The sequence below is a fragment of the Lipomyces doorenjongii genome (genome assembly GCF_038497915.1).
Source record: "Lipomyces doorenjongii strain NRRL Y-27504 unplaced genomic scaffold V1508scaffold_44, whole genome shotgun sequence".
NCBI lineage: Eukaryota > Fungi > Ascomycota > Lipomycetes > Lipomycetales > Lipomycetaceae > Lipomyces > Lipomyces doorenjongii.
This window is the reverse complement of record NW_027118111.1, coordinates 1-121,644: the sequence shown is the minus strand read 5'-3', so window position 1 is coordinate 121,644 and position 121,644 is coordinate 1. Positions and strand designations below refer to the sequence as shown.

At 46.2% G+C, this 121,644-nt stretch overlaps 57 protein-coding genes across 57 annotated transcripts in view; 25 read left to right on the top strand and 32 right to left on the bottom strand.

Annotated features, from left to right (window-relative positions):
• V1508DRAFT_203954 (Sec63 Brl domain-containing protein) overlaps nucleotides 1–1,329 on the bottom strand; it is a 6,720-nt gene extending 5,391 nt beyond the window's left edge. The window contains exons 1-4 of the mRNA XM_066936215.1: nucleotides 747–1,329; nucleotides 592–692; nucleotides 205–534; nucleotides 1–152 (exon numbers count right to left, since the gene is read on the bottom strand). The exon at nucleotides 1–152 is cut by the window's left edge and continues 49 nt beyond it. Of these exons, the coding sequence (XP_066794500.1) occupies nucleotides 1–152; nucleotides 205–534; nucleotides 592–692; nucleotides 747–1,209 (1,046 nt within the window). The 5' untranslated portion in view covers nucleotides 1,210–1,329. The remainder of the gene's footprint in view (nucleotides 153–204; nucleotides 535–591; nucleotides 693–746) is intronic.
• A 145-nt stretch (nucleotides 1,330–1,474) lies between these two features.
• V1508DRAFT_203299 (uncharacterized protein) lies at nucleotides 1,475–3,015 on the top strand. The gene is made up of 7 exons (XM_066936212.1): nucleotides 1,475–1,556; nucleotides 1,609–1,761; nucleotides 1,825–1,938; nucleotides 1,994–2,227; nucleotides 2,282–2,409; nucleotides 2,463–2,574; nucleotides 2,626–3,015. The coding sequence occupies exons 1-7, from the start codon at nucleotides 1,536–1,538 to the stop codon at nucleotides 2,950–2,952; spliced, it is 1,089 nt and encodes a 362-aa protein (XP_066794499.1). The 5' UTR covers nucleotides 1,475–1,535; the 3' UTR covers nucleotides 2,953–3,015.
• V1508DRAFT_203338 (uncharacterized protein) lies at nucleotides 3,015–4,435 on the bottom strand. Its single transcript, XM_066936213.1, has 3 exons — nucleotides 3,621–4,435; nucleotides 3,331–3,567; nucleotides 3,015–3,272 (listed from the first exon to the last, which is right to left on the bottom strand). The coding sequence occupies exons 1-3, from the start codon at nucleotides 4,335–4,337 to the stop codon at nucleotides 3,078–3,080; spliced, it is 1,149 nt and encodes a 382-aa protein (XP_066794498.1). The 5' UTR covers nucleotides 4,338–4,435; the 3' UTR covers nucleotides 3,015–3,077.
• Nucleotides 4,436–4,700: 265 nt separating this feature from the next.
• Nucleotides 4,701–5,790, top strand: V1508DRAFT_398847 (Pre-mRNA-splicing factor of RES complex-domain-containing protein; the record flags this gene model as incomplete). The annotated part of the gene is made up of 2 exons (XM_066938227.1): nucleotides 4,701–4,968; nucleotides 5,033–5,790. 2 exons carry the CDS (start codon nucleotides 4,701–4,703, stop codon nucleotides 5,788–5,790), a joined length of 1,026 nt encoding a protein of 341 aa, XP_066794497.1.
• A 131-nt stretch (nucleotides 5,791–5,921) lies between these two features.
• On the top strand, nucleotides 5,922–6,844 carry V1508DRAFT_203296 (uncharacterized protein). The gene is made up of 3 exons (XM_066936211.1): nucleotides 5,922–6,237; nucleotides 6,295–6,495; nucleotides 6,572–6,844. Exons 1-3 carry the CDS (start codon nucleotides 5,992–5,994, stop codon nucleotides 6,659–6,661), a joined length of 537 nt encoding a protein of 178 aa, XP_066794496.1. The 5' UTR covers nucleotides 5,922–5,991; the 3' UTR covers nucleotides 6,662–6,844.
• Nucleotides 6,746–9,352, bottom strand: V1508DRAFT_440764 (mitochondrial carrier domain-containing protein). The gene is made up of 2 exons (XM_066942273.1): nucleotides 8,654–9,352; nucleotides 6,746–8,599 (listed from the first exon to the last, which is right to left on the bottom strand). Exons 1-2 carry the CDS (start codon nucleotides 9,260–9,262, stop codon nucleotides 7,028–7,030), a joined length of 2,181 nt encoding a protein of 726 aa, XP_066794495.1. The 5' UTR covers nucleotides 9,263–9,352; the 3' UTR covers nucleotides 6,746–7,027.
• A 1,129-nt stretch (nucleotides 9,353–10,481) lies between these two features.
• Nucleotides 10,482–11,384, bottom strand: V1508DRAFT_398844 (uncharacterized protein; the record flags this gene model as incomplete). Its single annotated transcript, XM_066938226.1, has 1 exon — nucleotides 10,482–11,384. One exon carries the CDS (start codon nucleotides 11,382–11,384, stop codon nucleotides 10,482–10,484), a length of 903 nt encoding a protein of 300 aa, XP_066794494.1.
• A 569-nt stretch (nucleotides 11,385–11,953) lies between these two features.
• V1508DRAFT_421639 (uncharacterized protein) lies at nucleotides 11,954–13,376 on the top strand. Its single transcript, XM_066940910.1, has 2 exons — nucleotides 11,954–12,462; nucleotides 12,514–13,376. Exons 1-2 carry the CDS (start codon nucleotides 12,154–12,156, stop codon nucleotides 12,907–12,909), a joined length of 705 nt encoding a protein of 234 aa, XP_066794493.1. The 5' UTR covers nucleotides 11,954–12,153; the 3' UTR covers nucleotides 12,910–13,376.
• V1508DRAFT_456940 (Oxysterol-binding protein-domain-containing protein) lies at nucleotides 13,028–17,332 on the bottom strand. The gene is made up of 3 exons (XM_066942666.1): nucleotides 17,122–17,332; nucleotides 16,949–17,010; nucleotides 13,028–16,758 (listed from the first exon to the last, which is right to left on the bottom strand). Exons 1-3 carry the CDS (start codon nucleotides 17,151–17,153, stop codon nucleotides 13,478–13,480), a joined length of 3,375 nt encoding a protein of 1,124 aa, XP_066794492.1. The 5' UTR covers nucleotides 17,154–17,332; the 3' UTR covers nucleotides 13,028–13,477.
• A 620-nt stretch (nucleotides 17,333–17,952) lies between these two features.
• On the bottom strand, nucleotides 17,953–21,552 carry V1508DRAFT_421631 (uncharacterized protein). The gene is made up of 9 exons (XM_066940909.1): nucleotides 21,381–21,552; nucleotides 21,092–21,318; nucleotides 20,959–21,023; nucleotides 20,594–20,899; nucleotides 20,244–20,544; nucleotides 19,025–20,193; nucleotides 18,388–18,972; nucleotides 18,201–18,335; nucleotides 17,953–18,149 (listed from the first exon to the last, which is right to left on the bottom strand). The coding sequence occupies exons 2-9, from the start codon at nucleotides 21,210–21,212 to the stop codon at nucleotides 18,087–18,089; spliced, it is 2,745 nt and encodes a 914-aa protein (XP_066794491.1). The 5' UTR covers nucleotides 21,213–21,318; nucleotides 21,381–21,552; the 3' UTR covers nucleotides 17,953–18,086.
• Nucleotides 21,553–21,702: 150 nt separating this feature from the next.
• On the bottom strand, nucleotides 21,703–22,267 carry V1508DRAFT_421630 (mitochondrial 54S ribosomal protein uL30m). The gene has a single exon (XM_066940908.1). The coding sequence runs from the start codon at nucleotides 22,102–22,104 to the stop codon at nucleotides 21,844–21,846; it is 261 nt and encodes an 86-aa protein (XP_066794490.1). The 5' UTR covers nucleotides 22,105–22,267; the 3' UTR covers nucleotides 21,703–21,843.
• A 534-nt stretch (nucleotides 22,268–22,801) lies between these two features.
• Nucleotides 22,802–24,085, top strand: V1508DRAFT_405478 (uncharacterized protein; the record flags this gene model as incomplete). The annotated part of the gene is made up of 4 exons (XM_066938698.1): nucleotides 22,802–23,525; nucleotides 23,591–23,871; nucleotides 23,919–24,020; nucleotides 24,056–24,085. The coding sequence occupies 4 exons, from the start codon at nucleotides 22,802–22,804 to the stop codon at nucleotides 24,083–24,085; spliced, it is 1,137 nt and encodes a 378-aa protein (XP_066794489.1).
• Nucleotides 24,086–25,375: 1,290 nt separating this feature from the next.
• Nucleotides 25,376–28,018, top strand: V1508DRAFT_405475 (uncharacterized protein; the record flags this gene model as incomplete). Its single annotated transcript, XM_066938697.1, has 4 exons — nucleotides 25,376–25,388; nucleotides 25,421–26,812; nucleotides 26,908–27,641; nucleotides 27,695–28,018. The coding sequence occupies 4 exons, from the start codon at nucleotides 25,376–25,378 to the stop codon at nucleotides 28,016–28,018; spliced, it is 2,463 nt and encodes an 820-aa protein (XP_066794488.1).
• A 1,998-nt stretch (nucleotides 28,019–30,016) lies between these two features.
• V1508DRAFT_357699 (uncharacterized protein) lies at nucleotides 30,017–31,208 on the bottom strand (the record flags this gene model as incomplete). Its single annotated transcript, XM_066937034.1, has 5 exons — nucleotides 30,017–30,220; nucleotides 30,278–30,559; nucleotides 30,624–30,825; nucleotides 30,878–30,979; nucleotides 31,030–31,208. 5 exons carry the CDS (start codon nucleotides 31,206–31,208, stop codon nucleotides 30,017–30,019), a joined length of 969 nt encoding a protein of 322 aa, XP_066794487.1.
• Nucleotides 31,209–31,626: 418 nt separating this feature from the next.
• On the bottom strand, nucleotides 31,627–33,588 carry V1508DRAFT_421617 (uncharacterized protein). Its single transcript, XM_066940907.1, has 3 exons — nucleotides 33,250–33,588; nucleotides 32,888–33,002; nucleotides 31,627–32,822 (listed from the first exon to the last, which is right to left on the bottom strand). Exons 1-3 carry the CDS (start codon nucleotides 33,463–33,465, stop codon nucleotides 31,843–31,845), a joined length of 1,311 nt encoding a protein of 436 aa, XP_066794486.1. The 5' UTR covers nucleotides 33,466–33,588; the 3' UTR covers nucleotides 31,627–31,842.
• Nucleotides 33,589–35,650: 2,062 nt separating this feature from the next.
• On the bottom strand, nucleotides 35,651–37,329 carry V1508DRAFT_398836 (uncharacterized protein; the record flags this gene model as incomplete). Its single annotated transcript, XM_066938225.1, has 2 exons — nucleotides 35,651–35,867; nucleotides 35,924–37,329. The coding sequence occupies 2 exons, from the start codon at nucleotides 37,327–37,329 to the stop codon at nucleotides 35,651–35,653; spliced, it is 1,623 nt and encodes a 540-aa protein (XP_066794485.1).
• Nucleotides 37,330–38,343: 1,014 nt separating this feature from the next.
• Nucleotides 38,344–41,852, bottom strand: V1508DRAFT_389429 (uncharacterized protein; the record flags this gene model as incomplete). Its single annotated transcript, XM_066937888.1, has 2 exons — nucleotides 40,594–41,852; nucleotides 38,344–40,365 (listed from the first exon to the last, which is right to left on the bottom strand). The coding sequence occupies exons 1-2, from the start codon at nucleotides 41,545–41,547 to the stop codon at nucleotides 38,344–38,346; spliced, it is 2,976 nt and encodes a 991-aa protein (XP_066794484.1). The 5' UTR covers nucleotides 41,548–41,852.
• A 562-nt stretch (nucleotides 41,853–42,414) lies between these two features.
• Nucleotides 42,415–44,446, top strand: V1508DRAFT_421611 (amino acid/polyamine transporter I). Its single transcript, XM_066940906.1, has one exon. It carries the CDS (start codon nucleotides 42,597–42,599, stop codon nucleotides 44,268–44,270), a length of 1,674 nt encoding a protein of 557 aa, XP_066794483.1. The 5' UTR covers nucleotides 42,415–42,596; the 3' UTR covers nucleotides 44,271–44,446.
• On the bottom strand, nucleotides 44,287–46,136 carry V1508DRAFT_421607 (DHHC palmitoyltransferase-domain-containing protein). Its single transcript, XM_066940905.1, has 5 exons — nucleotides 45,878–46,136; nucleotides 45,661–45,814; nucleotides 45,291–45,609; nucleotides 45,033–45,229; nucleotides 44,287–44,978 (listed from the first exon to the last, which is right to left on the bottom strand). Exons 1-5 carry the CDS (start codon nucleotides 45,970–45,972, stop codon nucleotides 44,484–44,486), a joined length of 1,260 nt encoding a protein of 419 aa, XP_066794482.1. The 5' UTR covers nucleotides 45,973–46,136; the 3' UTR covers nucleotides 44,287–44,483.
• On the top strand, nucleotides 45,928–47,099 carry V1508DRAFT_421603 (ubiquinone biosynthesis protein coq9, mitochondrial). The gene is made up of 3 exons (XM_066940904.1): nucleotides 45,928–46,588; nucleotides 46,637–46,793; nucleotides 46,847–47,099. The coding sequence occupies exons 1-3, from the start codon at nucleotides 46,130–46,132 to the stop codon at nucleotides 47,020–47,022; spliced, it is 792 nt and encodes a 263-aa protein (XP_066794481.1). The 5' UTR covers nucleotides 45,928–46,129; the 3' UTR covers nucleotides 47,023–47,099.
• V1508DRAFT_421602 (surfeit locus protein 6-domain-containing protein) lies at nucleotides 47,008–48,545 on the bottom strand. Its single transcript, XM_066940903.1, has one exon. The coding sequence runs from the start codon at nucleotides 48,062–48,064 to the stop codon at nucleotides 47,090–47,092; it is 975 nt and encodes a 324-aa protein (XP_066794480.1). The 5' UTR covers nucleotides 48,065–48,545; the 3' UTR covers nucleotides 47,008–47,089.
• V1508DRAFT_202600 (WD40-repeat-containing domain protein) lies at nucleotides 48,337–49,782 on the top strand. The gene is made up of 2 exons (XM_066936208.1): nucleotides 48,337–48,627; nucleotides 48,678–49,782. Exons 1-2 carry the CDS (start codon nucleotides 48,461–48,463, stop codon nucleotides 49,522–49,524), a joined length of 1,014 nt encoding a protein of 337 aa, XP_066794479.1. The 5' UTR covers nucleotides 48,337–48,460; the 3' UTR covers nucleotides 49,525–49,782.
• V1508DRAFT_456926 (SAC3/GANP/Nin1/mts3/eIF-3 p25 family-domain-containing protein) lies at nucleotides 49,449–50,609 on the bottom strand. Its single transcript, XM_066942665.1, has 3 exons — nucleotides 50,014–50,609; nucleotides 49,825–49,956; nucleotides 49,449–49,774 (listed from the first exon to the last, which is right to left on the bottom strand). Exons 1-3 carry the CDS (start codon nucleotides 50,536–50,538, stop codon nucleotides 49,640–49,642), a joined length of 792 nt encoding a protein of 263 aa, XP_066794478.1. The 5' UTR covers nucleotides 50,539–50,609; the 3' UTR covers nucleotides 49,449–49,639.
• A 99-nt stretch (nucleotides 50,610–50,708) lies between these two features.
• V1508DRAFT_421597 (S-adenosyl-L-methionine-dependent methyltransferase) lies at nucleotides 50,709–52,115 on the top strand. The gene has a single exon (XM_066940902.1). It carries the CDS (start codon nucleotides 50,767–50,769, stop codon nucleotides 51,796–51,798), a length of 1,032 nt encoding a protein of 343 aa, XP_066794477.1. The 5' UTR covers nucleotides 50,709–50,766; the 3' UTR covers nucleotides 51,799–52,115.
• On the bottom strand, nucleotides 51,770–53,844 carry V1508DRAFT_373675 (nucleotide-diphospho-sugar transferase). Its single transcript, XM_066937542.1, has 4 exons — nucleotides 53,625–53,844; nucleotides 53,513–53,569; nucleotides 52,324–53,454; nucleotides 51,770–52,254 (listed from the first exon to the last, which is right to left on the bottom strand). The coding sequence occupies exons 1-4, from the start codon at nucleotides 53,646–53,648 to the stop codon at nucleotides 52,228–52,230; spliced, it is 1,239 nt and encodes a 412-aa protein (XP_066794476.1). The 5' UTR covers nucleotides 53,649–53,844; the 3' UTR covers nucleotides 51,770–52,227.
• Nucleotides 53,845–53,922: 78 nt separating this feature from the next.
• On the bottom strand, nucleotides 53,923–54,776 carry V1508DRAFT_463108 (uncharacterized protein). Its single transcript, XM_066942860.1, has 2 exons — nucleotides 54,091–54,776; nucleotides 53,923–53,960 (listed from the first exon to the last, which is right to left on the bottom strand). Exon 1 carries the CDS (start codon nucleotides 54,647–54,649, stop codon nucleotides 54,194–54,196), a length of 456 nt encoding a protein of 151 aa, XP_066794475.1. The 5' UTR covers nucleotides 54,650–54,776; the 3' UTR covers nucleotides 53,923–53,960; nucleotides 54,091–54,193.
• A 193-nt stretch (nucleotides 54,777–54,969) lies between these two features.
• On the bottom strand, nucleotides 54,970–55,298 carry V1508DRAFT_421592 (uncharacterized protein). The gene is made up of 2 exons (XM_066940901.1): nucleotides 55,123–55,298; nucleotides 54,970–55,066 (listed from the first exon to the last, which is right to left on the bottom strand). Exons 1-2 carry the CDS (start codon nucleotides 55,250–55,252, stop codon nucleotides 55,008–55,010), a joined length of 189 nt encoding a protein of 62 aa, XP_066794474.1. The 5' UTR covers nucleotides 55,253–55,298; the 3' UTR covers nucleotides 54,970–55,007.
• Nucleotides 55,299–55,516: 218 nt separating this feature from the next.
• Nucleotides 55,517–56,053, bottom strand: V1508DRAFT_332230 (uncharacterized protein; the record flags this gene model as incomplete). The annotated part of the gene is made up of 1 exon (XM_066936649.1): nucleotides 55,517–56,053. A coding segment is annotated over one exon (537 nt), but the record flags the coding sequence as incomplete, so codon positions are not given.
• Nucleotides 56,054–56,894: 841 nt separating this feature from the next.
• V1508DRAFT_202748 (uncharacterized protein) lies at nucleotides 56,895–59,593 on the bottom strand. The gene is made up of 2 exons (XM_066936209.1): nucleotides 57,215–59,593; nucleotides 56,895–57,158 (listed from the first exon to the last, which is right to left on the bottom strand). The coding sequence occupies exon 1, from the start codon at nucleotides 59,410–59,412 to the stop codon at nucleotides 57,280–57,282; it is 2,133 nt and encodes a 710-aa protein (XP_066794472.1). The 5' UTR covers nucleotides 59,413–59,593; the 3' UTR covers nucleotides 56,895–57,158; nucleotides 57,215–57,279.
• Nucleotides 59,594–60,116: 523 nt separating this feature from the next.
• On the top strand, nucleotides 60,117–60,589 carry V1508DRAFT_405462 (uncharacterized protein; the record flags this gene model as incomplete). Its single annotated transcript, XM_066938696.1, has 3 exons — nucleotides 60,117–60,294; nucleotides 60,348–60,430; nucleotides 60,491–60,589. The coding sequence occupies 3 exons, from the start codon at nucleotides 60,117–60,119 to the stop codon at nucleotides 60,587–60,589; spliced, it is 360 nt and encodes a 119-aa protein (XP_066794471.1).
• On the top strand, nucleotides 60,539–62,325 carry V1508DRAFT_202495 (uncharacterized protein). The gene is made up of 4 exons (XM_066936207.1): nucleotides 60,539–60,822; nucleotides 60,887–61,154; nucleotides 61,206–61,404; nucleotides 61,457–62,325. The coding sequence occupies exons 1-4, from the start codon at nucleotides 60,774–60,776 to the stop codon at nucleotides 62,207–62,209; spliced, it is 1,269 nt and encodes a 422-aa protein (XP_066794470.1). The 5' UTR covers nucleotides 60,539–60,773; the 3' UTR covers nucleotides 62,210–62,325.
• On the bottom strand, nucleotides 61,942–64,310 carry V1508DRAFT_421578 (uncharacterized protein). Its single transcript, XM_066940900.1, has 7 exons — nucleotides 63,997–64,310; nucleotides 63,838–63,935; nucleotides 63,705–63,785; nucleotides 63,547–63,646; nucleotides 63,444–63,490; nucleotides 62,577–63,394; nucleotides 61,942–62,513 (listed from the first exon to the last, which is right to left on the bottom strand). The coding sequence occupies exons 1-7, from the start codon at nucleotides 64,105–64,107 to the stop codon at nucleotides 62,341–62,343; spliced, it is 1,428 nt and encodes a 475-aa protein (XP_066794469.1). The 5' UTR covers nucleotides 64,108–64,310; the 3' UTR covers nucleotides 61,942–62,340.
• Nucleotides 64,311–64,381: 71 nt separating this feature from the next.
• V1508DRAFT_421575 (uncharacterized protein) lies at nucleotides 64,382–65,691 on the bottom strand. Its single transcript, XM_066940899.1, has 3 exons — nucleotides 65,371–65,691; nucleotides 65,008–65,313; nucleotides 64,382–64,945 (listed from the first exon to the last, which is right to left on the bottom strand). Exons 1-3 carry the CDS (start codon nucleotides 65,464–65,466, stop codon nucleotides 64,670–64,672), a joined length of 678 nt encoding a protein of 225 aa, XP_066794468.1. The 5' UTR covers nucleotides 65,467–65,691; the 3' UTR covers nucleotides 64,382–64,669.
• Nucleotides 65,692–65,830: 139 nt separating this feature from the next.
• On the top strand, nucleotides 65,831–66,944 carry V1508DRAFT_421572 (cytochrome c/c1 heme-lyase). Its single transcript, XM_066940898.1, has 2 exons — nucleotides 65,831–65,970; nucleotides 66,070–66,944. Exons 1-2 carry the CDS (start codon nucleotides 65,917–65,919, stop codon nucleotides 66,799–66,801), a joined length of 786 nt encoding a protein of 261 aa, XP_066794467.1. The 5' UTR covers nucleotides 65,831–65,916; the 3' UTR covers nucleotides 66,802–66,944.
• Nucleotides 66,945–67,341: 397 nt separating this feature from the next.
• On the top strand, nucleotides 67,342–68,913 carry V1508DRAFT_421563 (ADP-ribosylation factor family-domain-containing protein). The gene is made up of 9 exons (XM_066940897.1): nucleotides 67,342–67,476; nucleotides 67,702–67,787; nucleotides 67,849–67,961; nucleotides 68,012–68,039; nucleotides 68,105–68,160; nucleotides 68,214–68,276; nucleotides 68,330–68,458; nucleotides 68,508–68,632; nucleotides 68,688–68,913. Exons 2-9 carry the CDS (start codon nucleotides 67,784–67,786, stop codon nucleotides 68,719–68,721), a joined length of 552 nt encoding a protein of 183 aa, XP_066794466.1. The 5' UTR covers nucleotides 67,342–67,476; nucleotides 67,702–67,783; the 3' UTR covers nucleotides 68,722–68,913.
• A 1,128-nt stretch (nucleotides 68,914–70,041) lies between these two features.
• V1508DRAFT_456918 (catalase-like domain-containing protein) lies at nucleotides 70,042–71,905 on the top strand (the record flags this gene model as incomplete). Its single annotated transcript, XM_066942664.1, has 2 exons — nucleotides 70,042–70,110; nucleotides 70,246–71,905. 2 exons carry the CDS (start codon nucleotides 70,042–70,044, stop codon nucleotides 71,725–71,727), a joined length of 1,551 nt encoding a protein of 516 aa, XP_066794465.1. The 3' UTR covers nucleotides 71,728–71,905.
• V1508DRAFT_202221 (eukaryotic translation initiation factor 3 subunit 8 N-terminus-domain-containing protein) lies at nucleotides 71,880–74,771 on the bottom strand. Its single transcript, XM_066936206.1, has 3 exons — nucleotides 74,209–74,771; nucleotides 73,518–74,151; nucleotides 71,880–73,467 (listed from the first exon to the last, which is right to left on the bottom strand). The coding sequence occupies exons 1-3, from the start codon at nucleotides 74,573–74,575 to the stop codon at nucleotides 72,033–72,035; spliced, it is 2,436 nt and encodes an 811-aa protein (XP_066794464.1). The 5' UTR covers nucleotides 74,576–74,771; the 3' UTR covers nucleotides 71,880–72,032.
• Nucleotides 74,772–75,208: 437 nt separating this feature from the next.
• V1508DRAFT_357764 (kinase-like domain-containing protein) lies at nucleotides 75,209–77,470 on the bottom strand (the record flags this gene model as incomplete). Its single annotated transcript, XM_066937036.1, has 7 exons — nucleotides 75,209–75,927; nucleotides 75,979–76,214; nucleotides 76,277–76,399; nucleotides 76,460–76,579; nucleotides 76,630–76,889; nucleotides 76,947–77,300; nucleotides 77,357–77,470. 7 exons carry the CDS (start codon nucleotides 77,468–77,470, stop codon nucleotides 75,209–75,211), a joined length of 1,926 nt encoding a protein of 641 aa, XP_066794463.1.
• Nucleotides 77,471–80,707: 3,237 nt separating this feature from the next.
• Nucleotides 80,708–81,358, top strand: V1508DRAFT_357756 (uncharacterized protein; the record flags this gene model as incomplete). The annotated part of the gene is made up of 1 exon (XM_066937035.1): nucleotides 80,708–81,358. One exon carries the CDS (start codon nucleotides 80,708–80,710, stop codon nucleotides 81,356–81,358), a length of 651 nt encoding a protein of 216 aa, XP_066794462.1.
• Nucleotides 81,359–82,048: 690 nt separating this feature from the next.
• V1508DRAFT_201999 (NADP-dependent oxidoreductase domain-containing protein) lies at nucleotides 82,049–83,761 on the bottom strand. The gene is made up of 2 exons (XM_066936205.1): nucleotides 82,990–83,761; nucleotides 82,049–82,913 (listed from the first exon to the last, which is right to left on the bottom strand). Exons 1-2 carry the CDS (start codon nucleotides 83,565–83,567, stop codon nucleotides 82,535–82,537), a joined length of 957 nt encoding a protein of 318 aa, XP_066794461.1. The 5' UTR covers nucleotides 83,568–83,761; the 3' UTR covers nucleotides 82,049–82,534.
• A 740-nt stretch (nucleotides 83,762–84,501) lies between these two features.
• Nucleotides 84,502–85,871, bottom strand: V1508DRAFT_201746 (uncharacterized protein). Its single transcript, XM_066936202.1, has 6 exons — nucleotides 85,793–85,871; nucleotides 85,549–85,728; nucleotides 85,429–85,498; nucleotides 85,205–85,374; nucleotides 85,058–85,139; nucleotides 84,502–85,006 (listed from the first exon to the last, which is right to left on the bottom strand). Exons 2-6 carry the CDS (start codon nucleotides 85,664–85,666, stop codon nucleotides 84,832–84,834), a joined length of 615 nt encoding a protein of 204 aa, XP_066794460.1. The 5' UTR covers nucleotides 85,667–85,728; nucleotides 85,793–85,871; the 3' UTR covers nucleotides 84,502–84,831.
• Nucleotides 85,542–87,943, bottom strand: V1508DRAFT_201925 (Telomerase ribonucleoprotein complex RNA binding domain-containing protein). Its single transcript, XM_066936204.1, has 9 exons — nucleotides 87,910–87,943; nucleotides 87,331–87,798; nucleotides 86,946–87,280; nucleotides 86,776–86,898; nucleotides 86,632–86,721; nucleotides 86,480–86,583; nucleotides 86,046–86,415; nucleotides 85,781–85,989; nucleotides 85,542–85,728 (listed from the first exon to the last, which is right to left on the bottom strand). The coding sequence occupies exons 2-8, from the start codon at nucleotides 87,731–87,733 to the stop codon at nucleotides 85,978–85,980; spliced, it is 1,437 nt and encodes a 478-aa protein (XP_066794459.1). The 5' UTR covers nucleotides 87,734–87,798; nucleotides 87,910–87,943; the 3' UTR covers nucleotides 85,542–85,728; nucleotides 85,781–85,977.
• Nucleotides 87,944–89,059: 1,116 nt separating this feature from the next.
• On the top strand, nucleotides 89,060–90,381 carry V1508DRAFT_421537 (FAR-17a/AIG1-like protein-domain-containing protein). The gene is made up of 6 exons (XM_066940896.1): nucleotides 89,060–89,351; nucleotides 89,406–89,434; nucleotides 89,492–89,640; nucleotides 89,698–89,879; nucleotides 89,932–89,980; nucleotides 90,041–90,381. Exons 1-6 carry the CDS (start codon nucleotides 89,218–89,220, stop codon nucleotides 90,182–90,184), a joined length of 687 nt encoding a protein of 228 aa, XP_066794458.1. The 5' UTR covers nucleotides 89,060–89,217; the 3' UTR covers nucleotides 90,185–90,381.
• V1508DRAFT_398814 (uncharacterized protein) lies at nucleotides 90,373–91,117 on the bottom strand (the record flags this gene model as incomplete). The annotated part of the gene is made up of 3 exons (XM_066938224.1): nucleotides 90,373–90,600; nucleotides 90,649–90,763; nucleotides 90,831–91,117. 3 exons carry the CDS (start codon nucleotides 91,115–91,117, stop codon nucleotides 90,373–90,375), a joined length of 630 nt encoding a protein of 209 aa, XP_066794457.1.
• Nucleotides 91,118–91,237: 120 nt separating this feature from the next.
• On the top strand, nucleotides 91,238–92,749 carry V1508DRAFT_201719 (cytidine deaminase-like protein). The gene is made up of 2 exons (XM_066936201.1): nucleotides 91,238–91,911; nucleotides 91,967–92,749. The coding sequence occupies exons 1-2, from the start codon at nucleotides 91,358–91,360 to the stop codon at nucleotides 92,616–92,618; spliced, it is 1,206 nt and encodes a 401-aa protein (XP_066794456.1). The 5' UTR covers nucleotides 91,238–91,357; the 3' UTR covers nucleotides 92,619–92,749.
• A 660-nt stretch (nucleotides 92,750–93,409) lies between these two features.
• Nucleotides 93,410–94,930, bottom strand: V1508DRAFT_440731 (uncharacterized protein). The gene is made up of 2 exons (XM_066942272.1): nucleotides 93,926–94,930; nucleotides 93,410–93,871 (listed from the first exon to the last, which is right to left on the bottom strand). The coding sequence occupies exons 1-2, from the start codon at nucleotides 94,443–94,445 to the stop codon at nucleotides 93,558–93,560; spliced, it is 834 nt and encodes a 277-aa protein (XP_066794455.1). The 5' UTR covers nucleotides 94,446–94,930; the 3' UTR covers nucleotides 93,410–93,557.
• Nucleotides 94,860–95,998, top strand: V1508DRAFT_421529 (uncharacterized protein). The gene is made up of 6 exons (XM_066940895.1): nucleotides 94,860–94,971; nucleotides 95,025–95,077; nucleotides 95,135–95,161; nucleotides 95,233–95,401; nucleotides 95,457–95,542; nucleotides 95,603–95,998. The coding sequence occupies exons 1-6, from the start codon at nucleotides 94,885–94,887 to the stop codon at nucleotides 95,670–95,672; spliced, it is 492 nt and encodes a 163-aa protein (XP_066794454.1). The 5' UTR covers nucleotides 94,860–94,884; the 3' UTR covers nucleotides 95,673–95,998.
• Nucleotides 95,999–96,153: 155 nt separating this feature from the next.
• Nucleotides 96,154–97,636, top strand: V1508DRAFT_421528 (ketopantoate hydroxymethyltransferase-domain-containing protein). The gene is made up of 4 exons (XM_066940894.1): nucleotides 96,154–96,566; nucleotides 96,621–96,725; nucleotides 96,777–96,800; nucleotides 96,851–97,636. Exons 1-4 carry the CDS (start codon nucleotides 96,342–96,344, stop codon nucleotides 97,535–97,537), a joined length of 1,041 nt encoding a protein of 346 aa, XP_066794453.1. The 5' UTR covers nucleotides 96,154–96,341; the 3' UTR covers nucleotides 97,538–97,636.
• A 206-nt stretch (nucleotides 97,637–97,842) lies between these two features.
• On the top strand, nucleotides 97,843–99,107 carry V1508DRAFT_373626 (ubiquitin-conjugating enzyme type E2; the record flags this gene model as incomplete). The annotated part of the gene is made up of 8 exons (XM_066937541.1): nucleotides 97,843–98,081; nucleotides 98,209–98,247; nucleotides 98,305–98,346; nucleotides 98,423–98,460; nucleotides 98,520–98,634; nucleotides 98,687–98,739; nucleotides 98,796–98,924; nucleotides 98,971–99,107. The coding sequence occupies exons 1-8, from the start codon at nucleotides 98,077–98,079 to the stop codon at nucleotides 99,105–99,107; spliced, it is 558 nt and encodes a 185-aa protein (XP_066794452.1). The 5' UTR covers nucleotides 97,843–98,076.
• Nucleotides 99,108–101,174: 2,067 nt separating this feature from the next.
• Nucleotides 101,175–103,795, top strand: V1508DRAFT_421518 (kinase-like domain-containing protein). Its single transcript, XM_066940893.1, has 3 exons — nucleotides 101,175–101,640; nucleotides 101,717–101,839; nucleotides 101,896–103,795. The coding sequence occupies exons 1-3, from the start codon at nucleotides 101,598–101,600 to the stop codon at nucleotides 103,467–103,469; spliced, it is 1,740 nt and encodes a 579-aa protein (XP_066794451.1). The 5' UTR covers nucleotides 101,175–101,597; the 3' UTR covers nucleotides 103,470–103,795.
• Nucleotides 103,796–104,583: 788 nt separating this feature from the next.
• V1508DRAFT_357779 (uncharacterized protein) lies at nucleotides 104,584–110,647 on the top strand (the record flags this gene model as incomplete). Its single annotated transcript, XM_066937037.1, has 4 exons — nucleotides 104,584–104,852; nucleotides 104,910–110,264; nucleotides 110,327–110,455; nucleotides 110,509–110,647. 4 exons carry the CDS (start codon nucleotides 104,584–104,586, stop codon nucleotides 110,645–110,647), a joined length of 5,892 nt encoding a protein of 1,963 aa, XP_066794450.1.
• Nucleotides 110,648–110,828: 181 nt separating this feature from the next.
• V1508DRAFT_421513 (tRNA synthetases class I-domain-containing protein) lies at nucleotides 110,829–112,534 on the bottom strand. Its single transcript, XM_066940892.1, has 4 exons — nucleotides 112,389–112,534; nucleotides 112,172–112,319; nucleotides 111,272–112,113; nucleotides 110,829–111,209 (listed from the first exon to the last, which is right to left on the bottom strand). Exons 2-4 carry the CDS (start codon nucleotides 112,278–112,280, stop codon nucleotides 110,913–110,915), a joined length of 1,248 nt encoding a protein of 415 aa, XP_066794449.1. The 5' UTR covers nucleotides 112,281–112,319; nucleotides 112,389–112,534; the 3' UTR covers nucleotides 110,829–110,912.
• Nucleotides 112,535–112,597: 63 nt separating this feature from the next.
• Nucleotides 112,598–113,882, top strand: V1508DRAFT_421510 (Mago nashi protein). The gene is made up of 6 exons (XM_066940891.1): nucleotides 112,598–112,905; nucleotides 112,966–113,061; nucleotides 113,123–113,186; nucleotides 113,243–113,330; nucleotides 113,424–113,549; nucleotides 113,599–113,882. Exons 1-6 carry the CDS (start codon nucleotides 112,776–112,778, stop codon nucleotides 113,611–113,613), a joined length of 519 nt encoding a protein of 172 aa, XP_066794448.1. The 5' UTR covers nucleotides 112,598–112,775; the 3' UTR covers nucleotides 113,614–113,882.
• Nucleotides 113,883–114,607: 725 nt separating this feature from the next.
• Nucleotides 114,608–115,060, bottom strand: V1508DRAFT_405443 (uncharacterized protein; the record flags this gene model as incomplete). Its single annotated transcript, XM_066938695.1, has 2 exons — nucleotides 114,608–114,904; nucleotides 114,974–115,060. 2 exons carry the CDS (start codon nucleotides 115,058–115,060, stop codon nucleotides 114,608–114,610), a joined length of 384 nt encoding a protein of 127 aa, XP_066794447.1.
• A 70-nt stretch (nucleotides 115,061–115,130) lies between these two features.
• Nucleotides 115,131–116,715, top strand: V1508DRAFT_456902 (glycoprotease family-domain-containing protein). Its single transcript, XM_066942663.1, has 2 exons — nucleotides 115,131–116,336; nucleotides 116,396–116,715. Exons 1-2 carry the CDS (start codon nucleotides 115,318–115,320, stop codon nucleotides 116,640–116,642), a joined length of 1,266 nt encoding a protein of 421 aa, XP_066794446.1. The 5' UTR covers nucleotides 115,131–115,317; the 3' UTR covers nucleotides 116,643–116,715.
• On the bottom strand, nucleotides 116,633–118,334 carry V1508DRAFT_421501 (26S proteasome subunit RPN7-domain-containing protein). The gene is made up of 4 exons (XM_066940890.1): nucleotides 118,217–118,334; nucleotides 118,092–118,136; nucleotides 116,972–118,041; nucleotides 116,633–116,908 (listed from the first exon to the last, which is right to left on the bottom strand). Exons 1-4 carry the CDS (start codon nucleotides 118,272–118,274, stop codon nucleotides 116,729–116,731), a joined length of 1,353 nt encoding a protein of 450 aa, XP_066794445.1. The 5' UTR covers nucleotides 118,275–118,334; the 3' UTR covers nucleotides 116,633–116,728.
• Nucleotides 118,335–118,773: 439 nt separating this feature from the next.
• On the bottom strand, nucleotides 118,774–120,016 carry V1508DRAFT_433843 (kinase domain-containing protein; the record flags this gene model as incomplete). Its single annotated transcript, XM_066942002.1, has 2 exons — nucleotides 118,774–119,606; nucleotides 119,659–120,016. 2 exons carry the CDS (start codon nucleotides 120,014–120,016, stop codon nucleotides 118,774–118,776), a joined length of 1,191 nt encoding a protein of 396 aa, XP_066794444.1.
• Between the last annotated feature and the right edge of the window lie 1,628 nt (nucleotides 120,017–121,644).

The following is a 121,644-nucleotide window of genomic DNA, read 5'->3' as shown; positions in this document are numbered from 1 at the left end:
ATCGGATAAACTAGTGACTGCACACGGTTTAAAGCTCTGTAGCCCTTGAAAGTATTTCGGCAAATAAGATCCAGATCAGCAATTTGTACCAGCTTCTCTCCAATTGTTAGAGGACGCTGCTTTGCATACGGAACAGAAACCTCTTCGTAGAGCTAGACCATAAGTTATATTGCATCCGAATCAAAGCGCGTCATATTGGCTTACATCTTCAGTACTGCGCGTAGTACCAATCGGCAAGCTGTACTTATTGCCGTAGGCGCTCAATGTATTCCCCGCGTCATGGGATCTGTAGATGTGAGGATAATGCTCTTCAGAGGCCGACAGAATGGGACCGGTGGGTGACGCCTTTCGCGCTCTCATCATTGCGTCCAGTCGCTTCTGTCGTTCTTCCTTTGTCAAAAGTTTTGAGCGCACAACTTCATCGTACGTCCTTGAGTCGCCATTTGAATTTTGTGTATTCTTGCTTTTATGCTTTTTCTCTGACTTGTTGATTACTCGGACCTGCGACAGGATGTTGGATTCTGTACCTCGCTCCTGTTCACCATTCGTGTTAGAGCGATCCTTGATGCCAGTCAGCTCTTCCAAACATACAAGTGTCTCAACGATTTTCGATCGATTCTGGACTAGCTCGGTGACGAATTCGAGATCATCATATCCCAAAATATCTGCCAGCTTCGATTGAATCTCAACCTCTGGATTTCCATGTCAGCCAGCACCAACACAATTTACGTTTCAGGAACACAGACCTCCACTTGGTGAGAGTAATGCGGTTTCCACAGTACGCGTCAATTCGTCAACGTCCATCGTATTATTGCCACGACTAAGATATTTCAGGCATCGATTCAACAGCCACTCCCTACCATACGCCGGCCCAGCAACATTCTCGTCCTCATCCTCATCCTCATCCTCATCCCCATCAAGCGACGTCACAGATGAACTCATCTCCTTCTCGTCGTCCTCACTGTCATAATCATCCGAATCACTCAAAAGTCCTTCATAATCGCTCTCATCCCAATTCCCATCAAACACCCACTCGTCGTCATCAACTTTAACAGTGTTCAAATTCAATTTATTAAAGACCTGAACGGTTAGACGCGCATCCTTCATAGCCCTTTCCTGAGCGAGGAATTTTTCGCAGAGATCGTCTAGGGAAAGTCTGGAGACGCTGCTTCGGCGCGAACCTGAATGCGAGATGGAAGGAGGTGACATTGATTTTCGAAGTTGATGTCGGATTGGTATCTGGTTCTTTCAATCAATTGCTAATTGCAAAACAATATCCGTAGAAGACCCTGTACCTGTGTCCGTCATAGATCCTAAGAATTATTTGAGTGATTGATAAACATTAAGGTTTGGAAGTCCGACCTACCTGCTGAGACAAGTATGCACATCAAAACTCAGATACTTACCCGGCCGGAACAGGGTAACCTGCACTGGGCAAAGACCCATAGAGTCTCCAGAAAATAAAACTTGACGTCACTTATCAATTCGAGAAAATATCACGAGAGCCACGTATATTTTTTGCAGATATACTTAGTATGCCGTCAGAATTAGAAGAAGTAAGCTTTACCTTCATCCACCGGGACGGGGCAGCTAATTACTTGCATACAGCTCGTGGAGTTTCTCCACTCACCACAGCCCATGATTCGTAATATCGCCCTGCAGCATCTGGTCGGATACTCCACCGGCCCCCAGAATGCCATATTTCTGAGAGATAATTGTCGGCCAATAAAAGATCTTAAAATAATAGCACGAGATACACCTGTACGTTTACGGCGGACGACCTAGACACAACAGTGGTTGCTGACTGGACAATTCATGTGGTAGAAAATCGCGAAAGATGCGTTGACGATTCTCACTAATATGAGTGAATTTGTGAAAATCAGGACGATGCTGGTCGAAGATCTCGGATTTTTGGAATTTATCGTTACGTCCATAACCGTATGTCCTCATATGGTCGCCAAATCAGACATCATTCGCTGACAAATACTTGCAGAAACCAGAGGAGCCTAACGCGGATTTATTCTGCATTTTGCTAGCTAATATAGCCAAAGACAACGCTATTTCAAACATCTTCAAGATCAAAGCTATCAAGAATCAAAACAAAGATCTCGTATCGAGCAAGGTTCTAAATCAACTGATGGACTGCTTTGTCAAAGGCGCTGAGAAAAAACTCAACAAGCATGCAACATTTGACTACCTCGCGTTCGCGTTTGCGGATATTTCACGGGTAGGTGGCGTAGTTGGTGGTTGCTTGTTCGGGTAAGATGCTTATTTGATGCAGTTGGCTGAAGGTCGGAAATACTTTGTTACGGAGCAGGAATATGATGGTGTAGTCCCCATATCCAAGATTCTTGTGTTCACAGAATATGACAATTTAGTGCGACGAGCAGGTGTTGCGTCGACAATCAAGTGTGTATATCTATCTCGATTATGCGACTTTATAAACACTAACAGTCGTGCAGGAACTCGCTGTTCGAGTTGTCAGAGCATATCACATTGCTAGACAGGGATGGTGTAAATGTTCTTCCATATCTCCTCCTCCCCTTGGCGGGTCCAGAGGAATTGAGCGAAGAAGTATTATCTCATCAACAAATTACCCCTATGCCATGGCTAACTCATCCGTAGGAAACGTTTGAGCTCCCAGATGAACTTCAACTCCTTCCGCCCGACAAAAAGCGCGAGCCCGACCACGAAATACTTCGTGTACACGTCGAATCTCTAGTTCTTCTCGGCTCCACGCACTACGGCCGAGATTTCATGCGCAATAACGGCGTGTACCCCTTAATAAGAGAGTTACATCTTGCTGTCGAGAATGACGACGTTCGCGAAATTTGCGAGCGGTTAGTCCAGCTTATTATGGCGGACGAACCGGGTGAAGCCGCTGCGAATCAGCGGTTACAGATTACACATGCGGACGAGGAGGAAGAAGTTACTGCGTTAGAGGCTTTGTAGTACTTCCAAAAGTTTAAAGGTTCTTTTTGATTGATTACACGGGAAAAAATGTATCATAGTCGTCATAACGAATGAATCACAGTACCTATTTACCATCCCAAGATGAAAAATATGCAAAATTGAATCTAGAACAAAGCCTTGCTGGAAAAGGGATCTTCCCCTTCTTCATCGTCAGATTCGTATATCGCGTTCTTTTCCAAAGCGCGGAGAGATTGCTTTAGTTTCCGGCCCTCCTCGCCGATTCTGCGATCACGGTCCGCGTCGGCGTTCTCTTCGCCCATATCTTCTGCCTTGACCATCATTTGCCGCTTCATACGTTGCTAAAAGTAAGAGTCAATAAAAGCGGTTGGCTCAGTAAATGAATTGAATATTACGCACTTCAGCTTCCTTGCTCTCGTCTTCGGGTCCTTCCATAATTGGAGCTTCCTCGTCGTCATCAAATTCCTCGTCGAAATCAAGTTCGTCGGCGTCATCGTCCTCGCGCTTCTTGATGGGCCGCTGCTGGCTGTCGACAGTTCTCAGTCGCTTGCGAGCCGGCGCCACGATGTCGTCATTCTCATTCTCTGGATGCAAATGCTTCATCAGCCATCGCGGTGGCTGACTCTTCTTTGCCATCTACAGACTTTTAGTGTCTTCTGATACCACAATATAACAAAGTCAAATCATACCACAGCCTCAGCCTCATCTAACGACAATGTCGTATATTTATTTCTCGGCGTAAACTTATACCACTTCTCCGCGGGCACCATCTTAAATCCATCTTCATCGAACACAAATAGGACATAACAATCCGACTGTGCAGCCTCATAATTCCCGACCCACGTATTCTTCCCTTCGAAATCCTCAATCAACCACGGATAATACTCCTCGTACCTCAGCTTCCTCTCATTTTCATCTCCGGCATATACCTGTCTTGTTTTCTTCTGAAATCCATGCTTCCTATTCCTCCGCTGTCCATCTGGTGCAACACTCCCTTCTGGCTGCGGTGCAACTGTACCTTTGTCGACCTCCGTCTTAACATCTTCCATCTTCTCGCCGTTCTCTTCCTCCTGTTTTACATCGGCATTTGTTTCCTTCTCCTTTTGCTGTGCCTGATACCGCAGCACCCGAGGATCCTTCCGATGCATAGTAACTGGTTGCTGAAACTCTGTGGGATCTATATTCTGCCGACTATAAAACTTCATCACATGGAATCGCTTATCAGCTTTCTCGTCCGGGGAGTACGCGCGCAGTCGGTAATCCGTGTACTTGTATTTCTGCGCCGCTGCACCTGTCGACGGAGGTGTTCTAGATCCAGAGTTTTCGGTCTTGATCTGTGTGCTGCGCGGTGTTGGACGGGATGATGGTGGGGTGGCGCGGTATGACGGACGGAGAATGTTGGACATTGTTGTACGCGTGAGAAGAAATAACAATTCTGTACGTCGTCAAGAGCTGAGTATTTGTCAAACAATTCCGCAAATATTAATTTCACCGATTTTGTTCGACCGTCGATATAACTGTACACATGTATGATCGGCTGTGCAGATGCGATTTAGAAATGCGCAGATATAATGAAATCGTTGTAGCAGCGTAGCATATCGTGATGTGTATTTTGCATATTCGCGTTGTTCTAGACCATTTACAGCTTCAATCCCAATCTAATTCTTGCATAGCCACACCATTGAAAGTTTACGTCTCAACGCCACGCCAGAATGTCTTCACATCATCGTACGCATCGAAAGGCCAACAGAGTGAGCACACCCAAAGCAATGTCTCGGCTAGACTACCTTGCATCGAAATACCTCACAGCTGATACTCCCACCGATAGGAAGTCCCACAAGAAACGCAAACGAAAAGATAAAGACTCAAGCAACTCTATTAAATCAAGCACACACAGCAAGAAACACCAACATGTGGCGACTGAAGACGGACTTATGCTTGCGGACGACGACGCAGAAATGTGGGGTTTGACTGGAAAAAGGTATGACAATGATGAGGACGAGGAAATTGAGGGTGGTGAAGATGCCCCTGTTACAGGTTAGTTCTAATCATGCGTTGGAATGGAGAAGTGGAGAGGGGCAACGGGTTAATGACTTTACAGTCGAAATCGCGGATGGTCGATTCAAAAAGAGTGCCGGCTGGAGAAAAATCGGTATAACTTCCTCCAAAGATCCTGACGACATCGTCGTCAAAGACGAGGACCAAGATATCTCCGCCACTGGAATCAACGCAGAACAATCATCCCTAACACGGCCGGAACGTGCAGGTGGTCTAAAAACAGCAGCCCAGGTCAAAGCTGCGCTCGATAAGAAACTCGCCGCGGAGATGGAGAAAATGGAGAATAGTAGAACTTCAGGTAAAAACGCTGAAGTCGTATACCGAGATGCGTCCGGGCGACGGATAGATATTAATGCGTACAAAGCAAAAATGCGGCAACAGCTATTAGATGAGGAGAAGAAGAAGGCTGAGGCGTTGGAGAAGGAGAAGGAGCTGAATAAAGGTTTAGTCCAAGAGCTTCAACGGAAAGAGGAGGACCGGAAGTTGGATGAAGCTAGTGCGGTATCGCTGAACCGGTATGCGCACGATAAAGAATTGAATGATGAACTGAAGCAGCAAGCACTTTGGGAAGATCCGGCTGCCAGATTTTTATTAAAAAGGAAGAAGGAGACAGTTAGTGCTACAGGCTTGAAAGTTTATCAGGGTGCGTTTCCGCCGAATCGGTTTAATATCCCACCGGGGCACCGGTGGGATGGCGTCGATCGGTCGAATGGATTCGAAGAGAGATTACTTCAGAAGAGACGAAAGGAGAAGGAAAAGAAATTAGAAGAAGATGTATATGCATCCGATGATGAGGATTAAAGCGCGTTATTAACAGAATAATTGTAATCTGCTAGTTGTAAGGCATAAGTTGTGCACTACCATTTGGCGCCCCGAACGACGACGCCGCATCTGATTGAGTTTCGTGATCCTTTGTATCATACCTACTACGCACCTCCATCTAAACTAGACTATCAATCGTTTACCTCACGGTGGTCACCATCTCACAACATACACAACACAATGCGGCTAGACATATCAGCCGTCGTCCTTTTTGCCGCCATTCACTGTGCGTCCGCCGACCTCAGCAAAGTCGACGTATCGGACCTGACAATCCCAATCAAATCACTAACATCTACATACACCAATGATGTCAAACTCACCTACAACCCTTACAAGCATGCCGCGAAGGTCCTACCGTCCGACTTCGGAGGCGAATCAATATCCACGAATGATCTTGTCCTTGTGAACGAGCAAGTATTATCCGACGTGAGTTGTCCAACATGATGGATCCATCTGGTAATGGAAGCTAACAATAGAATGAAGCACATCCCAACGTCCGGCGGCGCGAAGGACATATTCTCCCTCCATCTAACGTCGTCAGGCAAGATCTGGCACGTGGACTACACTTACACGCCTATGACCACTGCCCGCGCCCAATCCTCGGACGTGCTTGTATTCCCGCCAAACCGCGGCCCTGTCGCGATTCTCAAGGCACCTGTGACGATCACAAAACAAGTGCAGGACGTAAGCTACTTTCCTTTACTTTTAGTTTATTAGGAAGAGTGGTAAGCTATGGACGACGGGGCTAACGAGATTGTAGGAAAATAAATCGTTTATTCAAAAGTATTGGATGTTTATTGTGCCGTTGGTGTTGGTGTTCATGCTCGGTGGTGGCGGCGGCGGTCAATAATTGTATCGTAGAGGAAGTTGGAATATCCTACACTAATCATTCCATACCGTTTCGAATTGAAGTCGATTATATAAATCGCAGGTTATTCGAAGCAACTTTGATACTTATAATTCAACAAAACGCACATTCCTGCACTACTAAAACAAAGTAAAATCTAAACGCGCATATATAAGCTGATGAATACTTTGTACTATCCGATCCCAAATTAGTGTATTATGATAAGCGGCCATGCGTCCGCCGACTGCTGTTTCCGATTGTGATTCGATATTGTATCAACATAAAATTATATTTTGAAAAACACCAATCCATCACCATGCGCAAACCCATCGTATGAATGTATGTATATGAAATAAACTAATCCACAATCTATTTGGCGTTGAAACCAGGCACCAATTTCCATGACTCCTTCAATTGCGAAACCTTCGGCTTTCCAAAATTCTCGTCAATATCCAACAATATTTTCAACGCATTCCGACTTCTGAGATACTCTACTTGCCGTTTCTCAGGTGGCACCTCTTTCGCCTCGCCAGACGGGATCGAGTGACCAGCCTCGGTCTTGCCGCCGACATGCAGCGGGAGCAAACTCTGAAGCACTTCATAGGCGGCAAGCGTGCATCCGAATTGCGGGGACGACCTCATGATGCGCGCGGGCCCACCTTTGAAGAACGCCTTAAAGCCTTCTTCGCGCATGATTGTCGTCGCGCAATGTGCTATGTTTCTGTAGTGTGTCTGGCCGACCCTAGCTTCGGCTTGCAATCGAGTCTTGATGACATCACAAGGAGTCGTGAAATATGCGGCCGGCATTCCTGCGATTGCGCCCGCGACGAGTAATTGCCCGATTCCGAGGGTTTTGTTTGGTCCTTCACCAAAGTAGTCCTTTTTGAGATGCGCATAAGTTGGGAAATATATAGCCGAGAACGGGACATCTCGCATCATGCAAGCAGTTGCGCCTCTATATAATCCCAGCAAGCCAAGATTGCGAACAATCCACACGGCCGACCGTTTTGGAGCGCCTTCAATCGACTTTGCAACTTCGCCTTGGATCTGCAACCGAATCTTGACGATCTCGAGTGGGTTCGTAAATACGACCTGGCAAGCGCCGGCCGAACCGCCTGAAATGATCTCGCCGAGGAGAGTGATCTTGCCGCTCTCGTCTGTGAACTTCCCCCGCGCAAAGTCGTTCACTGTTAGTTTTATGGCTTTCTCGGGGGCGACGCCGACTAGTTGGGGGCCAAGACCGGAGTACAGCCCCGCAACCCCTTCTCTGTGTATGACTTTCCTGAAACAATCCCAGGAGTTCTTGTATAACAACTGGCCAGGAATTTTTGATCGCTGGTTCTGCATGCGTGTCTTGACGAGATCTATCGGGTAGACGATGGTCGCCCCGAGCGCACCGGCAACGGAACCGAGCAAGAAGTGATATGCGGACTCGAAGACTTCAGACAAAAAGTGTCCGGGGTCGTGGAAAGCGTTTTTGGCGGCCTCAACCTTCTCTGCTTGCGCCAGCGTGTACAAAGTGACGGGGTCCTGCCACGTCGGGTCGAGCACGCGTCTGAAATCGTCACGGGATAGCCGCCCAGTGTTGTTATCAAGAGATGCGAAATGGAAAAGGACATCAATTTCCATTGGTGTGAAGAGCGAGAATTTTGTCGACCGGGCGGCTTCGTTCATAAAGTCGAGCCGAGTAATCGTGCCGTCGGGAGATTTGGCACATGCGTTCCTGACAATGACGTCGACCATGTCGGTTTCACGGATGACATTCTGGAACGCACGGACATTGGCATACGAGATTTTGGACGAGGTCGAAATGTTGCACAGCGTTTGGAGGGAAGCGAGTAGGCGGTCGGAGAGCTTGTGCTTCGCGGTCTTCTCAATGATCTTCTGGAACTGTTCGGGTTCTATATAGCCAGTGTTTGCTTTATCGTAGAAATGGAAGGCCTGGTTGAGTTAGTTAGTGACTCAGTCAATCGCAAATCAGCTTGCGCAGCGTACCTGTCGAACACGCTCTCCTTGCAGACCACGCAACATCTGGGCAAACTGCTGGTAGGTCATGGAATGCCGCTTCTTCTTGTCGCCGATATACAGTGTGACCCAGTCGCAGTTCCAGTCGAAGGGAATGGAGTCGTCGGACTTGTTCTTGTTGTAATAGTCGATGAACTCGTCATAGTCGACGACGCCGTTGCCGTCCGTGTCGAACAGGCGGAACGCGATCTCGTACTCGGCGTCGGGTTTTTGCAGTAGATTCTCGAAGAATTCCCAGTCCTGGAACGAGACGAGACCACGGTGCTTGCGGTCGGCGACCGAAAAAAGGACAGCGTATGACTCACGTGCGATCTTGTGGTAGTTCTCGTTTGCGGGGGCAATTGCTTTCACAAAATCGTCCTGGGTCATATGAGGCTCGCCGTCGAGCAGACCACTTGCGTGGGCTCGGAAAGTCGCTCGGGCGCGAGATGTCGAGATGGTGGTCGATTGTGAAGATGGCATCCGAGGAGGAGGTTTTGAGGAGGAGTCGACTTGTGCAAACTCATTCTGAGACGCGCTGGCGCCGGCGCCAGACACGGCGTGAACAGGAGCCGAGGCCGGAGCAGAGGCGGCGTCCATTGTGCAGTGAAAGGAAGTAGAGAAGAGGAGAGGCGGAAGTTCGAGGCGAAGAGTTGATGCTGACTTCTACAAATTTTTTGTGGGGCGAACTACGAACGCAGGTCGCAAGGCGGCGTAGTTAAAGACGGGCTTTGCTGGCCTACGCCAGGCGGGGTAGTATTTTCGCAGCCGTCACACGTGTAATGGTGTGTTTGTGGCATAAATACAAAATGACGATGTAGATACGGTCGCCACAGACCCGCAGCTACGCAGATAGGGACAGGCCCCGGAGAGCCGGAGCACAAGATTGCCCCTTTGGCCCGTCTTCTTTCTAAGTGGCTCGGGCCGGCACACATCGGACACAACGCCGATATTTTTACCGCCTGTAACTATAGTTATATTGAAATATATGAATAGAACGCAAGATACTAGACATGACATATAGTTGTATACCACACTGCAATTACAATAGGGCAATGCATATGTTAAACATGTGCGATTCACACAATCACATAATCGCCATCCTAATTCGGGACAATTCGGGCGTGACTCCGTCGCGTTTCACTCACCCTGACTGGGCGCCGCAGCGCTCTATCACCATTTAGTGACAATCAATCTACGTGTTTGATATACTGCTGTATTGTTTGTATAAATTATGTAGTTTACATGTTTAGGTAAGTTTGTAGTACATATGTGATTTTAAATACCTCGCAGTCAAATTGGCAACAGCGGAGGTGACTCCGACTGAGGCAAATATTCCATATAGCCGCAAGCCGTCGTGGATGCCACAGTCGGCTTTCAGCCGCGTCACAACCCACGTCATTCACACATCACAAGGTGATATAGCTATTATTTATGTATAACTATATATATCCAAAACTTGCCTATATGCGCGGCATATCGTCTCCGCTACCGACCATTGCCTCATGGCACAACTACACCTGCCGTGATTTCATGCCGTTCGTACAATATTCTCGTGGAGGCTAAAACTAATAACGGCTGCGCACTCACTGCTTTTCACGGTTATAAGCGAATCGCCTATCGTTAACAGCGGCGCCAACGTAAAATAGTATTCCGCCGCAAGGGACATGTTACATACATGCCCATATGTCGTGTGATACTCAATCATTCTCAGATGCACGTATATTAACACTAATCCATACGCCGTCAAGACTCATGAATACAACGATAACATTCTAACCCAAATTCCATTCGATGCCATTCAAACGTGAAGCAATACTCAATATCTCCTTCGTGAACCGTTCTCGCTATGTCCCTGCCTGGCGGAGCGTAGCGACAAATAGTCCCCTGCGAGCTCGCTCTGGGACTTCTTGGTCCCACCCATGTCATGCTCGCGGCGGCATTGTGAGGAATTCAGAGTCGATGATAGCATTGGCACTATTGATCGTTTACTTCTGAACCGCCCTCTAAGCTCCGACAGCGATCGACGCAGCACATTCGCTTGCACGCTCCTCAGCACTCGCTCATCCGACATATGGACATCTGGCGTACTCGTACTTGTTTCCGACGAGTAGTACTTATCCACGTCAGCGCTGTCCAATTCTTCATTGCTGGAACTGCCTTCTGATATCCAGCTAGCCGTGCTTAGTCGCCGACACTCAATCTCCCGCATCACAAGCTGTCTCCACGCATCAGAGTCGGACGTGCAAACACTATCCTCCGCATACTGTCCGCAGACCTCGTCAATCTCAAATAGGTCCCATGTGCGCGTTTCTTCGAGTACTGTAGATCTGGGGATATACTCCTCATCAAAGCACAATTCCTCATTTTTTACCGTCGTACCGTTTGTCGCGCAGGGCCACAGGCAATAGGCACCCACTATCCGCACCACGTTGTCGGTATGTGACGGGCCAGATGTCGTTGAACTCGACGCGCCTGTATCGATCGCCGCGTCTTGGAGGAGAATCGTGTCCCAGTTGTCGCCTTGCACCGAGTACGATTTTCGGGGTAAATAAAACGCTGGCCGATCAACGCGTGCATAATCGGTGTTCGGCGTACTTGCTCGTCCTCGGGAAGCAAATAAGGACTGCCACGCATCGGACAACGATAAATTGCTATTTCTCCGCCAGTTGTACCTTTCAAATACTGGTGCAGGTGCTGTTGTTGTCGAAACGTCTGACATAGGAGATATCGATGCGCAGGAATGGTTTTTTGCATGCCCTGCGCGCCGAGAAAAGTTCAGTGATTCGTATGTATATAGCGCTGCTGTATTTGACGGCATCGGTACTAACGGTTGATTGGAATTATTCAATATTAAGTGAGGATGCACTGCAACGCTGACTGACCCTCTGTCCTATTATATATGTACTGTTTTGTTGCGAATGAAGGCGTATCGTCACTGTCTTCAAATTTAATCCCATGCTCTCTTTATAATAGACTACTCTCAAACGCAACGGACGATACTAAGCAGCAACTAATAGTCTCTCTATCTATGTTCGATCCCTGCAAATCTCGATCCGCTCGGAGAGCCGCCGCCGCGCTGCTCGGGGCTGTTGCCTCTCGTTGCGGTCTCGCCTCGAGCCTCGTGGCTACATTGATAAGTAATTATACCCTGAACTGTGCGCCACGCAGAATACGAAGACGAGAATTAAAGTTTGCTATGTACTCAGAACAACGGTAATTTTTGGCGTAGAATGTGGAATGGACAAATTAGGAACGTTGTAAATAAACATGTTGCCGTGGTAGGCATGCCTGAGTCTTTGCAAAGTTCATGACGAGGAATAGAATACACATTCACCCAACTCCGATTATTTATTTGTGTAGGTAATTTATATACCGGCGTTTATACGAGCTATTGTTCTTAATTACAAAGTGGCCGACACGCTGACGAATCCGACGAGCACGCTACAGACATCTAATTGGACAGCATTTGACGACGCTCATCAGTAAAAATGGCACATACACCGCTCCGCCGACTCGTAATCCATCACGACGCAGCAGACGACAATAAAGAAAACATCCCACCATCTTTTTCCACTCGGAGGACTTCGAAGGACGCGCCGTCGGTAACACTAGCCGCCGATTTCAAGTCGTGGCGAGACGGACTTGAACATGAGCCACATCACGGCACGCACCATTCTCCTCTGAAAACAGTGTACACCACATTATCGAAATCGGGAAGCAGGATGCCGTTACGTGAAATTTTTGTGTCGAGTCCGGCGACACCAGATAATGCATTTGTGGAGTATTATATCCCGGATGTAAGTTTCATTCGACGGCGTGTTTTGAGGGAGGAGTCTAATGCGAAGTAGACGTCATTAGTCGAGTCACCGATACCGGAGTCTCCGGTTCCTAGGTCGATGCAGAGTATGTCATCTTCATCCGGCAGACATCGGAAACCTATCGCAAATCGTGATTCAAGATCAACCACAACTATGAAGCCGAATAAGGAAGCACTCGCTCACAAGTCAACAGGCAACCGCACGTCGCTACAACGTCCCGCTCCCACCACGGCCGCCAGAAAAATCCGCCCTGCATTAGCACCAAAAGCATATCTCACGTCATCCTCACTGGCAGTCGCCGCAAAAAAATCCGGAGCAGCAGCAGGGATGCGGTCCCTCCCCGAGACCGCCAGCGCAAAACCGAAACCAAAATCCAAACTCGCACAATCGGGTACGAAATCATCTGGCATGGTTCTCCTTCGATGATTTCTCGGTATTGCCCTGTCGGAATCGGTCCACCAACGATGCGGCAAAATGGGTTGTATAATTATTACTGGGTCAGGTTGTATTTTAATACCTCTTACGTTTGAGTTAGTTGTAAAAAGTTGAATTAGTTTATATCATTAATTACTTGTATCCATAGTCACGCGCACGTATATATAATTTCAAACTACCAAGGATCTCATCTGTAAATAATCGCATCTCGTAATCTGGAGGTATATTCACATTATGTGGCTCTTGTAATACAACATCTCATAAAATACTACATAATCGAAAAACAAAAACGAGAATTAATAATATAAGTATGATGAAAAGAACTACAAAACTAATAACAATTATGATAGTAACACGCCAACAACGGATGAAAACGTACGTAACAGAATCGACAACGTTATATATCAAAAGCGGTTCGAAGTGATTTTCGTCTATAAGCCAAGAATTTCTTATTGAACACTTCTCCCATCTCTCTCACAGAGAAGAAAACAACATCCAAACAAAACTTCTGGCTCCAAAAAGGAAAAGAAGAACCTCAAACACAACTCCAAGTACTATCTTATTCGCTAAAAATATCTTCGACGCCAGACCACCTCGGTTGCTTTTTGGCTTCCACGGACTTCCGTCCCAGATTCTCACGCATACGCCAATACTCGCCATTAAATTGCCAATACTCATCACCGGTGACCGCGTGTTTGGCCCTCCTGAACCACCGCGGCTGGTGCACGGATCCCTCAACTTCCCTCTCCCGCCGCCGCGCACGCTGTTTCTCTTCTAATCGGTTCTTCTCTTTGGCGGCGAAATCATAATTGCCATCTTCCATCGCTCGCTGATCCGGTCGGAGACGCGTGTCCGTGGGCGGCAGCCACCACTTCAATTTCTCCGGAACCGCGTTCAACGTGATTGCGAATGGTGTCAAATTGAACGGCGCAGAAGGACGCGGGTGATTCTCCCACACCAAAAACGGAGCATTGAGAGACGGAGAGGTGTTCACATTCGCAGGCTTCTCCATCGACTGCACCGGGCCATCAGATTCCTTACTCAACATGACGAGACTGTCACCTATGTCTATCTGGTACTTCCTACCGAATATCTTATCGTTCCAGCGCCCGCCGACAGACCAGCGCGGATTCCCGGCTTTGTCAGTCACTGTACCGTAAACTTCATACGCGCCAGAACCGAGCCAGCCGCGTTGCTTGTACTTCAATTTGCACACGTCGCCGGTAGTGTGATTCTTAATAAGCATTTCACCGTAATTATCGACAACTGGCGAGCCAGTTATTATACCAACAACAGACGACGTGACTTTTTTCCAAGTATACAATTCCTGACCGCCACTAATTGGCCGAATATTCAGGAACCACGTGCCAAGTGGGTTAATATCGAACGACCGGCCGTTGAATTTCGATTTCACCGCACTCTCGCCCCAGTAGTCCCACCGCGCGGATTCAGCCAACGCTGCACCAACAGGTGGATGATGGGATACTTGCTCCACGACGAAGCGATATCCCCTGTCAGGACGGCAGTATTCGTATGTCTCTCCTAGAAGCGGGTTAAACGGCTTTGCTATCCGATTAATCGTCGACGAATACTCCGACGCCGCAAACGCAGCCACATATACCATTCTCAAACTCGAGTCCTTCTTCAACGCAGCTTGGTCCAACAGATCGGTGTACTCCATGTCCTCAGCCACACGCTGCAACAAACTCGTGCATTCGTTGAACGACACAGGAAGTGTCATCTTCGTCATATCCTTGCCAATCATGCTCTTCAAGATTGACCACAAGCTTATCTTCGGTCTATCATCCTCGTCAAGCTTCAGACGTGAACGGGGCGGATCCTCGTATCCGTGAAACGATCCATCATTGATAATTTCCTCCCGCTTCTTCAGTTGCAGTTCGTTAAACGTCTCTTTCTCTATTTCATCCTCCACACCAGCCGTTATCTTAATCGGCTCACCGCGCGCTTCAGCCATAGCCGTCTCATTGTCAATCGCATCAAAAAACACGTCATCCTCATCTTCTGTCAATACCGAGCTAAGTCTCGTAGTCGTCAAGGTCGTCCTAATACTTGGCAGCCGGTCAAACTCGGCCGTGGGTGACGACGCACCGGAAGTTTGTACTCCCGGCGTGGTTGGCTCGCTTTGACTCGAACTGAGTACTTCTCGCAGAGCCTTCCGCGCCAGTTTTTTCTCTTCAACGGCATCGTGGAGATGTTCCTCGATAACATCGTTCTCCTCGGCCAGTTTCTGCATGTTCTCTTCCCAAATCCTGCGAAGTTCGGTTTCCTTCTCCGCTCGCCGCTTGAAATACGCCTCGCGATCAGCAGTCTGCCGCATGAGCTCGTCCAGTAGATTCCTAAGCGACTTCAACGACGTATCGTAACACCCCAAAACGGACTCAACACGAGGATGCGTGTATGCCAAAGAACTCCGCTCGTCGGCGATGGAGGCGGAAATATCCTGTAAAACTTTGATCTCCATTTTCAGTGAATGAGAAGTCATGCCGACTTCGTCCTTATGTGGTTCGACAGTGTTATGCTCCTGCGAGTCGTCATCGTCGTCAAAATCCACATCCTCGTCGTCATCCACGGATGCCATGCTTCCAGGCACACTTCCTCCATTGCCCATGCTGCCCAGAGCCGAAGCCGGCGGAATGATGCTCTGTGCGATTGTAAACCGGCTCGAGCCAGAATCGTCGAGACCAGGCGATGCTATGAACGACTGCGCGTCGCCTGCGAGCTGCTGTTGCTTGCTTGGCGTCTGTTGGTTCTTGACCTCGTCTTTGGCGTGCTGAATGGCCTGAGTCAATGCCCAAACCCAGCGATTCGCTTCGACTGAATGGTTTGCTCGTAAATGGTACCGAACTGAGCCCTTGCCTATTATCTCGAATCGCTGCTTCTCAGATGAATCGAGCCTGAGGGTCGCGATGCGCATATTAATCGACCCTCTGCATGCCGTACCCGCGTCATCCTGATGTTTGTAGTAAGACAGGATACCGTTTTCGAGGACAAACCATCGAAGCTTGTATCCGCCAGTGTAGTTTGTCCATTTCTTGAGATAACCTTTCATGTGCGGCGCCTCATGAGCAGGCTGACCAGTCATAATCGACTGTTTCTTGGTAGCTGCCTTCAGCATTCTTTTGATAGTTTCGTCCTTCACGACGTCACTTGGCAGCTTGCCTTTACGGTCACGTCTAAATGGATCGCCGCCGTGATCTAGAATGAACTCGACCATCTTGGCATCCCTAGCGCGTGCCGCGTCATGAAGAACAGTAGATCCGGTGTCTGGGTCCTGTCCGTTGATATCAAGCAGAGCCGCCGTCCTCGGATTGGACAGCAAGTGCTCCACACCCGCGACAGAACCTGATTGGAAAAATCTCTTCATCTCAGACGCAGCCTGCTCAACAAACTGAGCGCGAGAGACCTGCATTGCCTGTGCGAGTTCGGGGTATCGACATAGCTCTACCGGTTGCTTACCCGCGGAGTTAGCGATCGTGTCGTTGATGCCAGGTCGGTTGAGCAACAGCGAGACGATATCTTCCCGGCCGAGCGCAGCTGCGAGATGAAGCGGTGTGTTGCCGTCCGAATCCACGCCGTTGATTTCAATGTGCGAGTCGCCAGATGCGAGGACGAATTCGATCGTAGACGGAGAGGCGACTTGAACAGCGAGATGGAGCAGGTTTGATACCTCTGCGGGAGTGGTGCCTGTAGCTGCCGAGACACCGCTCGAAGTGCTGCTCCTGTCGCTCGTGGCACCGAGAAATTTGGACAGATATGAGGTGTCACTTGATCGTAATGCTTCAAGAAGCTTGTACGTCCGGATAGAATCCTCGAGGGAGCCTATGTGGCTAGATTGTTAGCATTTGCTTTGAGTTCAGGCAGATAGCAAATCGAGTCGGACAGATATGTCGTCTGAACCGCATTTGCAAGTCTGCAATACCATTGGCAGTGTTGCACTCAATGCGGTCCAAGCCAACGTATATAGCCCTTGTCTGTTTGCAAATCCCTCACCGTGCGCGAAGCTACTTGCCTTTCTTGGCCGCGGCAGTTGATCGGCGATACATACTCAACGAGCTGCGCGTTCGCGGCACCCTAGAATAAATAGTTGCGTTACAATTTGCACTTATAACTTGAAATTGTGCGTCGATACGAATAGAAATAGGCGTTGAGGATATGCTTGAATAATGGATAACGTGTACTTACGTTGCCGGGCGGGAGATGTCAGAGGCGGACATATTTACGAACAGAGTGTGGGGGAGAAGACAATTGAGGCCTCAGAGCGGCAGCGGATAGCATAGGCTCGTGCTATCCGGAGACGAGGATCGCAGTAGCAGTTGACTGTCGGTGTCGGACTGGACGGTTATGGTGATGAATGTGACCTGTATATGTAGACTGTACCTTACGTCGGGGCACTCGTTCCAATGTCCTTTGATACATTGTCTGGTACGAAGCCCTCAGATAGATGTAGCGCCAGCGTTCGTTAGCAAACAGCGCATTCTAAAAGGTTTACGTCATATCATCGCCGGCAAGCTCGGCGGCCAGGCAGAATAACTCAAAAGACTAGTAAACTCTGTGACCCGCTTTTGTACAGCTTACGAGCGAGCAAATCCGGCCACACCGAGAAAATGCGCGTTTACCTTCTCTGCACCAGGTGGACTGTGTCGTGCGGCAATCAGATGGCTGAGCAAGGCGAAGTAAACACCTGACGCAATTGGACGGCAATGTTGTAGACGTATGTTCACGTCATCCCAACGCAACTTCTAACATGCGCTACTTTGATAGTACTCGCTGATGAAGTCGTTACAGGAGTCCAAATACTGGACAATTTCCGCAATAGACTAGAATTAGTTTTGCAAATCAGGCGGCCATGGTCTGTCGTAATTGTTGCCACTAAGTTAGCGATTCCTGCGACTTTTCAGTCCTGAAGCGCCGGCAAAATAGCTGCCACTGACCAGTCACCAATTAATTAACGATAATAACTTTCCAATATCAAATCTATGCTGCAAGCATGGTTGCACACACAATTCATCAAACACCAAATTTATTAATAATGTACAGTTGCGATTCTAAACAACCTATACCAAACTCATAACAGCAACTAGACTATATCAAGCACCATAAACAGCCGAAAATGAGGGTTGTATCTAAACTCCGAGTCGAGATCTGGCTCACATCCGTCGCTCAATTACCGGACCTTCCAGCTCAATCTTGTCCATCAACTCGCTTACAACCTGAGTCTTGTTAGAAATCCACCGGCCCAAATGTCAACGTACAATACTCACCCTGAAGTTCTCCTCTCGAGACAGGCCACGCATCAACGAACTCTCCTTTTTTGTCTTAAGCAACTCCCTCACTGATGAAATTAAAAAGCCACTGATCAGCTCCACAGACCAAGAATCTGGAATCATTTGGAGGACCTGGGGTCATATTAGAATTCCTCTACCTCCAGACCTTGGCAGAGCTACTTACGAATTGCAAATCAAGAAGATTTCCCCAGCCTTCCAAAAGTCTCTTCGTGCACTTTATCCGATCCTCTGTCGTTTTCAATTTTAAGAACTCGATAAGAAGAAGCTTAAACAATTCGCTTTGCTGCTCCCGCGATACTGACGTCGTGACGACTGTCGGCAGGTCATCCGCATGGATCACATGGCCGCCGTACAAACAATAAGCAAAGGCAGTATCGTAGTCCGCCAACGAGTGACATAGAATATGCAAAGCGGAATGATGAAGTGAGAGCTTGCCATATAAAATAACCATCTCTGTGATCAGAAAGTCCTCGTGCGGTTTTATTCGTCTTAGAACTTCCTGCACATCGTAATCGACGTTACTTTGTAGTACATTCAAAAATTTTAGTCGCATACTAATAGCGTCCTGTGTCTTGCTTTGCGCTTTGTGGTCTTCGAGAAATAGCGTATACGCAACTTTTGGTGGTGCAAGTGCCCGATATTCTTGGTAGCTCTTGATGATCTCTTGTCGTGCGTCCTCGTTGCTTTCGACAACCTCAATGACATCATTGGTGTACAACAGGACCAGCTCGTTGGCAAATTCCAAGTGCTATGCCGCTCAGTCAGCTCATATCTACCAAATTGATTAACTGAATTCTTACCTGCTGGATAAACACAACGTTTTCGAGATATAGTCTCCAAGCCTCACCTCCGACTTTTCGAACCTCATCCTTGAGTTTCGCAGCGTCGATCTTGGTTTTCCGCCGGTCATCTACAAATACTTGGACGCCCAGCTCGGCGCTGCGTCTCATCAACCAAAGACCATATTCCCACACAATTTTTTCGTCTTTGCATCTAAGCAGATACTCCATCATCTTGTGCTCGCCGTCTGTGAATTCGTTGTCTTCCCATTGTCCTGAGATCATTCGCCGCCACGTGTCGCAGACTTGTGCCACCATCTTCCGACTCTGGTATAGACGTGAAAGTGCAAAATACTTATGTGCTTCCTCCAGCAACTTCACTGACTCAGGGAACGATTCTTCGTCCACGGTCGAGTCCGTAAAATTGTAAATTTCCTCTTTTGTAGTCATTGGTGTCTTCAGAAGAACACGCAGATATGCTACCTCGACGGAATGAAACACTTCCTTAGCTTCAATCACACTCTCAAATCCTTTCTTCTCAAGCCATCCCGCGAGATAATGCTTGACAACCAGCAAGGCTTCCAGCGACGGCTCCGTTTCGGGCATCTTTAATGCCTGCTTTACGCCAGCATATAGCCACGGCACACCTTTCACATCATCAGGATTGAACAAGGCTATAACAATCCGCGGATCAAAATTGCTTTCGTTCCAATACTTCTCCGCTTCTACGAAATTGCCTTGCTCAAAGTAAAATAAACTCAGCTTTTGCCGAATATACATGAGCTCGTGAAAAGCACGCTCGCTTGTCTCTTCATTCCGATCGATGGCTTCTAAGATATCGTCGATCTTGCCTTTCTCGAATAATGCATCTAAATGCAGCAAAACTGGTGTAGGAACAAGGCACTGTACGCCTAATTCTGACGAAAAGACGAAAAGTGAAGACGAGACTGTTGCCAATCGTGACGCAATTTGTCGTTCATCTTCTCTTCTAGGTGAATCGACATCATCGACATATGGGACTAGCACGAACTTCTCTGCCAAGCGAGGAAACGGCATGGAGTATGTTGTAGAGACATTTGAAAGATTGGGGGGGGATGTGAACGGAATTGTCTGTAATAGTTGTTGGGTTTGGAGAGAGTGGAATTGAAGCTCGTTTCCTATTACAGCGGCACAGTACGGATATTCAACGGCTAGATCATCCTGTTAGGGTACTCCAACGAGTTCTATATTCTGTACATACCAATCACCGAAGGATAGCCATTCCATACGATGCTTCCTCTCGACATTTCTCCGTCTAGGTTGATGACCGATCCGACGGCTGGTTCATCCTCGGATGTACCGCTGCACACGAGAAACTCGCCAGACGAGACCGAAGCAACATGAGGCTGAAGCAGAACATCGCCATCGGGACTGCTGGAAATTGCAAAAAGGGGAATCTTTTGTACACTGTTGAGATCAATAAGGTCGTATGTCTTCTCGTTCGCAACTAGTGCCATGGATGATCTTTGAACTCCGACAAGTGCGGACGGGTAGTCGATATCCTACTACAGTTAGTCATTTCTAATAACGATTTTACTGTAAGAAGTATACCTTAATTAATCTTAATTCCTTTTCTCTTATTCTAACTATCCGAATAAGTTTTTTCGTGAATACTGTAACTCGAACCTCTTCGCCGGCTTCAACTGGTATCCTGTCCAGGTCTAACGACATCGAGTTGACCTCTCGAATACGCCCAAGAGCCAAGGGGGAGAATTCCGGCAATGAGAAAAATGCAATGGAGTTACGTGACAATACTAATGCTTGTGAGACTGTTGGGAGTAGGAGAATTCTCGTTATCGGATACGGCCGTGATGGATGTACAACTTGTCGCGATGCGAACATGTAGCTCGGTAAATTCTTTGTCAAATAAGCAAAATTTCCTTCGATTAGAATAAAAAGTTGCCTTTGGAACTCACCGATGTCGGATCTTGGAAATAATGGAGAATTTCGCCAGACGACGTCCCTAGATACAAACTCGAATCTGATCCAGCAATCTCGTCAGATATGTTCAATGATAATAACCCAATATTGAAGCCAAGCAACACATACGCCATGCCTCAACACATGTTATTTCCACTGGTCCTTCTGATTCTTCTGATACCAGTAGCACATCAGACAGCAAAGGCTGCAAGATATAGGGCGCTACAGGAGGATCGTCCGTCGACGCCATGACATTATTCTATCACGCCAGCTTGATGTACTTTGCGAGTGTCTATTGTTGCCACCTAGGACAAGTTAGTTCTCAATTTACATAGAAGCAATCCGTCGATGCCCTGCTGACCCTGGTGGTCAGTCCCATGGTGTCGATGGTATTGCTCATTTGCAAGTAGTAGCCTACCTCGGTTCACTAGAAGTATCAGAGTTCCGCAATGAAAAAGCACACATGCGCTGTCCTTTCCAATCCGAGTGCGTCAAAAAAAGTCGAGATTACGGAAGCATTTGGATAATAAGTATGAGAGATCTCAGATGTTCGGCGTTGGGAGCTGAGCGTCGAGCCAACAACGCTTTGGGTATAACATTTGCGGAATCGGACAACGCGAGTCCTGAAGAAGCCACAAAATCGCCCTCACAGAGGCCGCAAAATTTAAGACATAATATTAGGGCGACATATTGTAGGTTGACAAAGTTGCTGTCCACTCTGCAGAAGGAATTTCAAGATGTTCTCCATGAATATAAATGTTGAATTATCAACGATATATAATACTTTATGTACAGCTGTGCTCCATCCAATTATATACAAGGTCCCAAACTCTACATCTATATACAAATGCCATTACAACTCAGTTCCTGCTATCTTTCAATCAATGACTTTCCTCCTTTATCACATAGTATCCCGGATTTGATTTCATCGTCGCATTATGCTCTTGCTTCGTCAGTTTCTTATCGACTAGTGTTACTCGAACTAGTTCCTTGACGGCGAGAATCTTTCCCGCTGTTGGTGCGGTAATATTATGGTATACAACGCTACCTCGCTTTCGGAGACCGAGAGTTCTCAGGATTTCGTTCGTCTTCTTGTTCAATCCGATCGCGGAGCGGTGCAATTGAACTCTGAAGTATGTCATGACTGGTTAAATGTGATCGGGATTTGAAATTGTAGGGGCAAAATTGCCGATCAATTAGCCGACTTGCTCGGAATTGAACCGTGCCAATGAGTAATTCCTATAAAGAAAGACAAATAATGTCGAGTCGAAAAGACAACGATTCTTCGCGGAAGTCTGCTAATACTACTCTCCTGTGAAGACTTGCCTTTGGTCATGTAAATTTGTCGGAACCCTAAGCTCATGGGCATTTAAAGCTGCAACCATTCAAAACTTTGGCTCAGTAGTCCTCCACTGGAACAATGTCTCCGAGTAGGGTTAGGGAAATGTGAGCCGCAATTCGACCGCGACGCGTCAATATCCATCAATTGCGGAGTGACGACGAGTTGGACAAGTTGAGACTCGCTTCAACTATAACCGCGATGTCTGCTGAGGTCGGTAATAGTGCTGTAAACGAGAAAAACGACAACATATCAACCCGCAGATCACCTGTCTGCTTACTGTCATCTCCGTCAAAGACTAAAAGTGCGATCGAAAAGCGTCTTCCGCCGCCAACGAGGATATGGACTCTGGGAGATTCCGATAGAGTTTCACAATGTTTGAATCATGCGGAGACGAAGTTTGAAGATGAGCTTTGTGAGTAAACGGGACCGGTGGCGTTCATTGGCTACGGCTATGGTGCTGACGCGTACTAGATGAATATGGTGTTGCATTCCTAGAGATGGTTCTATCGTCGCATTTTCCTGAGACTTTTATCCCGACTCCTCCGCAACTTAGCCTTCTTTTTACACTTATCAGCAACCCAAAATTTACTACTGCCAAGGAAAAAAAGAAACCCCGGTTGTCTGCCATCAGTCTGGACATGCCGGAGGGGAAGACGAAGACATCCACCGAGACGACTTTTGTGGGAACCGCTATAAGCACAAGTTCGGTTCGGCTTATTGCGAAAATCTTGTCGTCGGGACTATCTATGAGAGACCTGGGGTTTTATGAAATATTTAGTATGGATCGGTCCCGCGAGACCTTGGGTGCGCATTCGCTTCGTCACAAGCGTAAACTGAATTATGCTGCTGAAGATTCGGACGAAGATACAGACAGTGATTTATTGAATGCTGTAACCCAGAACAGAGGACGAGGATGGAATCGGGTTACTCGAAGGCACGCATTCGACGGCGAAGAAGATGCAGACGGAGTTATCAGGGCGAAAGGGCTGAAAATGCTGTGGCCATGTGCTGAGCGGAATTTGTGGAGAATTTTTGGGTGGGGATTTAGATGTGCCTCTGCATACGGAGTGTCAGGATCGCGGCCTACTGATGAGGGTAGTGATGGTGATGGTAGCCGAACACTTGAAGCTCGATGGCCGGTATGGAAGACGGTCATAGGGTTCCTGCTCGACATTTTAGAGGACGATTGGAATGAGGCCGTCAAGATGGTTGAGAGCAGCGGTATGGACAATCGAGATCTCTATGGATTTAGGACTATTATTGACGTTGTCAAGTCGATCGAGAAGAGACGGATTCTGTGTTGAAACATACACTCATATATTCATTCCTTCGAGGATTGGAACTTGAAGAGTTTAATGTCAGATGGAAACCCGCTCTTGCGTCAGTTTTCTCCCACAATTCAGAGATGGATATGCAGCAGTTCCATCCAATTTATCCAAATGAGGTGAATAAGAAAAGTCGAACGAAGACTTTTCCTGATCACAAACGTCAGATTTACAACAACTCGGCAGTACATTCTTACGGAGAAACAGAGGCCGTTCAAATGAGGAAGAGAGTGCTAGGAATTGTAAGTTGTCTTCCATTGGAATGGACGACGTTGCTAACATTGTGAAGATCTACGACGCTCTGGGCTCAATAACGAATCTTATCGGTCGGCAATCATTTTTCCGAGAATTGTCACTGTACATTCGTGATCTTCCGCTACAGACTTACCTAGTTTTCCTGGAGGCGCCAGAACTTGTCAAATGTAGCATGACAGAATATGTGTCTCTATTATGTGACTCCTTACTTCAAGTCGTGACGAACTGCCCCCAAATGCCGAAGAACTGGATCTACAACTATGAGAATGGTAAACAGTATATTTCTCGATATTTGCAGTTAAGTCCAATCAAGTCGCATGCTGCAAATATTCATTACCAGGCCGAAGACGTCGTCAAAGTTGCTCTAATCGTTGAAACTTTGTTCCGAACGTGGTTCAATGTTCGCAAAACGGCAACCGGGACGAGAACACGCACCATGTCCTCAAGCGGACATCCAGCTCCAAGCGCAACAATTCTCGCCGCGAATATGGCAGCTGACTTTCATAACTCTGATCAGCCTCTTGATGGCGCTATTAACGACCAATTGGTGGAGGCCCTGTATAGAGGAATTAGTGATAGAAGGAAGATATTCGACGATGCCCACTCTAGAAATAGAGGTGACGACGAGCACAAATGGCAACGACTGGATGTTTTGCTGAAGGGAACACAGATAAGGATGTTAAGCATGGTTGATAATCTCATAGACAGTGGTCGATTTATGTAGAAATGGAGATCTGACATTGACGTTATGATTGAGAAGGACGATTCTCGTTAAAGAGGTCGTGAATTCATAGTTTTCGCACCAAGCACCAATTGTCTCCCATGCAGATAACTACCTAATATATGGTGCTGCGATCTATTTCAGCTAGTTTACGATTCCGGCAGGTATCGCAATTCCCAGTCCGGAAACCGACTCCGGGATAACTCTACGGGAAAAATGGCAGACATGCAATGCAAAATCAAAGCGGTTTGAGCTGATTATTAGGGAACGTTTCTTCCGCACGTGACAGTTTCCATAGCTAAGTATGACAAGAACCTGCAAGCCTGATCGTTTCGGGGTTAGGGTCATGGTCCCTCGGAGGGCGCGTGCTCCACGTGAATGAGGCTTCAGGGGTAAAATAAGCCGTGGATGTCAGCCCCTTCTAGCTCGCGGTGACTTCTCAATACGCTGTGAGTTGCTAGTACAATAAACTTCAGGCTCACAATTGGTAACGCATTGTTTTGGATTTGCTAGAAGCGGGCAAGACGTAGCGTTGCATTATTGTCATTCAACAGACGCATTGACAGACTAATTTCCAACCGCATGTTTGCGGCCGGCAGCTGCTAAATGGCGACATAACTGTGTAGTGAGAGGGCTTAGTCCTGAGTATATGTCCCGGGTCTGCGTCTCCAATAACAAACACCGTTGTCACCAGGGAAACCAAGGGTAGAGCGCCGAGACAAATCTTACAAGTATTGATTACGACTGCATACGATACAAACAAACTGAGAATGATCGGCATTGGTGACAGACTTGCTTGATTTCCCCGCAACAAGCAGCCGACCATCCGCTTGTCTTTATTGCTGACTGGCTCGACTATTTTCTCGGGCGCAGATCCGAGATGGCTACTCCTAGTCCATCAAAAGCACGATCACCTAGAGCTTCCCCGCAAGTACGTCAGTATCGAGAGGAGGTTGCACCTGGTGACCCATTATCAGTCGACCGTACTTCTTCCAGCAAGCTACCCGGCCACGCTTCGGTACTCATCGAATACTTTGAACGGTCTACAGCTCCACACAGCGAGCAGAAACCAAGTATTCGGGTTCAGTTACGCTCATCCTCTCCAAAAGGTCCGAAAATAATGAGGCAACACGGTTTAACCGACACCAGCGGATCTCGGCTTTCATTTCCTACCAACACAAATGAACTCTCCTTGAGAGATACTTCGTCGGTTTTCCACCCGGCATTGCAACATTTTGATTCAGAAGACGTGTCATCTCCTCCCTTGCGTCAAGTTCAATCGATTACTTTTCCGACAGCAAGACCACTACTCGTTCCTTCGAGTCAGCTGAGCGTCGACTCCAGCGTCAGCCCTATTCTAAGCACAGCCTATCAAACTTCCGGTCAGGAGAACGTATCTAGTCCCGATACATCCCAATCATACTACAACTGTGTCAATCCGCAGGTCGACGACAGATCCGAAAATAACATCTCGCGCAGCACCCATAGGAGTACCAAATTTGATCCAGATGTACTGGACAACATTATCAGCAACGTAATTCGACGCCTAGTCCTTCCAGAGCTCGATAGTATCAAACAGAGTACATCAGGTGCGGCTACAATTGCTTCGCAAACAGCCAGCAAATTTCTACCTGCTGCAGACTCCGCGGATGTACTTGAACTCAATGTCAATCATACATTGCGAACAATTGAATTTCCGCCAGTATCAGCGCAGGACGCTTCCAGAGAAGTTGATGTACCACCATCTCAGCGCTCCGATTCTCCAATGGACCTCTCTAAACTGCATATATTGGTTGAGTCTGATTTGGAAAGTTCCGTTCTGTTTCATTCAAGAGAAAATGTCAATGACTGCTCTAATTCACATTCTTTTGAACCATCTGACGAGCAGAAAGAGTCGTCTGCGACAATTCTCGACGTGGACAATCCGACATTTGTACCGCCTAGAAACTTTATTGAAGAACAGATAAGCATTGAGAACGACACAACCACTCAAGATCCTCCAAAGGGTAATGTACTGGATACTGCTGCAGAAATTCTCCAGCATAACGATACTCATCTGATTCCGTCCACTTGCAAGCATTCGGTGGACGACACCGGATCGGATGGGGATGCCCACTACTTCAGCAGCGAAGAGTACCATGGACCAACATCAGTAGTTAGCCAAAGTGACCTAGATCGAGGGTCTGAGTCAACTCAAGTTTCGACAAGTAAGCTTCCTTTATTGTATTCTGTAACTCAATTCTTTCTCTAATTTTAATACCAGTCCAATATGAGGCTGATGATGATTTGACGGGCTTTTCAGAGAATTCCCTCTCTAATCCAATGTCCCCTATCGTTGCCTATCACCATGGACGGAAGTGCTCGGAATTCAGCTTTGAAAGCGGGGAAGAGGGTCCGCTTAATATCTCATCGACTGCCTCCACGCACAAGGATTCAATCAAACATGAACTGCCACCGCAGACAACCCAATGCCCTTTGTCAGAGAGTCGAGGAAGTATGATGTCCAACGATATATTTAGTGTCACAAGATATACGAAGACTTCTCCTTATGGTGACGCCAATATGGACCATATCAGCTCTCCTCTCTGGATTGAGGATTCGCAATCCTATGCGCCGTGGCTGAGTCGTGTGCGGGACCTAGATCAAAACCATGTCCGTGATATGACCAAGGACGAAAGTACTACCGCGGAGCCTTCTACGCCAATCGGGAAACGAAATAAGATTGACTCATCCCATGAACATTCAGAATCTCCATCCATGATTCAAGACTCAGCCTCGCGCGTGCGAAGATCTGCACCTGACAATAAGTCTCGAACAGACAGCGAGAGAAATGGTAACCCGCGAGGTGCTCGTAATGTGTCAAAGTCACCTAAGACGCTATCCGAACGAGCAACCGTTCGACGAGAGCGGCAGACTAGTCGAAACGAAAATGGCACACCCACGAAGTCGAGAACCAAGAATGATAGGAAAGAGAACAATGATACGCCGCTTTCTAATGATTTTGCCAATGAATATATGGTCGCGTTGGTGACCAGGGTCAGTTATCTCTATATATCTTCTAAGAAATAGGTAACCAACATTCTCTCTAGCTGCTTGCAAATGATCTCCAACGGAATAGCCGCGACACTGAAATTCTGACCGGCGTCGCAAAATTAGCTGGTGAAATGAGAATGGGACTCGAAGAAATACGTCAAGCGATCGCCAGTGAAAATCAATACAGCAGAGACGACATCAATCGCACAATCAGTTTCGAAGTCTCCAAGATCCGTGGACCTAGACCATACCAATCTACTCGAAAGACCGATTCTCCAGTAGGTCAGCAGCAGGGAGAGAAAAAGAACCTTCTGCTTAGAGCGTTCGGTGGAATAAAGGGCAATAGTGATCTGGAACGTGTTGAAAATCTGTATGTGTAGTTCTCTACTTAGAGGTCTGCGTTGACATGCTAACGAAATCACCAGCCTTTTGCAAATATTGTCACAAGTTGAACATTTAGATAATCGTCAGGTTGCTCAACTTGACCCGTCACGATATTCGCAGTATATCACTAAGACAAGCCAGTCCTCCAATGACGTTCACGCTGGATCCCCACTTGATAAGATTAAGCCTAGTAGCCAAGATCGAACCCGACGGGAAAACCCGACCAAGTCAATGCTACTTTCGACTATGCAATCGGAACAATTGTCTTCTGCGACCAGACAATCCATAGTGCATGATAGTATAAATGTCCAAAAACGGCGTAACGGCCGCGTCGGTTTCATTCAAGGCGATGTGGCCAAAGCCTCGGTCTCCCCAGTCATGCCACATGCTTACCGAAAAATGACCCCGTTGCAGCAGTCCAACGAGCTTCGTCGGTTAGAAAACGAGCATCAATGGCAAAATCAACAGCGAAGTCAGGAGCAAGAGTACCATCCACACATGTCTGCTCAGAGGCACTTGAAGTCCCAAAAAGATCCTTGGATGGACCCACCGGCAGTTAATTCCGAGTCCGAGTTAATCTCCACACAAGCCGGCCCGCATACTCCTTCCAATCACATAGTAAAGCCCTATGATGTTCCCAAATTGCGATTGACAACCGCATCTGGTCACACGACCACCCCATCGCAAGATTCCTCTGCATTGGCCGCGTTCGGCCGAGTTCCATTCGCCAAATATGATATGGAATCGAATCCAAAGAAGAAACCAAGTATGTTTGAAACAATTATCATATTATCGACTAACATCCTTTTAGACCCCTGGAAATCTATGTTCGGTCGAAAAAGTAAAGAGCCTGAACAACAAGAGCCCTTTGAAGGCTCGATTAGACCACTATTGACAGCATATCACAACGAGTATCAGCCATATCAGGTGTCGCCACCCAGGTCACCTCGGGCACATAACCAACGGCCAAGAAGAGCTGTTTCTGCCTCGAACAGTTCATCTCATACTCTTCCTCCTATTGTTCCATTTCAGGATGTGTTGTACCAGAATCAGAACTTTGGTTTGCAGGATAGACGTAAGTTGGCTGTTTGGTATCTGCAGTTATTTGGAGCTGTTGCTAACTTATGGCAGCGACAATGGAAAACATGACGAATTCTCCCAGCAGCGACCAATCGCTAGATACGTGGATTGACGACGACGTTACGCACGAGGTGAGCCAATTTACATCTGGGCTGACTGTGCGAATAACGGATAAACTAATTCAGGCTCATAGATTCGCAATGTTAGCGCACCCCCTACCAAAAAGCCAGCTGGACCGCGAGCACGAAGTTCCCGTTCGGTATCCATAATCTATGATTCACAAACCGACGGCTCCATTTCAGACCAAGGTAGGTTGGCCGATAGATATTCAGTACCTAGTGACTATTACGATGCTATGACGGACCGAGAGTCCGTTGCTGGAAAAATCGCAGGAGGCGCCATAAAAATTAAGTAAATCTTGATCGCATTGACAAAATGAAACCAGAAATTGCATGAGGCACTAAATATCGATTGCATTAGAGTGAGTATTGCGGTTACGTTGAGGAAATGGTAATAGAATCTATTTATATCTTTGCTGCAAGTATGTTTTGGACTATTCAAGATGCCTGGACAGGAAACAGCATTGCGACTTGGTGTTATGCAACCATTTGAGCTAAATAAGGATAACGCATAATATAACGGTTGTATCCTTAATCATTTCTAATATAGATTTAAATCTTTTGTTTAAGCCTAGGGGAAATTGAATCACTAGGTTTAAAATGGTAAACGAAAAAAAACTGTCATCGTTCACGCAGGCCAACCTGTGTTTTGTTTGGCGGTTGCTTTTCAGCCCTTGCCGCGGTTCACTAGACAGTCTGACACTCCATTGACATCAACGGCTGTGGTAACAACCACCTCAGTGAAATACTGATATCCTAAAAATACAATATAGTGAACTATATGATACATCTTTCTTAGCCCTTCGTAGTCAATAATACGTATTTTACTATTCGCTTCTTAACATAATTCTCAATCATCTCACCGGGACTCTTATATTCCTTGCTAGCCTCATATGCAGCAATAATACGAGCCTCATTCACACCGACTTCACAGTACTCGAGCGCCTTGATAGCATTTGCGTAGCGCGCTATAGATTCCCTTGTGTTAACGGAAATATACTAAAATCCGGTGAGAAAAATTTATTAGATTCAAAGCAGCATGCGATAGAAACTTACTTCATTCTCATCGCTATAGATTTCCCATCCCGCTTCCTCTGCTAGTCGCGTTATGCTTACACCCTGTTCACCAAGCTGTTGAGTGTGCTTCCGCAGCCATATGTAGCCATTAACACCGAGCACGAGATCGACACCGCCTGGAAGTTCAAAAGTGTGGTACTTTGATCTTATGACAAGCGAAGATGGAATCGTGAAAAAGTAACCGTTTCGCAACTTTCCGTAATTCAGAGATCGTGTGTGAAGCGATGCTGCACCGTCCGTGAACACAGCTTGAACCTCGGCCTAGCATTCCGTTAGCGACCTTCCACGATACGGCAAACAGCAAGAAGCATTCGTAAATACTAACATTTAGTAAATCGCCTTCTTTTAAGAATGCCCGCATTTGGAGTTCATCGCTTTCCGACTTTCGTCGCTGGACACCGCCTGGGAGGTTGACCGACCCCAACATCAAAACAGCAGCCTGCTTCGCACCAATATCCACATGCCAGCTCCGGGTTCCAACGTCTATAATCCTGCCGATAACGTGGTCGCCAATTTTGGGATCATACCTAACATATGATCGTTACTCTAAGCCGCCGATGGTCTGTTGACAATCCTTACCTTCCTCGCAATGGCGCTACACTCAGAAGCTTATTGACTCTTGTGAGAGTTCCAGCAACCGCTGAATACGATTTCACTCCAACAGAGTATGTACCATGACCTCTATTACGACATTTAGCAATGGTAATCTTAGTTCAAACTGCTGCTCGTACCTCATCCACATCGAATCAGCGGTGACCAGCTCTCCTGGAGTAACAATATGTCGACCCTTCACTAGGCCGGTAACTCTAGCATCTCCATCTCCATTCTCGTTATTGTCCAACGAAAATAACCGTTCATCGTCATCGTCATCCTCGATTGCTTCTCCCTCAGCACTGTCTGCATCTGACATCACGACATCTTCGCCGTCAAACTCCTCATTTGTGGACCGCGCAACTTGATGACTAAGACCCGAGGAGCTGAATAGATCCGTTGACGTATAAACTGTTAATGTAGGCATATCTTCTCTTGTGGTTATGAAAGAGATGCTTATTCTCAAATCTGGCAGCCGGACACGGATCTTTTTTTGAACGCTAGTGCAAACCCTAAGCCGACATAATCAACAATTACAGCCGTAGATTTCGCACATTTTGATGTCTGCACCATAAAGGCACAAGTGATGGACATATTCTAACCACCCCCTGAAATCTTCCGAGCTGGGCAAAAACTACTACTATCATACGGCTCACCGACTCTTTTCCACACCAACGAAGACTCTAAAGCGGTCATCACTTTTGACATATGTTCCATCCCATGAACTTACGAAACTATTTTGTAAAATGAAGTCTAAATTCGGCCAGCCACTCCACATTTCCCTAATATGTATATATACATCCCATTATGCATTTAATCAAACAGAAACATCTCCCTCTAGAAATTAGCATGAACAAGAACATCAAAACCCATACAAAATAAAGCCTTAAAGAAAAGAGATCGTGTACTATCATTTTAATCTGTAACAAAACAAAGACGATGTCCCCTTTTCCTTAGGCCTTGGGCTGGACCATGGTGGCGGCAGCCAGGACTGCGGGGAGCTCCTCCGCACCAATAGACAACATTGCCTTAATGGTCCAAGCCAGGAAGAGAATAGAGATAATTAAGAACCAGAAGAAGATCTGGAAAGGAAAGGTAACATCGTACTTCTGGCAGTAGTCACCGGCCCAGTACGTTCGTTGCCTGGTGGTCTCATCGTAAGTCGAAATGCAAGAGCATCCATAGAAACCTTCCTGGCCGTACATCTGCATGCAGATACCGTGGCCACCAGAGCAGAAGTTGGTCATGATCTCACACTCATCCTGGGTGGCATAAGAAGCTGGTTGGAGGATACCGACAGAGACGGCCGGGGAAACGTGCTGGTTGCCGAATGCCTCCTTGCTGACACCGCGCTTGGCCCTCTTGTTGGAGGAAGACTGAGTGCTACCAGGGAGAAGGACAGCTGTGATAGGAGTCGAGGGAGCAGTTTCCAAAACAAGCTTCTCGAGAAGATTGTTGACGACGGTGTTGGCAACGTTGTACTTGACCGAATCGGCCCCATACTGCATCAACAAAGAGTTCAAGCCGTTAAAGAAGAGAACAGCCAGTTGCCTGTTAGCCTTAACGGATTGAGCGAAGTTGTTGATGAAAGAGTTGAAGGCAAGGGCTTCATCCATGAAAGCGGCGTCGACGGAGCTCTCAGCATCAAAAACTTTGGCGAACTCACCGAACTTCTGCTTGAAGTCGGTGGTGAGGTCAGCCTCAGCAGTAAGGCACTGGGCGCGAGGAATAACCTCCTGGTGGCCGTTGATGCAGAGATCCATATCAGGGACAACGGAGATGAAGCTACCCTGGGAGTCACCGAAGATACGGACACTAAGGTCGCCGGCAAGCTGCTGAGCTTCACCGATGAAGCCAGTGGCAAGGCTATGGAATGACTCAGTATCAGGAGTATCATTAATAAAGAACGCGGGACGGCTCTCGGTAAAGGCATCTTCAAAATGATTAGTACCAAATGCTCAGTCTATCTATTATTTTCAACGGACGAATCGGACATACCCTTGGTGTTGCTGACGCCAGATATCACGACGACGATGTTCTCGCTCTCATCTCTCCACAAACCAGAGTGCTCGCCGCTGAATCGTTCGAGTTCGAGGACCTTCATATCCTGTCCCTATATTGGAAAAGACATTAGAACAGTCGTTCAGTCGTAATAACCCGCAGTCGGTTCTTTAAAATCCATCCGCAAAAACTCATATCCACAATTAATCCATCTCTTGCCAAAATAATAGCCATAATAGGTGATGCTCATATGTATGCCGAACTTGAGCAGTAATTGTCTTAGAAGAGCCTTATCATCCGCATTGAATCCACCCAATTAATCTGACGAGTTCATCTATCAATAAAACTGCAATCATTACCTGGAAACCAAGTTTGTGGAATCGAGAAACCCCGAGGCGCTCAGCGAAGACGAGACGAGCCTCGGCGGGACGCAGGCTGGGAATGTCGTGCTGATGGGCGTTGGACTTTGGGAAAGCGAATACGGCGGCTGGGTGGGCAGCAGCTTCGACGGCGGGGGCCGCGATGAGAGCCGCGACGACGGAAGCCGCGACCGTGGCAATGGGTTGCAAAAGCATGGCGACGGCGACGACTGGAGGTTAGCGGTGTTTTGCTATGGCAGAGCTGGGCTAGCGGACGGGACAGAAAAACAGGAAAGTCACTGTCAGTAGTGCAAGCGGCGACGGACGAGCGAACGGGAGTCGGGCCTTCGCACATATCTCTGGCGCACTTATGCAAATGTACACCATCCCATTGCGGCAAAGCGCAGTACCCAAATAACCATCTGTCCCCCTTCTAACAAACTCTACACTGCTGGAACAGCTGCTCAGTTATCTAGAGGCAGTGACCCAATCTGACTTAGGTACTTCATTCTAAGGCAGTATAGTATCCAGTCCTGGCCAATAGTGTATCTCCTGCACTTTTGCCTATATAGGTATAGAATTGGCATTTGCGATGTGCTGGTTCCGCCAATCAAAAAGGTTGACGGCGTTTTCATATCGACATATCTATTTAGCGTAGTCATGAACTGTAAAAAGCTATCGACGCTGCACTCAGAATGTAACCCATAACAACCAAAACCCATGCTCATCGCTCCAATTTAACGCATTAACAATCCAAGATCATCCTGCCCATTGAGCCTGCTTGAAGTCGTCACTCGCAACTGTTCAAAACACGGGACACGGATATAGCGATGTCCTTGCACCCAATTATAACAAGATAAACCTTAGAGCTATTTTTCTCGTTATAATTAGTTCTGGTCGTTATCTCGGTAACAGCATTTGGCCTATGCTTGGGAAATCTGGCGAACTATTTTCAATCTCACTAGTTCTGAATCCCACGATCATGAGCCCGTCTCGGCTTCTTCGAAGTCATACCAACGCAACTGCGCTGCGCAATAGCAACAAAATGTTATGTAAATCAGAATTCTGGACCTCAACAGACTGCTATATTCAATATATTGTCTAACAAGAAAGGCCGTTTTGGCTGATACATCTCAGTACACAGATTTCATACTGGAGTTGACAGCGACAACCTGATGCCGAACCAACTCATAGATTTGAGAGCTTTGAAGCTGAATCACACTTCTGATGCTGGTAGCCAATATGCGCGCCGGAAAGGTATTAATCTGCTAACTGACGCTAGCTGGATGCTTTAGCTATGGCAGGTTTTGTTATTGGATTGCCGAGACAAATTTCGTTCGCTACAGATCCGGTTGTTGCTCCTGAACTAATTGAAATTGCTGAGCGTTTGGTAAGTTCGTCCGTGCTTTCCGGATCATTGAATTAAGTGGGCTCGAATGCCGTTTGAGACATTCTCTCCTAAGATTGTGGTCGCGGCAGTCCAATGTAGCAGTAGACAGGCTAATATTCGTCCCATATACCGTGACTTTCTCTACTTTGTCCATCGCCTATTTCAGATCTAGCATCTGCTATCTCAACCATTCATAGCCCTGCGTCAGCTTCGTACTTCCGGCAGAAATCCTCCAACTGGAGCTGCGTGCATATTTCAGGAATCGGCCCCGCTCTACGACGCCAACTATCACTCTCTAGCGAAGTGTCCACCAGTTCATTTCGCAAAGAAATCAGTTTTCTAATTTGATACAACTTGGCTCCGTCACCACTGTCATTGCTCTCGCGCGTAATAGCGGAACCAGTCACTTTCTTCGCAGATGGAACTTTGGATCGTATCCTTCGCAGCGTAATTCCAAAATAATTTGACTTTGTCCGTATCGGTTAACTTATAACTAACCATCATAACCGCCGCCTTATTAAACAACGTACACCGCTTTCGGACGTTCGCAACGACATGAGCATGTAACAATCAAGGTCTCTGATGATTTCGTTGAATGTCAAGAGTCATTATTCTAATTGTCCAATCACATGGTAGCGCGTGGTACTATCGTAATTTGTAACAATACATAGTACAAAGATTTAACATGCTAATGACTCAAATGGTTGGGAGCTTTGCAACCATAAGTCAGGGGCCACAAATCGACTCGGACGCAAATTCGACTCTCTTTGAATTTGATCAGTGTACTGAATTCTGCTCTCCAGGAGTGGAATATATCTATGCTATGCAACAAATGTGATATAATTACAAGTTAGAGCACTACCCAATTCATAGAAACCGAATAATAGCTGTCAAACCCACTGCATGACCTTTGCATAGTATTACAAGAATCCAATATCCAGACAAAAAGAACAGTGATGCGTATTTACACACCTGCTCTAGAGATTCGACATTATGACTCAGAAATTCCATCTAACTCAATATCAACGTAAAAGTTTGATACGAAGGATGCACACTCAGCGCTTCAAATACTGCACTAGCAGCTCTGTCGTTCACGCAGTTCATAATACACAGTGGCTTCTGCGATACTTTCGTATCGCGGGATACTTTAGTAAGTGGGCTCGAGGAAGCTTTGTCTCGGAAAAGAGTAAATATATCACTACGAATTGTTGGGGCATCATGATTTTTTCTATCAAGCGTTAGCAAGTCAGCCTAATAAATCGGGAATGCAGCAAAGTGACATACGAGCAACATATGATCGTAACGCTATTGGGCTCGAATCTGTACCCGGGTCGCTCCATTGTCTTCTCCAGCATATTCGGAATATTTACGACTCCTGCTCCTGGGCTCATTGCCAACCCTTTCCTTAATGCATTGTTTGAGTATGCTAGTGCTCCGCAAAGCTCATAAACTTTAGAATTCGGAAGGTTCTTATTTGGTTCTTTCGATATAGCTGCTGGCTTCGAAAGTGCCTGAGGCTTTGGTGTTGCAGCTGAGGCTGCCGGATATGGCCGACCGGAGGAGGGTACGCCTTGAGTGGACTTCAAAAGACGGCCATTGGGTTTAGCTCCTGGCACATGCGCATTGGACATTACTGGAGTCGGAAGACCTGGAGGAATCGCCGGTCCTGGTGGCCCTCGAGACTCGATTTTAGCTTCATGGTCAGATATACGTGATCGCAGCAGCTCATTCTCACGATGCCCTTCGTCATATCTAGCAGCCAATATCTTGTATCTGTTCTTGAGCTCCACATGCCCGGCCCTAGCCTCGTTCAGCTCCTTTGTTAGTGCCTCAATCTTATTAAGTAATTGTGCCTTTTCAGAAGAATTACACGAGTCGGTCGCATCCACAGATGCGCTCATAACTGTGATCATCGAATTCGCCGAGCTAGCGGTATCGACTCTGGCTAGAACGGGTCTGGGAGCTTTTAACGTGTCCCGTTCGACCCTCTTCTTCAACCTCCGTAAGAGAACTGCTGACTGGCCACTAGTAATCTTAGGACGGTCCTCGTCTCCAGTCCTACCATCACGTGCTGCCTCCTCTTCCTCGTCCAATTGTGCGTCACCATCATCCTCGTCCTCATCTTCGGTATCGCTACTCTCATCGCTCCACGTTCTGAACTCAAGAAAGACTTGTTGTTTTTGAAATTCTGCTAGACTAACTTTGCGAGCAAGTCCAGGCTTAGCGTTTTTCTTGACAAATCCCGCCATGCTGAATGGCGTCGTAGTATGACTGCGCGACGAATTGAGCCCCATATAAGACGGCATTTCTGAAGTTGTCTTTGAAGATGAGAGCACGGATGAGATCGTCGAGTACATCGATTCTACCGATGAGAATGTCGACGACGACCGTAAATCCGACGATAAAGAGGGTGAATCAGCAGCCTTGGCTATATTGAAACTGAGGTGGCATTGTAACGCGTTGGCTAAGAATTCTATGTCAGGGTCATCGTCCGAGTCGGTCGCTGTTGCTGCAATCGTAATCGTAGCTGAATTTTTGTCGTCATTGTAAATGATAGAAGGTTTGGCTATCGGGACGGCTGCAGTGGAAGCTGGTGAAATTACAGGTGTTGGCGATGGAGATGCATCTACTGCAACAGTTACAGCTGTAGTAACTCCTTGCGCCATTGCGATCGTAACTCCTTGCGCCATTGCGATCGCAACTGGATTCCCTCAAGTTGAAAGATATATGTCGTTGTAAATACGTCCGATTGCAATCTAGCCATCAATTCAGTTAGCAAATCGACCTTTATTTAACGGCCCACCATCAGAGAGACATACTAACCAAGCCTTGATGAGCAAAGTAGAATGTAGCTCATTTAAGAATAGTCGCTGCACTCGGCAATGGTGAGCGCAAAAGAGGGAGAGAAGCATTAATATTTCATCATGCAGGTGACTGACGAGTATAAAAGTGCCTGTCGGAACGGTTTTGTCCAACAGGAAGTATGGCTTATGAAAGGGGCAAGTCGGTCGGATGAACAACAACCGCTGGGCAAATTCAGTAAGATTATGCTGGAGACGTTAGGTGTTGCTATTATACTTTTTAAAAGATTTTTCTACTGGATATGTGGGAAGACTCTACAGACTCCTGATTCTCCATGCTCTTGAATACCTGAGTTAATTGTTGTAATACTTTTCGTGCAATTACAGCCAAAGAGGGATCATTGTTGCGCTATTCCTCCCCATTTTTCCACCAATTGCTGAAAGTGTACAGACAAACGTCATCAACAAATTAATGTATGTACTTCGCAATACAAATATACAAGCCGATTACAAGGTCCGGTAGGCAGCCATACTAAAGTAATCAAAGAAGAAAATGTTTTGCGATCGCGTCGTATCCAGCTGTCTTCGTCTTGAGTATCAGATCACAATTAGGGGCATAGTGATGTACACAGTGAAAACACTAACCGATGTACTCTTTCTCTGCCTGCATAATATCTATTTAATTCCTCTCAGGCGCAATTGATAAAACGGAATACTAGGGAACATACAGTCGTTTCTAAAATCGACAGCTAGTATACAGCACCAATAATTCTGACGCGCATTATTTGTCAACAAATTATGAACATTATCGCTAGGAATTCTCTATAGATTAGAGTCTGCGGCAAGATGCCAAATAACAAAGAGTAACATAACCGGAGCATCTTTCAGTTTCAGATCTGGCCCTCAGCGGTTAAGACCTCTATTATCATGCCACGGTCTCACCGCTGCGTCATCCATACGATCCTTAAAAAAGATCGTGCTGCCGCCGCCAATACGATTCCCAAATTCCGAAGATCCACCTCCACCACTTAAGTTACTAACCAGTAGGTCTGCAGATGGGATAAACCCGTTGCCGCCCAGTCGAATGCTAATGTCAGACTGCGAATTCTGCCAGCTAGTCGCAGACGACTTCCCACCCCCAATCCGGTTGCCAAGTGGTTCGACAGAACTTGACATAGTTCCTAACCGACCTCCAAGCGCACCAGCATTACTTTCTTCATAGTAGTGACTGTTGTCATGTTCCCTCTGCAAATAACCACCACCAATCCGATCTGCCAAGACAGCAGCATCCTCCCGCTGCATTTCCCGACCTTCATCCTTCTGATAATTACTGTTGTTAATATGATTCCAAAGGGGATTCTCAGCTCTCGTGGATTGTGGGTCAATTCTTGGCCGCTTTGTATCGCGCGCATCAACATCGTCTGGCACATGCTGCCTCCGTCTCTGAGCCTCGGGCGCTGTAGCTGGTAGTTGCTCTATCGGCGGACTAGGATATCGTGAGTTCACTTTCTGAGGTGCAAGCTGCCTAGCTGGAAGCAGGCGAGGCGATGAAATCGTCGTAGTAGAAGCAGCAAAAGGCACAGCGGGGTGCGCTAACCGACTAGGTGGTGGCGTAGGCTCTTTAGGATGCGGACGTCTTGGGCGAGGACTCTTTCTCTCAGGCTCTTGGCATCGAAGTCCACCCGGTTCTAAAGGGGGCCCAGCAGACTTTGATACGCTTGGCTTTGCTCCTGTACGATTCGATGCGTTCGTAGTGTCAGACGTAAGGACGACGGTTGGCGGGGGCGCCTCACCTAGTAATGATAGTGTTGATGCTCCTGACTGAGCTGACACTTGTCCTGCCACCACCGACGGAGTCAACTGCTTAGTCGCAACCGGCAATGCTGCACCGGGAGTTGAAGGCTGGGATGAACTCGTAGCTGGTGGATGCGAATAATCTTGCCGTGCAATCGCTGGCACAGCGACAGGCCCAACGTCAGGTATAGGCGCAATAGATACCGGAACAGGACCAGTTTCTTGAGCTGGAGTCTGGATTGAGCCTTGAGGGGTAGCAGACGATGGTGCAGGGGGTGCAGGTGATACGTGCGATGGTGCTCGCGGCGCCGGCTGTTGTGCTTGTGGTGCTTGTTGTGCTTGTTGTGCTTGTTGTGCCTGTGGTGCTTGTGGTGCTTGTGGTGCTTGTGGTGCTTGTGGTGCTTGTGGTGCTTGTGGTGCTGGTGGTGCTGGTGGTGCTGGTGGTGCTTGCGGTTGTGCTCGTGTTGCCTGCCGTGCTTGTTCTGCCTTTAGTTGTGCTTGTGTTGCCAGCCGTGTTACTCGTGATACCTGGCTTGGCCATGGTAGCGCCTGCGATAGTGCTCGTGGCGCGTGCGGTGGCGTTGCATATGACGCTTGAGGTAGTGCAGGTGTTAATATATTTGTAGTAGACATCGAAGAAGAGAGTGTAGGCACATCCATCTGTAGCTGCAGCAGCAAATCCTTCTCTGCCCGTCTACGCTCCCGCTCAACTAGCTTCGAAACCATGTCCCGAATCTGGCTTTCCAGTCGCGCGTTTTCCATGACAAGCCGCTCGGCGTGCTCGGTTGACTCTCGCACCTGGGCTCGAAGCAGGCCACGCTCCTCAGAAAGTATGCGAATAACGGAGGACTGAGCATCCAACGCAGACCGAAGAAGCCATGGGATGAGCGAATCGTCCTCGGCCGCATTTAAGTCCGCCGGAATCACAGCATCAAATTTCGAAAGGGCATTATTGAGAGCCGAGATGGCATCGTCAATAGAAGATGTCCCGCCTGGATGTGAAACACCGGTTGAAGCCAGAGAGGGGCTGAATGGCGCGTCAGCCATGGGTGTGTCTCCTGTTAAGGCTAGTGCATGAGATGGCAGCTCTATAACTGATGCATTTTCACCGGTTGGAAATATTCTAGGAGACTCAGAATGTGTCGAGAGTGCGAGTTTTTGGCCATGTCTAGGATGGACTGCCATCTCAGAAGCATCTGTAACCTCTGCACAGGTTGTTGAGAATGCGGGTGAAGTAGAGGACATACTACCAATTGGCTGGCGCGATGAGATATCCGGAATGCAACTTGGCGGAACTTGTTTTCCAGTCCCGTCTGGCAGAGATATCGACGCGCGCTGAGGCACTCGCCGGGGCGAGACGGAGGCAATTTTAGTCGCAAGCGAGCGAACACCTGAAGTCGTTGTTGAAGAAGTCGGCTGTGTACTCGCAAGAAGGATAGTAGGCGACGCCGTATTATCTTGCAAAACAGCCGACCCAGAAGAAGCAGCTCGCTGTGAAGCTTCCGGTTGGCATTCCACGGCTGTATGGAGACCGACATCGACCTTGCTGTTGCAGTCCGGTAAATACCCGTTCTGCGAGGCTTCAGTAACACCGGGCGCGGATGGCACTGAGTGGATAATGGTATTCGCCGAACTACTTTGAGGCAGCAAGTCCAGACCGCCACTAGACTTCTTCAAATCGATTACTCCCCGCTTAGATGGTTGCGGGAGATCAGCAACGGGCGCCAGAGTAATCGAATTTTGCGGCGGATTGACCTTGACGGAACCGCGCTTTTTCGATCGCCTGTTCTTCTTACCTGCCATTGCTTGAGATGAATTCCCCCCGGTTTCGGAAGTTTCGGAAGCTGGGACCGCTGATCTATGTAAAGGTTTGAGCACGCCGGTCGTAGACAGTGAAGCCGGTGACGTTGTCGACGTTGTCGACGTTGTCGCCGTGGATAACTGCGTATATGCGAGAGTAGTAGGTTGTGTAGTAGTGGAAACTGTCGATGCGAGAGTGGCAGGCTGTGTAGTAGTCGAAGCTGTCAAAACGGGATCGGTGGCAGCAGCAATAGTGGCAGTCGTAGCTTCTGAAGTCACTTTCCCGACGGCGATCTTTTTTCCAGTAAGCGATGCGAGAGCGGCCTGACGAAGGGACTGTTCCTCTTTCCGCGACTCTTCTTTCCAAATATCGTGAATAAGTTGGCTGACTTCGTCTTCGGCGACGTTTGTAGCAGTAGCAACACTAGCCGTATAAGACGGACTGGCTTCCGCACGATCAATAGGACCGCTGTTGGTTGTAGCACTTTGGGGACCAGATACACCAGCGCTCATTTGCACAACGAATAAAAGAATAAAGAGACGTTGGAAAAATCAACGCACATACAGTGTAGGGGAATCCAAAAAGGAATAACAAGCCCGACTACGATCAGGAAGTGATGCGATTTTCAATGTGCCAATTTCGAGCTCGCAGTCTTTGAGCCGAGAAAGCCTGGACTCTAAGTGAATAATATATTGGCAACACTCAATGCCGCAAATTGTACCAACGCGAACCGACCCAAAACCCGATTTGTGGCCTTGTCGATATCGTCGGTCGCCTCAACATGAGACAACTAGAGTTATTAGGTTAGGGTATTTTTCCTTAACCTCTGCTTCAGTGATTGACAGTCACCAACCAGCTGGGGCGAACCGTGTTTACAGTTTGGCATTTGTAATAGGCAGAATAAGCATCTATTTCAGGAGCGCAAGTTCGCGCATTATTGTATGTTGTTGTCACTTGTATTAGACAGCCCTGGATTGTGAACTTCTGAAAAATGCCGAAATCTGGTCTATCAGCCAAGGGCAACCCCCAGTCAGCACTCAAGACTCTACCAACATCGATTAATGCATGAACTATCAATCCTAATTAATTCCACTTATTGAGTCACGATGCAAACGCATCACAGATTCAGGGCATCACGCATATTGGTATAGGATGACTATAGATTCGTTTTGTATGTCTCTCGTAATAATAATAATATGCTCAAAGCCTTCGAGATCAACACTCAGGAGGAATAAGCTGTGTAAAAGCTACCGTCTATGTAATCTAAAGGGTTGGTGGGCGAATGATCGGTAGCTAAATCATAGACGCGGGTTTGGTACTACGCGGGTTTGGTACTCCGCAGCCCCAGTGTTGAGGACTCCGCCACAATACCCACGGCTAAGAATCTGAACCAAGAGTCCGTGACATTTTATGCCATCGTCGCGGGAGAGATGTCAGATTATCTTGATCTGATCTGGCGAGCATACTGCCTTGTACATCTGCATGTACATCTACATAGAACGAGATATGCCCTGTGTTCTCCGGTATAGCACTTCTCGGTCTCTCTTTGTGCGCACCCGCCATGCCCATTGAAAAAGTCTGCACCGACATCGATCCCAACGGAGATGCCGATACTCGACAGGAACTGGCTTCGACACTCGTGATCGATCCATCACGCGTGTCGGATCTGGATCTTGATATGGATGAAAAACAACTGCGCGCCAACGGCCACTTTGGTGAACTGCCCCGTCGATTCGGATTCCTCTCGCTTCTCGGCCTCGGATTCAACATCACCAACTCATGGATCGGTCTCGCTGCTTCAATTACGGTCAATCTCACCGATGGTGGGCGGCCAGCAGTTGTATGGGGCTGCGTGATTTCCTTCTTCGTCTGTGGACTCATCACTCTGGGGCTGGCCGAGCTGGCATCGGCCTATCCATCCGCTGGTGGCCAATATCACATTACTTTTATGGTTGCATCGCCCAATACTCGGGCGTTTGCTGCTTATATTGTCGGATGGATGGCATTGGTAGGATGGTGGATTACCCACGCGTCGGGATGTATCTTTATTGCACTAAACATCGTCGCATTCGCTGCGTTTTATCATCCGTCGTACGAGCCAGCTCGGTGGCAAGTCTGGATGCTCTACACTGCCGTGCATGTTATATGTGTGGCTATTAATCTTGCCTTTCCCAAACTATTGCCCGCGTTCAATAGATTTGCTCTATATCTCACAGTCACGGCTTTCGTAGCTTCGATTACCACTGTCGGCGTTACCGGATCATCAACAAAGGTTTCCGCATCTGACGTTTTCACGGATTTCGTGAATGCGTCTGGATGGTCATCAACAGGATTGGCCTTCATGATTGCGACAGCAAACTCTATGTACACATTCGTCGCCGCCGATGCTGCAACTCACATTGCTGAAGAAGTCCCTCGCCCGAGTCTTAATGTCCCCAAAGCTATGGTCGGAACGATTATTATTGGTGGCATTACGGCAATTCCATTCGCAGTTGTCCTGATGCTTTGCATGACAGATTTGGACAGCGCTCTGAGAACTTCTACCGGTCTGCCTTCATACGAGATTTATATGCAAGCACTGAAGAATTCGACGGGTGCCACAATTCTGCAGGCCGTGATCACGCTTCTGTATATCAATGCAGTTATATCACTTGTCACTACGTGGTCAAGGCTATCATATGCTCTTTCGCGTGACAATGGCCTACCATTTTCCAACGTCTTTGCACGAATCCACAAGGGTACTTCGCAACCTCTCAATTCTATTATCCTCGGAACAGTACTGGTGTTGATCTATGGCCTGCTGTATGTCGCATCTTCGGTAGCGTTTAATTCAATCATTGGTTCGTCCATTATGTTCCTCAACATTACCTACGTCATACCACAGGCTATCGTCGCATATCGAGGTCGTGAAAAGGTTCTCCCGCCTCGACCCTTTCGACTTCCTGGATACATTGGATACTTTACAAATTGGTTTTCTACACTTTGGGTCATTTTTGTTTCAGTTCTATTTTGCTTGCCGTCAACAATGCCTGTCGTGGGCAGCCCTGCGTCTATGAATTATACATCGGTCGTTTTCGTAGCTGTTCTTGTGTTTGTTTTGCTCTTTTGGGCTTTCGATAAGCGGAAGACGTTCGTCGGGCCGGACGTGAAGGAAAGTCTCCTTAGAGAGGCTAACCTTGCGGAAATCGAGTTGATTCTTAGGAGGGATATGTCGAAGTTGGAAAGTCAACGGTAGAGTGGATTGTATATAGGGCAAATATTCAACGTCACGATATATAGACAATTGGTTTTGGAGTTCATGCATGGCTCTAATACGATTTTGCGCTTGGCGCCTTCATAATGCATTAGACATAAACCTCAATTTGGTGACAAAACCTAAAGCAAAAAGTATCCTATCAATTCTAACGTGACCTATATTACAATCAACTCCAAAAACGACTTTATGCAACTATGAATACTTTGGAAAAAAAACTTCGCCCACGTTTTTGAAAAAACCGCCCTTGTCGTAAATATTACATATGCTGTCCAAATCCGGGACTTTTTCGGTCTGGACCATTCCATGAGGCACGGCTCTATTCATCTCCTCATCCACATAAGCATGAATGTATACCCGTCGTCCGCTATTCTCAGGCTTCGGTTTATCGGATGTCGGTGCGGCAGATCGAGGACGCGCATACCCGGATTCACTTTCGCTTCCGCTGCCGGACGCCGCCTCTGGTGCTTCATTTTCGGCATTATGGTTGCCGTTCTCGTAGACGTACAGCATACCGTTCTTGACGACCCACTCGACCTCGCCCCATTTCTCTGACTCATTAGTAGTCACACCTTGGTGAATAAAAATGATGTGTTGTGCTAGGAACGCGATCACTAGTGGACAAACCAGAGTCGCGATCATAAACAGAGATGACACAGCCGCAGTCCAATTTTGAGAGTGTATGAGTATCTCATATTCCGTTAACTATCGTTCTGAGTGGTGCAAAGCAGAGTAAACACTTACGATCCATTTTCTGTAGTCTGCCCAAAAATATTTTGGTGCACTATCATATCCTTCTGGAAAATACTGCCGCATGTATTCCTTGTAGAGAACAGACGAAGTCAAATACGAGCCATACGTGAGAACGATCAAGTTGCTGACAATGAACCCCAAGAAAAACCTATAATTGTTGTACCCGACACAATTATTGATCCACGCACCTAGACAATACAGTATGTCAATACTCCTACAGCACACGATATTTGTTACCCGAGCACGTACAGTGATGGTCCATGCGAGCGATACAGTGTTTGCACACGCTGCAATGCTTACTCCGAGCCGGTTTAGGAGTATGGCACGTTCTACATGGTGGCATATCCGGATAAAATATAATATCGTCATAGGGAAAGATATCCAGCATGCGCGAGACATTCGACTGCGTTATAAATCCTGGATCTGTAAACGCGGAAAGGTATAGGTAGAAATATGGCTGAAATGCCAATAGTGGGATTAACAGCCTGTGAATCGGATTTGTGATATACCGCCAGGCATCTTTGAAAAAGAATATGAGAGCGACGGTCAGGATCGTGACATAGAAAGTCTAGCCAGATGTGAGCATTTGCCTGTAAGTAGGACACACATAAGTACATACAGTGACTGCCCAGTTCTTCTCGTTAATGAGGTAGTTTCCACACGAACTTGTCGAGTCAACAAACCTACCACCTGTGATAGCCTTATCTACAGCTACTAACTTCGCCGGTATCTTATGCCATAGTAATATATGTGCCTTTCCCACAATTGTGCCCCTGAAGTTGTATCACATTACCATCGCTTTCGAATTACATTGGCTAGCAACGCAGCGTACTTACTTAAAGGTCGGGAGACGACCGAATAAGACTATAAACACAATCGTAGAGAATATCACAATAAATGCGACAACATAGTGAAGTGCAGTGAATTTCATAGTTGGCTCTGGCACCTACGATTACTATGCGCGTACGGGGCTTGCGCGTTAAGTGCGTGATCATCGAACAGCGAACACATATGAACCCAATCAATACCGAACTCAGGCATCCCACTTGTGAACGACGAACGGAATCGCGTACTCACTCCACATTAACATGTATTTAACCTCAGCCACAATATTTGTTCACAATTTCAAAATGCCCTCTACAGAGTTTTCAGTTATTGTCCGGCGCATGCCAGCACACCTTTCGAAGTTCTGTCGTTTGCGACGGAGATCATATCACTCGTATGATCATTTACCGTACAACCCATATACTCCATCACAGGAGAAAATGCTCTCGTCTGCCTTGAAGCACGTGCCAGAATACGGATTTGTGAAGCAGAGTCTGGTTCAAGGCTGCAGAGATGCCGGATATCTCGATACTACGCACGCTGTATTCCAGGATGGCGTGTTTGATCTAGTGAAATTTCATCTTTACACAGAACGTAACAAGTTAGCCGCGCTGAAGCCGCAGATTGATGAAGAGGAGGGAAAGAGTATTGGGAAACGCATCAGGAGATATTGTACGGAGAGACTAAAAGCAAATGAGCCAATAATATCGAAATGGACTGAGGTATGACATGAACCAGATCCTTTGCCGAGCCAATCTAACTTTGACTAGGCAATTGCAATTATGGGACTTCCACAAAATATTCCGCAGTCACTTGAAGAACTTGCCAAATTGTCAGACGAAATTTGGTTTTTGGTGGACGAGAAGACCTCGGATTTTGATTGGTACACTAAGCGCGCAAGCTTGGCCGCCGTGTACTCCTCTACCGGTACTTTTGCATTGATTCAGGTCTAACGAACGAAGCTAATACTGGATACGCAGAGCTCTACATGACACAAGATAACTCACCGAGGTTTGAAAAGACCTACCAGTTTTTGGACCGGAGGCTTGCCGTTGTTCAGAATGCTGGCTCCTCCATCTCAAACATGGCAAGCTGGGCGAGTTTCACCTGTTTTGCTAGCATAAATCTCTTACAGTCTCAATTTTCTCGCGGATAATATAGAGTTTGTTCTTGCATATGCAATATATTGTACATAAATTTCTAAATTTACAGAATCAAGATTCTTATTTCCTCTTCCGTTTGATCCCACCCTCAAACCCAGGCCTCTTTTTCTTTCCTTTTGATCCCTTGCCCTTCGCCTTCATTTCCTTTCGTGCTGCGATATTCTCTTCACGCTTCTTTTGCCGTGCCTTGATGCCCATAGCTACCTTTTCCTCACGCTCCTTCCATTCCTTTGTCGATTTTTTCTTCCTCTTGAGTTGCTTCTTAAGGGACTTCTTCAGCATCTTTTCATCATCAATTACCTTTTCTCCTTCCGCCTGCTTGATAGCGCGCTTCCATTTTTCCTTCTCTTCTATTGTCTCCCGCTTCTCTCTATCCATTTTAGCTATCCGAGCCTTCTTCGCTTCAACATGCTTCAATTGACCTAACAAATCAACCGGTCCTTTCTTTCGCTTCTTTGGCTGGATGTCACCATTTGCAGCGATCTCGTCGCCGCTTTTCAAAGTGATCTTGCTGAAAAGAGCGCCAGTAGCGTCATTGGAGTCATTCTTCGATGCTGGTGTTGTAATTGGCATCCCATCGGTGTCTGCCTCTTGCTTGATCTCAGCCTCCGCAGCCCGTTTTCGCTTCAATGCTTCCTTTCGGTGCTGCTCTTTTGCCTTACGAACCTTTAATATTGCTTCTCGGTTTAGTGGCGCACCAGGCATACCGCTGCCAGGCGCCTTTCGCGCAGCTCGGAGACTCTTGATTTTCTGTGCCAATCGTTCGCGCAGTTCCTCGACTGACGACGCACTTTTCGTCGCCGGCTCTCTAGCTCTCTTCTCGCTGTCTTCGTTGCCATTTTTCTGCTCAATATTCTCCGTCGTGTTACCGGCACTGGATTCACCCGTCTCCGATCCATCGTTGGATCCGGAATTGTCTTGAAGTTCAGACTCTGAAGAGTTGCTGGATTCTTCAGCTAGCTGGTCAAGCTGTAGCGTGACATCCCTATCTAGCTCATCGTACTCAATGCTCGGAATATTGTGTTTACGAGCCATTTGAAGATGAACAAGCACGTCTCCACTGAAGGAAGAGTGTCTGAATACGAGAGAAAATCAGTAGCCAAATTTTCAGTTTTGGGACATTGGCAAGGCGCACCGCCACTACCGCCACAGTAACGGTCTCAGATGGCTACCGTACTTTAATTCGTGTTCAGAAAAATCTGCGTGCAAGTTAAATTGCACTGCATACAGACCAGACAGGATATTAATATTCGCTAGAGTTTTAGTTAAATAATAATCGAAGCCAATTTTCAACTGCCTTTGTGCGACTAGAGCTTGAGTTACCAACCAAAAATCTCGTGCGGCTTATCGAACTGTGGCTTTAGATCACGATATGCTAACCTTACTGGCCTTCATCTCATGACGATTTGATAAGTGTATCCGTAGGCTGTAATGAAACATATATCTCTATCTTATTCGACTTTGACGCAAATATCTCCTTGTGCGCTGGCGTTTTATCCATCGGATAGTCGATTTGTTATCGTTGGCACCTACAAACTCGAGCAAGACGGATCCAGACATGGAACTCTGGAAATTTATGACTGCGCCAACGGGGAGCTGTATGTGTTCCGCAATCATTGGCTTTAAGCTTATTACTAATAGCGAATAGGAAGTATTGTAGTTCAATCGAATCCACCGACTCGTCGATTTTAGACCTCAAGTTTTCACCGCATGATTCGTCACTTCTTGCTAGCGCACACTCAACCGGAAGAATATGTCTGTGGAGGGTGTCGCCCAGTAGAGAAGATGGAATTGACGTTGAATTAATATCTACGTACGACGTGGCCGATTCATCTGATGTACTAGTGCTGTCCATATGCTTTTCTCCCATAGACCCCGTCGTTCTCTCTGTAACATTATCTTCAGGAGAGTGGCGTCTATGCTCGATATCCACCGAGTCGGCTGTCGCTATTTTACAAGTTGAAACCTCATTCACGGCACACTCACTAGAAGCATGGACTTCAGCATTTAGTAGTAACGGGTCACTGCTATTCAGTGGGGGAGATGATAGTGTTCTTTCAGCCTATGATCTTAGAGCGGGCGTAGAGGTGTGGCAAGACAGGCGGACACATAGCGCCGGTGTGACGTCGATACTCCCATTTCATGACAACGAGAGTCAGATATGGACTGGTTCCTATGACGAGAAACTGCGTGTCTGGGATTTACGAGGTTCATATAGCAAAGGCAACGTCGTCAATGAACTAGCGTTAGGCGGGGGTGTATGGCGGTTGATTGACCATCCCAACGTGGCAAAGAAACTAGTACTCTCTTGCTGCATGCACGGCGGTGCCAGAGTTATTAATACAAGTGATGAGCTCTCAGATTCATCAGTAGTGGGCAACATCAGCGAAGGACACGAGAGTATGGTCTATGGGGGGGATTGGTCGTCAGACGGAGTATATATTGCGACATGTAGTTTCTATGACAAAAAGCTGAATTTATGGTCGTATAGATGATTATTTGCATATGAGCAATGTGTGATTTTATTGTACAATAGTCTTGGAGAGTTCTCAGGTAAGATAGAATCGAACATGGCGATTGACATACGCTTTGCAATCTCTAAAGGCTTCCTCAGACAATAGTTTCCAGCTCCCGAGCATATCCAAGAGTATTCTCTATAATGTTTTCCATAGGTAAGCCGCTTTCTAGAGGATCAGTATTTTCCTGAGGGAAATAAATTCGTCCGTCCTTTGTACTCCAGCCACGCTAAATCAATGATTAGATTGGTATTGTGCACTTGCTTCATGATAACGAACCTGATCAATAAACTCTAGCAAGTCCGCATCCTCGGTAAAAAATAGGAGGTGCTTGGCATTCATGAGAGGAAGAGAGGGATACGCCTTCTCAGAGCAGGTAGCAATCTCGCTCCTGATTGTATCGACAAGGATCTATACCGATATTGTTACCCGCAGTTCATAAACCACCTGCACAGTTTGCACACTTACAACCGCGAAAATGGCAAATTCTTCTGCCGGAACTTCGCTCCGTTGGGTAGTTGCCTTCCAGACCTTATCGTAGCTTCCTTCCATAAGCCACCTCTCCAACATCACCGGATAACGAATGTAAACATCCTTGTCAGCCTCGTCCTCTAATGTCTCCAGCTCTGTGTGGAATTCTGCGATATCGTTTTTTGACAACAATAGAAGTAACCGCAAGGCGATCAGCTTCTTTTCGTTCGATGACGGGGGTTGGATCTTGTCTTTCATCGCATAGAATGGACTAAGCTGAGCAATGTACCTGCTGAACAGCAAATCATCACGCAGAAAGATTGCTGTTAGTGCACCGATCTCCAGAATATCTCTAGCGACGGCCAATAGCTCCAGATCGGACGAAAGGAGTGGAACGAGGATATTGAGCTGTGACAACGTGACCTTCAATTGCGGAAGAAGATGCGAACATCGTTCGTAATCCTTGGCAGCAAAAGCTGACGCAAGTTCACGAGCTCTGGTTTCGAATGATTTTTGTGGCATGCTGAATTATAAATCGTGTTTGGAGAGGAATCTGAACTCCTGATGGTGTGGTATACCGTGCTGACCTGAGGTTTGCTGCGATGTTCGGCGGTGGTCTGCGATTGTACCCTAACCTTGAAATGGCTGTTATAAATTCACCACGCTGAATTTTTTTTTGTCATCACTTAACAGTACGACTCTGCACAAATGCTTTGATGGAAGTTTTACCTTACTGTGGAAATTGGTTATATGCGCCTTCCGCCGACGATTGTCACTAGGGCATGGCGCGAGTCGTTCAATTTAGCGCAGCTGCTTCCCGAAGCCCGCACTATTGCCACTGCGCGTACCGAGCTACGATGGATAACTGAATATGTGGAAGAGAAAATGACGGACCAAGCCGGTAAAGGCATGAAAGTGTCGGACAGTGACTTTCAGGAGAAGATTAGTCGTCTATGCTACCTTCGTGGTCAGAAAGGTGTTCCGCTGCAATACCTTCTCGGTTCACAACCATTCGGAGACTCTCTGGATATAAAGTGCAGACGAGGCGTTTTAATCCCACGATGGGAAACTGAGGAGTGGGGAATCAAGATTGCGCAAGGAATTCGTAAAAATCACCCGTTCTTTACGACAGCCGAAAGCGATGGTGATGAATTGACAGAAGAAGCTGGAACTGACACTGATGTATCAGAGACCGCGAGTCAAACATTTAAGGTACTAGATTTATGTACCGGAACAGGCTGTCTTGCACTTTTATTTGCAGAGCAGTTACGAGCACCGATGGCCAAGTCAGTATATGTGGAAGGTGTGGATAGCTCACTGGATGCTATTGATTTAGCGAGACTAAACCGTGCGATGAACGCTCGAGTCTTTGAGAGATATGGCACATCGGTAGTATTCACTGGTGCTGATATCTTTTATTTCGATATTGCTTCTGATCAATTCGATATTATAATAGCAAATCCACCTTACGTATCCGAAGAACACTATTATTCACCACGGTATACTTCTCGGTCCGTTCGCCGATTCGAGCCAAAGCAGGCTTTACTCGGTGGTATTGAATTTTATAGAAGGATATTACAATTGGCCCGTGAAGGAGCTGTTCCTGCTGTGGTTTGTGAGATTGCCGATCAACAGCAATTGCAGGATATTGTTGATGAATGCGTCGACGATGGATGGGCGGCCGGTGGGATGAGAGATTCTGCAGGCGTCGTACGAACTATAATTGCATGGCGAAAGGAATTGAGCGGATGGTCTTGGATGAAACAGTTAATAAATGTGTGAGATGATAACTGATATGTGTATGTTAGGATTATCAATACAGACTTTATTGGCCTAATGCCTCTTTCACCAAGGATGAATAATATTTCATCTAGAGGCTCCTCCTTCACGTCATCTTTAGCTGTGACGTAACTGATTTTCGTTCGAAATGAAATATCGGTATTGCTAAGGTTAATTAGTGCTTTTTGGCGCTTCTGGGAGAAGAACAAACTACAGAATTCCAAATAAGCCGGAGCGTTCACCTGATTATAATAGGGTCCGCTTGACGTAGCTGAATTCTACATTTTATATAATTCTCGCGAAGTGATTACAATTAGATACTTTCCATAATATCTTATTTTCTCCCTGTCAAACAAATATCTTGCATTTCTAAACCCAATTAAGGCACTGTAGAATTGACTACGAATAATAATTGTCCCAGCTAGAAGCCAATCACATAATGACCTCGTTCTCGACATCCTATAAAAATATTAGTATGCGTTTCGAGTGAAGTTCATGACTGGCGTAGCATTAAGCAGAAGTACTTACGCTTTTAATCTCCTTATGGGGCAAGACGACACAGTTCTGAAGCCGTACTTCATCGCCTACTACGACATCCTGTGCCAAAATGGAAACACTCTGGACTCGAACACCATTCTTGAATGTGACGGTTGAGTGATCAGCTGGAGTAATATGGCTTCCCTCAACACGTGCCCACGCACCAACTTTGACGCCGCGAGCTAAGATCGAGTATAAAACACACGCGTCATGCTTGACCTCAGTGTCCTCAAGAAGAATAGCCTCCTTGACACGTGCACCAGCTCCAACTCTAGCTCGAGGGCCGACAGAGACATTTGGTCCAAGCTTGGCCGTCGGATCAACAGAAGCCGTTGGATCTATATATACCGGCGGAACAATTGTGGCAGATGCACGGGCAAGATGTGGCGCATCAATATCAGTTTGGAAAAGCTTTTGCAAGTACAGAGCATTAGCTGGCACAGCGGACCCAGCGGTTTTGATCTGTCGCCAGAAGCCACGGGTCTCGTAGACGTAGAAGCCGTCGGCCTGGGCCAGTCGAACAAGAATATCCTGTTCCAACCGAAGGACTTCCTGGGCATCATCATCTTCAGAAGGATCGTCGCGAGCTTGCTCCGCTCGGGCATTGCGTGCCGCGGCAATAACGTCAAAGATAGAACGATCAAATAGGTATACTCCACCGTTGATGAGGTTTGAAATGTGTGACTCTGGCTTCTCGACATAGTGGATAACCTTCTTTGTGGCTGGATCCATTACAATACAACCGAAGTTCGAGGCAACCTGTGGCTCAACTCTGGTCCCAAGAATAACGGCCTTGGCCTCCTTCTCTTCAAACATGGCAAGCATCTCGGCTAACGGGAACGAACTGCAGACATCTGCATGGATAACGAACAGCCTGTACGGTTGGCCCTTCAGGATTGCATCTCTAAAATGATACAAGCCTCCTGCCGTACCAAGCGCACGGTATTCGCGCAAGTACTTGATACTAAATTGGGGGAATTCCTTGGCAGATTCTGCAAGGAAATCTTTGAAGACGCTGTCGTCATAGAATCCAATTAGTAGGACTTCCTTGATGGATGGAACGGTTGCTAATGCCGACAAAGCATGAGAGATAATAGGCCGGCCGGCAACCGGGAATAGCACCTGATTTATACAATGAGTAGATGGAAATATTATTTCAATTGCATTATCATATACATACCTTCGGAATGTCCAAACTGAGAGGTCTGAATCTTGTACCGCGAGTTCCACCGCCAACCTCATCCGCTTTAGACGATTGCCCAGGATTCGAAAGAACTGTGTAAAACACTTACCAAAATAATCGCCTTAGAGCTCATTGTAGAAATAAGTCAGCTATGAGCTGGTATAGACGCGATGTTCGGAGGATGAGCTGGCTGGAGTCGGAATGGTCGAGAACTGGAACTGGGAGTTCATGGGGTCCTTCGTCACGTTGCAGCATGATTCGGTCTGGCTGCAGCCTTTTGGCTGCGAACAAAGATGAGGCGCTGATCACGCTTGAAGCTTACCCGGACGACGCGTTATCACGTGGTGTAGGCATAAATCCTCCCCCCTCCAAACTTGGGTCACATGATCTACGCTGAACACGAATAGGAGAACCCCAAAAACCGCCTAAAACTTAGAAAACGAAACCCTAGGCCCACCTGAGACCCTGACCCTGACCCTGAAACCCTTAAGCGTCTCTAAACAAAATCCAGTATGAATTACATGTACGCTGGCAACAATCCAGTTATGTCCGTAAAAATGGCGAATAAGAATTTCATGCGTTGGCAAAAAAGTGCTCTGTACAGGGCAAGGTTTGGAGTTAGCAAGCAAAATTTATTATGTCCAACGCCGAGACTCTTGTCTATATGCGAAGCATTTCTTAATTATAATACATGGTTGCAGGATGCTTCCAAGGTGCCCAAGTTCTGGGCATAGTGCGTTGGTTTTGAAGCGTTTTCACTTCCTGAACCAAAGTCCTGTTTTTTTGATGCATTCGCAGGCATGAACTTCTCCAGGAACTTATCATTTCCCTTCGCTCGTTGTTTTGGAAGAGGTTCATCGCGAACTGCATGTCTGAAGTGAAGCCATCGAAGTCATTTTCCTCATCCTCAGCGAGTTCAACTAACGTATCCTCATCCACCGCTGCGGGATCAATATCTACATCGTCATCCCCTCCAGTTCTGGCGCCGATATAGACTCTGATTGCGTATTGGCAGTAGCCGCTGTTGGTCGACATCGAGGCTGCAAGACCAACTGCTCGTGACTCCAGAACGGGCATTCCCGCCGTCTTTGAATAGTTCGAAAAAAGTCCAGCGATTATGGGAAATCGGCTCATAACAAGAAAGAATATGCTTGCAAATCAGAAACCGAGACTTCAGGAAATAAGGACAGCCACAAGTCCACTTTACAGGATCGGTATGATGGTGTTGACCGGAAACATCCCCAGAATTCAGCTTTTCAGTGATCTTCTTCCATTCGTTTTTGAAATCCTTCCTCCAACATGCTGTCGCTCTTCGATGATCGCCCTGAATAAGAGCCCGCATGCGAGTAAGAGCATCAGGAATTGACCGAGAAATAAGCACCCAAACAATAAGATCGATTCTAGGTCGGTTAAAGCGATGGAGGTAGTCGTGCTTGATCTTCCGCCAGTGCGATCAACAATCATCGTTGTTTTCAGGACTGGAATTTCCGTTTCATTGACCGAACGTGCGCATAGGACCCACTGACCGCGCTGATACCAGTTCACCAAGAGGTAGGCCCACAATCGAAAGTAATCCCGCGATCTGCACCAGTAATACATTTCAGCAGCACGTCTGCGATGACCATACTCTGCAGATTGGTACGAGCCATTTTGGTCAGGGATTAATGGGTGGCAATTGTAGTGCCGAGAAAATATATCAAGCACCGTCTCCTGCTCATTGGCTTTTGTCGTTTCCATCGACCTTGCGGAACGATATTCTCTGACCGGGAGGGGCAAGTGCAACGACCATATCGATGTTCCCCGTTAGGGCGATTTGTTGGCGTCGAACCCCAGCAAATTTCCAGGTCTGGGATTAGCTTTTTGAGCTTCCATGGGTTTGTATTCTCCCTGAGTGTTGATTTGACGTGAGGACGTAACCTTCCCGCGAATCGCTCTTCGAGCATGCCAGTAACATAACTGGATTCTCGCATTTGACCATACCTGGCGTATTGCCGCAATCTCAGACAAGTCTCTGTCGGTCCCAAAAAGTGTCGGCTTGAATCCATAATCTTCAAGGGGTCGTAAAAATTGATCGAGAATGGCCGTGGTTGCACCTGGCTCTGCACGAGTCACGCTATGGCTGTTGTCCTTAAAAGTGTCCATAAAGCAGTAAGCCAATGGGACTCCCGTGCCATCGACTTCAGCTATGATTGCAAATAAGGTCATCGCCATGTTGTTTGTCCCAAAGGTCGCATCAATTGCCAATTCTTTCGTACGTGAGGCAAGAGCACTGATGGAAACAGAAATGTAAAATGCCATTCCACGGACATTGGCTGCAACATACATGGATGGTTTATAGCCGGAGTGTTCCGAAAGCAGACTTTGAGCTGAAACTAAAGGATCTGGGTCGCGTCGCCGTATACTTGAATTCGCTTGCTGCCACTGGTAATAGACTTGCTGAGGAGTTGCAAACTCCCACTCAGACGGCTGTGCTGCTTGCAAATCCCTGTATATCTCTGCAGGGTAGAGAAGGCGTTTCGAGCTCGAATAAATTCTAACACCTCTGGGGAAAGTTTACGGTCCATGTATGGTGAATGATAACTGTGTCGCAATGTGATTGCCAATGTACGATCTTCGAGTGACGGTTGGAATGCAAGGTAGCTTTGACATGAAAACCGCTCCATTCGTTGTGTCGCGCCGTCCTGTCGCCACAGAAGGGGGAACGCGACCAGCATCCTGAGAACAAAAATACACATACGTAGGGATCTCCGGCTTCCTCCTTCGATGCCAAAACTGAAAGCCACCTTTCCTCCAAATCACTTTGGCAAGCATATTGATTTGCGTTGTTTAATGGAGACCGATCAGTGGAGCCATCCTGTTGTACGGGTAGCTGAGAAGCGAAGCCAACAGGTAAACTGTCCAAATTGAAGACGCGCTTGAGATCATGACAATGAGTTTGATCCTGTAGTCAACGCGAATATTAGCAGAAGAAAAGCAAAAGGAAATTAGAACAATACTGGGTGGTTCCATGAGTCAATCTCTGCCTCGAAATTATCCCAGTCATTGTATAACACCTCTAGGTCTCTCTTCTTCCCATGTCGATTACATAGCTTCTTCGTTCGTCCGGATTTGTTCGTCTCAAAGCTCTCAGAATCACGAAAGACGCCACATTTAGAGCACCAAATTCGATTTGCCGAATTGGTGTCAGCCACACCAGTAAAAGAGAACATTGGATTGCTAGTAGTGCAACAAGGTTAGATGATGGAAGGTGTGAGAAGCGAGAATAGGGCGCGTAAACAAAACAAGATAAACAAACACGCACGCACCAAGTTTAAATCACGTGACCCTGAACCAAAGTGTGAATCACGTGACCCGAATTGTTTGGGGGAGGATTTACGTTCTTCATAAACACAACGAACCAGCGCGGCGGACTTTGGCTATCTAAAATATTTCAACGAATTGGTCCTGGTCGTAGATATGAAACAGTAATAAGGCACTGTCCGAATAAGGAATTAAACAGGCCATGTACGATGACTATTTAAGTGCCACAGACTTTCCCTATTAACCTTAACGAAGTAGCTCTAGCAAACAAGTATCAAAATCCAACTCCTGCCGCGGTATTATTGCCCTACAATATTCACCAATGCTATATGCTAAACATTTCCTATATACAGTGAGCACGCATCTCATGACAATACTAATCAGCTTATAGACTCATACCTAAAACTATCATAAACTTTAAATTAATGTCGTTTGCTTCGTCATCCGCTGACATCTGCTGTTGCTCATCTAGCGGAGCACAGAGGGTTGTACTTTTCCAGCCCTGTAAGATGCATTAATTCGTAGTTCAAACCAATCAGGCCAGTTCTCTCAATTTTCCATACCCATGACTTCGAAAAACTGAAGAGATCAGGACTTGATGAGAAACAAGTTATAGCGTGTTTTCCTTTTCTCGACGGAGTGAATATCTCAAAATATGTCGAGATCATTGGCCGATCGTCAATGTATTCGGGCAAAGTATTATTCGTTGGCGTGCTATCCGCTGAGGATCGTGTAAACAAATAGCTGACACCGGTTCCGGTCGGAGGCGGTGCTACGCCCGCAGTGCCTCGTCCTAACATTTCCTGTGCGTCAGATACTGTGATGTGGATGTCATCTAAAGTCACTGAATGCGACCTTGGAATACCCCACCCCTCATGGTCAACGTCAGCCTCCATAGTAAATTCAATTTGATCATTCTCCTGAGACACTGTGCGCGATCTAGAAGCACGGTCCACGTCGGTCACTGTCACTGATGTACCAGATGCTCTCTGAACATGTGCATCCTTGACCCGGTGAAGATAAACTCCCATTTGGACCACTGACTTTCGCTGCTTCACTTTCTGAATATAGATATTCCAGTATGACCCTGCATACCAGATGGTTCCACTGTACACACGCTTTTCCTCGCGTAGTTTAGATACGTGTTTAAATTCCAACGAAAATCTGTACGGTGGAAATCGCGTCCAACTAAGTTCCTCTTCCTCCTCTTCCTCCTCGCCATCCTCAGGGCTTCCTGACACAGGCCTCTTCTTCCTTATTGGGCCAGAATGAAGTAACACTGAGGACGTGCCAACTTCAAGTGTCGTCTCGTCGTTCGATGGGATGACATATGCGGTACGTCGCCCTGCAGAGTCAGGAGATGGGAGAGGACACTTGTTTACAAGTCCAAGAGTCGTATTGTCGAGAGGACATGTCAAAATCTTTTGCCTTAGCGAAAGATTCGCCCACACCGCTTCACGTAATGTCCCCGCACGCACAACGCGTTCCCCAGCTACATCTCGCATTGCATCTAACTGCTGTATCTGCTCGAACGTGAAATGGACATAGTGTATACCTCCTTCCATAGCTTGCTGCAGTGGTTCCAGGCCATATATTGACGTAAAGTCGTCATTCTGATGTTCATGAACGTCCTTGTCGATCACAATGTCGGGCTTGATCTCCGAAGTCTTAACACTTTCACTGATCTCACTCGAAGTATCTATTATTGACGATTTACTTCCTCTAGAGGAATCAAATAGTGGAGATTCTCCTCGCCGCTCGTGGTGCGTGAGGTGCCAATTAATCAGATCAACAACAAACATGCATCGATCCCATTCAGTAGCGACAAAAAACGGATTTCCGCTCACAATTTCTGCTGCGATCGCTGTTGGAATTGCATCCCATCCTTCAACACCCATTTCCCAACCATCACAATAAAGGATATTCTTGCAGCTGTTAACAAGTCGTGTACTCGCTGCGCCGTAGTTGTTATTCAATGCGAAGCGAAGAACCTCCGATAAATTCTTCGCAGTCAAACTCCGAACGATAAGTCCCACGCAAGACTCAATTAAGTCTTGCATATCCAAGAAACTTGCCACAGCCAACAGTGACATGGCATGCTTTGTCTCGCCTACTGGGTCACAATGACCATACAGTCGAGCAATTGCTAGTTCAAACGCCTCTTGGGTCATGTTCGGGTCATCCGTAATGGAAAGCTCAAGCGTCTCACAAAGAGCATCTCTCCAAGGTCCAGAAAACAGCATAGAGAAGAAGGGAGAGCGGTCCAAAATTAACCGATGCAGTGCATAGTCATGTCCAAAGGCTCTAATCTTAACATCACTGCAGGCACCTTGAAGAAAGCCTCTGGTGTAAAGGAACTCTGCTAGTCCGTCAGACGACCTTTCCACAATGGTTGATGTTGTGGTTGTCACTTGAGGCTGAGGCGGAGGAGACGGCTGCACTCCGTTAATTTTACCGGTACGATATGCGAGTAAACGTGAAATGGGACTATTCGGCGATCGCAGTGCAGAAGTCGAAACGGACCGCCCCGACGGTGAATGATGTGGTGTCGATCGAATCGGGGTGGTAAATTGGTGAATCGCTTCGGAGGTATCCATGGTCGCTGCCGTTCATCGAGGACAACTCCAAGAATCCAAAAACAGTCGTAATAGGTAAGGATATAGCAGCCAATATATATTCTCTGCAATTGAATAGCTGGCGCCTGTTTAAAGCTTAGCGTGCGAGTTTGATTGAGCCTGAGGAGGGAGGCTGGGGAGATCCCGTTAACACGTTCGTGCGGCGCCGAATCCGATTACGACCGGAACTGGCACACAGGGTTGGGGCTAGTTTAAACAAGAGTCGCCAACTCAAAGTAGATGTCTCAAACGCATCCGATAGGCCATAGAACTATTGAACTGAGAACGGGTTTGAGATATTGCAAGTTTGTCATTTATTGGAAGAATTTAATAGGTAGACCGTTAGCACGCTTAAGGAAGAAAGATATATCTCGATATACGCTGAAAGAATGGCAACGTACGAGGGTCAGCAACACGCCTTGCGAATTCCATAAGATCTGCTGCTGACCGTAATGTAGACGATCATAATCTTACTCGATTGTCTGAAAGAGGAGATTCTCGCGATGGAGGTCGTCCGACATTGCTGCATGTCAACCCAGATCTTGTGGCGTTCTTCTCGACTGACAGGTCCGCAACTCCATCAGAGAATACTTACAGAACCCTTGCGAGGTAAGAACGGGAAGGATAGAGTAGCCGAAGCTGGAGGCAGATTACGGATATTTACGAAAATTAGTGCATTTCAAGAAATGGGAAATTCTGAAGTCCTAGAACAATTGGCAACTCAGCTGTTAGAGGATGCTCTGCATCCGCCTCATGAATCCAGGGGCGTCCCTCAAGAATTTCTCGACAGTCTCGATAGAATTCCTCAGAAGAAGCTGAAGTCGGACGATACATGCGCAATTTGTAACACAGCGTATTTAGAAGGTAGTTAAGATCTCGCTGACTCAAAAGGACAATTGCCTGACCGCATAGTGTAGACAAGTATCCGTTGGTAGTCAGGCTACCGTGTAATGATCTTCATCATTTTGATCTAGAATGCATTGGACCGTGGTTAAAGCTAGTATGGAATTGCTCTATTATTATATACTATCACACCGGTGCTAATGCCCTATCGTTGCAGCATGCGACGTGTCCTCTTTGTAGGAAGGATCTTCTGAAAAAGAAAACAAATATAGTAGTGGAGGATGACGAGGAGCCTTGGGACGATACCTTTGGTTAGTTTTAAGGCAGATTGATGTGCATAGAGGCGTAATAAATCATTGATTGAATTGCGAAATTGGCCGCCCTTTCGCGATTTGTTTACACACTTTCGGCAGCTGAAACTATCCGCGGGACAACGTATGACACCAGTCTACTCTCACAATTTCTAAATCCTGAATTATCTGATCTGCCTACAAGCGGTTATGGACTACTATAACCGTATGAATGACTTCGACGGCCAACAATTTGAGTGTAAGCAGTCCTTGATTAAGCGGGATATCCGAGGTTACAATTATTGACAGTGCACTTCTTCCAGCTATCGTGGAGTGGTATTTGAATAACGAATCATCGAAGGATGTGTTTTGCTACCAATACCATTCCTGGTCTCTTGCCGTTGCTCGCCGATTATTTTCAACCGGAGCTTATATGGAATGCATACGGTTCTGTCAACAACGTCTGGAACAGTCACCAAAAGATTTATTCTCGCCTCGTTTGACTCCAGCATATTGGACCTCTCGTGAACTGATATGTTCTTCTGTTCGTGATAGTAGAATACCGGATTATTTTAAGGTGTTTTATATGATGTGCGTCTTGAAGTTCTACTTTTATTCACAATTTCTAACCCGTCGGTTTAGATATCATTTTTATTCACATGCTAAATTGAAATATTTTGCTATATCGTCAAGTGAAGCGGCGCATACAGTGATACTACTGCATTCTATCATCAAGCGAGTCGAACATGATGACAACTACATTGTCGATTTCACTGAAATCAAGAGAGAGGCTATTCTCTTTCGGCTTCAGTACCATTTGAAAAATCTGACTGATTTTCTGGTGCGTCCTGAATGCTGTCCTCGATTTCCTCATTGCTAATGGCTTCTTGCAGCGATGTAGTATACTAAAATGGGACAAACAAAGAAATTTCTCAATTGGCATACTTGCCAGATGCGAAATATCGACAGCAGGCGGCCTCACATTCGATTATATCTACGAAGCCGCACACGCAATGTACCATGCCATCACAAATAGAGTGTATACGGCGGATTTGCTTGACGAATTCCTTCACGCAGTTGCTCGCACCAGTGTGACCACAAATGTCGTGCTACCAGATTCTGGGTATCTTCACAACATGACTTTCCCAGTATCTTGGAATGTGACCCGGATACAGGAGTCCATGGGGACCGCTGCAGTTGTGACTTTTTGGAGGGCGAGATTATGGCTAATGTGTGCGGCAGCCTATATCCATGAACGGAGATACGAATGCGCGATTTTTAAATTGGGTGCGGCCCAGAATAACTTGGAGACAATCTGGAATACGCTAGAGTCAGATCCCCAATACGACAATGTGCCGAACAAACGCGCATGTCATCAGGCAAAATCATCTATGTATAAACCTGGCACCACGCAGTGTTTAATATCTCATGGAGTTTTTGAAGAATTGGATTTGATTCTAACGACTGTCGATTTACGCCGGCAGAATATACTCGGAGAGACTGTGGATAAAGAATATATCCATTCGTTGGTTGTGAAGACTCAGAGCATCATGCTGAAATGCCAACTACAGTTTCGGCAACAACTGGCTTGCACTAGAACACAGAATTGCGAATTTGCAGAAAACCGCCATGGCTGTTGCAGATAATTCTTCGTGACGAGTCGTTTCCTGAAACGGTCCAGAAAGTTGTACGACTAGAGGTGAATGGTCATGAACATAATATTATGTCAATAATCGTACAAGTTCAAATAGTCACCATAATACACGACAGTCGTATGTTAAGTTCGCTCTCTCTGATGCAACAGCATAAATATTTCCCAGTACCGTCTTCGCCAAGCTACTAAAGCATTGCCATGTCTCTGTTGAACACGTTCAATGGCTAGAGGATCTTTCGAGGCCAGATCCTCGTCATCTTGGATCGTAAAAACCCCAACAATATCCCGATTAAGTTCTGCCATCGTTAGTATGTCGGTCAATCTAGAAATGCAGTAATATACTAGAAGTGAGTTCTTACCAAACTCAGCGCCTTTTCCCCTGTATCCAAGCAATACGTTATTCACAATATCTAAACGGAAGCTGGTGCGATGTAGTAAGCCAAAAATAATACTCGGAGAGACGCTGTATGCCTGCCTTAATTGATCTACTTCTTGACACAGCGATCGCTGATCGTCGATAATCTTTTGCTTCAGCTGGCTGTGACAACTCAATTCTACGCTTGCAAAGTCGAACAAAGTTTGTTTCGGATCTGTAAATAACGGCATCTTGGTCTGAATGAGCTGTTCATGCTCATCATTGGAGTCATTGCCAGATTCATCCAGTGAAACAGTCTTTTCGTCGAAATCTGAAACAGTCTCGTCGTCGAAATCATTCTGTGGTCGATCATAGTCAAACTCCACTTCAATCTCTGAAACCGCATCATTCAATTTCCGGCGTTTAGTGGGGGGTCTTACTGGAGAAGACGGCAGCAGACTGGCATTCAGTCGGCTCGAAATCTGTTCTTTCAGAGTCAAAGAGCGTAATTGTTTCTGTGACAGCGGTTCAGACAACGGAGGGGAAAGCGATGGCGAAGTTTTCCTCTCTCTTAATACATATTGGTTGTGGATAGTCCCTTCCTCTTCTGAATCTGACACATGTGAACGCTTGCGAGTATGGTTTGACGTATGGGTTTTTATTGTTGTGCCCCGCGCCAGTTCAATGCGTTCCTCAGCTCGCTCAACATCCTCATCCAAAACCTGAGATTGAGATTGTTGGATAGTCTGCCATGGAATCACCCTTAATGGACTTGACGCTGGAGTCCGCACTTGCTGTCTAGGTAGGCTCCATGGAAGTTGTCTGTCATCTTCAGTATATGCCTGGAGCGATATTAATTGACTTAACTTACCTCTTTCTAGTGCTAGAAGTCTGGCTGCTCGAAGACTGCAGTGGCTGCTAATGCAAGTGATCGTTAGAAATATGCTCGTCAATTGAACAATATCGTGGTTAACCTTGCTAACTGCAGCTGGATCGAGAATAAAGTTGTCTGAGTATTCACCGATATCTGCCTGTGAACTACCATCGCCAAGTCCTCCCTCATCATCTTCGGGTCTATTACAGCCACCAATCAGCAACGCGACATTATTACGCTTCTTCGGGGGTACCGTACATTTCAACAATCGCGTATTCATGAATATTCTCTAATATCCTTCCACTTAAAATACAATCGGTGATGAAGGATGAATAGTATCTAAATAGTATTGGTTAGACCCGAACCAGGCATTCAAACTGATCAGCCGTACGCGATATATCCCTTAAGTGATGGGTCGTCAATTCGCAAATAGTCAGATATTACACAGTCTGCGTCTTCTGGTCTACTTGAACAGCTTCCTCCATAATCCTTCATGGAATAGGCAATCAGTAACATAATTACTCCCTTTCACGCAGGTGCCTCTACTCACTTCAACCAAGCCGATCAGTCTTTGGGTGTCTCCTTGTGGTAGTCCTCTTGCGAAGAAGAATGACAACTGATTGCCGTTGCTGTCGACGAAGAGTTTCTTTGGCTGGGTCATCGTTTACTAGCCGTCGCGCGTCGCCGATGTGGCCGCAGCGGATCAGTAATATTGGTTCAGCAGAGACGATAATAATTAGTTGTCCCTATTTAGTCCTTGATCCAATAGCTTATTGCAATGCTTATGCACTGGAAGCAATATTTGAGTAATACAAAGAGGTCTGGCTTGTCTACGCAAAGAGTTCACCTTGCGTAACGTTCCCGAATAACTGAGGATTTGCCCTGCCGCAACGTTATCCCCATAATAATGTGATGCACACAACACAATAGCAATGTTATATAATTGATGCCTCTATTATAACCCGCCCCGGATTCCCCCGCGTATAATCATAATTCTCCTCACGATCTTACGATTTTACAACTTCAATATGCTCGCACGCTATACCAAAATCCTCGATAATACATATAAAGCAGTTGCCTACACATGTTAAACCAAAACGCCCATATATATTTACACAAAACTTCAGAGTCTGCCATAGATCGTTGATAACATGTCTGATACACTCATACAAATTAAGCAAGCTCAAAACCGGTGACAATGCAACTTTTACACCTCTGAGATCTTATTTTTCTTCTAAATATACAATATGCGAATAATGTCCCCGTATTTTGGCTCTGCATTTCTCGCAGTCGGCACGATATCCCATTGAATAAACAAGCTTTCTTCGTTTCTGCACCGATTCGTTGTCTGATTGCATCTGCGGCGCTTCAATCTCTTGTGAAGTATTGGCCCGATCTGTCGTGTCATCGGACAAATCAATATCATCATTCTGTGTGCCTGGAAAATGAGCTTCTGGCTGTAACTCTGACGGTGCGGTCTGTATTCTCGACTTCGGAGACTTCAAAAGAGCACATGTTAGATAGCTTGCGCCGAATAATATTATGCTGATAAACCATTTACCTGCTGTATCTCATAGTCTTCAATAATTCTACTACTAGACGGCAAGTGACAACCTTCAATTGATCTTGAAAACTCATTGCGTTGCTCTCTAGAGCTAAACCACCCGCTGGACCCCTCAACGTGTGGAATGCGCGCACTCGCCTCTAGTCTTGGCATGTTAATATTCGACTCCCAAATGGCATTATCGGAACTATCATTAGTAACATCATCTTGCTGTGAGGGAAATTGAAGATGTTGAAAATGCGAAACTTGTCCTTGGTAGATACTGTTCGGCTGATGTGTTACTGATGCGAACCTCAGTTGCTTCTAAACAGAGGACGTTAGCATCAAGCATTATGAGAGATTAATCCCGCCAGTATTTACTTTGTTACCGCCTCCATCGTCAGATAATTTTCGCTTCTGCTTCTGCCCCTGCACCATAGGATATGGAGCGGACGAATATGGGTGTATCAGCTCCATCAACCTTCGTTGTCGCTTTATGATCTAGATTCACCGTCACGAACTGATTCGCCTGAAATAACCAGCTCGACAGTCTTCAGTCACCAGACTATCTAGTAACGCACGTTGGAAATATGACGTGAAATGAGCAAGCAAGATCTGAGTGGTCCTGCCAGCTTGCTTTGCTGAGTAGACAGGTCGATTTGGAAGCATACAGTTTTGTTGTACCTTTTCTCAAAATCAAACTGGGTCAGCTTAAATTACCAGTCAGTTAGTGCCCCAAGATCTGACCCGTGATCTAGTGCCCAGCAGCACAGTTTCCGGCGCTCGCCACGCGGGAATGTCCCAATCGTCGAACCTTCCCGACCAGCTCTAGATAATTTTGATCCAATTGTTGCAGGTCGAGAATTTTCGAACCGTGATTTTCACACAACCCTCAAAACGACCCAGTATCAGTTGCATTAGGACAGAATGGTTTGGATTCCATTTTGGTCAAAAGAAGAGGAGGCCAAGCCTTCTACACCGGTAGGTGAAGTTTCCAGAGTACTTGAAAGTGATACTTTGCGCGCGCCACAAACATCCCTTTTATTTAATTTCCGTGACTATTACTAACAATTACTCTAGGCTTCAGACGTCGCAGCAAAGTGTCCCGTAGATCATAGCAAATTCTCAAAGAAATCGCAAGGACCGGCAAAATGCCCTGTGGACCACGACATGGTTGATCCGACGACCAACATGCCATACAACTTATCTGCGACGAATAAAGTTCCTGGACAGAAACTTGATTTGCCGACTGAGCGGACGTTATCTTCGATTCCTCGCGGCGACGAGGAATCGGCTGGAGTGTGGGAGTACCCGAGTCCGCAGCAAATGCTCAATGCTATTGTGCGTAAGGGGCATATAGATACGCCGGAGGCGGATGTGCCGGCCATGGTTGACGTGCACAATTTCCTGAACGAGGGGGCGTGGTCGGAGATATTGAAATGGGAGAAGAAGTATATGGATGAATCAGGGAAAGAGCCGCGTTTGTTGAAATTCACGGGTCGACCAAACGAACCGTCTCCTCGCGCGAGAATGCTGCAATTAATGGGTGCAATATACCCCAGCAAGTACGGTGGACCGCCACCATTTGATCGACATGACTGGACGGTCCTGCGATACAATATGGCAGGCGAGAAGAAAGAAGTTAGATACGTCATTGACTACTACGCAGGTCCAGCAGAGGACGGATTTCCGACGTTTTTCTTGGATGTCCGACCGGCGTTTGATTCGTTAGAGAGCATGCGTGACAGGGCAGAGTTGTGGAGTAAGTCAGTTTGGGAGAAGGCCTTGGGCCAGGGCGGGAGGCAAGAGTAGGATGGGAAGCATCTCATGGATTATTGGTTTTACGCAATTTGGGAGTAATATTGTACATTAAATACGGATTCTCGACCCTCGTTTTGTAATATTAACGCAGAATCGGCTCATATTATATTAGAGTACTGATTATAATCGCTTTTGTTGCCACAGTGGAGATCCTCAAGGGCGCGATGCGTATCAGAAGCCGGCGCCTTGGTACCAGTCCAAGGGGAGAACTTCATATGCATTAAATCTCATTGAAACTCATTGAAACTCAGACCAATTTTCTGGAAATATGAAGAGCTCAATATTGTCAGAATTCTGCAGATTCTTACACTCATAATTTGCACCAATTCCCTTGCGAATAGGTTTACATCCGCAACCTGAAACTTCTTGCCAGGCAATGAGCCCTGCCCCGCCAATTACCGATACCCTAGCCCACATGTGGCATAATAATAATCTTGCAGGCAACTCAACTTACGCCAGAAACGTGACAACGTTTACTGTGCGTGCGGCTTCTTTACGACATTGCAATTGCGGCGCCACGAGTTGGCGGCGCGATTATCAACGAAATATAAGGGAGCTAACAAGTAACTTGCCAATAACCTCGACTTTGACGCTACAGGCGCGAGTATAATACATAGTATCGAAAACTGTGGATTGAAATTGGGATACAAGGCGTTTGAGCTATAGGTACGAGTTGGATATTTTATCGTCTAGAACAAATTGGATGGAATTGGGTGCAGGTGAGGTAATCAATGTTAGATTCCGGAGGTGTTTTGTATGACTTGGGGAATTCATTGTCTCAAATCAATGGTATGGAATGTTTGGGCTGTGGATTCATACGGGGTAAATGGGTACTGGATGGCTGGCGAGATGGGTATTGATTTGCTGATTAAACGCTGACGTGTTATTCAGCGAAATAGTGATATCAGACTATCAGACTACTTCCTGCCATTGCGCACATTCGTCATAATCCTCGGATAATATAATAATCATAATGGGTTAGTTCCATGATAACATTTACTCATGCTTTGGGATCGCACCGGCTAACTCATAGTGCAGGTCAAGTACTTGGCAGAGTTTTATCAAAACTTTGGGGCGGCGATAAAGAAATCCGCATTCTGATTTTGGGACTGGACGGTGCAGGGAAAACTACAATTTTATATCGGTTGCAGGTTGGTTTCGTATATGTGTTAGTGGAATAGTGTGCCTGATTGTGATGTAGATTGGCGAAGTTATCACGACTGTGCCAAGTATGTTCAGATATGGGTTTAGTTTCGGACGAATTATATGTGGAAAGACTAATGGCACAAAATAGCTATCGGATTCAACGTTGAGACGTTAACATATAAGAACCTGAAATTCAATGTTTGGGTATGGGAGTTATTGGGGAGACTTTGATGATGAATGCTGATAACAGATAACAGGATTTGGGTGGACAGACCAGCATACGACCATACTGGCGATGCTATTATGCGAATACCGCAGCTGTAATGATTATTTTCTTAAAAATATACGACAAATCACTGCTAACTGGTTGTAGGTCATATTTGTTGTGGACGCGACCGATCGAGATAGGATCAACACATGCAGGGACGAATTAAAAGAGATGCTGAATGAAGAAGAGCTAGCAGATTCTGCTCTGTTAGTATTTGCAAATAAGCAGGATCAGGTCGGTAATGTTTCCGAGTTCAAGTAGGATGTTGACTAATGGACAGCAGCCTGGGGCTATGACTGCGCCTGAAGTTTCACAAACTTTGGGATTAGTGGGAATGAAGGATCGGAGTTGGAGTATAGTTGCATGTAGCGCGATCAAAGGAGAAGGCTTAACGGAGGGTCTAGATTGGTATGCACATTTATCTCAGATTTGATATATTGTCTTATATGCTAACATGCTACAGGCTCGTGGAAGTAATTAAGGAGGAGCAACTGTAAATTGAAGTACATTTTTAGAATTTGTATTGTGCTTGTGGTCATGGATAGTGTGCGATATGTATGAAGTCTCTATTTTTTTGTGTTGCGATGCATCTGTCATCAGTTTAATTATATTATCATTTTGACTTCGGCTCTCAATGACCGGGAACTTACAACACACTAAGTATTTGTATGCTGACCAAATAAAACGACCTGGCCCCCGCGTGTAGTGAGATGGGAAGGAAAGGTGAAAGTCACGTTATTTATTTGATCCTTTCATGTGATGGTCATTTCGACGGCTGTACACCATATACTCTTACGGGGAACAACGCCGTCCAGGTGACAGTGTCTAGACAATTGACACCGATACTGGATGTCTACAGAAGAGAATGGTAAGGAGTCTGCATTAGAGCTCTCTTCATTCTCGTTCACTATGCCACAACAATGACCGTAACTGGCTAACATCTAGACCCTATGATTCGTAGCATTGTGAAAGTATTTAGTGTGGACCAAGACATTTAGTGTGCAGACTACGAATCTGGCGCGCCCTTGGATGTGATCATGAGACCAAAGAAAAGTAGAAGACCAATTGAGAAATCCACACCTATTCTGGACGAACAGGCGATTATGCTAAAGCGGCATCAACAGCCGGCAGGGTTATCAGCATTGTAAGTACTAAGTAATAACAATCCGTGAAAATATTTTAATCAGTCCATGACGGCCAACTGGCCATCGAGAGCGGTCCAATATCACCAAAAGATAGACCGCAGCGCGACCTGGAAAGTGAAGATCGGGGACCAACTTTCCGTTACTAAAGCGGCCCACGGTCCAGACAGCGAATGACGTCACCACTGTCTATACTCAGTAATTACTCTCAGTACATTTCTCGTTTAATTGTTTAGTGGGCGGCCATTTTTGAAGATTGGAATGTTGCCGGATGACTACTGGAACAATCTAATATCTAAATTTAATCATACTAGCAACTTCTTTTGTGTTTTCGATAGGTCGCATACGAGCTTAGGCAAAGTACAGAATCAGATGTAGTACTTTCGTCATGTGCGTACGATCTTCGTGCTCGCGTTGAGTCATCACACTGCAGGGCCCTGAAAAGCCGCAGCGATGATCAACGCGGAGCAGCCGTGTAGCAAGAGTAGCCAATAGTTTCATGCGTCACTCACCCAACAAGTCCCCTTGATCGAGTAATCATCTGCCTACCGCAGAAGTCCGCGCCTTGCGCTGACGAATCTGCAGAGTCTAGAGTTCCTCGTTCGCTGGCAATCTATCAATCGGTGTCACTGGTCAACGCCCGTTCCATAGAAGCAAGCGAGTCATATAATTCACATGGATAGATATATAATATACATATATAGAGACGAGCGTAGCCCCCACTTCCTCTACCTCAGTCGGACAGTAGTAGCATCGACCTATTTACATCGACTATAGCTACTCAATTCAAGTAAACCATCATAATGGCTCCACTGCTGTGGTAAGTATTGCTCGTTCACATGGCATTCAGGTGTTGTCTAATATCAATCACAGCCACAGACACCTGCTGCCCACACTCAATCAACCGTCGGCGAGGTCTACACTGCTTCGAACGGTTGCCCTGTCCTCAATCCTCGCGCCTCCAAGCGAATCGGCACAGATGGGCCCTTGCTTCTAGAGGACTTTCACTTGATAGACCTTCTCGCGCACTTTGACAGAGAGCGAATTCCCGAACGTGTCGTCCACGCTAAAGGCGCTGGCGCCTATGGTACCTTCGAGGTCACTGACGACATTTCCGACCTAACATGCGCAAACTTCCTCGGCGAGGTCGGTAAGAAGACCAAGACCTTTACTCGCTTCTCCACCGTTGGCGGTGAGCGCGCGTCCCCTGATTCTGCACGCGACCCACGCGGTTTCGCAACCAAGCTGTACACCGAAGAAGGCCTGCTCGACTGGGTGTTTAACAACACGCCCGTCTTCTTTATCCGCGATCCCTCTAAGTTCCCGCTGTTCATCCACACTCAGAAGCGCAATCCGCAGACCAACTTGAAGGACGCGACCATGTTTTGGGACTACCTCTCCACGAACCAGGAATCTATCCACCAAGTCATGACGCTCTTCAGTGATAGAGGAACGCCGTACGGATACCGTTTCATGCACGGCTTCTCTGGCCACACGTTCAAGTTCGTCAAAGCTAACGGCGCGTTTGTGTATGCCCAGATCCACTTGCTCTCCGACCAAGGCATCAAGAACTTTGAGAATGACGAAGCAATCAAGGTAGCAGGCGAGAACCCTGACTTCGCCACCAAGGACCTCTTCGACGCGATCGAAAAGCACGAATACCCGTCCTGGACTGCGTACGTGCAGACTATGACGCCCGAGCAGGCCGAGAAGTTCAAGTACAGCATTTTCGATCTGACAAAAATCTGGCCGCACAGCGAATTCCCGCTCCGCAGATTCGGCAAGCTCACTCTGAACAAGAACCCTGACAACTACTTTGCTGAAGTGGAGCAGGTCGCGTTCTCCCCATCGCACCTCGTCCCCGGCATTGAGGCATCCGCAGATCCCGTCTTACAGTCCAGACTCTTTTCCTACAACGACACCCACCGCCACCGGTTGGGCGTGAATTACCTCCAGATCCCAGTCAATTGCCCTCTAAAGGCATGGAACCCACTAGAACGTGATGGTGGCATGCGTGTCGACGGAAACTACGGGAAGTTCCCTAACTACCAAAGCTCCTTCGCTCCAATGCGCTACAAGCGCGGCTGGTTCACGTCCGACCATGAGCAGTGGGTCGGCAAGGCTCTGGACTTTTCACCTGAAGTCACCGAGGCCGATTACGAGCAGGCTCGTGGAATGTGGCATGTGCTCGGCAAAACGCCTGGACAGCAAGAGAACTTCGTGTACAACGTTGCCTCGCATTTATCGGCTGCAAATCGGCAAGTCCAGGAGCAGACGTTCCACATGTTCTCGGGCGTCGACAGTAGGCTCGGAGATCGCATTCGGGATCGGACTACGAGGATGCCGAAAAAGCATAAGTAAAATGACTATATAATCGTTACTGGGTTGTTAATGTGGGAGAATTGGTGTTCACGGATCAGTTTTATCGACGTTGTAATTAGTTTATCAAATCGTAATCAAATGGTTTCAAGTGTCAATTTGACTGGTGTTCTGACGAAGCATCCACGGCAGTATACCCACTTTCGAGAGTACTTATTATCATACGTTTCCCTATGATTCTTCATTTACATACATCTCGTATCGTGAAGTATATAAATCACAAATGCTCAAATATTGACAAAACAATACACTTTTAAACAACTCTGCGCGCACTCACAGCACCTTGCTCACCTATACTTATAACTGTCAATAAGCTGGACAGCCTTGTCCGACAACGCCAACGCCAAGTTCTGCAGTCTCGAGTACTCTACTCCAGGAATAAACGCGATCGCGTTTGTCTTCTGGTCTAGCGCAGCCGCGACGTCATTGTAGGAGATCATCTTGCTGACTAGAGCGGTCGCTTTGCCCTCTGACATGTCGAACATGCTCGCCAACGACGCGATCGACAACGTCTCGTAAAACTGTCCGTACGTGAACAGATACGTCCGTAGACCCTCGTCCTGGATCTTCTCGCCGAGCATCTGCTTTATGTTGTCTGTACCCGGAATCAAATCCCAGATCTTAATTGCCCGGATAAGTTCCCGCGCCTTGGCCCAGTCGCCTGTAGCAAGCGCCTTGGACGCCTGCATGATGTGGTCCCGCGTGTTCTCTGGTGGACCGGTGAAGACTTGTCGCTCATGGTAATCCAGCATTCTGCGGAACGGTTTCGAGATCGTTTTCTTCTTAGCGTCGGGGGACGAGCCGGACTGCGCCATGAACGGGATCTCCAGCAACATCGAACTCGTGAGGTAAACGCATTCGAGAAGCTCGAGGTTGATGTGCATGTGGAATGGAATCTGGCGCTGTCGCTCAATCTTCTCCTGCTCGGGACTGGTCTGGGCGTATCGCTGCATCTGGATACCCTGCGCCAAAAGCTCCTTTACACGGCCCGTACCACAGATCTCCTGCAGAGCTTGCTGACTCTCAGAAATCATCCCCTCGCGGAAAGCGCAGAGACCGACTTGGACAAGCGTCCGATTGTAGAGGATCTGGGTTGAGATATCGGCGGTGTGAATGGTCGCCTGGAGATGAGACATAAGAAGGAGGTCGCGGGCATGGAAGTATCTGTTGTGCAGAGCGTGGTGATAAACGTGGCATAACATAGCCCGGGTTCGGAACAGACGGTTCTCCTGATTGTACAGTTTCACGCAGATAGCATTGATCAATTGAGAAGCGTCTTCGTCCTCGCTGTAAGGTGTAATTTCAGACTCCAAGCTGTCTCGAAGAGTGGACCACGCCAACTTCTCAACGCTCAAAATGAGCTGCTCAGGCTTGTAGTACAAAAGCTCCAGGCGTCTGACGAGCACTCGGCTCACGCTAGGATCTAACTTGGCTCTCTCAAAGTACACTTGACTGCGGATAATGGTGCTGTAAAGGACAGATTCCTCCTTCAGCCGATCAATATACTCTGGCGTGTGAGGATCAATGTTCTGTAGCGATCGAGTGAACTCGTCGTCTAGTCGCTCAACAAGTGAGATGACGCTACCGAAAATCTTCAATGGCTTGCTGTCCTTAGGAACGGGCTCCTCTTCATCCTCGTCAATGTCTTCGGCGTCTTCTTGAACGACATACAATGGGTTCTCCTCCAAGATCTCCAACAGCTTGATAATCTCCTCTTGAGCACTAATTGGTTATTAGTGAATTCATACTTCCAATCTCCGTAGGCAACTTACGATTTCCATTGGTTTACCGGCATGAAGGACGCAGTTGACGTAGTGAGATCAAATCGAGTAGCGATAAGAACGAGTAACACACGGATCTTCTGATAGATGGTGGCAGCAACGCTAAGCATTTTCTCCATATTCCGGATCTGCTCTGCCTTGTCGGTGTTTTTCTTTCCTCGCGCCTCCAAGATAGCTCGCAACTGCTTGAAAATACTTTCAGGAGTAATTGTGATTGTTCGTCCGCCACGACCTATAGTAGAGAACGCAGCATCGCTTGTGTCTTCAGCAGTAGCAGTAGCACCAAGTCGAATCGCCGCAGCAGCCGCTTCGAACTCGGCGCCCTTTCTCATCTTCACCTGCGAAATAGGCTCAAGTACCTCCTCAGCTTCAAGTAAGAATCCATCAGGATCGGCGCGGAACTTAGCGATCAGATGTTCGTATTGTCGATTGTTCTTTTTTATACGCTGCTTGATCGAATTTAATGCACGTGCATTGGTGGCATTCATCTTTTTCTTCGAGTCCTTTTCGGTCTTGATGGTCTCATTCATGAAATCCTCCAATTCAGCGATGGCTTTGATGTACAACTTTGGAGTATCCCCCTGCTGGCTAGCCTTCGCTATGATCTTATTCAACTTGTCAAATTCTAGAAATCATGATGGTCAGCTCTCGCCGTCAATCTCAGTAAATCACGTGCACATACCATTGGAAATGTGTACCCAATCATTGATCTTCCTCGCATTTTCAATAGTTCGAATAATGGCATCAATTTCCTCCAACCGCTTATCCTTAGCACTCTTGACTACTCGCTTCGATTCATCCTCATCACTTTCGTCGCTCTCCTCTCCGCGCAAGAATCGCGACGCGCTGCCCTTTGCGCCGGCCTTCAGGAAGCCACGCCCATCATCCTCATCAGAGGATTCAATCTCACTTTCATCTTCTTCTGTAGATTCTTCTTCGTCTTCGGATAACTCCTCTTCAGATTTCTCCTCCTCGGATTCAGAGTACAACTCCTCTTCTGAGGATTCAGTTTCACTGTCGGACGAGCCGCCGGCGAAAAATCGAGACATACTGGATTCCGAATAAAGCAGTCTAATTGACGATATTTCAAATCAAATGCGGGATATTTATGTCGATACTGACTTCCCGCGAAATTGTCGTGCAGTAATGGTTAGTGAGGGTCGGCGTTTGTTGGAATACTTACAACAAAAATTTTCTAAGCGTGGTCCGATACAGGGGGATAGGGTTTTCAGTCTAGAATCCGCTGTGATACGAAGTACGATGCACTGTGCACGAGTGCGTAAATTTCGGCATAACTGCGTCACAGCACATAACAGGCAACACAAGTCACTTCCGCTCTATCAGCCACTAGTCAAATAGCTGTATTCTAAGCGACATATTCCGTTGCTCATAATGCTGACAAAAACTGTACAAATGTCAAGATATGAAAAACCATTCTCCCAGTCATATCAATCTCGTCTTCCCTTCAAATCTTCACAAAATTATCAAATGTATGATCCCAAACAACGCACTAGCAAAACCATGAAATACGCAGTCATATCAGAACAATAGAAATCCTTGGATCCGCCTGCCAACGCCGCAAACTACCAGTCATTAATAAAAAAATGTAAGCACATCCATACCAGGTTGCCAAGCAAGCAAGGTTCATAGTCTTATCCTGTGGATTTCGGCTATAACTATTCTTATGACCAATAACTGGTGGAAAGCCCATCTTCCAGATTCCGTATGATATCTCCGTGGCGATACTGCTGAGCATTACTCCGTCGCCGACTTCTTGCACCGCCAGTTTTGGAATCGTCGTCATTCATCTCAGAAATTTCTGGAGGAGGAAAGTATGCCGGACTTGGTTGCGCTCTAATAGCTTGAGCGGGATCAATGAGGTTCCCAACTCGCTGCAACTTAGGTGGGATAGGATCAACTTGCCCGATAGTAACAGCCCTCGGTCGGCCGGATCGTGACGATGTTTGGCCCATAGCTGCGAACATTCCTTGATGTGGCGGATATGGATTAGAAGTCACCGTAGTATTAGCTGGATTCGTGTTATACTGTGGGGGTGCGTAATACGACGGCGCTTCGATGTGCTGCGATGTTAGCAAGTGAGATTGCTGTTGCATCGGAATCTTATTATTTGCAAGACCGTTATTTGGCTGCGCGTATCCATAATTTTGAGAAGGCTGCCCTTGTTGCATCGAATTTGCACTACCTTCCTCTCGAATTTGCTCTTTATGCAAATTATGATGCGAAGTTGTGACGTTGTCGGTCTGTCCAATTGCTTGAGTAGCATATTTTGAATTTGCAATGAACGGATGCATTTTAGCCTGCTGTGGCGTCCACCGCTCCAAAGGATTGAGGTTCAGCAGACCTTTTACAAAATCTATAAACGACTCCCGGTTTTGCATTTCTAAGTTAAATGTAAGCATAACTTTCCACAAAATTCCTAATCGTAGCTTACCTCTTTCTATCTCCACTGGCTTCATGTTTCGTTTTGGCATTGGATAAGTTCTCACTATATCTGCCAAATTCGAAGCAGCGAAATAACGCTTGCTTGGCTGCTCATTGTTCTTGTGTTCTCGCGAATATTTCTCCATGCTTTTCAGTCGGTATGACTTTTCTCCGTATTCTGTCGTGACCTTTTCGAAAAATTCGGGAGCTTGTTTGCCCATTTCCATCATCCACGACGGCGGCATTCTATAGAATTGATTTAGTCTATACTATTGACTTCTCTGCCAACAAATATGTATATTACGTACCCCAACATCTCAACTATCCGCGATATTTGATTGTATTCGGAGCTTCCAGGAAAAAGGGGTAGACCCAGAAATAATTCCGCAACAATGCACCCCAAAGACCATATGTCGATAGACGATGAATATCTAACACAACCGTTCAGCAGTTGATTCTGACAAAAGAGAAGTCTAAATTTAACAACTTACGGAAGCCCGAGGATCACCTCAGGTGATCGATAAAATCGTGATTGGATGTACGTATAGACAGTTTGCCGTTCGTGGCAAGCTGACCCGAAATCTATGACCTTGATGACAGGACTCTCCAGACTGCCACACCGGTTAGGACCGCAATAACATAGTCGCCAATATCAACTCACTTCTTTAGCAAAATATTCTCTGGCTTGAGATCGCAATGGATCAATTTTGCCTCTTTCAAGACACACATAGCATCCAAGAGCTGTTGAGCAAATACTCTGACTAAATTCGTGCTCAAGCCTCGGAACTGATTTTGCTTAATCAAATCGTACAGATTGCTGGACAACAGTTCGAATACGAGACACAAATGCTCTCTATGTATAAACTTGTCTAGTAGTCTGAGCAAGTGATGTTCGTCATCCCTGTCTACAGCCGAGTTAAGCTAAATGAAGTCTATCAGCATTATGTGCGTAATGTGTACAGTCTGTATCATCCTTACATGTTCCAGTATAGAAACTTCCATCATGCTCTGATTAAAATATGCAGGTTTATTTTTGATAACCTTAACTGCCACAACTTCCTGGGTCTTCAAATTCTGGCATTTCACGACCTGACCAAATGTACCCTGGCCCAGGATATCTAAGATAAGATACTTTTGTTGATCTTTGCCGCCGCCAAGAATATCATTGACGTAGAGGATGTAGTCGCTATCGTCGTTATCGTAGCCATTGTTCTTACTTCCTTTGCTCGGCTTCGTGAGGACCCTCCGCGGATTTCTAGATGATTCATATTTAAAAGCCGGGTTGCAGATTCTATATGTAGCTGGTATATGGATGGTGAGCGCTTGCAATGGCTATGTGAGAAAAGTATGTCAGAATCTGTACAGAATAAAATGAGATCGACACATACACTCATAAACCCACCATCTGGATTAGCACGTCTGTACTGAGGCTGAGAATATCTCTTGGGGGCCAAATCTGCTCGCGATCGAACTTTGACGAACGATGGAGCTGGAGAAGGCATAACCAATTGCTGCAACACCTGTTGTTGGCTGCCATTTGCTAAGCCGGATGACATAAGGACCGCTGTAGATGCTCGACGACCGCTCGAATCGACATTCAATGATTGAAATTGATTTACTGGAGAATTTGAATGAAAAAACACTGTTAGATACAGAAGAAAGAGAAGAGGATATTAAGATATTGTCACAGCATTTTACAAAATTTATAGTAAACATACCCAGTGACGCTCTCCCTGGAGAAGTTCCTAATTGTGTCAGATGATATGCTGGCCCCTGATTTATTGTGGAATGGAGAGGAGACAAATTCAGCTGTGAGTAATATTGCGTTGGTGAATACTGCACTGGTGTGGTGGTGCCATATTGTGATCTGTACGTTGGAGGCAATGAAACTGTATTACCTGTCGAGGGTGAATACGCTGACATTCCTGGAGTAGCTGATGCATATGGCGAGGTCGAAATCGAGCTATATGAGGGTGGTGTCAACTGTGGCGCTATGGGACTGACGTTATGCATTGGCGAATAATTCCGGAATTCCCGTGATCGGCTACGAGGGCTGTCTATGATGGCGGGATCCGAACCAGGAGAAATATACATCGAATGCGTACTCGGCTGACCCTGAGATATTTCCTGATCGTGATGAATCAAGTGCTGAAGCTGAGGCTGACTGGTGAGTGGCAATAAAGACTGCTGACCATTGCCATGAGATCTTCGACTTTGCAACTGAGACACCTTGTAGTCCATTTCGAATCTCGGTGACAGCTCCAAAATTAAGGCGAGTATCTCGTAAATGGCGAGAAATTGAATTATCGTTCACACAAAGGGCATGGAAGTCTCATCTGAATCAAACCGCGTTGCTAAACTAGAAAATACAAAATATATGGATCCTTCTGGGTAGTAATTAGAGATATCCATCTTAATATTAACGTTCAAAGCAAATCGCTGGACGAGGAGAAGAGGTAATTACTTACTGATTCTCGTAATTGTACGGAGTCACCTTTGTCAATCAATAATTCTCCCTGTCGAAAATTCCTACCGCAGATCTCGCTTATTATCCACTGTGCACTTTGTGACCAGTCTCAATTCAAATAAATAGCGAAAATTGAAAATCAGATTGCCACTTCTGGTGAACGCGTTAATCGATGGAGCTTTGATCCCCGTTGGAGGATCACCAAGAGTCTCGTAAGCACAATCGGGAGCTCAATGACAGATGTCGATCCTAAATATGTCGATCCTAAGATAAGACACTAGTCTGCCGCATGGATCTATGAATCTAGCAACGCGGCCGAACCAGAGTACTGTAGCTACCGGATTATTGCGGTCGTGTCAAAGAAACTCTGCAGTCGTAGTTCTGCAACATGACGAGTCCTTGACTCCGCCCTAACGAACTATGACGATGTAATTAGCTTTGTGGCCCCACCAATAAACTTTGGGCTTTGCGGTTTTTAACGTCACGAATTTTCATCTTTCGAACGCAGCGAGCACCAAAGGATTGGCTGTAAGCTTTGGCCTCCAAAGGTCCTGCCTGGATCGGCTGGGCTGGTGGCTAGACTCCACATTTAAGTTGCTCGTTCTAACTGCATGACATTTATTATAAGACCGAGCAACACTTTGATGATTCAAATATGCTCGTCTCGTTGGGCAGTCAACGGTCTATTATTCATATTACCGCAAGCATGCTATTTATCACCAGCGATGTCCCTTCGACGCACTCACTTGAACACACTGGAAAGCACCATTGCGTATATTGCACGGATCTTATTTTGGATAATACAATAGTAGTTGTTGATGCTATATTACTCAAATTGTATGACATCAGGATTCCTATATATGAATATCAATTCTTTTATGGCTAAATCAAATCGCAGCCCATAATAAACATCCGCAAATAAAAATGCTTTTATGCTACCATTCTAGCGCCGCTTGGCAAGTTTGGGTCCTTTTGAGGAGAGTCTCGCTATATTGTAAGTTGCCCTAAATTTACTTCACCGGTCTCAATCGTATATTCTAGCCTGCGCGTTTTCACATTCTCCTTTGTTATGCATGGGTTGAGCATAAGGACCTATATCTATTGTTGTCTTCAATCAATGTAGCTTTCTCGCAGTGATATGCTACATTTTGGGGCATGGTAAATACAACTGGTAGCATGATATCAGATCACCGATCTTTTGTACCATTTACAAGTTTTACACGTAGCCTGTCGTGCGTGGTAAACTCACACATAAAGTATACCTGAATATGTAGCCTATCGTCCAATGGCTTGAGAAAGTTCAACTAATGCTGCGTGACAACCACTGGGAATATGTCGATATCTAGGCAGGTTAACCTCACATACGGAATAACACCCTAACCGGAAGAGAAACATACTCGCTCTGATAGCCGCACACTAGCGATGTTCGAATGACATCTTGCACAGCGAGCAGATCGATAAATTAGCCCTGTCGGTAGTGAACGCGAACGTCGCGAAGAACCATCGAGTTTTCAATTTGAGAACGGATCATACGAGAAACTACCTTAGATTCTGCACATGATTACTATAGCCGAACCACACAGTAGCAACGTACAGCCCAGCCCTCTTTCACTATCCCAATTCATCTTTTAAAATGCTCGTTTCTTTAAGCTAGTGTAAGCAATTCGCATTCACGCTTCGCAGGGTCAGAAAGTATACAGAGATAAGTGAAAGGTTCCATATGCACGAGTAGGTACTCGTGCATCGGAAATTGAAGGTTCCTAAAGCACTGTCGATTCTAATATTCTCCTGCAACTTCTAATTATTGAGCTTTGGGAGCGAAGATTGCCATAGATTCGAAATGCTTAATTGAGAATCGACCTCATTCACTTCCGTACAAGTGTAATACGACTGCGCTTTAACTACCGTACTTGATATTAGTCCCGTCAGTAAATTGGGCTCCCCGAGGACATATCGCCTTCAGCCAGCCCAAGAGACGACGCAGCTTGCGCGTCGCCAACCTTAAACATCAAAGTATTTTTCGTCAGGTCGGGAAAGATATTACCTTCGCGGCTTTCCCGTCCAGTTGGTAACTGCTCATACGTAAACCCGTAGAACCTAACCCTCAGCAGGTTCGCGTCCCCGCTCGAATGAACATCAACAGGTCGACCGTAGCTGCCGACGATATTTGGAAATATAACAGGTATTATATCACCGACTGGCCTCTACGTGTGTAAAGACATCAGACATGCTCTACTACTTAAGGTTCTGTATTTTGCTCGCATATATTACTATGATGGTGGATAGTTCAGATGCTTTCATAGATCCAGTAGAAAGGAATCGGACTGTCAGCGCGATAACTACATTTGACAACTTTATGAACGCGTCACCCCTTGCTTTCGAATTGAGGTTATGGCAAATGTTCGATTCGCAGGATATAGCTGTAACGAAAGCTACAGCTTCCGGCAGGGTTGATGTAGGTACTGATGGCTTCCTGGAGAATGAAGGCTTGTTACTGTATAATGAAGTACAGCACATAGATGGTAATTTTAATATTATGAGGATATTCGGCAACACCACGACGCCGATGACAACAAAGTCGCTGCGCAAGAAACTTGTACTTGCAAAATTTAAGTTTTTCACGTCCAGCTATGCTTTAGGAAGAGAGTTTGTTCAGTATATATCGACGGAAAGACCTTATAGGCTCCAAATGCCTGTTGGCATGCATTCTCTGGGATGGGAAATAAGCAGGAATGTCTTTTGTGTAATTAAGATCTACTATGATAGTTCTTTTACGGACTTGAATTATGCATCTGGGTTGCTTATTTCTGACGGATACAGGAACATCGACTTTGAGAGTGTGTTTATAAAATGCCGTGAGGATGACCCCAAGAAGGGATCGTCGGAGAATATACAAATGGATGAAGTATTAGAATTACTGTGAGTAGTACTCGCTGACTCGTCTGTGTTGTTTGTGATTTTGCGTTTGCTCGCTGTGGATCCAATTAATGGACTGGGAGCCAGCCCATGGTATAAAGGGGCACAGATTCCCGCGGTGTATATGCTAAAAAATAAACTCTAAATCTCATCCTTGGTTCAAAAGACTGCGCGGATGAGGTTCATTACATAATATTTGATCTGTGGTGTGGGGTCTGAGTCACTACCACGTCAGAGATAATAACCGAAGAGGACCAAATAAATCTGGCAGGGATTAGAACAACATAGCTCAAGACAAGATGGACAGCTCCACATAATACAGGTGCTGCAACAATCGAGAAAGCAGACAATATATTTCCAACGTTACCGAGAAAATAGCGGTCGCACTATATGCCCCACGGATTATCCAAGTTCCTGTACCGACCACCTGCAGCCCAGCAACAACATGCGAAAATCAAAAGAACCTTACTTGGTTCCAGACTAGAGAAGTTCCTGGCTCCCATTCACAGTACGAGACATACACACAACAAACATCAGCCGTCAGTAGTTGGGACATTCAAGATTGGGTGCTCGGTAGTCCTTATGGTTGGATCTCAATATATCAGCACAATCAGTACGATGAGTTGTTTATCAGCTCATTAACAGAACGACGGTCACAGTGCTAGTCTCATAACTATATGCCCGTCGTAGTGAGCCACCGCTACTTTATGATATGTAATCAGGTCCACATCTACCGAATTATACCATCATGAAAGCCAATAGCGAGTGTCGAGTGCAATTTGTAACATCCAAGACTACAATTCATAGTGGGTAACGTGCGTAATGTACAACAATGACAATGGCACAAGCGGTTGGCGATAGGAGATACAATAGCCAAGAGATCACATGAGTACAGCGCGAACCATACAATTTCAACGCATGTACATAAAAAGAAACGCAATCGAACAATGCAGATGCTCAAGGATCTTTAAACAGCAGCCGCCATCATATACGAAACACGGGCATCAGTAGATAGGATTTCGAACCAAAATCGTACAGTAAATAATACATAGAAGGAAGATAATAATCCAAAACAGTAGCAACACAAAGCAACACCTACACAATGCAGCTTGAGCTTCTAAATCTTTTCGTCACGTACTTAACCTCTGCACGCCCTGAGCATCGCTCTTTACTCCGTACGTAATTAACGACTATAGGCAGGAGCATCGCTCTTCACGGATTCCCAAACATCATTGACGACATCCAGGATCTCGGCAGGCAATGGACCCTCCGAGAGCGACGATAAGTTCTCTTTAACCTGTTGAATCTTCGATGCGCCAATGATGACGGCGTCACCGTCGGATAGCTCAGAATGGTGTTTCAGCCAGCGCAGTGCAATGGAGTTATTGGAGATTCCGTATTTAGCACCGACTTTCTCAATGCTTTCGACAGCGTCAAAGAATGATTCCTTAAAGTATCGCTCTCGTAAGCGTCGCCCTTGTCGAGTATTCGGGTCAAACCGCGACCCCAGACCAGGTTCATGGCCGCGGCGTACGTTGGAAAAAAACCCGACCGCCAGCGGGCTGATACATCAATTAGGGTCCCAGTTCGACAGATAAAATAAAGTGCAATTTTCTCCTTTCACTCAAGCAAACTTACCTGTATGCAAAGAAATTGATGTTGTTCCTCTTCAGGACCGGAAATAGCTCAGACTCATTGAGTCGAGAAACCAAATTATATAGTCCCTGATAGACAGTTGGCGTTACCCAGCCATTCTCTTTGGCGTTTTTGACAAATATCTCTACTTCTTCGGCAGTAAAATTGGAGAGTCCGAATCTTTCGAACTTCCCTTGCTTGTAAAGATCATCCATTGCTTTGTGTGTATCCTTGAATGGTGTGGCACGGTCAGGACAGTGGAGATAGAGCGTCCTTACTTTTGAAACTTTCAATCTCTTAAACTGTTCCGCGACGGACAAGAAGATCGACTCCGGCGTATGCGAGTTAGCTTGAAACGAGCGAACTTTCGTATCGATAAGAAATTGATGTCTGTCAACCTCTAGAATCCCGAGGAATGTCTCAGATTCACCTTGAAAGCCGCCGGGATAAACGAAAGCAGTATCGACAACATAGTATCCGCGCTCTTTAAACGTATCAAGGAACTCCTTAGCGAGTGGTATCGTAGTAATGCGACCGTGCTCGCCGAAGCCTGCGGTGCCCAGAATGACATCGACAGGCATGGCGCAAGCAACGCGCTGCTCGTGAAAATACTCTGTTGATTCTTATAGACGTTGGCTAGACAAGGACAGATGGCTCTGTCATGAAATTGTCGCAAAAACAGCTGTAAATTGGCATTCGCGGCGCGCGCTATTGTGGCTACCAAACTGACAATGACAAGGGTTCGGGAAACTGTCGCTGTGCGCGCAAAATTGACATGCTTATTTCGGAAATATTACCCTAAACGGATCTATGCGAATGCAATTTTCACTACTATTGGCTCCTTGGCATTACTAGCAATTCAAAATACTACCTACTTTTGCTACCCACTAATTAATATAGATCACGGAATTCCATATGTGCAGATTCTTTATATTCGAAGGATTATGTTGGTTTTGTCTCGAATGGTATGGGCACAATGAAGTTCGCTCGCGATTATTTACCAACAGTGTGAGTATATGGAACGTATCCGAAGATTTGTGCACTTTGTCTCAGCACTGGTCATTTTATATCGCCGTGCTACTATATAAGGGTCCTTTATTAACAGGTAGTAACAGCTTGGATGTAACTGACACTGCCGATCATATCGCAGTCTACCTGTCTAAGCTCGGCCCATCTTTGGGTTAGGGTTACATTTAACTTCCGCCAATAGATTAGCCTTCTAAACTTTCTGTAACAAAGGGGTTCAGTCCTCCAAGTGTCCGATAAGGAGCCGGCCGCGTACTGGCTGCCATCTTAAAAGTAATTGATAGGAGGATAAGGATCGTAGAACCATAGCTAGTCAGCAACCAACAGCATCCTACGACATGCAGTTTACTCTTGCCACACTACTGTGGCTGGACTATTGCATAAAGTGAGTGGGTGGTTGCACAATTATTCCACCTCTAAATTGCCATAAGTGATGTAGATAGTAGACTGGTTATATATGCTCTTGATGACTTCAAGGTGTCCGAAAATGTGAGACAGACAGCAGCCCAGTGCACGTGATTTCCTGGAGCCCAAGCTGGAGCATTCGAAAGCCGAAAAAGTGCGACTGATCACTGATAGCAGCCCAGTGCATGTAATTCGTGGCCACAGCTGAAGCGTCCCAGAATCAATTGCTCAGTGTGTTGAAGTAGGCCGGCGTATTATCGTACCGCGTGAGAGTCAGAATGGCGACTTTATAATGCATAGTGCTACCCTATCAATGAATGTATGTATCGTACGCCGATTCTTGATCACATTATCAAATGTAGCGTACTGCAGTTGAAATGGACTCTTTTTACATCTATCTGCACTATACTTAAATCAATATTTTTTGACCGATATAATACGTCTACTCTGCTCATCCATTGCCACTTTGGCAACAATTGAGAGAATATCATTACTCTGCGTCTGCCGTATGCTTTCCAGCCATTGCAATATATCACGGAAGCTGGATTGTTTCCGTCGCAGGACCACTATGAATGCCGCATATCCTAGTCTTAAGACCATTAGTACAGTCACATTCTAATTCCTGTTTATTGATGTTTACCCATGCACTTCGTGAGCACTGACATTGCTTCCGAGACGCCTTGCATTTGACAGTACGCAACGTATAATATTCGCAATGGTATCTGGAATCATCCAGATGTCAATATTGCGGTCGATAATCTCCACATAATTTTAAATGGAACGATACCTTTCATGCAAAGCCACGAGAGTCTCGGGCCAAGCCTTGATAGCTGTCGTACATAATTGGCGTATCTCATAGCGACATCAATGAAAGTTCGGTGAATATTAATCAGTATTGTTTTGCGCGAGTTCAATACAGAATCGCCATATAGTCTACTAAAGAGGATTGGTATATGACTTCATAAAATACTATTAGCATCATTGTGGAAACACATAACTCCATTGACTCACATTAACATTCTCTTCATAAAACTCTCGCTCCGTCGATAGCAATACTCTATAGTTTGCATTCCGGCAATATCTAGAGGACTTTAGAGCTAAACTGAATTATGTACGAGATCAAAGAGCTACCTTGATCTGGATTCTTAAACAGGTCCCGCTTGACATTCAATGTGGTCGTATGGATAGTAAGCCCACAATATGGAAATTCGGAAGTTCCAGTCAAAACTGGAACATGCACATGCGGCATATTGAGATCGAAATTTGTCAGTGACTTCGCAGGATTGATAGTTGCACCATATTCTGGGTACCCTGTGCAAAAGTTTAGGGCAATAATGCGATATCGCGCAACACGACAACTGACCATTTAACATACGTTGAAAAAATGTCACAGCCTTGTCTCTGTCAAGAGTGATATACAAGAAGTCATCGGTAAGACGCAATAATAGGCTGTCTTTCTTGTCGGATGTGAATGCTAACTTCTCTAGTTCCAGTTGTGAATACAGTAGGTTGCACAGGAACGTCGACACGACTGATCCCTGAGGGATGCCTTTCTTCTGTTTATAAAATTTTCTGCCAATCTGATTTCATCAGTTTCAGACAATTAGCTTCATAGTGGGAGGAATCACCTGCACAATATGGCCCGCAATATGTTCAACCAGCAACCTCAGTAGTTCATGTCGTTCGTAAAAGGTTACTTTAGCGCCGTCAATGAATATTTTGTTCTCGAAATTCTTTACTGTACGCTTGACAAACAGAGAAAATTCTGAGTTCTCCATTGGATCATATTCAACCTCTAACGAATCCTCCAGCGGACCAGGGTACGCCGCCGATATAAATCTCTTGAAAACATCATTGTTCTTCATGGAAACCATAATAAACTGACGTATTCTATATTCATTTAGTCGGAAAAATTTCTTAGCTGCACGGTACGCTTGTGCGGGTGGGATTGAATCGAAGCAGGACTGAATATCAACTTTCACAAAATATAAATTACGACTATAATTGTAAAAGTCAACGTCATTACGAAGGCCGTTAGTCGTTAATTGATTGCCGGACTTACCCAAGTAAACCTTGATCTTTCAGTGCCTTTTGAAACTCTAACAACTTAGGAAGTGCGTCTGTTGTGCCCAGTATTGCAGAACCAAGAGCCTCTTTATTTACTGACTGTAATTTATGAGTACGGATAGTAACCCACAAACTGCACGACCTTACATATTCGTGTTGTAATACTTGAAAGACAGGCTTCATTGCTTGATTGATGCTTTTTGACATTTTTGGGATCGCGATACTTCCCAAGACACCCTGGGAAGCTTTTTAGCAACTGCCTATGCATGATCACTGCGACGCCAACTGTACCTTTCGCAAGCCGGCTTTATTAAGCCGCATAATAAGACGGACACCAGTAGCTTTCGGCAACAGTCGAATGCCTGCAAATCCAAGTTTTCTTGTCTTATCCTCCGCAATTGTTTTGAGTAGTTTCTGCACCGAGGTCAGCTTCAGCTCGCATATGATAGACACGGCCATACAATTGGAATCTCATCAAACATTGTAGATATAATTTGATTCAGTGCCGGCTGAGAAAGCCGATGCCAAACGTCATGCCGAAAATAGACCAGTCGATTGCGGGTCGTAGCACTATCTGTCACAAAGAAATTGCCACGGACGATAGACGGGATGAGGCTGTCAAACAACCAGTAAACAAACTCAGAGAGAATATTTGTCCGCTTATTATATTCACCCAAAGGCATCTTCGCGCAATCGTATTTTCCAAGCCATGTTATATCGCGAACGCTTATGCCTTGAATTAAGCCATGCATTGTCAATTTTTCATACCGTCCCAGTGAAATATACGTGTCGATATCTGCTGATGTTATTCTTCCATTCAACAATAGTCCAAGATCAATTACTAACGTCGCAGAATTATATTCCAGTTTGTTCGAGACCCAAACGTCTTCGCCGGTAACAATTTTTGGACGACAGATTTCACAAAAGCTGCTACTTGATTATATCTGGTCGTGTTGTGCAAGAAATTCACGCTCTCTTGCATTCCGTAGCCGCCCTCCTCCACCACGTTGCACGATATCTCTGGCAGCGACTGCTCGTTGGAGAACAATGGTGAATCTTTTGATGGACAGTAATACTGGATCAATATACCGTATGGGCATTTCTCCTGTCTGTGTTGTATCTGCCGAAACAGCTCGAATGGACGCCCTTTCAAAGTTTTCGGTAGAGGCTTTTTGCGTTCCAAGTCATCTGACTCAACGTGGGGATCGAGTAGTCCTCTCTTTGGTAGATCTTGACCATATGCTGCCATATCGAATAAATTCTTCAGACCATATTGCTTGCGAAAGACGTACTTAAGCACACTCTTCGTGTGCGCTGCATTGGTGTGGTCAGAGTAACGTACGAGACAGTCTGTCTTACATTAGTATATATATATATATATATGTGTTAAATCATCTTACTTTGTGGATACACTCCAAATGTTACCTGTCCACTTGACTTGAGACGGGGATTTGTGTAAAGCATCTGATTGCGATAAATAACAATTCTGTTGATCCTAGCTCTAGAGAGAAGAGTCAGTATAAGTCGTCACTTTTTCTTACTTCTATACATACAGATTACTGGGCTCATGCTCTAGAGCTTTACCACCATTTGTACTGAGAGTCTGGCCACCTATCTTAGGTCTTTTGGTTTGCCATCGGTCTTTCTGCCCTTGGATGTCATATATTGGGAACCCTAATAACTGCAAGTTAGATATCTTATATGTCTACGTCAACAAGAATGATGATTACTGACCGACAGCCTGGTAATAGGATTGGTTTCCAAATTCAAAAAAAACGCAGGTACTTGTGAGCAGGAAAATCATAGCACTGTCTCCAATTCTTTGGACCCAGCATTAGCTTGCGCCTCTAAGAAATGAAGAAATAGATCCATTACCTCTCAAGTAATAATTGCCATTCTGCAGCACACAGGGCCATGTAATGACTACTTGCATACTCCTGAACGATGCTGGTTAATGCTGTTGTGCCTTCTGTATTGTTCTACGCCAACGTTAGCCAATAATTTCGCACCTTAACATCGAACGTAGCGATGCCTTTGAAAATCCCAACGTAATTATATTTTGTGACGTGCCGCGTCTCGACTTGGAAAGCAGCTCTGCTATAACCATATCTAGGACCTGAACCTATGCCATTAGTAAATACCACTTTGACAATGCTGGACCGTCTTCTTTTTACCTCCTTGATCTTTCGTGAAGACGGCGTTATTGTCACTTCACCAGCACGGAAGCGACTGGCGGCACGAATAACTGCTTCACCGTGGATTCCAACGACTGAGGTCGTCAGAACTAGTGCATATTTGTCCGGATCATCTGGTAGAAGCAGGACTTCTTCACTAACGTGTTGCTGTAGAAAATCGTGAAGTGAGTATATTTTTGCAAATGTCTTCCTCAAAACATCTAGACTTCCATGACCATTTTGAAACGTCTCTAGGTCGCGACTTTTTCTTTTGGGCATTGCTGATTATTTTGTTCTCATTCACCGCGCCTGACAACGCGAGGGCCGACGCGAGTGACGTGTGGCACGCGCGGCAGCTCAGGAACACGAGAGGGGCAGGTATTCATACAATTAAGCCGCAGCTGCTGCAAAGTTGCCCTATACGCAGCACACAAGACGGGGAGGGCCAAGGTAGTGCTTACTCCCTCGATTCTTCTGATATTGTCTACATGGATTGTATACCATTAACATTCAATAACACATATATTACTGCAATCAGCCCGAGCTTTATATAATTGCAATGACTACACCAGAGAGCGAAGAGCCTACTATGATGTCCTGGTCGTCGGGACTGTATGCATTGGGAGCCGTGATATTCAATATGGATCTACGCTATGTGCTGATTTCAGATATCCCAGTCAACCAATCATATGGGTAAATGATATTTGTTCACGCGATTCTGGAGCTGATAATTAAACGTTTTTGTAGAGGACAATTGCAGTTTTTGACAATCCTAGGTTTGTGACAGCAAAAACTCAGTAATGGCTAGTTAGTCTAACAAGCACCTTCACCAGGCGTCATTGCAAGCTATATTACGGTCACGATCGGGCTTTTGGCAAATATTGTTGGGTCGCCATTTCTGCTGCGAGTAAAAAATATACTACTACTTCTGTCGGCTCCTGTAGAAGTCTTGATTAGCATTCTCTATGGAAGTATTTCGGCGGTAAGTACTATTACAAAAGAAACATAGACCGACATTTGCTAAACTTTCTCGAATCAGTTCAATAGGGAATTGTTGGTTCCAAAGACGGTAACATTTTTCCTGCCACCTCAAATTGACTTCGGATTACACGGGGCGCCAGCTATTGTGTTGCTCATTGACTTTCTATATTTTTCACCAAACTGGACGGCGTCGCCCCTTGCAGTGTTGGCTTTGTACTCCTCCGCAGGTGTTGGATATTGGTATGACAAGCAACAATTTTCTCGTGTGAGCTATGCTAACATGAATGAACAGGATGTGGGTTCATAAAACATATTCCATAAATAGCTATTTCCCCTACCCGGTATGTACCATTGTGCCCTATAATTCGAACATGAACAGCTAACCGTAATTATTTCGTCAGCTTTTTGAAATCGTCACTACTGAACAGCGTGCATTGATCTTTGTAGGATCCATCGGTATTCTCTATGGCGTTTTTTTTGCACTTAGAAAGTTGCACTCAGTGCTGAATAAGGCTCACGTAGTGAAATCGGAGAAGACAGCCTAGTTCCGTTGTAAAAAATCGGCCTTTCCCGATGCATCCATGCGCACAGGCATAGAGACACCATAGTGTTAGAATTATGAGCTATTGATCGCTGGATCATTGTATATATATTCGGCTGTGTGAGTCATCCAAATTCACTCGGACCATGCATCGATCGTAAAGTTGCTTTATAATAAGACAATAAAACGATTCTATGGTGCTTCAGATGTAATCTCTTCCAAACGCTCAATGACTTTGCGACGATATCCCGATAGTTTCAGATCTGTCTCTGCAGTTTCGCAGGGTATGCCATTGCAGAATAGCGGGATATGTAGATCCGCCAGCTCACGGCTCATCGACTTTACAAGAGAAGTACACGCATTATGAACTTTCTTGTCATACTCTTTCAACTCTCTGCATTCCTCCTCAATAGATTGTTGCTAGGCATCTGTTAGGCAAACACTCGACAGCAATCGAACGCTACGAACCTCGGAAGGTGTTTCCGACGTATCACCACCAACAAGAGAGAGCATACTCTCCAATTTCAGTCGTCCTTCTCGTCGTTTCTTGTGTTTCTCAACGATGGCCACCCGTCCAGCATACCTAAAGTTGTATTAATATCAAGTGTTCTATCACGTACATTACGTAATCTTCATCCTGTTATCCTTACCATTGGAATTCATGATCTTCTTGGTGTTTTCTCATTCTCTGTATTCTATGCACTGCGTTGACATCACCAGCAACTACGGTATTAATATAGTCTATTGCATCCTCGAGTGTCGTAATAGTCGAAGGATCAGCATGACTCTGACTTCGCGAAGAGCAAGCCTGAATACGATCTGAGGCAGATGATGATATGGAATTTGATGCGGGATCAGATCCTGCAGGTTTCAAGGAAACCAAAGTATTCGCCAGATCGTCACCCATCTGTAGGTTCCAAGCCACTAAGACAGGCATATGTCCAATACTGATCTACAACGACAAATAAACCCGTCGCGGCGCAATATGGATGTGGGTATCCGGCTGTCAGCAACGTGTAGTCAAGTCCCACAGGTACCGCCATCACAGCTAATTAGAGTTTATTCATAAAAGTCGAGTTTCCGCGCGAACGCGTCTCTGCGCGGCGACTAACAGCTGAAAGTCCTAGAGTACTTTCATTCGTGTTCATGCATTTGTTTCGAACAGACTGATATTGATATGCTTATTGGTATTTGTGGTCCTTCTCATTCTGGTAAGAATGAAGTCGCCCGGTATTTAGTCATCCAAGGTTTTAAGCGCCTCTATGTTCGATCAAAGCACAGTGAAATATCACATCTGCCGCCTGATGAAGTAGCAGTGAAGCATAAAGGAATCACCAGTAGCTTACCTACAACCGGGAAAGGACATCAGGCTGGAGACATTGGATCACCATCTCATACGGATAATGGCACAAATTCCGATTCGTCAGAACCCAGTACGCCTCAACGACTACCTCAGAAGGGAGATACATTAGGACGAGAATCATCGATGAAAGATGCGGGCGATATTACGTACAATAAGAGCGATGTTCCTGGATCGTCATATGTTGTGTTTGATTCAGTAGCGGACCTGTTGGATTTCGTAACGAAACGATGGCGCGACAAATTTGTTACCACAAATGTTCATACTGTGGAGACAGTGGAAGTGCTTTCACCCAGGCCTTTTTTCTTGCTAATAGCAGTGCAGTCACCAACAATGGTTAGATATGACAGATATAAAAACAAGCGGAAACTGTAAGTCGTATTCCTATCTTTGTTGAGTGTGGATCGAATCTAATCTGTATATAAGTCTAGGAGAAAAATCAATGTCCCTGGAAGCCTTTACGAAAAAATCCGACTATGATCTTTACGCAAGTCCAAACGCCTTGGCACCTTTGATGTATAAGTCGCGGCTTCAAATTCTCAACGCCACTCACTCGATTGAATTATTATATGTAAAATTGTCGAATTTGAATTTGTGCGATGAGTTACGGCTTCGTCCGTCGTGGGATGCTTATTTTATGGAATTGGCCAACCTTGCTGCCAGACGGAGCAATTGTATGAAAAGACGCGTCGGATGTGTATTGGTTAGAGGCAAACGCGTGATAGCGACAGGCTATAATGGAACCCCGCGAGGTATTCAAAACTGCAACGAAGGAGGATGTACGCGCTGTAACTCAGGGGAAACAGATGGAAGCAATCTGGGAACCTGCCTATGTTTACACGCAGAAGAAAACGCTCTTATGGAATCTGGAAGAGAGAGAATTGCGGAAGAGTCCGTTCTTTATTGCAACACATGTCCCTGCTTGACTTGCAGCATAAAGATCGTCCAAATGGGTCTGAAGGAAGTTGTGTATTCACGATCTTACAGTATGGATGACAAGTCCTCTAATGTGTTAAGAGAAGGCGGCGTTACTTTGAGGCAGTATTCGCCTCCTGAAGAAGGAGTTGTCTTAATTTAGAAAGGTTAGATGTATAATGTGACCATTTAGTTGCACTATAAGCGCTACATTTCTACTAAGATAGGGGAAGATTTCATTTATCTCAGAATGACTGCATTTTGTGCCATGTCTGTCCTTGCCTTGAAGTGAACTATAGTTACTTCGGAATGCAGACACTGATGTGCCAAACATATTCTGCTGTACATGCCTTTTTAGCAAAGATTTAGCAATAACTATAGATATCATTCTAATTAAGTACAATAATATGCCCGCGTACATGTCGTTAGCCCGCGACAAAGGAGACGGTAGAGTTGATCCTGACCATATCTCTGGAAGAATTAGCGACTAGCTCAGCAAGTTCGATCGAAATCGTATCATTTCCGGACTTATTAAAATATCTGTTTGATGTAGATGAGATCGTGTTCCGCCGTTTATTCCGAAGCCGGAAATCCGCAAAAAAGGTATCTAAATCAGGGAGTTCAAGGCGTGGACCGATTCTGTCCGCCAATATGCTGTGATAAGTATACTTCGTAGATTGGCTCCGCCCACCAGATGAGTTTACGGGCTCGAGTCCAAGGATTTCTGCTGCAACACAATTTGAAGAATTATGGAAGTGTGAAATCTTTTTGTTACTGAAGGTAGGGGGGCCTTACCATCTGCCAGTGGTGCCAACCCTATGATCTCTATAATGGCGACCACTCATGTTATTGCGGCAATCATTGTGGAGAGGCGGAAAGCGAAGGAAACGCGAGCAGGACTGTAAGTAATTATTTCCTGGCTTTGGATAAAGTATGATTGGACGAATCACTCTGATTAGAATACGCTGTCATTTTAAAATGTAATCGAGTACAGGTATGGCGAGAATAAAACACATCAATATGATGCTACGTACACAGTAATTACAGCTGAAAACTTATTGGAGCACAGAATAACCTCTGAATTGCTGAACTTCTCATTTCTTCACCTTGCATCTATGCATTGCACCCTTACCGTCTCTGATTGTACTGTTTGTCCTTTCGGACTGGAAACTGTAGTCCGAGGTAACGATATACGGATTGAAGTTGGAGTAACTGGCGAACTGGCTTTGCTACCAAGTATTTTGGAACGCAGATGTTTGATGACTTTCATGCTACTGGTGCCCTCCTTTATGACATTCTCTGGTTCCTCATGCCGAGCAACAACTACTAGGTCTTTTATATGAGAGCACTTGCAATCAATAAGCTTATGCTTGTGACAAATACGAGTATATCCCATCGATCCATGCTTGTCTGACTCTAAAGCACAAATATTAGGAACATTATCAGCCGGATCGAAACTAACGAACTCACCATTTGCGGTGACTAATTCCACAGCATGATATCTCCGAATGGAAACCTCTTCGGCCGCAAAGGTTACTAAGGATTCGTCTGACCATCTAGACAGCTGATAATCCTTCTTCAAAACTCTAATAAACCGCAGCATCAACTCGATATCCGAATACGACAGATTGTTTTCATCCGCCTTCTTTTTGACCAAGCTGAGAAGCTGTATATCATGTATCATGTCCGAATACTCTTCCATATTGTCTTGTGTGCGCCACACATCCTCGAAAAATCTACCAAGTGCAGTAGCCGAGGAACTAGAAGTCGTCGAAATGTCATAGGCGCTTTCGAGTAATGGACAAGAAGACAAGTACGATCTGACGTGGTCTTCAGCAACAACCTTTGGTATTTGCTGAAGTGCTTTAAATGTCAGCGGGGTCATATTCTTTCGGACAGATCGACTGTTGAATACAGATGACATTTTGCTGCGAAGAGAACTGTGACGATGCGGTCCTCTGCGAAACGAAAACAATGATGATCCACCCATCTTAAAATTTCATCAAGAAATATTGTGGCTAATAATATATGCAAACCTGGCAAATGACAGATACAGGTACTAAGAAATGAGCTGAGAAACAGCGTTTACAACCGAGCTGATATACTTCTTCAAAATCGGCCGGTGAGATTTATGTTGCTGGCACTTCTGAAATCTGAGCTGCAATCTCGAGTTTGACATAAGAAAACAACACAGACTTAATAATAAGGACCAGCTGCTCTAGCAATTCTGTTAATAAGCACTCTGTTACCTGCTGTAGGCTTAAATTGATTGAAGAGAGGTGATCACTCAATTATTGTAGGCCGTCGCTGTCACTGACCGCGAGGGACCACAATACGACACGCTGAGCCGCACTGCAGAAACTATTTTGTCACAGGGACTCCAACTTTCAAGCTTGGTAAATCTCTAGCACATTCAGTCTTGACCATTTATGATGCAAGCAAACGGAGAACATCAGAACAACAATGATCTAATCGATATTGAAGCCAATCCAGACAATGTGTTGGAATACATGAAGGTAATACCCTTTCGATTAACCTTGCAATGAAATCTCGACTCAGTGAGCTCTAGGCCTTCACATCTGCACAAGCCACGCGGACGGAAATATATCACGAGTTTGAAAGGTACGGAGCTATAATTGTATTAGGAACAGAAGCATGGCTAATTACGTGGTCCACCAGTGCGATCAATGATCATGCCAACGGAATGTACGTACCAGCGCGTCGAATTCGCTCTTTGTTTTATTCCTATTGGTTGTGATTAACATTTTAATGAGCAGTATATCTATAGAAGAAATTCAACAAGTCATTCGAATATCACAGGAAGGTTTCCAAGATGTGTCAAGCGACATTGTCCGGCAAGAGCGGTTGTTGAATTTAATCGGTCAAACAAATTTGTCAAATATAATAAGACAAGTGCAAAATCTAGAGAAAGAAAAATTAGAAGTCGTAAGATGCATTCTGAAATATAGTCGTGGAATATGCAAACACTAACGGGATGTAGACGGTGAAGCTTCTGTCGAACCGACTACAAGCTGCCGGGAGACCAGAAATTTCATATCAGGCAGAGGTCGAGGAATTCACAACAAGGTATATCATAGGCATTGGTTTGTCCTTGTAGCGCAGAGTTCTAACATGAATTGAGATAAGACGGCAGCAACTAATAGAGGCAATCAACGAGGCCATGGAGGAAGCAAGGGCGGAAATGCTGGAGCTATGAGACACTGTCTATAATAATGGTCTTACTTATTGTATATATTAAAGCACAATCCATATAATGTGCTAGTCATTGCATCTATGGAGGAATCTCAAATTAACAGTGGGTGAGCTCTACCATTTCTCTCTGTCGTCGCATTTCCATCAATTTCTTGGGGACTGTTTTATTTGCGCATGGAATATGCTCTGTGTATCGCTGTGCAGTTGAGTCAATGCCAACTCAGAAATGCTTAATTGTTGATACCTACATAAGCAGCGGTATTTCTGATGGCAGTAACGATACCGATCGTACATCATGTATATATCCAACCATCTATTATTAAGTCCGGGTCAGTCCTAATTCAGCAGACGACGTTGGCTGAAGACGTGCAGAGCCTCGAGGCGATAGTCCAGTTGGAAGCGTGAAGACTATAAATTCCCTAAATTGAACTCAATAAATTAAACTCTAAACTAGGGTCCACGGCATCATCGGTCTATCGGTGGACATTCACAAGCAGTATACAAACTACATCGAAGTAATGAGCACGCGCAATCTAGAATAAATACATCCCTATTCCCACCGCATTCTTGTCACTCGAGGTTTCCAGAAGAGCCATTCTTACAGCGGCATCGTCAGCACTGACAATTGTCCTTAAATCTCGGTTTATTTGGGCGATTGAGAGTTATAAGTAGGATGGATGCCCGTAGATATATCCTTGCGTCGTGTCAACTACTGTGTACAGCAACGCGCCCAAACAGGGCATTGTTTCTTCATGGCATTGTTCACAGAAGTGACAGAATATCAGTAGCGGCCGCTCGGTATAGTAGTCATTTTACGGCTGAGGAGTTACCGCATCAGAGACCGAAAGTTACGTTGAACACGATCAAGAGTTTGTACAAGAGGAATATTCCAATAGCAGTACGCTGCGTCTCTAATGTCCTTACAACACGCTTAATGCTGACGACTTGATAGTCACTCACGGCACATGACTTTCCATCAGGAATAGTCGCCGACCGAGCAGGCGTGGATCTTGTTCTTGTCGGAGACTCGCTGGCCATGGTTGCTCTAGGTTACGATGTAAGTTCTACACGATTATCGAAACTGAAGGCACTACTAACACTGTCGTAGAATACAAATCAGATCACCATGGATGTAAGAAATTGAAACTCAGTTCTGCTATCTACAGTTTCTAACGGCTCTAGGAAATGCTGTCTCACTGTCGCGCGGTAGCGCGGGGTTCCAAAGCTCCATTTCTCGTTGCGGACCTTCCTTTCGGCACCTATGAAGTATCGCCGGAACAGGCACTTGAGAGCTCCATACGTCTTATACGTGAAGCTAAAATGGAGGGAGTCAAGTTGGAGGGTGGTATTGAAATGGCTGCCACTATTAAGAAGATCACAACCGCTGGAATCCCTGTAATCGGTCATATTGGTCTTACACCACAGCGCAGCGCATCATTAGGTGGATTCAGAGTGCAAGCTAGGACAGCTACTGGGGCGAGGAAGCTACTGCGTTCAGCGCAAGCGTTACAAGAAGCTGGGTGCTTTGCGATAATTCTAGAAGCGGTACCCGCGCCAGTCGCAAAGTTCGTCACACAAGCGCTAACAATCCCTACGATTGGTATTGGCGCGGGTAATCAATGCTCTGGTCAGGTTTTGGTGCAGTTGGATATGCTGGGCAGCTTTGATCGGTTTACGCCAAAGTTTGTCAAGAAGTATGCGGACGCTTTTGAAACGAACAGCGCGGCCATCGCCGAATACGTGCGTGATGTTAAGGAAAGATCATTTCCAGGAGAAGAACATGCGTATTCTATGCGTAATGAGGATGATATAAAAAAGCTGGAGGAAATGGATATCGCAACAGCAAAGGTATCGAGTAGTGGCATGTAGGGAAAATATTGAATTGTGGTATTGCATTGTCCGAGATGGGCGCTTTTGTGTTTAACATCAATTTTTGGAATGGCATAATAAATTATCTGCATTTTGTTATCCGCGCCTGCCCACCATACTACTGACAATTTGAATAACCAACCTATTGTTGTGTTTGTCCCACAGTATTGTTAGAACAGAGGCAGATTGTGCAAATGACCCTAATCCTAAATCACACAGCTCCATTAATAGTCCATAAATGGTACGCATTATATGTGTTTAGGATATTAAATACCACACTACACTTGGCACTGGCAAATGCGCCAAACAGTAGGACCTCGGACTCGGGCCGGAGTTGCAAGTCCAACACTGGAGGCCTTAAGCTTTCCGACGCCGCCAGGTCATATGTAATAACTACAACGTGCTGTGGTCAGCGCCTCCGCTTGTTGACTCAGTTAACACATCACAGATAACAAAGTCAGTCATTCAGAACCTAGGCGCGATTGACTCCCACCAGAGACTTCAGTATTTGCGGAAACATTACAATATAGAGATTAGTTATGAGGTATGTCCCGGTTAGTGTGACATTCTAAGGTCACGTAACCGCGTGGCAATCCAGAGGCGCAGTGAATTTCACCACGATTTACCACTGCATATGTATAGTTTTGGAAATGGTACTGACAGACCTGTAGTTCTCCTAAGCGTCGTATTGAAACGGATGTCATGAAATTGTAAGTGCGATTCAGATTGTAGGGTAATGATGCCCTTTTGGCTGATTCATTCGATAGGCTTATGAGCGATTATGAAGTTACGCTTGTAAATGGAAGCATGTATGTGCTTTACGCTGTCAAGTTGCTGTGGAAAGATGGCTGGGCTTTGCTAGAATATAGCTAATTGCTAGTTTAGGCAAGAGTTTTATGTCCGGTTTAAGGGTCCAGATGAAAGTATGCGAATTTAATTGATTCATATTTTGTGAATTGTCTGACATTAACCATCCATATAGCACCTTTTCAGAACGGTCTGTGGAAGGTTCATGTCGAGTTACCGGACCAGTACCCGTATAAGTCGCCATCGATCGGTTTTATGAATCGCATTTTTCATCCCAACATTGACGAACTGTACGTGCAATCGTGCCATTTTCGTATAGTATGCAGAGCTTACCTGATACAGGAGTGGGTCGGTTTGCTTGGACGTCATCAATCAGACGTGGAGCCCAATGTTCGGTAAGTTTATCAGAATATATGTCCATTATTATTGTGCTAGTATGCTAAGAATGCAGACATGATCAATATTTTCGAGGTCTTTTTACCTCAGCTCTTGCGCTATCCCAATCCTACAGACCCCTTGAATGGAGAAGCTGCGGCTCTGCTGATGCGTGAACCAAAAGCGTATGAGAACAAAGTCAAGGGTGAGTCGGGTTGGAATCATTTTATATATAGTCTCGATCTGACAAGGGATAGATTATGTGAACAAGTACGCTACCGCCGAGGCCATGGAGAACGACGACGATGAATCTTCAGATGACGAAGAAATGAGTTCAGTCGGGTCGTACGAGTCCGACGAGGAGCCTGCCGGACAGATGGAAGTCTGACTAGTGCGCAACCTTGCATTTTATGTACACTGATTGCGAGCCGGGCGAAATGTTACGAATTTGGCGTACGGATAGGATTTTCGCAATTGGCGATTGGTTCATTTGAGATTGTAGGTTATCGAGTGTAGCAACGACGTTGTTGATGGATTGGATTTCTGTTAATGCCAGTACGGTACATACGCGTATATTCTTCGGGCGGCACAGTTGCCAGCAATTTTTGGCCCGGTCAACTTCCTCCAAGGTATTTACGTTAAGTCTGGAGGTAATTAATTGATTACTTCGGTGGCGAGCCGGTATGCGGCTGTCGCATTTTTCTGGAGGTGATGACGACGATCGTCAAGAATGCGCCGTTGCGGCATCTAGGATTGCCAAGTATTATTTATCCCGAATTCTTATTTTGTTAGGCGTTTTAACTATTTAGGTAGTATCGTGGATTATTACATGCATTGTTCGGGCGCATGTCGTTTGTATTCGTTTTATTGAACTATTGTTACGTGAGGCGTAATATCGCGCGCTTATACGTGCTACGATGTGCTATGGTAGAAATTTAATACAAATTTTGTTTTGATTTAACTGGACGAAGAGTAAGGGACGATGTTACACTTAAATTATAGGCGACTAAGACAAAGACATGCATGGTTTTCCAGATGAGCACCAACTACGGCCATGGTTAAGTCGCCGTCGACAGGGATCGGAGACTTTTGCAGTGTCGGAGCCATTGGCTGTTGGCGAAATACCAGCGGTCTCTTGAGTCTCTACATAATTGTCGGCTATAGTTTCAGACGAATGCTACTATTATGTGTTCCCGGTCTTCTAATAACCCAAATCACAATGCGACAAAGCAAACGTCTGTTCCCATGAATCGCAGACTCTCTGCATAGCTAGATTTGCTATTGGCCACTACGGATTGGGGGCAGAGGCTACCTGAAAGGCCGCACTTTATCCACCAGGTTCCCTATCTCCTTAGTCTGAGACATAGGAGTCGATAAACGAACGCCACTGCTGCAATGTATCTGCGCGTACTGCCATTCGTCAGATGTGCGAGGCGGTGGTTGCCAGCCAGGCGTGCGGCTGGTAATTGGAGAACCTCTCAGTAATTACTCCTACGCAGATGTCGGTTACGGCATTTACTTGCGTTCTCTAAAACTGCACCAGGCATGCGATACGTCTCAGAATACTTGGGTGGACAATTATTGTGTGGCAGGACATCAACGCCTGCCGCCTGGACGTTGTTGTTTCAAGGTAAGATGTGGCTGCTGAGATCACTTCACGTTCGTGGTGCAGTGCGTGCCAGTTCATGGAATGCAAAGACTGGCGTGGAGCAGTTTTCACTAGGAGGAATGTTGGCAAAGTCAGATTATTGGTCTACAAGACACGACGAAAACGTAGCTAGCCAGACGTACAGCCAATCAAAGTCTTGCGTTATTGAGGCGGAATAGCAGTCCTACTGTGTCATGTGCATCGCGACGCAGCAGGGAACAACGGCAGGTCTGCTTATGTAGTACAAGGGTCTCACGAAGTAAGTAGCTAAGCAAACCTTGGTTGAAGTGCGCGCGAAATGGCCTCCCAATCGGCAGATGCTACCCGAGCGTCTTTTTACACACGAATTAAAATATATTTATGTATATTATTTTCGGACTGGTTATGAATATAGATTTTATTCCATCATCGCGAATAAGTCGCTTGTGAAAATTACGCCGCACGTGGGGAGTTTTAGCTTTGGATTAGGTGGCCCGTGGTTTCCGCGTGGGCTCCGCGTGGCAAACACGTGAGGACGCTAGGTGGCTTCAGGACTAGCGCGCAGCCTCAACTCGAGCCTGTTAGCCTCCGAGCATCTCTCTAATCTAATCCCTGCCAATATTGAATGAAATAGCCGCAAAAGGATGAAAGTCCATCCAAAAATGTTCGTGCACTTGCGATGGGATCACACTGTTCGAGGTCGTCGTTTTGTAGAACAACCTCATTATTATCATCTCGTTAAATGGGAGTATGTACAACGAAATAGCGCTTGTTCTTTCGCTGCGGCGAGGACCCCCTGTTATTGTAACAAACTAGTAATGCACCACACATCGAGCTTGGACAGTACGACATGAGGCATTCTGTCTGCGCCTTGAGCGCTCATGCTGACGCATAGGATTACTTCTACAGCGTCGGCGCACCCCTTGCACACATATTTGGCACCTCGCATTGTTTGTACTTGGTTCCTTCAGCATCCGCAGCCGTATCGATTGCATGCCTTGGCTGTACCCTGTACGAAACCACGCGAGACCACAGTGCAACGGCTTCTATATGTAGCTTGTCCTGCTGCTTTCTGTCGTTTATCTCCCCAGTGGTTCAAGCTCGTCATTACGAACTACTCGCCGCCGGGTCCTGTACATAGTCCTCGCCACGCACCACAAATCTCCCGTCGTTCATTACGCAGTCCGCTTCAGATATCGCATTTCGTAAGTCGCATTGGGTTGCTGCCTCAGAATTTGCGTCGCATATAACATGGGCAATACGCCAACAAAGGAGAATGCCGATGATCCTACACGTTAGTACCAATGTTCTTTCCTCCGGTACAGCGACTGCAGCGTGGAGTTGCTAACTTAATTTCTTCGCTGTCATAGTATCACTCCAGCAGTTTCGGTTGTCGGGACTCGTAGGGCGAGGTGCTTTTGGAAAAGTCAGAATAGTACAGCATAAGGCGACAAAAGTGGAATATGCATTGAAGTATATACGCAAGGATGAAAGTACGTTTACTAGTATCCTAGTCGCCTTCAAGTCCGGTATTCTAATCCTTATATAGTCGTCAAGGCAGACAGCGTCCGAAACATCATCCGTGAACGTCGCATCCTCGAAAGACTGAGACATCCCTTCATCTGCAACCTGCGCTACTCTTTCCAGGACTTTGAATATTTGTACATCGTTGTCGACCTCATGACGGGAGGTGACCTGCGCTTTCATCTTAGTCGTCGATCATTCACCGAATCTGCTGTTCGTTTCTGGATTGCCGAGCTTGCATGCGCGCTTCATTATATTCACGCACGCGAAATAGTTCACCGGGACATCAAGCCCGAGAATATTTTACTCGACGCGGAAGGTCATGTATCTCTTGCAGACTTTAACGTCGCAACACAGATGCCTCGAAGACGACATCAATGTGACACCAGAGATAATGAATCGGGAAATCTTCAAACCTGCCCAGAAGCAGACGCAGGAAATTTTATGCTGCATGGGAAATCAGGAACCCTGGCATACCTCGCCCCGGAAGTTTATTCTGAGGAAGGTTATGGCCCCTCTCTCGATTGGTGGTCGTTAGGCGTTGTTTTGTATGAATGTATATATGCGCGCCGTCCATTTCCCTCAGCTGGACAAGAGCAACTGATTTCCCAGATAAGACAAGCTTCCCCAAGGTATTACAAAACATCTCCAGCCGTATCATACGAAGCACAACAGGCAATGAAAGGTCTTCTGAAAGTTGTCCCCACAACCAGGCTGGGTGCAACAGGAATGAAAGCATTCTTTGATGAACCGTTCTTCGAGATATATACTCGGGAAGGTCTAGAAGCAAAGGAGTACGCGCCTGTCTTTGTGCCACCTAAAGATCGAACCAATTTCGACGCCACTTACGAACTTGAGGAGTTGTTGCTGGAGGACACACCGCTTGAAGGACGCGGAGGACGAAGCAAAAAGCGGACGCAGGCAAAGGGTGACATAAGTGCCGCGAAGTTGCGTGAAGCGGAATTGCATAGGATGATTGAGAACATGTTTGAAGTCTTTGATTTCTCTACTGCTCAGACTGCTACGAGCAACTCAGAACCCACCTCTCCATCCAGTTCGCCGCTTCCTCCGACTAAAATCAGTTCTCCGAAGGTTGAAGAGCGGAAACAGATCCAGCCCGCATCTCCGACATCGCCCTCGTCTTGGTCATCAACCAAATCGTCAGATTCGACGCTATCCACTATTTCTTCGCCTTCTTTGGCATCTTCCGATACGTCTTCGTCAAATCCAATCCCGGATTTGAGAATTGCGAAGCCGTCCTCCATTCCTCAGCACTACGAATTTAAGTATCCAACACACACACCGCCCGACCTACCGTCCTCCACGCGTAGCCATCAGCACCATCGCCGCAACCATCAGCGTCACGCATCCACTTATCCGCAACCCCAGGCCGAAGCAATTCACCACCTGCATGGTGCTATTTATCACAATCATCGCCACTATGCTACTAGGGCTCTTGACGATGATGACGACCTTTTATCAAAAGCGTCGTCACTTGCTGGGTTCTTGTCGAAAAAGAAAATTCGACCATCCAGTCCGCGACCCAGCGAGCCCGGAGTATTAGGGAAAGATGGCGCAAGAGTCATATTGAAAAACTGAAATCTCGCAAGAGATTGAAACAGATTGCGACATCCTAAATCGATAATAAGTATTTCAAATACAGCATTTCTATTGGCGCATCATTTGTTGTATCCGTGACGAAAGTTTTTGGGGAATTCGTGATAATTTCAATCTGAGAGATCTGCTCTAAATTAATTGTGAAAAGCATTGTCTCAAGTCATGTTCTGAGTAAGTGTACGATTAGGTTAGATGCGTTAATGATATATGTATGGAAGGTTTAGTAAATTTTAACTGTATAATGGTAACATAACACAATGATATGTCTTCTGCCCAGTGCCGGGACTGTGAATTGTCCGGATCGACCAGAAATGTTCATAATTGTTTCCGGCAACTCCATACAGACATATCTGTCGTCATTATCTTATCATATGTTCATAAATCAATGTCCTTAGTTCCATCGACTAGTTGGACTCAGACATCCTTTCAATTCGTGCGGCAGACACGAGACTCTTATGAAACTGTCAGCGGAACTTGAGATCCCTTACAAATTAAGTTTAGCGAGATTTGTGGTGCCCTTCAGCGAGCTCACTTCCCAACAGCAGCGATGACGACAGAACCTACACGGCAGAGGTTTCGGCTTTGAAATACACCAACCGCAGCCTGACGCACTGCACTACTCGAGCACAGTATAACCATTACGTGTCGCCATTCACAATAGATTACTTTACAAGGTTCTAAAGATTTGGCGTATAATTGCGAATAATCAAACGTTTGCGGCAGCTGAGTGGTTTGTTGTGTGTACTGAAAACATTATCGTTTGAGGTATAGTGGTGCCAGACAATGCAGCAAGCGTTCGCGTAATCTAGTCGACGCTAAGCGCTGCGAGTTGTACCATATTTTGAATGCGTTTACTAATAGATATTGAAGGCAGAAAACACTCCAAGTTGATTTGAATTCATTGACCAAAGCCGGTAGGCTTTGCGAGCTGCAGTGCCGGCAGTACCAGATCCGAATTCTGATTCCACCGATTCTCCAAGGTTCGTGAAATAAGAAGACTACTGGATGGCAAATGGCGAATATCGCTGACATTGACATTAGATCGTGCACCTCGCAGCCTAGCCTCAAAACTCTGCGCACACTATCTATCATCAAAATGTATGACGACAAGGCGCTATCTCGCTACTTGCGGGAAATGCCTGCCCGCCACGATTTCTTATATACAGATGAGTCCAAGCGATCGCTTCTACGGATCCTGTTCAACTCAATCTCAGCAAATGGCAAATATTTATCTTTTTTTTTCCCACACGGACCACCTGCCATTACTGAAGACTGGATGATGTCAACTGGTGAGGGTGACCCTTCACATCCTGGGCGACCATGTATGCATCAGTTCCAAAAAGGAGAACCGACATATAAGTGCAAGTACGTGAAATATTAGTCAATAGTTTCCATCAGGCGAGAAAACTGACAGGCGGCTAGGGAATGCGGCCTAGACGATACCTGCGTTCTTTGCTGGCGTTGCTACAATGCATCCGACCACATCGGCCATACGGTCACAGTTTCAATCTCACAAAAGGATGGCGGTGGTGTCTGTGATTGTGGCGATCCGGAAGCTTGGTTGCGAGACGTCAACTGCAAGTACTATTCAGCTGCGCAAGCGCCTCCGAAGCCTCTGCCAGATAATTTGATTCAGAGTATTCGTGGAACGGTTGCTCGAACGTTGGATTACATTCTTGATGTATTCTCTTGTTCGCCTCAGAGTTATCAAGATTGCAAAGATGAGGAGTTGATTCGGAAAGATTTTGGCTCCTTCGCATTAGATCCCAATATTTATGGTGGTAAACGAGAAGAAGCAGATAAAGACAACGGACAGTTTGCATTGGTATTGTGGAACGATGAGAAACATTCATTTACCGATGTCATTCAGATAGTTATGCGCGCGACAAGGAGAAGGGAGGAATACGGCAAATTTATTTCAGAGGAGGTTGACGCTATTGGCCGAAAAATTGTCAGTACGTCCAGCAATTTAAAAGATCTGATCGCTGCTCGTGAGATCATTGATCGACTACAACTCGCCGTCAGCATACGTTCGACACGAGATACATTCCGAGAAGACATGTGTGGGACTATGCTGGAATGGCTGAACGATCTTGCGACATCGCCATTGGTTGGACACCACTTTGTGCTGCGAGATCTTATTTGCGAGTCACTGTGTCAACCCTGGCAGGTTGGGTCGACTGCTACCAGAGTCAAGCAACCATTATATCAGCTGTCGGGCCATTTTGATGACCCTGATGATGACCTGAGTATTCCGTCTGGTCCGATGGGCACGGTTGAAGGTATCGCAGAAATTCAAGGTCGTGACGACAATCCGCTTGATAGTGCAGAAGGTATTAGCATGGCACAGAACATGTCTGCACCCCAGTATTGGCTGGAGTCATCGGAGGCTGAAAACTCGATTTCGTATTCATATTCTTCGGCATCCGGTTCTGCAAATGCGAAGGATACAGATTCTAGAAGACTGCGGTTAGATTATCTAATGTTATTCGACCTTCGTTTTTGGAAGACTGCGCGGTACGCAATCAGGGATTTGCTTATGTCAACAATGATATCAAATCTGGATTATAAATCGACAATGGGAATGCATTTTGCTGAGCTATATCCGGAACTTGTTGAATATTATATGTTAGCTGACCGCGAGCCGAATTGCTCGATGATGCTTTTGTCAACGCAATTGTTCACATGTCCAACTATCGCAACCGAAATTGTTAAGAAACACTTTTCGTCGTTTGTCGCCATACTGTACACATACTTGACTAAGGGCAGAGTGGGCCCCCCTAGCTCAGTGGATCTCACGGCGTCGATTCCGTCAGACAGACGAACGCTCAAGAATCGTCGTATTCAGCAAGTGTTTGTCGATATAGAGCACATTATCACAAGAAACGTCGTCAAACAGCGCATCTCATGCGATGAGAATCGGATAAGCCAAGTTGCCGATATATTTGTTCTCTTTGAAGGATGTGCGCCATTTATACGACAAATCAACGAGCATGTCGAATATGAATCCACGGAATGGGTGTCGTTTTTCCAGGTACTAGCTCCAATTGTGAAACTGTCACGGTTGGTGGCAAAGGCTTGTTGGGAGGGCCCACAATCCACAACTCGCAAGTCTATCAGAGCTGTAGCTAGAATTCTTACAATGTGGTCGCTTGGTTTCATGCGTGACCGGTTTCAGAATTGTGAAGTTATGGACGAACCTCATTTCCATGCTCTTACCAGCGGAGATTTCAGCAATACATCGTATCCTGTTGTGCAATTCCCGGTCGAATTCTATGTTCTAAGTATGCATCATCCATTACACGGGTTTCTTACTTGGTTGATTGAGTTTGGACGCGTTGAATCAGCAGAGCAGTTGAAGTCGCTTCTGTCGTTCTCTCTTCTTGATCCACCTGCTCCAGGAAGATCGATTATTTTTGGCCCCGAAGACATGTTAATGCTAATGCTCGATTATCCTCTTCGTACCCTGGTACTAGTCGCTCAAATTCGGGTCGGAATGTGGGTGCGTAATGGTTACACTCTCCGCACTCATGAGATTCATTATCGGGATATGTCCATGCGAGATAGCGGGTATGCGCGCGACATTTTCGGAGTGCAGGTCATGATGGCGACTTGCAATCCATCACGTGTCATGCTGACCATAATTGAACGTTGGAGTCTGGTGCATTGGCTCCGTGGGGCAGTCGAGCATCCGACCTTCGAAGAAAGCAAGTTGATGTATATTATGGAGGAGTTCGTTCACGAAATAATCGTGCTACTATCCGAGCGCAAGCGTCTTTTGGGCAACGACTACGAGTGCACCAAAGACGCGCTTATTAAACGCGAGATCATCCAAGTGTTGTGTTTCGGACCGATGGCGTTTTCCGACTTGGCGAGGAAGATGCCGGAATATCTGTCAAATGACGAGAAATTTGAAGTGATCTTGCGAGAGATCACGAAATATAAGGCACCAGAAGGATTGAATGATTTTGGAACATACGAATTGATAGCGAAGTACTATAGTGACGTGGATCCGTACTTTTTCCATTACACGGCAACTCAGTGGGATGCCGCCGAAACTGCGGTGAAGAAGGCCATAAGCAGCTCAACTGGGCATCCAGTTGAGAAGGTGGTCATCGAGCCACGTTTGGAGCGTATCACCAGTGGCCCGTTTACTCGGTTAGGTTGGATAGTCGGCACGCCCGAGTTCGCGCAAATGATTTACGTCACGCTTTGCAACGTAGCTTTCCAGAGACTCTCAGCGACATCCTCTTTACCGGAGTCTCTACTTAATCTGACTCTTCATTTGTGCCATGTTGCAATTATTGAAGACAAGATTTGTGTGCCCGACAAGGATAGAAGATTACCGACATTCAGTTACAACGCCTGCAATATCGGGGCCACGAAGGTTGGTCCCACAGACGGACAGTATCAGACAATTTTGGAAGTGCTATTTTTTATTCGAGACAATTCCAAGTTCGAGGCGAACAGACCGCTCGTTGAGCGTATTTTGCACATCATTAAGGAGAAGGAGCCTGCGGCCTATGAGAATGGTATCAAGAATGTGAGTGGGGCCATGGAGGAAGTTGAGGAGAGCAATGATTCGACAATAGAAGAAGAAACTGAGACACCTGCCGAACGCAAGAAACGTTTAGCGAAAGAACGGCATGCGAAGATTATGGCAGAGTTTCAGAAGCAGCAGCAGAGATTCGCCGAAAAGAATAAAGGAACATTCGACGATGACGAGGATATGGACGAAGATGAAGATATGCTGGACGGCCAGGAAACAGAAACATGGAAGTTTCCGTCCGGAACTTGTATTTTATGTCGGAAGCCGACTACTGAGGCAGAGATATACGGTACTATTGGTTTACTAACTGAGTCCACATTGTTCCGACAGACGCCATTTGACTCATCGGAGTGGATGGCTGATGCATTATCCGGTGAAGCAGACTTAGATCGGCCGTCGTTTGAATTGAACTCGGCTTCTTCTGTGGATGACAGCGTATCGTTAGACGACGACAATTCGATTGGAAGAGGTTTCCCCTATGGGTCTGTCAATAAGGAACCAGTTACTGTTAGTTGCGGCCATATCATGCATCTTTCATGCTATGAGGAGTACAAGGAGGCAATCCAAAGTAGGCACCGCCAGCATATCACTCGAAATCCTCCTGAAAACACAAAGAAAGGCGAATTCTTGTGTCCACTTTGCAAGTCCCTAAATAACGCTTTCTTGCCTATAATTTTCAAGGGCGTGGAGAAGACACTTGATGCAGAATTGACAACGACTGTACCATTTTCGGACTGGATCGTCGATGACGTATGGAGTAATATTACTCAAATGAAGACGTGCGGTGACTTTGTAAATGGCGTCTATCTATTTAACGACTTGGTTCGGGGACGTATCCGAGGCTCTGCTGAATCGACTTTATTGCCATTCTACTTGCGAAAGTTCACATTAGGTGCGGACGTAAGCTGGATGCACATGCCGAGGCTATTTGGTACAATGAGCCAGGAGCTTGAAGAACGGCGAAGTCTAAGCCCAGAGATGGAGGCGATCAAGAATGTTTATGTGAGCAACGCTAAAGCACTCTCGGCCTTGGTTCGCTCACAGGGTTCAACGAAACTGAATCAGGACTTGTCGCATTTTCAGCGGTTGATCAAAGTTTACGCTGCAACAATCTCGTCTTCGGAAATTGCTCTTCGTGGTGCAAATCGAACAGAAAGCGGTACAGATATTGGTATGTCCATTTTGGATCAGGTGTCTCAACGGACCATGGCTTTACTTCGTACCCTGCGCGCCACGACCTTGACGTTCGGTTCGTTCAGTGTAATGGATAACATTGATAAATTAATGAGTGTGTCTATTCCCTACAGTAAGATGCATCATCAGCAGATTGGAAAGCTGTTTTTTGGACAGGAGTGTATGTATGACAAAGACGCGGTTTCCTGCCCCAATATCGTGCTGCCGCTTTTGATGGAAGATATTTTTGAGTTCTTGGCTGAGGCGTCTGTATGCATGGTCCAAGCTATGGACGTCGACATTCATCATATCATGATGTTATGTTATATCGCTCAGGTTGTCAAAGTTCTATATCTTCTTGGGGATCAGGTATATCGCGCAAATGTATGGCTTAACATTCCACAGATAAGTACTGTGGGCGAGGAGGTAGAAGTTTCAGATGAATTACTATTCCAGATGCGAGAATTCATGAATATGATTCTTCAGGAAAGTGGGTATTTCCAGGAGTCGGTGACCGACATCTTCAGGATCGTGCCCGGAAAGAGTATTTATGCAATTGTTAAGAGATTTGTTCTTCCTTTCCTGCGGAAGTGTGCAATACTTGTGAATGTCTCTGGCCCTCTTGGTTATAACGGCGACGCTCTTCTCGATGTTGAAACTGACGATGAGATGTCCCGTCTATTGGCGCTGCTGAAGTTGCCATCCATCGACGAAATGTTTTCTGCATTTGGCAGTGACACCCAATTTGAACAGAACAAGACAATGTTGGAGATCATTACACGTTGGTGTCGACACCTGGAACTCACTGTTCGTCGTCCAAAGAGTTTGCAAACGATCAATATTACGTTGGAATATCCTGGAGTGTTGCATTTACTCAAACTGCCAACAAGATTGCACTCGTTTTTTCAGGAGGTGGGCAAGATGAAATGCAGTAAGTGTGGAAAGAGTCCAGAGGATCCTGGCGTGTGCTTGTTTTGCGGAACTCTTGTTTGCTGCCAGAATTACTGCTGCGTTGATGAGAAAGGTAGCGGCGAATGTAACCAGCATATGAAATCGTAAGTTTTATCTACAAAATTTTCGAAGATTTGGCGTAGAAGGCTGATACTAACTGGTTTAGGTGCGCGGGATATATTGGCATTTTCTTGCTCATAAAGAAATGTACGATCTTGTTTTTGAAGGACGGGCAAGGAAGTTTTGTTGTGGCGCCGTATCTGGACGTTCATGGCGAAGTTGATCCCAATTTGAAGTAAGTTCCAAATGAGTCTGATAAATTGTACAGTGCTCACAGTTGGTAAAAAGGCGCGGACGCCCCCTCTATTTAAGTAAGAAACGTTATGAGAACTTGATACGCAACATCTGGCTACAAAATGGAATAGCTAGCCAGATCGCGAGAAGAATTGAAAGTACGGTCGACAATGGAGGATGGGAAGGAATGTGATCATTATACGAGAAGTTGGAAGTAGCATAGCATAAGATTAGCATTGTTATTGTTATTGTTGTCATCCGTTTTTGTCTTTTGTACAGTAGGATTGTATTATGCTTGATTGGTTTGATTTATACAGAGCATATATGGGATTGGGGTTTGTGTACGGAAGTGCTTATGTTCAAATATTATAGTTCTACCGGCTACGGCTTCATTCATGCAACTCACGGAACATATTTGGGCGATCTATTAGTCATGTATTTGTACACCATAACATAAGCTATTCTGTAATTCTCGTCTCAAGGACATTCGCAGCAACTTCGTCAACAGAATCGCCAGTTGCAGCGGCGCCTAGAGTTTTTTCAGTCTCTCGCTTCTTCTTGGCTTCCATGGCCTCGAGGTACTTCGAGCCCAGAACCTTCTCTTTCTTCTTTGCTTGCTTTGCGACAACGGGTGGCGGGTAGGCCTTGGCCTCTAGTTCCCTGAATGAGGGGTCGTTGTGGAACTCCTCGCGAATGGGGTCGAGGAGCTTGTTGAGCGCATCGCTGATGCCCTGCTTCAAATCCTGCGGAGAGAGCTAAATTAGTAGTAGTGTTAGCATCTTGCCAAACTATATTACTGCGGCAATAGAATACGCACTTTTTCAGAAGCAAAATCTTCCTTCAACTGTTCAATGCTTGAGTACTCAATGGGGCCGCCCCACTTTTCGGGTCGGTCGATAAAGAACTTAGCCTCCTTCTCGACCAACAGCTTCTCGTCCCCGATGTTGGTGACGCTCAGTTTGGAGACAGGGAGCAGCACATACTCGACGAATGCAATCAGACCGTTTCCTTCGACAACACCGGGCGCACAGAATGCACTGGCGACTTTTTTGTTGACTGTCTTGGCGTTGTCGAGCAGATCGATCTTGGAATTGGGGTCAGACGAGGACATCTTACCACCCTGAGTGAGACCGGGCACCATTGGATTCATTAGATGCGCACGCTTCTTGTAGCCGAGTGGTGGAAGGTATTCTTCTGCAAGAACAAATATTTTGCGCTGGTCGACACCTCCGAATTGTGCGTCAACGTCGAGGTGCTGTTCGTCGAGTGCCTGCATGAGAGGGTAGATCAGGCCCGAGAGCAATGGACTTTCCACCTGCTTGACTACATCGGCACCAGCGCGCTTGGCGTCGTTCTGCGTGACGAGGGACGACATGCGGAAGATATCCATTGTGTATTTTTCGGAGAGTTGGTAGGTCGAACCAACGACGAATGTGAGCTTGTCAATTGGGACGCCGATGGAAGTGAGCATTGACTTTACTATCCGTTCGTAATACTTGACTCTGTATGCAACGAGGTCGAGCGGAGCCTTCATGTTGTCAAGGAAGGCGTGCAAATCTGCTAGAAGGATCTTGACATGGCAGCCTGCCTGAAGAAAGTGGGCGATCTTTGTCATAGGCACGAAATATCCGCAATGTGGACGACCAGTTGGCGCAGTACCTAGCAATTAGTCCAAATATTTAACATAAAGATAATTGCATCTGTGCAGCGTACATACCCCAGTAAATCTTCAGCGGTCGCTGCTCGACCTCAATGACATGCTTGATAATCTGCTCATTAAGAACTTCTTGCAAATTCTGAGTAATAATGTTAAGTTTGTCGGCCATGTTCGTAATTGCAATAGCAAATTAATTTCGAATCGATATCTACATAGAATAAGTATTTAAACATCACATCAACCCTCCATGTCTGGGCCTGCAAATGCATGTACATACTTAATCTATCCCTCTGCTGGAGTCTATCAGACCCTTATATAGCACTACCACTTTAATACCACTTCTGCAGGAAAGTCCAACTGCAGGCCAAAGCAGAGAATACCGAGGAGCGAATTATTCGGTTCATTACTCACCATGCGGCAAAATCAAACTCACCGAGACTGTCATTAGTGGGTTTGGGTTTAAATTTTCGGGGAAGTCAGGGGTTTGGGCGTAAATCTGAGATTGAAGTACATGTGAGCACCCTGATGCCACTCATTTTGCAACTTATGAGCAGAGTTCGAGGAGTTCAAAATCCAATACTTGCTGGCCTGATTCACCGGCATCTTTACACAATATCTAATTACAGAGTGCATTAGTTTGGATTGGATATTTGTGTTATACAAAATGGCAGAAGAGCAACTACAACAGCCAGAACAGTCTTCAGAGTATGATCCTGCTACAGCCGATCGCGCAGAGCCATTCTACGTACGATATTACTCTGGCCACGCGGGAAAGTTTGGGCACGAATTTTTGGGTATGCAAGAAATTCGCATTTTTGGCGACGAGGAAAGAAGATGATGCTAATGTGTGACAGAGTTTGATTTCAGAGTGCAGGGTGATGGTCGGAGTGCAATTGCGAGATATGCAAATAATTCAAATTACAGAAATGATTCTCTAATTCGGAAAGAGAGTATGTGCATGCGGTAGAATCACTTATTATTATAAAAACCGCTATTGACAAGTATGTGTAGTGTGCGTTAGCGCGCTTGTTATACAACAACTGAAAAAAATGATTATGGATAGTGAAATAATGAAGTGAGTTGGTCTTTGTTATGCGACAGAATACCTCTCTAACGGAGATTTGATAACAGAGAAGATGATTCACGGTGGCCAGAAAAGAACCATGAAGGAAAACAAGAGCTGGAAATTCGACTAGGACAGGAACATATTTCATTTGAGGTAAGCTCTATTGATCTATAACTTTACCTATCGGCCTCTAGTAAAGGTGATCTATCGAATTTGCGGCGTCCGGTTGCTTACTTTTTTGTGCAGACCTCTAAGATCGGCTCTTTGAACGACGTCCAAGCCAGCGATGATCCTGAAGGATTACGAGTGTTCTATTATCTGATTCAGGATTTGAAAGCTCTAGTATTCTCATTGATTGGATTACATTTTAAGGTATACTTGAACACTACCCTGGATGCAGGTTTATTGCTGACTTATACAGATCAAACCCATCTAAGCATATTATTCTGACATATTCTGAGTCATGAGAATAATTCATTTTTGCCTGGCCTGGATGGAATAGCAAGAAAAACACTGGCGTAGGTGCGAATGTCGGTCCATTACATATTTTGTGAAGCCGACAGTGGTACATGTAAGATAGTGGGAACTAATATATGGCAGTCATGATAGTAACATGCTTGTATTATATGTATATTTGGATCTTTTATCAAAATATATGGCTATCGTTAGCCCCTACGTAGGGGAAGTGGTCCACAATAAATGAACGATATTAGCACAACGCAAGGTTCCAAATGGTAAGAACGACTAAAAAATGCCAAAGGGCTCGCAACTACGTTGACCACGCTCAGTCCCCTAGTAGCAATTACAACCATGGTGGTGCCGATATCCTTTTATTCTACAATCCCGAGAGTTGTCTAGTTCAAGCGCATGAACAAGTGTTAAACATAAGCTGTGAATAGCACCGGCTGAAGGCGGCAAGGTCAAGGATTATTCTGTTAGTATTAGGGCCGCTCTTGAGTTGTCCGGGTATGGGAGTTGAGGACGGTTCGTGGTATGGACTGTCTGGTCTAGACTTGCCGCACCTTCGTCTTTTCAAACACTGCTCAATGCACTTCGAGTCGCCGCAAGTAGCTTGTTATCCAAGTATAAAAGGTATATATCAAAGAAGCTGAAAACTGTGTATTAGCACAACATCTGCCATTGCGTGTCAAACATCCGACTTCCGCATTCACGCTAAACTTAATGACACTTGTCACACTTCATCGCCATAATACGTTTTACCGCGTCTAAGACTTCCAGGAACACGGGACTGTAGACTCGCTTTCTGCTCGCGGCGCGCTGTCGGCTATGGGGTATGATGCAATCGGCGTTGTATTTAAGTGTCGAAGCGATTCGAAATAACTTGCAACAGTCATCCACGAAGTTAATGTCGAATGGCATATTCGCCATACCATCCCGTAGTTCCAACTCCTGTTAACAAGCCACAAAATTTAATCCTGGCTGTACGCATTAAGTTTCCGCAAGACTGACTCCGCGGCCGCAATCCCCTCCTTTTCCTTCTGCCCACCAACCCACTCCGCCTTGGTAGTAACTGTTGTACCCAACATATTTGCGTCCTGCAGGGCCTTAGCTTCTTTGCGTAGCCCGACTGTGACGGACTCGAGCCCTGCGAAGAAGTTGCTGGCGTGAGTCTGGAAATCCTGCTTTGCTTGGTCTTCCGATTGCATGGTTGGTTCATTGAGTGATTGTAGAGATTTTGAGGCGTGGGTTAGTAGTGCGATTATTTCCTAAATTGCGAGGGTTAGTGAGACGCTAACTTATTATGAGCGAGGAGCGAGAGATGGAGGATAACTTACGTCGTCGAGTTTTTGGAGGTTGGTAAGGTGTTTTGTTGCTTCTTCTGCGATGAGACTTGTTGTTGACGGGACTTCTGGCTTGTCCATTGCTGGGGTCGACTGATGCAGAGAGAGCGTGTTTAAAAAGAAAATGAATTGATGGTCTTTGAAATAGGCAAAACGTGAAGGGTTGGACATTAGAATGCGGAATGGGATTGGAAGCGTGCGGCTCAAGTCGAGGAAATTTCTGACAATTGACATTGATCTGACAGTAATTTGTCAACACCGTCATCAAATATTGTGATTGCCGGCGGCAATTGCGACAGTTAATGTATAGCTGGGTTTACATGCTAGCACGATAAGTTATGACCTTTTTACGGTCACAGCGACCACGGATATACCTCCGCGGGCTCCGGAAGAACCCACTGCGGCGACGAACTTACTTCGTACTCGGGATCGAGACCTCATGCGACGACACTTCGGTCTGCTTATACGACAGATACTCGCCTTCGGAACCGCCTAAACTAATCTCATCACTGACCTCGTCGCTCGACAACAAAGAATTCAAGGGGATAGTCCCAACGCGCGCACTCAACCACCACCAACTCCATCTTGCTCCTCTCGTCTCCCAAATCCTCCGTCCGCCCAACGCCCCACAGATCACGCCGGACTTGATATGCGTGACTCGCGGTCCGGGTATGCGCGGCAGCTTATCCGTCGGCGTCGAATTCGCAAAGGGCTTGTCACTCGCATGGGGCACTCCGATGGTTGGCGTGCATCACATGCTCGCGCACCTTTTGACACCGCGTCTCCTCACCAACGGCTCAGCACCGCGATTTCCATTCTTGTCGCTACTGGTTAGTGGCGGCCACACGATGCTTGTGTTGTCGGCTGGTTTACTCGACCATCGGATTCTTGCAAATACGGTTGACATCGCAATGGGCGACGCGATTGATAAATCTGCACGAGAATTGGGATTGAACGGAAACATGAACGGGCCCGAGCTGGAAAAGCTCGTGCGGCGATACGAGGAGTCGGTTGCTGCGGGCGAGAATAAGGCGTTAAGCAAGGAGGAGATGGTAGAGGTGGGGATCAAAGTCAGGCTGCCGATGCGACCGAAACCCGGACGTGCCCAGACCGCGGCGTTCTCATTCTCGTCTTTCGTGTCGATGGTCAAACGAGGTGTTGCGCAAAAGGGCGGGTTGAGTGCATTATCGGAGACAGACGTGCAGATCATCGCAAAGCAGATACAGGATGCTATTTTTGATCATGCGGTCGATCGGATTACATATACGCTGTCGACGGTGCCGCATGAGGTTGCTGCTGGGATTCAGGATTTTGTGTGCTCGGGTGGGGTCGGCTCCAATTTGCTTTTACGGAAAAAGTGAGTATTGGATTTGTTTTAATGTCCATGAAAAGAGCAACTAAATACGTAACGGACAGGTTAATGGATGCGTTCCCCGATAGGGCCATGAACTTGCACTTCCCGCCGCCGGACCTATGTACCGATAACGGGAGGATGATCGCGTGGACGGGTATAGAAATGTGGGAAACGGAAGGTTTGCATTCGTCGTACGATATCATGCCGACGGCGGAGTGGAGTCTGGAGAATATCTTGGGCGATGTGGATGGTTGGCTACGAGAGGATCGTACTGAACCGGACGTGCGTCCTGCAGATCTAGCCGCATAATGCCATTTGTCTGTAGATTAATGTAAATAGTGGGACACCTGACCGTTAGAAATATATACAACATTGCTGCCAATAGAGAGTCTACCCTAGGGCCTTTTCTTTAGGTCGAAGCCACTTGACTCTGGCTTCGCATTGATCTCGAGTCCACCACGCAGCACGCCAATGTTGACAAGTAAAAGTCGACCGTTGCGTTCAAAGGTATTTGCGATCGACATGACGTGGTCGTAGACGTCAGCGCGCTCATCTGCGGACTTGAACAGAAAGTACTATATTCCTCGTCAGTCCCAGTATTCGATCTCTGTCGCTTGCACGAACACCACACAACTTACCTTATTCTCGAGATCTAATCTCACGGGGACCTTATCACTTTCGATCAAGGCAATCAAGTCTTTCTCAACGTCGTCCTGACTAACCCCGAACCGTGCAGCCATTTTGTCCAGATATCCCCGTTGATAACCCCTGACGTACTGGGTATAGCAATTCTCTCGAATCCGATCAAACAACTTCTCGACGTGGTCAGCCAGCCAAATGTCGAGCATGTAATCAGTCTTATGTTTTTCCAGCGTGCTGAAAATAGATTTATAGTCGAACAACACGAATGAGTCCAGTAGTGTCCGGATGTGCGCCTCTGATTCGAGAATCTCCTTGAAATTAGCATTGTTGTCGAGGAGATCTTTCAACGCATTGCGACTATACGACGCCAGCGAGCACAAGCCTATAACCACGGCCACGTCGTTCACGGTGACAAAGTCCGTGATGGTGTACGTAGCGTTTTGGCGCGACTTTGGCGCCAGATGGGTCAACGATTCGACGGGAACGTTTAACAGCGTCGACGCTGTTAGCGCGAAATTGCTCTGCGCGAGCGACCATAGGCCGCGCACTGCTTTCAAGTACGGGTCAATGTCGGAGTTCTTGGACGGGAGTGCGTCGATTCGGGACATGGCTGTCTCTACTTGCGACCAATTTCGCTGGTATACGGCAACTCGAATCATATCCATCGACATGTCCTCGATATGTTTATGGGTTGTGCAGTATTCCCTTTGTCGCGAATAGAACTTACTCGCGGACGACAAGTCGCCGATTGAGAAGTAAAAATCACCAAGCTCTGAGTTGCCCATGCGAATGCTTTCTTTGATCAGATTGTTCTTGTAGCTCTTGAGTTCGAGCTCTAACTTATCCCCCGTCGAGCGGGTCGCTTTGCTGACCTCGTCCACCCACACGGTATCGATTGTCGCGCGCGGGTCGTGTGGCGCGATTTCGTGCAGTCGTTCGACCGCGTCTTCGTACCGGTTCACTTCGGCTGTTTGTTTCAAGCTCGCGATAGCCAGTGTGAGCGCGTCTTTGGCCAGCGGCGCACATCTGTCCGCGATGAACAGGAGACGGTCGACCGCATTTCGTCCTTGCATCCATCAGCAGCTTGTTTTATTACTCAATCGCGAGAAGGCGTACCTGTGTAGTTCTGTATATGCGACTCCAGTTCGAATAATGGCAGCGCTAAATCAGCACAGTTAGTTGTCGAGCAAATCCCGTTTCGCCCGAACCCAGAACAAGCCGGATAGTAATGTAAAACGTACAATCTACGACTTTGCCACTTGCATGTGTTTCTGAACTCATTTTTTTCGACGTCGACATGTGCGGTGGCGATGCAAGTGTGGACAAATCTAGTGAGGTAGTATAGAAAGCTGACTTGCGAGCCCGCGCGCCGCATGGACAGTATTGATGTCATGCAAGCACAGGTACAACAAAGAACTCGACTTATATCATGACGCATCGATCGGCAGCAAGCGACACTAAAAAGTAAAATAATTTCAAATATGCAATCGTCAAAATACATGCAATGCAATATCATTTGCGGAGCAAAACTCACAGACCTCTGCAAAATAACACTACGGTATATGTCATAAATAACTACTACTACACACAGCAGGACGGGGCGAGAGGTAGAGGAGAGGTCTTTCGTTTTGGTTTCTGGTGTCTTGGAAAGAAGATTGACATAATCACGTAAGTATATATTATTACACATAACCGTAACAAATACTTTGTAATCATTCCACAAAAGCATACACCACAGGACACATCTATAATAACACATGACAGAATATGTAAAATGGAGTTACATAATACACACGATTCAATGTCCTGTTTCGCCAGCCTCACACACGACGATTTCACGGCCCCACTCGCTGTTGAGAACCTGCTTGCCTGTAATGCGGCGACCGGGGTGCGGGTCTAGGATCGAGTACACGACGTTTCGACACCGTGCTCGTTCGAGCTGCTCGATAGGCTCGTAGCCGGCTTCGTCTTTCCGACCTTCCAGATACTTTTGGTAAAATTCATCTTCGTCCTTCTTTGCCATTTTCCACAAATGTCGTCCTGTCCTCATGGCCATGTAAATCACGCCGGTGGCCCAGATGTCAACCGGTCGCGGATCGAACTCGTCTTCGGTGTATTCCTCCGGCGCAATGTAGGGAGCGGATCCGCATACTCCGTTGGTCATATGCACATCGCGCTCCCACGCCATACGGAAACACTCGCCGTTGCCAAAGTCCGTGATCTTCAATGCGCCGTTGGTTGTGAGGAGCAGGTTCTCCGGTTTCAAGTCGCGGTGGGCGACACCCATTTCGTGCATGTACACGACGCCGCGCATGAGCTGCTTAAAGTAGCAATCGGCTTCTTGCACCTCCAACTTTCCGGAGCTCAAAACGAGCGTGTACAAATCACCACCGGGACAGAATTCCATGACCTCGCAGTACTCGCCGCGGTCGTCCTGGATGAGATCGAGCGTGTGGATGACGTTTTGATGGCGGAGGGACGAGGAGATGCAAAACTCCGACGTCAGACGCTTTGTGTATTTTTTCTGGGACTCGGCGGGTCTGCGTTTGAATTCCTTGACAGCGTAAAGTTTCTCGCCCTTGCCGTTCTTGGGATCGATTTTGTGTGATATTCGCACGATGCCGAACGCACCTACAGAGTTAGCCGTGCCGTTCAGGCCGTAGAACGCGCTCATACAACATACCTTTTCCAATAATCTCGTGACATTTGCCATACTTCTCAACGAGAGAGGTTGGTGCAGTCAACGAGTCCTTCTTGCCGCCCGCGGCGTTGTCCCTCTCATTCGACCTCAGCCATGACGAAACCAGACTCAAGCCCGCGTCCTCTTCGTCGACTGCTTTTTTCTTCGCGCCGACCATTTCGCGCAACATGTTTGACAGCTTCTCCTGGCGCCGGGCGCTCTTGAGATGGTGCTCATGGGTCTTGCCATCGGAGGAGACGACGAAGCGTACCCAGCCGTCTTTGAAGGAGCTGTTGCGACTAACGGAGGCGGAGCGAGAGCTCGGTGTTGATGAGGCGATATCTGGGGTGAGCCTAGGCATTTGGGAATGTGGATTGAAATGTGGACGCAAGAAATGTGTCGGCGGATGGAATGTAGTTAATTGTTCACGTAACTTGATGGCGCCAAGTCAGCAAGATTGCGATTGCGAACCCAGGAAATGTGTTGTAAAAGAAGAAAGAGCTGCGGTGGGCAGCGACTCGATGAGGAACGTGAGACGAGGAGAAGCAAAAAAAGATGCAAATTGTGTTGCTAAAATATTTGAATGTCGTTAATTCATAATGAACGATCGCGATGACTGATACTGTGCACTAGTAGAATCGACAACAGACTGCAGGTGAGCGCAGTTGGATCTGGCGAAAGACGATTGAGGATAAAATGCGCACACGAAAACCTGCTCTACTGACGCTCGACTAGACAGATTGTGAAGATCAAATCCGGAAGAGACTAGAGACAGAGGACGCGCGCGATCGGGCAGAACGCCCTAGGGGAGGGAAGGATGGAGACGCACTCGAAAAAAAGCGCAGACAGAGAAGAATATGAACGGCGGGTGAAGGGAACTAGAAGGCAGGCGGAAGAGAAATATTGGGGGAGGGCGGCGAATGCGAGGTAGAAAAAGACGAGTGATATGTCAAGCGGCGATGGCGCGAGCGTAACGTCGCGGGTGCGGGTACAAAGTGCAAACGCACTCTCCAGCTGTACCCAGCGACTGCCAGCGACTGCCAGCGACTGCCCGCGAATGCCCGCGACTGCTTTGTGCCTGCATTGTGCCAGCACACACATTGTGGTGGCGCCAGCAAACAACCCTAGCCCCGCATCCTCGGGCTGTGCAGCATGGGCACTCATGCTGCTGTGCACTTATGCACACCTTGCGCGCGTGTCCAAGTGCCGCACTTTCGCACGCCACTTGTGCCGTAACTGCATCAGCATCACTGCTGCTGCTTCTGCAACAGCGGAGACGGAAGCAGCTGAAGTATGCATCACTGAATATTATACAATCTAATTGCGTCGTGAACGGGCTACTCTCGAAATTTCTCTACGTCATATGCGCTAATCGCCTGTCGCCAAGTGGCCTAATTTGATAAAGGTTAGCCATCTCTGCGAGCTGGCATCTGCAAGTATTATCAATCGTTGCAAGTCGCGCGTAGTTGGTGATGTTAGAGCACAAGTGCCTAGTGCGGTTTGCTTGCAGTTGCGCAATTTCAATTTCAATTTCCCTCGACATTTGAGGCACTTGTTCGCGTCCTGTAATATGGTAGCGAATGACATCTGCGCCGTCTCAAATGCGCCTGCGGGAGGCATCCAACTCAAACACAACTTAGCCGGCTTGCCCCGCTCTACACACGATCGGCGCATGCCTATACGGTGCCTATCTTTACCAGCCTGTTGGCTGCCGTTTATTATTCAGGCTTGTAGCCGATAATACTGACGGCTACAGTACTTTAATTTTAGATGCAACTGTGCAGGACTCGCGGAACAACAGTTCGTGTTCGTGGTCACTCTATGGTTGACATTTTCGGCCAACCGAATAAAAGATGCAGACAGCTTCCTTGACCACTGCCAGCATCATCGACGCAACCCTGGCGGTCGTCCTCCACTGTGGACGCGCAGCCACCAAAATATCCACGCGATGTTCCGAGCCGCGTTCACATCTCTGTTCCAAACTGTATG

Bases quoted from the DNA above. Each gene is read 5' to 3' on its own strand.
- V1508DRAFT_203299 (XM_066936212.1), top strand. From the start codon at position 1,536: ATGCCGTCAGAATTAGAAGAA. The intron at 1,762-1,824 runs GTACGTTTACGG...TTCATGTGGTAG, and splicing joins TAATAGCACGAGATACACCT to AAAATCGCGAAAGATGCGTT. The intron at 2,410-2,462 runs GTGTGTATATCT...ACAGTCGTGCAG, and splicing joins GGTGTTGCGTCGACAATCAA to GAACTCGCTGTTCGAGTTGT.
- V1508DRAFT_203338 (XM_066936213.1), bottom strand. From the start codon at position 4,337: ATGTCCAACATTCTCCGTCCGTCATACCGCGCCACCCCACCATCATCC. The intron at 3,568-3,620 runs GTATGATTTGAC...AAAAGTCTGTAG, and splicing joins TAGATGAGGCTGAGGCTGTG to ATGGCAAAGAAGAGTCAGCC. The intron at 3,273-3,330 runs GTGCGTAATATT...TCTTACTTTTAG, and splicing joins ACGAGAGCAAGGAAGCTGAA to CAACGTATGAAGCGGCAAAT.
- V1508DRAFT_203296 (XM_066936211.1), top strand. From the start codon at position 5,992: ATGCGGCTAGACATATCAGCCGTCGTCCTTTTTGCCGCCATTCACTGT. The intron at 6,238-6,294 runs GTGAGTTGTCCA...AATAGAATGAAG, and splicing joins ACGAGCAAGTATTATCCGAC to CACATCCCAACGTCCGGCGG. The intron at 6,496-6,571 runs GTAAGCTACTTT...ACGAGATTGTAG, and splicing joins TCACAAAACAAGTGCAGGAC to GAAAATAAATCGTTTATTCA.
- V1508DRAFT_440764 (XM_066942273.1), bottom strand. From the start codon at position 9,262: ATGGACGCCGCCTCTGCTCCGGCCTCGGCTCCTGTTCACGCCGTGTCT. The intron at 8,600-8,653 runs GTACGCTGCGCA...TAACTCAACCAG, and splicing joins AAGGAGAGCGTGTTCGACAG to GCCTTCCATTTCTACGATAA.
- V1508DRAFT_421639 (XM_066940910.1), top strand. From the start codon at position 12,154: ATGGCACATACACCGCTCCGCCGACTCGTAATCCATCACGACGCAGCA. The intron at 12,463-12,513 runs GTAAGTTTCATT...AATGCGAAGTAG, and splicing joins TGGAGTATTATATCCCGGAT to ACGTCATTAGTCGAGTCACC.
- V1508DRAFT_456940 (XM_066942666.1), bottom strand. From the start codon at position 17,153: ATGTCCGCCTCTGACATCTCCCGCCCGGCAAC. The intron at 17,011-17,121 runs GTAAGTACACGT...TATTTATTCTAG, and splicing joins GACATCTCCCGCCCGGCAAC to GGTGCCGCGAACGCGCAGCT. The intron at 16,759-16,948 runs GCAAGTAGCTTC...CTAGCCACATAG, and splicing joins AACTGCCGCGGCCAAGAAAG to GCTCCCTCGAGGATTCTATC.
- V1508DRAFT_421631 (XM_066940909.1), bottom strand. From the start codon at position 21,212: ATGGCGTCGACGGACGATCCTCCTGTAGCGCCCTATATCTTGCAGCCT. The intron at 18,973-19,024 runs GTAAGAATTCAG...TGAGCGGCATAG, and splicing joins ACGTTGTGTTTATCCAGCAG to CACTTGGAATTTGCCAACGA. The intron at 18,336-18,387 runs GTAAGTAGCTCT...ATATGACCCCAG, and splicing joins ATCTTCTTGATTTGCAATTC to GTCCTCCAAATGATTCCAGA.
- V1508DRAFT_421630 (XM_066940908.1), bottom strand. From the start codon at position 22,104: ATGACATACTTCAGAGTTCAATTGCACCGCTCCGCGATCGGATTGAAC.
- V1508DRAFT_421617 (XM_066940907.1), bottom strand. From the start codon at position 33,465: ATGCTTTTGCAACCCATTGCCACGGTCGCGGCTTCCGTCGTCGCGGCT. The intron at 33,003-33,249 runs GTAATGATTGCA...TTTCCAATATAG, and splicing joins TCCACAAACTTGGTTTCCAG to GGACAGGATATGAAGGTCCT. The intron at 32,823-32,887 runs GTATGTCCGATT...ATCATTTTGAAG, and splicing joins TGGCGTCAGCAACACCAAGG to ATGCCTTTACCGAGAGCCGT.
- V1508DRAFT_421611 (XM_066940906.1), top strand. From the start codon at position 42,597: ATGCCCATTGAAAAAGTCTGCACCGACATCGATCCCAACGGAGATGCC.
- V1508DRAFT_421607 (XM_066940905.1), bottom strand. From the start codon at position 45,972: ATGAAATTCACTGCACTTCACTATGTTGTCGCATTTATTGTGATATTC. The intron at 45,815-45,877 runs GTAAGTACGCTG...ATACAACTTCAG, and splicing joins GGTCGTCTCCCGACCTTTAA to GGGCACAATTGTGGGAAAGG. The intron at 45,610-45,660 runs GTATGTACTTAT...ACATCTGGCTAG, and splicing joins AGAAGAACTGGGCAGTCACT to ACTTTCTATGTCACGATCCT.
- V1508DRAFT_421603 (XM_066940904.1), top strand. From the start codon at position 46,130: ATGTATTTAACCTCAGCCACAATATTTGTTCACAATTTCAAAATGCCC. The intron at 46,589-46,636 runs GTATGACATGAA...AACTTTGACTAG, and splicing joins TAATATCGAAATGGACTGAG to GCAATTGCAATTATGGGACT. The intron at 46,794-46,846 runs GTACTTTTGCAT...CTGGATACGCAG, and splicing joins CGCCGTGTACTCCTCTACCG to AGCTCTACATGACACAAGAT.
- V1508DRAFT_421602 (XM_066940903.1), bottom strand. From the start codon at position 48,064: ATGGCTCGTAAACACAATATTCCGAGCATTGAGTACGATGAGCTAGAT.
- V1508DRAFT_202600 (XM_066936208.1), top strand. From the start codon at position 48,461: ATGAAACATATATCTCTATCTTATTCGACTTTGACGCAAATATCTCCT. The intron at 48,628-48,677 runs GTATGTGTTCCG...AATAGCGAATAG, and splicing joins GACTGCGCCAACGGGGAGCT to GAAGTATTGTAGTTCAATCG.
- V1508DRAFT_456926 (XM_066942665.1), bottom strand. From the start codon at position 50,538: ATGCCACAAAAATCATTCGAAACCAGAGCTCGTGAACTTGCGTCAGCT. The intron at 49,957-50,013 runs GTAAGTGTGCAA...ATATCGGTATAG, and splicing joins AATTTGCCATTTTCGCGGTT to ATCCTTGTCGATACAATCAG. The intron at 49,775-49,824 runs GTTCGTTATCAT...TCATTGATTTAG, and splicing joins TGCTAGAGTTTATTGATCAG to CGTGGCTGGAGTACAAAGGA.
- V1508DRAFT_421597 (XM_066940902.1), top strand. From the start codon at position 50,767: ATGCGCCTTCCGCCGACGATTGTCACTAGGGCATGGCGCGAGTCGTTC.
- V1508DRAFT_373675 (XM_066937542.1), bottom strand. From the start codon at position 53,648: ATGAGCTCTAAGGCGATTATTTTG. The intron at 53,570-53,624 runs GTAAGTGTTTTA...AAAGCGGATGAG, and splicing joins GCTCTAAGGCGATTATTTTG to GTTGGCGGTGGAACTCGCGG. The intron at 53,455-53,512 runs GTATGTATATGA...TGTATAAATCAG, and splicing joins TCAGTTTGGACATTCCGAAG to GTGCTATTCCCGGTTGCCGG.
- V1508DRAFT_463108 (XM_066942860.1), bottom strand. From the start codon at position 54,649: ATGAGCCGATTTCCCATAATCGCTGGACTTTTTTCGAACTATTCAAAG.
- V1508DRAFT_421592 (XM_066940901.1), bottom strand. From the start codon at position 55,252: ATGGAAACGACAAAAGCCAATGAGCAGGAGACGGTGCTTGATATATTT. The intron at 55,067-55,122 runs CTGCTGAAATGT...TTGTGGGCCTAC, and splicing joins GTATGGTCATCGCAGACGTG to CTCTTGGTGAACTGGTATCA.
- V1508DRAFT_202748 (XM_066936209.1), bottom strand. From the start codon at position 59,412: ATGGATACCTCCGAAGCGATTCACCAATTTACCACCCCGATTCGATCG.
- V1508DRAFT_202495 (XM_066936207.1), top strand. From the start codon at position 60,774: ATGGACTACTATAACCGTATGAATGACTTCGACGGCCAACAATTTGAG. The intron at 61,155-61,205 runs GTGCGTCTTGAA...CCGTCGGTTTAG, and splicing joins TTTAAGGTGTTTTATATGAT to ATATCATTTTTATTCACATG. The intron at 61,405-61,456 runs GTGCGTCCTGAA...GGCTTCTTGCAG, and splicing joins AAAATCTGACTGATTTTCTG to CGATGTAGTATACTAAAATG.
- V1508DRAFT_421578 (XM_066940900.1), bottom strand. From the start codon at position 64,107: ATGACCCAGCCAAAGAAACTCTTCGTCGACAGCAACGGCAATCAGTTG. The intron at 63,936-63,996 runs GTGAGTAGAGGC...TATTCCATGAAG, and splicing joins GACTGATCGGCTTGGTTGAA to GATTATGGAGGAAGCTGTTC. The intron at 63,786-63,837 runs GTACGGCTGATC...AATACTATTTAG, and splicing joins TCACTTAAGGGATATATCGC to ATACTATTCATCCTTCATCA.
- V1508DRAFT_421575 (XM_066940899.1), bottom strand. From the start codon at position 65,466: ATGGAGCTGATACACCCATATTCGTCCGCTCCATATCCTATGGTGCAG. The intron at 65,314-65,370 runs GTAAATACTGGC...TCCTCTGTTTAG, and splicing joins ACGATGGAGGCGGTAACAAA to AAGCAACTGAGGTTCGCATC. The intron at 64,946-65,007 runs GTAAATGGTTTA...GCTCTTTTGAAG, and splicing joins AAGACTATGAGATACAGCAG to TCTCCGAAGTCGAGAATACA.
- V1508DRAFT_421572 (XM_066940898.1), top strand. From the start codon at position 65,917: ATGGTTTGGATTCCATTTTGGTCAAAAGAAGAGGAGGCCAAGCCTTCT. The intron at 65,971-66,069 runs GTAGGTGAAGTT...CAATTACTCTAG, and splicing joins AGGCCAAGCCTTCTACACCG to GCTTCAGACGTCGCAGCAAA.
- V1508DRAFT_421563 (XM_066940897.1), top strand. The intron at 68,040-68,104 runs GTATGTTCAGAT...GGCACAAAATAG, and splicing joins AGTTATCACGACTGTGCCAA to CTATCGGATTCAACGTTGAG. The intron at 68,459-68,507 runs GTCGGTAATGTT...AATGGACAGCAG, and splicing joins TTGCAAATAAGCAGGATCAG to CCTGGGGCTATGACTGCGCC.
- V1508DRAFT_202221 (XM_066936206.1), bottom strand. From the start codon at position 74,575: ATGTCTCGATTTTTCGCCGGCGGCTCGTCCGACAGTGAAACTGAATCC. The intron at 74,152-74,208 runs GTATGTGCACGT...CATGATTTCTAG, and splicing joins TTGGGTACACATTTCCAATG to AATTTGACAAGTTGAATAAG. The intron at 73,468-73,517 runs GTAAGTTGCCTA...ATAACCAATTAG, and splicing joins CCGGTAAACCAATGGAAATC to TGCTCAAGAGGAGATTATCA.
- V1508DRAFT_201999 (XM_066936205.1), bottom strand. From the start codon at position 83,567: ATGCCTGTCGATGTCATTCTGGGCACCGCAGGCTTCGGCGAGCACGGT. The intron at 82,914-82,989 runs GTAAGTTTGCTT...TTGATGTATCAG, and splicing joins ATCAATTTCTTTGCATACAG to CCCGCTGGCGGTCGGGTTTT.
- V1508DRAFT_201746 (XM_066936202.1), bottom strand. From the start codon at position 85,666: ATGCCGCATGTGCATGTTCCAGTTTTGACTGGAACTTCCGAATTTCCA. The intron at 85,375-85,428 runs GTGAGTCAATGG...TATTTTATGAAG, and splicing joins TTTATGAAGAGAATGTTAAT to TCATATACCAATCCTCTTTA. The intron at 85,140-85,204 runs GTATCGTTCCAT...GGATGATTCCAG, and splicing joins CTCGTGGCTTTGCATGAAAG to ATACCATTGCGAATATTATA.
- V1508DRAFT_201925 (XM_066936204.1), bottom strand. From the start codon at position 87,733: ATGGCAGCATATGGTCAAGATCTACCAAAGAGAGGACTACTCGATCCC. The intron at 86,899-86,945 runs GTATGGCCGTGT...ACCTCGGTGCAG, and splicing joins TGTTTGATGAGATTCCAATT to AAACTACTCAAAACAATTGC. The intron at 86,416-86,479 runs GTAAGTCCGGCA...TTACAATTATAG, and splicing joins AAAGATCAAGGTTTACTTGG to TCGTAATTTATATTTTGTGA.
- V1508DRAFT_421537 (XM_066940896.1), top strand. From the start codon at position 89,218: ATGACTACACCAGAGAGCGAAGAGCCTACTATGATGTCCTGGTCGTCG. The intron at 89,435-89,491 runs GTTTGTGACAGC...CACCTTCACCAG, and splicing joins GCAGTTTTTGACAATCCTAG to GCGTCATTGCAAGCTATATT. The intron at 89,981-90,040 runs GTATGTACCATT...TTATTTCGTCAG, and splicing joins ATAGCTATTTCCCCTACCCG to CTTTTTGAAATCGTCACTAC.
- V1508DRAFT_201719 (XM_066936201.1), top strand. From the start codon at position 91,358: ATGCTTATTGGTATTTGTGGTCCTTCTCATTCTGGTAAGAATGAAGTC. The intron at 91,912-91,966 runs GTAAGTCGTATT...TCTGTATATAAG, and splicing joins TATAAAAACAAGCGGAAACT to TCTAGGAGAAAAATCAATGT.
- V1508DRAFT_440731 (XM_066942272.1), bottom strand. From the start codon at position 94,445: ATGGGTGGATCATCATTGTTTTCGTTTCGCAGAGGACCGCATCGTCAC. The intron at 93,872-93,925 runs GTGAGTTCGTTA...TTTGTGCTTTAG, and splicing joins GGAATTAGTCACCGCAAATG to AGTCAGACAAGCATGGATCG.
- V1508DRAFT_421529 (XM_066940895.1), top strand. From the start codon at position 94,885: ATGATGCAAGCAAACGGAGAACATCAGAACAACAATGATCTAATCGAT. The intron at 95,078-95,134 runs GTACGGAGCTAT...GTGGTCCACCAG, and splicing joins ATATATCACGAGTTTGAAAG to TGCGATCAATGATCATGCCA. The intron at 95,162-95,232 runs GTACGTACCAGC...TTTAATGAGCAG, and splicing joins AATGATCATGCCAACGGAAT to TATATCTATAGAAGAAATTC.
- V1508DRAFT_421528 (XM_066940894.1), top strand. From the start codon at position 96,342: ATGGATGCCCGTAGATATATCCTTGCGTCGTGTCAACTACTGTGTACA. The intron at 96,567-96,620 runs GTACGCTGCGTC...ACGACTTGATAG, and splicing joins AGAGGAATATTCCAATAGCA to TCACTCACGGCACATGACTT. The intron at 96,726-96,776 runs GTAAGTTCTACA...ACACTGTCGTAG, and splicing joins TGGTTGCTCTAGGTTACGAT to AATACAAATCAGATCACCAT.
- V1508DRAFT_421518 (XM_066940893.1), top strand. From the start codon at position 101,598: ATGGGCAATACGCCAACAAAGGAGAATGCCGATGATCCTACAC. The intron at 101,641-101,716 runs GTTAGTACCAAT...TCGCTGTCATAG, and splicing joins GAATGCCGATGATCCTACAC to TATCACTCCAGCAGTTTCGG. The intron at 101,840-101,895 runs GTACGTTTACTA...ATCCTTATATAG, and splicing joins GTATATACGCAAGGATGAAA to TCGTCAAGGCAGACAGCGTC.
- V1508DRAFT_421513 (XM_066940892.1), bottom strand. From the start codon at position 112,280: ATGGCCGACAAACTTAACATTATTACTCAGAATTTGCAAGAAGTTCTT. The intron at 112,114-112,171 runs GTATGTACGCTG...ACTAATTGCTAG, and splicing joins ACCGCTGAAGATTTACTGGG to GTACTGCGCCAACTGGTCGT. The intron at 111,210-111,271 runs GTGCGTATTCTA...CTACTAATTTAG, and splicing joins AAGATTTTGCTTCTGAAAAA to CTCTCTCCGCAGGATTTGAA.
- V1508DRAFT_421510 (XM_066940891.1), top strand. From the start codon at position 112,776: ATGGCAGAAGAGCAACTACAACAGCCAGAACAGTCTTCAGAGTATGAT. The intron at 113,187-113,242 runs GTGAGTTGGTCT...ATTTGATAACAG, and splicing joins ATGGATAGTGAAATAATGAA to AGAAGATGATTCACGGTGGC. The intron at 113,331-113,423 runs GTAAGCTCTATT...TTTTTTGTGCAG, and splicing joins AGGAACATATTTCATTTGAG to ACCTCTAAGATCGGCTCTTT.
- V1508DRAFT_456902 (XM_066942663.1), top strand. From the start codon at position 115,318: ATGACCTTTTTACGGTCACAGCGACCACGGATATACCTCCGCGGGCTC. The intron at 116,337-116,395 runs GTGAGTATTGGA...CGTAACGGACAG, and splicing joins AATTTGCTTTTACGGAAAAA to GTTAATGGATGCGTTCCCCG.
- V1508DRAFT_421501 (XM_066940890.1), bottom strand. From the start codon at position 118,274: ATGTCGACGTCGAAAAAAATGAGTTCAGAAACACATGCAAGTGGCAAA. The intron at 118,137-118,216 runs GTACGTTTTACA...GTGCTGATTTAG, and splicing joins AAGTGGCAAAGTCGTAGATT to CGCTGCCATTATTCGAACTG. The intron at 116,909-116,971 runs GTAAGTTGTGTG...CGAGGAATATAG, and splicing joins GATTAGATCTCGAGAATAAG to TACTTTCTGTTCAAGTCCGC.